The sequence below is a fragment of the Sinohyriopsis cumingii genome, chromosome 4 (genome assembly GCF_028554795.1).
Source record: "Sinohyriopsis cumingii isolate HCF-2022 chromosome 4, ASM2855479v2, whole genome shotgun sequence".
Lineage (NCBI taxonomy): Eukaryota > Metazoa > Mollusca > Bivalvia > Unionida > Unionidae > Sinohyriopsis > Sinohyriopsis cumingii.
Genome location: NC_142964.1, coordinates 54,341,093 through 54,458,821, shown reverse-complemented (window position 1 = coordinate 54,458,821; position 117,729 = coordinate 54,341,093). Strand labels below are relative to the sequence as shown.

Below are 117,729 nucleotides of genomic sequence, written 5' to 3'. Positions count from 1 at the left end.
CCTCATGCAGTAATCAAGTTTAGGACTTTAGTTTGTGTTTTTGTACATTTTTGCTACAAAAATGTCATGCAGATGAAAATTAATCAGGTGCAGAAAATTTGATCTGCTATTGAAATTGTGTGTACCAATGAAAACAAGTTATACACTGCATTTAAAGAGGTGGATCTCATAAAAGAAACAACAAACAATAGCTCTTGACAGCACACATAAAATCTAAATATAGAATGATGTATATTGAACAAGAGTAGACAGCACACAAAAATTCTAAATATAGAAAGAAGTATCTTGAACAAGAGTAGAGAGAGTAACTATTTTCACTGTGTTTCTTTATTGAGAACCATGCAAAATTATTATACATTTGCCAACATGTTACCTCCAAATTGCCAATATATACTTCTGAAAGACTCATACTGGATTTTAAAGGTTTAAGATTTTTCACCTGGGATCAACCTTATTTGCTGTCGTCTAGGACACTTTCTCATGACTGGGATGTAATTGGCTGGATAGCCTTGGTTGCTGTTAGACACAGTAGCTGACCAGTGAAACTGATAAGCTATCAGTGTGATTTGAGGTGCTAAGTTGTCTACAACTCTATGACCACAAGATCAGCTTTTATGTTTTAGATTGTATGATTGATATGTATAGTGAATAAAAATACAACCTGCTTGAACTATCACATCTTTTGTGTTAACCAGACTGGTTCCTACCCTTTCTAGCCCCAACCAGTCAGTTTCAAAATTCATAATTTAACATCACAGAATACACTTCATGTTTCTTTTACTGAGAGGTATATTTCTCCAAGCTAAAGAAGAGAGATAACCCATGAGCACATTGCTCACAAATAAAATGAGTACTTATTTATGGGTTTTGTAATTCACATCCTCCATCTCATTAGCCAAATAAAGAACTACTCACTAGATATGATACATTTAACAATTAATTAAGTAAATAGATGTTTATGTAACCAAAGTCCACAATATGCTAGAATAGAATAAATAAATATCAACAGCCGATTGAAGGAGAATTTGTTGTTTGCTACTGCTAGGTTTAATGTCATTTTTCAGCACATGATATGCTATATATGGAGCCAGTATATTTGGTGGAGGAAAAACCCAGGAAGAATCACCAACCCATGGGAAGCTACTGGCAAGCCTTCGCAAATACCCACAATGCTCTAGCAGAGAAATAAACTCATGTGGATAAAAGTAAGATGTGTCAGCGGTCTGAAAAAGCAAGCATCTTAACCCACTTGGCCACCTGGAGCCCCAAAATGAAGGAGAAATTAAAGTATGTAATTTGTTACATCCAGTAATCAGACACATTTGATTAAATCTTTATTTTCATCATTAATTTACAACTTAAAATAATTACATGCAAAATTATTTTGTGATTAAAAAATTAAATATTTTGAAGACAAAATGGCACTAATTAAACACAATTAAGGATCACTTCTTATTCAATAACATTAGCAGTCTTATTCATTTGTGCAGGTTAAATACTACTACTAATAATAATAAATTAGCCTCTAATTTTGGATCCTTGTGGGATTTGTAATAAAAAGCAGTGTCAATATTTCAACATCCTATTTTTCTATTAAATGTTTCTGATGTTATAAGTAGTATTAATTTGGATAATTTTTTCAGATGTCAATAAAGTTAAATTTATATAATTTTATTAAATAATAATAATAATAATAATAATAATAATAATAATAATAATAATAAATGGGCAGGGCAATTTAGTTTCTCTTTTTGCCATAAACTATTACCTTATATTCTGTATCATGCAAAATTAATTGTTTCCATCTTTTGATCGATTATGTTGGGGTTTTAAAAAAAAATACTTCTGAGTATTAAATTTACAAAAAATTGCCAAAAAATTAAAGTTTATATGTGAAAATGATTAGTAATATGAGTTTATATGATCACCATTCACCACCCCTTAAAACAGAAGGTAAAAAAATCTCACAACACACATCTGTTTTAGGGAGCGTACTGCGGTTTTTCTCTTTCGTTTTGTAACTTACCAGTCTGATATAGTATTTATTCTCGCGGAATCCAGGAAGATGGCGATGTTGAAGGTACCCAAAACAGTATATAGAAATTACGCAATAGTTTGCTTCAGTAGGCACTAATTTCAAAATATTTTCTTTGGCAGGAAAGACTGTAGTACTTTGAGTGTGGTCGATTACTGATTTATGAGAAAGCGTACTGGTTCCCGCCCTCGAATGCCTTAACCAGCGCACGGACCTAGGTCAAAGGATATCATTGTACTGAAATAAGCAGGTTTATTTCTGTTAGGTCTTTATTGCTGCCCGTCAAGTCTTTGTCACTAACTGACTAGATTAACGAGTGATCAGATCCCTGCTGTTTTCGACCTTGTATGTGGACTTACTACCCCAAAGTGTCTCGTCACTCTTGGTGAAAAACGTGTTCCGCTATTGTCCATCAAAATTGCTAGCGGATACGGTTTAAGTCAGCATCATTTTCAAATAATGTTAGATGTTGGAGTTGATTGTTCTGACAGAAGGTCGACATTGTACTGTCCTAATACGCACTGTCCTAAAACCGTTTCATGGGGCTGGTAAAATGTCATAGCCGAAATTCCGGAATATATGTTTTTATTAAAATAAAATTTTACAAGGCACTAGTCTAGTCCTACATGTAAGACCTCGACGCTGATATTTATGTTTTGGGCGTCAGGATCTTACTGCCTAACTAACGGTGCTGTGTAGCGTGTTTTGATGTCGAGATGCATTGGCCTACATTTCTGTTGGCTGGAAAGCGATGAAAGCAGGGAATGCCAAAATTGGGTTAGATTAAAATATTATTCTTTATTGAAAGGAATAAGAAAAATATTATGCCTATTGGAAATGTAAGCAAGGTTTCGTTTCATTCAAGAAACATTGCCCCCACATGAACATACTTGAACATTCTTCGTCATACCTCGAATACCATCGCATTAAAAAAATTCAAAGGTATGTCAACTGAACATGAAAATGCGTCCATTTGCTAGTGTCAGATTTTGATTCCACCAGGATAAAAACAGCACAGTAAGTATATTACTTACATATCAATTTGTGGAAGAGTGTTGATATGGGCTGCCAAGTGTGAGATATTCTTTAAACTTTGACTACTCATTCCGATGTCGACCAGCATTGGAACACACTATACAAGCTCATTATTTGGGTAGTAAGACATAGCACTAAACAAAAATAACATGTGCTATGTCTTACATTTTAGGACTAGGCACTAGTCCAGTACAATTGCTTATTTCTTATTTCAAAACAAGTTGCTAATTTTCTTGTTTAAGTTACTTTATCAACTTTTATCAGACCCTACATGCCCAAGGATATACTGAATGTTTTAATATATCTCTCTCCACTTGTTCATTTACATCCAGTGTTATATTATATTTGCAGTAAGTGTGTAAGTTATGTTACCAGTGTACTTCAATTTGGGCTACTTGTTTATTGGCCAATAAAAAGACCTACAACAAATCAAATTCAATATGAATAATGAATGATGTTTTACGAGACCTTGTTATAGTTTTTACTCAACACAGATATGTACATGTGGATACACCTTTGATTTAAATCCAGGGAGTAATATCAATAAATCGAAACCATTTTACTGATATTATTGTTGGTTTCCTTTATTAACTGATAAGTCTTTAAGTTTTATTTGATTATATGAAGGATCAACTTCCACATGCAGTATTGAATATGAAGATCACACTAATTAAGGAGCTGTATGTGTGTTTATATTTAAATTACACAATGTATGCTTGTCAAGGAAGGTCGTCTTCATTATTTAGATCAATGAGTTCACTGAATTACTTTTTTAAGGAAGATAATAATGAAGATTTGAAAAACCATTCACATGAAAATTCAGGGATAAAATGTAAGGCTGTTACTGAGTGAGAAGTAACTATTCCTCCATAAGGCAGGCAATACAGTAGCAAAAATGTTAAATACGACTTGGAGAAATTTTCATTTTTATTGACTTGAATTCTCTGACTCTGGAGAGAAGTTATTCGCATATTTTTGCAGACAGTTTCTCAAACTGGCACAGGTTGGAAATTCAGCCAGTATATTTGTAAATGGAACTAACAAATTTTGGATTAAACCAATCATGTCTTATGAAAGTACTGGAGCTCATAATGCTGGTCAGAAAATCGCAGAAGTTAGAGTTGCTGACACTCTATTACTAAAGTCCATTCAAAACTACTGTAATTGAGAAATGAATTGATGAAAAAAAATGAGAGCTCTATTTAACACAGTCAACAAAACCATTTTCTGATACAGAACTGATGTGTCCATTCCAAAAGAAGAATGCCATGTGCACATCAGGAAAAGAACAGATGTAAACTTGATGTTAATTACAATAACACACTCATGGCATGAGGCTTTACTCATTTGATCAAGACGTTAAAAAAGAAGTTAGGGAAAGTCAGAATTCCAGTAAACTTCCTTTCTTTTTCATTCCTCCTGATGGAAATACTGGTGCCACTGTTTAGTAGCAATAAATAAAGTAAGTGGAAAACTGAAAATTCTTTTGTTATTTTTATGAATTAAACTGCATAGATTTCATTGAATAGAGGCAAGTGAGTGAAATGGGACAAGTGAAAAGGTCAATTGGACTAGTGAATTTTCTGAAACTCCTTATCCTGGACAAGTGAATAAAAAAAGAATTTGATCATTTCTGGAATCAAGTATCTCGTGCATAGTTGGCAGCCAAACTGGCCCTGTTCCATAGCTTAGAGTCATTAGTTATATTTATACTAGACTTTCTTTGATGGCATTTTCCTTACAGAGGTAGACCCTTATACAATAAGAGATGATTTTGAGTTCAGTATGCATCAGCCTTGTTTAATGTTTACAAAATCTTGTGGTTGCAGACTCATTTTTATCCAGAGTTTGGATAATGCATGGATTTTCAACATCTAGCAACAAGAAAGGTTTTTTTATTTTCTTATCGTCAAGCTGGTGCATATATTCAGTTTCCAAAAGACAATTTTTTTTAACTTGACATTATGTTTATTTTTTAACAGAATATTAAAAAGGCAAGAACTGTTAAGTGTATGCAGATTGGTGAGAAAAATAGTGAAAGTATGCAAGGAATAATAATTTATGACAGATTTGCCATTAGTTTATGCATGGCTTTTATTAGTGGACATCCAGGTGTATTGTACACCTGATTTTTTTCTTAGCTAGAATCTACCACTGGACAGCCCAAGGACTTCCTTTTCTCCTACTGTACCTCTCTGCAGAGTTAATAAATCTCTTTTGTCCCATTCATTCTGTAATTTAGCTTGTCTCTGCCACCAGAGCCAGTTAACGTTTCCTGTTGGTTTACAATACACAATGTAGAAAATGGTGCCAACATACGTGTCATTTCCTGTCTAGTCACCATTGTTGTGTCATGGATATAATAGTGTAATGCTTTATTCATTTAGAGAAAAACTTATAATTAAAAATGAAATTGATTCCCAATTTTCAAAAACATATCTATATGACTAAAGCATTAAACTTTTGTATCCTTACCTTTGTTCACACGAAGATGACACAACAGGGGTTACTTTACCACATTACCAGCTAATCATATTGTGTTCTATTAATGATTGTGTTGTAATATTTATTCGAGCATATTGATAAGTGAACTTTTTTACTTAATAAAATAAATAAGATTTTGTCAAGCTGTGTTTTCCTTAATTTAGGAAACAATTAGAGGGATTGTGACGGAGTATTTGATGACAGCTTGCATCTTAAGGATAAATAAATTAGAGGGATTGTGATGGAGTATTTGATGACAGCTTGCATCTTAAGGATAAATAAATTAGAGGGATTGTGACGGAGTATTTGATGACAGCTTGCATCTCAAGGATAAATAAATTAGAGGAATTGTGACGGAGTATTTGATGACAGCTTGCATCTTAAGGATAAATTAGAGGGATTGTGACGGAGTATTTGATGACAGCTTGCTTCTTAAGAATAAATAAATTAGAGGGATTGTGATGGAGTATTTGATGACAGCTTGCATCTTAAGGATAAATAAATTAGAGGGATTGTGACGGAGTATTAGATGACAGCTTGCATCATAAGGATAAATAAATTAGAGGGATTGTGATGGAGTATTTGATGACAGCTTGCATCTTAAGGATAAATAATGAGCAACTTTATAGATGGATGATATCAATGAATGGCAAGATTGTTATTAGTCTTCCATTAATTAAAAGCATGATATCAATGAATGGCAAGATTGTTATTAGTCTTCCATTAATTAAAAGCATGATATCAATGAATGGCAAGATTGTTATTAGTCCTCCATTAATTAAAAGCATGATATCAATGAATGGCAAGATTGTTATTAGTCTTCCATTAATTAAAAGCATGATATCAATGAATGTAAATGGCAAGGTTGTTATTAGTCTTCCTTTAGTTAAAAGCATGATATCAATGAATGGCAAGGTTGTTATTAGTCTTCCTTTAATTAAAAGCATGATATCAATGAATGGCAAGATTGTTATTAGTCTTCCTTTAATTAAAAGCATGATATCAATGAATGGCAAGATTGTTATTAGTCTTCCTTTAATTAAAAGCATGATATCAATGAATGGCAAGATTATTATTAGTCTTCCATTAATTAAAAGCATCTGCTCTTCTTTTAGCAATTTATTAATTTCACCAGACCTTTCATTTAAGCCAGATGGAGTTCAACAGTGCTTGTGACCTACTTATTGAGTTTATCTTGTTTACCATCTTAAACCCCATTTCACTGGTTATGGTGTTAATGCAAAATACCAAGTAATATTTTTAACAAACATTCAGATGAAGAGTTGCTGCATTTGTACTGATGCAAACTGTGATACAGTAGTGTACTGATGTATACCATTATACATCAACACTAACCAAGCTATCTGCAGCCATTAGCATTCAAACAAATGACTCAGTTTTCTGCTACAAGTACACATATACTGAATCTTAGAAGTCAGTGTGACATCATGGTTATGTTTGAGTGCTGACAGTAAAAGGTATATTTGATCTTGTAACCCACTGCCTTTTTTCCTGTATCCCAGATTTGTTGCACGTATTTTTAATTTTTACATGACCTATGGAAAAACATCTCTTTCAGTTAAGGCAGATTGGTGCAAGGCAATCCATCCAGTTTCAACACTTGTTGAGTCTCTTGATTGTCTGTAACTGTTGGCCATGACAAGTAATTATCTTGCACTTACCACTAAGCATAATCAAGTCTGTAATTTGAATCTGAATAGACCAGATTTTAAAACATTGCCAGCTTTACTTTGACTGGTTCAGAAATGTTTTGCTTATCCAATACAATACACACAGATGCAGGACAGTGAAGTACATTGGCTTGATAAATTAAAAGATTGCAAGTTAATGTGTAATTTGTTTCTGATTTATACTCAAATAAACGATGAACATGGCCATGTGGCAAATAAGTTAAGTTTATTTGGAAACAGGAAAGCTTGTGGTGATGATACCAACAGTGTAAACAGTTGAGGACTGATCCTTGTGATAATGACAATGGGACTGAAAAGGAAAATGAAGCAGAATCCAGTTGTCCCAAACGAGCAGACATGTTTGACAATGGGACAATAAGTTGTCAGAAACTTGAATTGGTTTTTATAATGCTGAGGATGATGGACAGATTTTAGCAAAGGGCAGTGTTTGCTTTAAAGCAAGGAGAAAGAATTATTTCAGGCTTACTGGTTCCAGGAACATTCAATTCTGTGTTTTCACATCCTTTAAAGATCACTTGTGGGCTGTTGAGGGTCACAGATTGTAAGAGAAAAGATGGACTATCTTATTTCAGTGTGTGACTCCCAGTTTTCTATTCAGGACCCCCTGTTTCAGCAGGTTGGGGGTCCTTGACTCAGTTTCAGAAAAACTACTGCAGACCTGCCACTTATCCCAGTTTACTCAGGATCATCCAATTTTTGCTTAAAAATCAGAAAAATTCAAATGTCCAATTTTTTTTACTTGCAGTCCTGATTTTTTCAAATAACTCCAAAATTAAAAAAAATACCTTTAGATTCATGATGGCTGCACAAAGGGAGCAAAACTGATGTGGACCTTGGACCCAAGACTAATGCATTCAAAGACAATCACCTTAACCCACAAGGCAGTTGATACTTACACCTCACCTGGTGAAATTTTGGTACAGTTAACATGGATAAAATTTGTTTTGCTTTATTAAAATATTTATGGTGGCTCATGTAGACCTCCACCATCAATTTGTATTAGTTTAGATGACGTACTGGCACAGAGCCTGCCTCAGTATATCTTATAAAAGACATTTTTTGTATTTTCTTACTTATATACATGTACATTATGCATACAAGAATGAGCACTCACTGGATCATGCAGTTGTGTTCCCTTTGTGCAGGTCTCCCTTATTTGTAAATTTTGAAAGGTTGTCCTACATGAACTGAAAAATGAAAAGGACAGAAATGTATGAAGAGAACAAGTGTTTATATATGAAGTTGTCCACCAAGGCAGGTTTCAGTATCTCCACATACTCTGCAGACAATATCTCTGCTTTAGTGGTAAATACTTGAGATGGAGTTTCACATGTGAGCAGAACTTCTTAGCTTTCTTCGTTGTAAGTTAAGGCATGGGATCAGGGATTTTAAATTGTATTTAAACAGAAGACTGGAGTAGAATTTAATTAATTGAGTATTGTACTCCCTAACTGAGTATTTTACTCAATGATTGCATCTGTTTTTAATTTGACGAGTTATTTTGGGAATATTATGGTATACAAACTTGCGATGCAGACTGAGTCTTAGTTATCAGATGCTAATCATGCTGTTTAGAATGCATAAAATTACCCCAGTAACTAAGATTAATTTGTGGTGCATTCGATTAGTCATCAAGAACTCATTTCAAATTTGTATGAATATCCTTTTAGCATATTGGTCACATGCTCCATAATAAAACTTAGACTTTGATCATTAGTAGTTTCCCAGTCGGATCATAAATATCTTCACAGACATTTTCAGCAATATCATACTGCTTTAATCAGCAACTAATGTTGATCACGTGACCTATAATACAGCAGCAGAGGCCAACACTAAACAGGGTCGATGGGTTTGAATTGCCTCCCACCAACACCAGTCTCCTTATATCACATGACCATAATAGGTAACATGATCAATATTAGTTGCTGCTGAAGGCAGTGTGATATTGCCAGAAATTTCAAACTCTGGAGATATTTATACTCTGAATATGGGAAATTAATGAATTATCCAGGGCAAGAAAGCAACCTTTTCAGTTAGACTGTGTTTTGTACAGGATCAATACATCGACAGTAATTTTAACGGCATGCTTAAAATTACATGTATTGTGCATATTTTGTATGTATGCAAATAGACTATTTACCTAGAGTCCTAAAGAAGTTTGACAAGTATTTTGTTTTAAGTTCAGTAACATGAGTGCTCTGTAAGTTAAGTGAGTCAAGCATTTTGAACATGATGTTGTACTTATTTTGTGGATGACTGACTTTCCGAATCTCATTTTGCAGCAAGGCCAGTCCCAGTTTGAGGACAAATGGCCGACTATGCGCCCCACTGTTCTCAAGCTGCTTCAGCAGGAGCCAGTGACGAGGGCAGAATGGCAGGACCTCTTCTGGTGAGGTTTTACACTCAGCAACACTTAATGCTACATATATTGAACTGGTTTTCCCTTTGTCTTTACAATGAAATTACTTACATCAAGAATGTTGTAAAATGTAATTCATCAAAAGAGACACAGAATATGCGAAATTTATAAATGACTGATATAGATTTTTTTGATTGTTAATTTTCACCATTGTTGTTATTGTTTGTTTCAAGAGACTGTACCACAGTTTAACTTCAGTGCAGTTAAGTATTCAGCTCTAGTTCAAGAATTTTTCATGTAAAATTCTAGAACTGTAATAGTTACTGATCAGATGTAATTTTGTATTGGAATCAATGACACTTACTTTATTAAAAATTTGACTCATTCATTTTTGAAGGTATCTTTTAACTGACACAATGTGTCATCCATAAATATGTTTGTCAGATTAGCTTCAAAAGATTTACTATGGCATATATTCTCATTTGTTACAGGGCAGTGCATTCAGTTTGTCTGTGGGATGACAAAGGACCTACAAAAGTGTACCAAGCTTTACAACAAGATATCTTGGAGTTCATCAAACATGCACAGACAGTAAGACAATGACAATTTTCTGATCCATATGTTTTCTAAAATGTTTACATACTTGGTGAGTTTCTGTCCAAGGCATTAGTAGCATCTGGGCACCAACTTTCTTGTACGGGTGGTCTCTGGGCCTTTCTTCCTTCAAGTATTGCCTCATTAGGGGTTTTGTCGCACCTGCTGTGTATGTCTCAATAACAGTTTCTCAATTCCCTTTTATGTGAAGGTTATCTGCTTGTAATGTAGGCACTCTGGTATATTCCTGTATTTCTTCCACTTTGGTCAGACAAGTGCAGGTCAGCACTCTATACATGGTTTACTCAGTCACCTCCTGTGCATGCATGTTTCTGTAGGCAACCCTTGAGTCATGTTTATACACATAAACTTTAATTCTTATTCATTGAGCTCATAGTTACTCGCATGTGTAGCCGGTGTGACTTCACAAGTCTGGTTTGGGATACTTTATTTACATGTATGCATGTCTTTATGCTCTGAGGAACTCCTTATATATGTAGAGTTCTGTCCTTGTATATAAAGGTGAGTTGTTTTACCTCAATATTTTTAGCCTTTACACCATGCTTCAGTGATTCTACCTGTACAGGCAGTCATTGACCTTACCTATAGGTCCCAACCTTCACGCAGTTACATCCATAAAGAGTTACATCCATAAGGCGCATGCCCTCGGCTCCAGTTATAACTGGGATATTCTTACACTGTGCCGCCAAGTCATATATGTATGGGGAGATCACTCTGCCTGATTGCCAAATAGGTTGGCAGACAACTTTTAGCTCCTGTTCACTAAAAGTTGGAGGGCTAGATTTGCAAGGAGTGGTAGTTCTCCTAAGGTATTATGATTGAGTATGTAATTTTGAAGAAACACATTTTACTAGGAAATTTTGGTATTATGAATGAGTATGTAATTTTGAAGAAACACATTTTACTAGGAAATTTTGGTATTTAAGGGTATGAGACCATAAGAAGTCGGTTGAACCACAACTATTTTTATTCGTTGATTTCATACTGGGTCACATTTTAATGAGTTATGTATTTACACTTTCATGTAGAATAAAAACATAATTACTGGTGCACTGATACAAAATTGTAATGAAATAATACAATAATTAACTATCTTGGAGAAGTGTTACAGCAAATGATCATTGTCGTTGTAGGATCAAACTTTACAACAGTCTGAACTAGGCAGAAACAAAAAGAAAACAGAAAATGAAATAAATTTATTGACTTGGGAAACAAACTTTTTTAACTTTTAACATTTCAATGTAATAATCATACATGCCAACCATGACAGAGGTATAACTGTAATTTTTGCTGTAAGTTTTGCCTAAATAAATGCATTTAGAACTTACCATATGCATCTTGTGATGTCATCTCGGACTTGTGGGTCGGCTTATGAGTATCTCATGCACAGTTTTTACCATTTCAGTTTGAAAGGTTAGTTTATACATGATTGTATATGGTAATAAATAAAAAATAATATAAAAAACACATACACAAAAGAATGATAAAACAAAAACTTTAGCTCATTTCTACACCATACTAACAGTAATATTACCTCCAGATTATGAGTACATCTAGTTTAAAGATACATGTATGTATCATCTAATCAGAGTCCGAAGTTTTAAAAAAGTTTTTGAAAGAAAGTAGTATTGTTCGCTTTTATTCCCTGCATCTTGACTGGCAGCCTTGGTATCTTCTATCTTGTGAAAATAATCCTTCATGTGAAAATAATTCTGTTTTGGTGGGAGAGGCTTTTTATTGTTGTCAATCATTTCATAGAGGTCTCTATTAAACTTTTCTTCAGTGCTGTTAGCCATTGTGACACAAGATATCCAGTGCTGTATTAATGATTACTTCAAACAAGTCACTTGAAATAGTCTTGCATCAAGTGAATTGCAGTTAGAAACCTAACCGTTTTGATTGGCCAGTGAAAAGCCCCACAGATTAGAGTATCAGTTGGAAAGCCACATTTCCAGCTGGCATATATGTAGACTTTGATTACCCGAGTAATTAAGTGAAGCCATATATTTTAAGTGTTAAATTTATACTTTTTTGAAAAAGAATAGCTGATTACATAAAACCATTCCTGCAGGTTTTATTTAAACAGGGTTGCCATATTTGGGCACATGTTATAGCTTCATATTGGTTACATGGAGCTGTATCTCCACGTTTTTGTTTGAATTAGCTTTGAAATGTAGAGTAAAAATTAAGCCACATCCTCCATATACCCTTTGCTTTCTCCATCATTACGCATTATTACTGATTTGGATTTAGTAAGATAGTGAAATCTGATAACCACGATTTCACGAACTTACTGAAAATTTCAGGGATTTTGTGAAATCACTGGTTTAACATTTTTACTGTAACATACCCACCATAATGTAGATTTGCACTTGCAAATTGCCAGAATTGAACCACTAATTATGTTATTGATAGTTGTGCAAGATAGTGGATTTTAATATCGTCATCAACTACTTTAGTGGTATCACATGGCAAACAACCAAGGACAAATTTGTTTTTGCTACTAACAAAAAAGGTAGGAACACAACATCATTACAGAATCCATTTGGATAGAAATAAGAGAAAATACACAAATTGGATAACACATAAATAGGATAACACATTTTGTTTAGTTTTTTATTTCAGATATATGCATCATGCAGTGCATTATTCTACCAGCTAGATGATTTGGACATGATTAATCAAGATTTGTATACTTTCAACATCATTTTTAGTTCTCTTCTTCAAAGCATGGTATTGTTTTGTTGTCATTGTGTTCAGTCGGGACAATATTATACATCTTTAAGAATTACATCATCATGGAACTTAGACTGTTGCTTGTCTCATTTTGAACCACTCAGAAAGTATGTATGTAGTCGCTTATAAGTAAAGCTAAACTGCAAACAAGAAAGATCCAGATCTGCTGGAACATATGCCTGCAGGTTAGGGACTATGTTATTTGTTCTACTGATTACTCCTAACAAGCAGATGGACCCAGATCTGCCATTGCATTATGCGAAAGCCAGATTTTTGTCTTTGCAGTTAAGTCTTATAAGTGATTATACAGTAATACCTCGAACATTCGAGAGGTTAGGTTCTAGAACCAGTCGCGGATCAGGAGGAATCGTGAATGTTTGGTACGAGTCACTAAAAATGCTAATAAATACTTATTTCTAGGGTTTAAACCCTAAATATGACCCAAATCATGCTCCCAAAGCACTTTAATTTCATTTAAAAGTTAGCTTAATACATTACCCTTAAAAAGAGAAATAAATGGTTGATGTAAAAATAGAGTACAGTATCGCCTAATGGGTATTTGCCACACTAGCGCATTTACAGTACGGTACATGTATACATGTACTAATATTACCCGTATACTAATTCATTGGCTGCCGTTTTCTTTTGCACTCACAGTAAGGTAAAACCAAGTAACGAATGGGACTGTAAACTTAATGACTGACGTTTTCTTTGTCATTGTCAGGAAGGTAAACTAGGTAAACTTCATATGTCACAGAAGTCATATAACGAAGGTACAATTCAATAAAATAAAGAAAACATGTACGTAGAGGGTACCAATGCAAATTTCACGAATCCAGAAACGCGAATGCACGAGGTATTACTGTATATAGAAAATCATAGTCTGACTCATTAATAAATGATTCAGAGAATATAATACTGGCCAAATCAATACAATCTTCTATATTTGTTTTCTTATGTTTTTTTATGTGCACTATAGAATGAACTTTCTTGCGCTAAAGATGAAAATTAAGAGTTGCTGATGCAAGGGCACAGACTGAAATGTAAATGGTAAAGTGTGATTGCCGTGTGACTTTAGGATAACCTGATATTGTATTATGGGTTGGGTTGCTTCATATTAAATGTCTTGTATTCATTTGTTTTCAGACACTGACTTAAATATTTTGGTTTGGGGGGGGTTATTCAGAAAAAAAGGTTGGTTTTTTTGCTGTACAAAATTCTGCAGCAAATACAGTAATTATTTTATTGTAATGCTGGTAAGTGTTGTGTTTGATGAGCAGCTCTGTCTAGGTGAGCTTGGTTGTCTTGCTGTCATATGTAATCTCACCACAGAATAACTCTTTAAAAGTCAATATCCAGCTGCCAAATGAGGGTTATTAATAAGTGTGGCTTAAGTTACTGTAGTAACACATGAGAGATGAGTTAGGTATACACATGTGTGAGAGATGAGTTAGACATAAACATGAATGAGAGATGAGTTAGACATACACATGCATGAGAGATGAGTTAGACATACACATGCATGAGAGATGAGTTAGACATAAACATGTGCAGATGTGGGCTCATTTGTCTCTGACCCGTGTAATCATAAAGAGTATCTCATTAAAATTATTGGTCAGCTGTTGGAATGAATGTTATCATACAGTTGGGATTATGTGACAGTTACCGTAACACATACATGAGACTCTGATGTGAATACTTCTCAAACTTATTATAAAAAATGTATTTTTTCTAGAGGGTTTTACACAACCAGGAAGATTCTGCTCTACTGAAGTCCTATATCGCTGAGTGGGGCAAGTTCTTCACACAGTGTGATTACCTACCGAAGCCTTTCATGCAGCTTGAGACGTCCCTGGCAGGCAAAGCACACAGCAGCACAGTGCAGAAGAAAAGCCAGGGGGAAGAGAGTATTGTCAGAAAAGTAAGGGTCATTATAACCTACTTTAGACAAAACAGGAAATGTTAGTACAGCATGTTTTTCCTAAATCCCTTGATCGAAATCACTGTGAGGCTGTTCACTTCCCCCATTTACCTTGGGGTCAAGGTCACAGTCATGTAACATTTGCATTTGGTTTTGTTTAAAGTTTTCTCATATGCATATATTTCTTAAACATATTGATTTATTTTCTTCATACTTGAAATGAATCATTATAAAGTGAGGTAAATTTATTTTGTGACATGCCCCTTTTACCATAGGCTCAGTTTAAGGGACCTAGAAAATTTGTATGAATTTTTTGGCTCAGGTTTCGTCATTTGCTTCTATTTCTTTTAGTTCTTTGTGGATTTTCTTCGCACCATAAAATTAAATCATTATGAGTGGGGCAAGTTCTTCACAAAGGTCATTCAACTGTCCACCGGATGGGTTATGCAAGATCTCAAACCGCAGGTGTCTCTGAAACAAATCTGGGTATCGGCTGAAGCCAAGTAAAGAAGAAACTATTTCGTTTCACTTAATTCCCAACATGTTGGCTCAAGTGAACATTACTCTGTAAAAAACTGGTCCAGTGATTTTTGAGAAAAGTTTAGAATTGCAATTGTTTACATATACATGAGACACAAGAGTGATGACGGCTGCATGGCCAAATAGGAAAAAACTTTCAACAACTTTTCCCAAAACATTTCAACTGAATTTGACTAAATTTGACAGAAAGTATACCTGCATGGTGGCCATTTAATTTTTACAATGGATGCAGATTTGGCATTAAAAATATTCTGATACTAAATTTAGAACTGCTGAATGGAATTTGATCATATTGACAGAAGGCAACCTGGCATGAAAACCTTTCAAATTTTGTACAGAGAGTACCTGTCAAACATCAGGAATGTACATCATTACTTCAGATAGAAACAAACTTCAAACAACTTCTTTGATCGTTGTCATTGTAGGTTGCATGAATAATAGAATGGATCCTGCACAATAACAACAGTTCTGCATGACACCTGTACAAAACTTTGTGAATGGCTTGTACATGGGGTGACAAAGAAGGTTGTGGATTTTGGAATCAGATGAAGATCAAGGTCACTGACTCAAGGAAGAAAAATGGTTTATGCACAATTACATTAGTTGTACATCAGAATCGTGGCCCAAATTTTATGGATGTATTGTACTTAGGGTAAGGAAGAAGCTTGTCCATTTCAGATCAGAAGGGCAAAGGTCATGATTCTGCATGAAAATTTCAGTGATCTGCATAGAGAGCTATTGAACATGGGATGGTATTTAATGTGCAGTCCTCTTGTGAAATAATCACCAATTATTGAATTTATATTTTAAAATATTTCTCTGGATGAATTATTTTGTAAGTGGCCAATGAACTTGTACCAAAGCATCAAGTCCTCCTAAAAAACACATTTCCAGTACAAATTTAATAGCATATTTGATTATGTACTTTAAAGTCAAATAAAGACATTAAAATTAAATTGTATGACATTTCATTGAATTCTTAACCATTTTTGCTGCTACAGCTGATGCTGGACAGTTGGAACTCCAGTATCTTTTCTAATATTAAGCAGCGACTACAGGACAGTGCCATGAAGCTTGTCCATGCTGAAAGGAATGGGGAGGCTTTCGATTCACAGCTTGTAATTGGGGTGCGAGAATCTTATGGTAAGGCCCATCAAGAAATCCACTTTGTGTTTTACAAGTTTATCTGTCAAAGTAGGAACAGAAAGAAAAATTATGACATTGAAATGGAAAAATTACTGACTTGCCACACACACATGCTCACACCAATAGCTGCAAAAAATTTCTGGAGTACATTAATTGTTCACCTTTGGTTATATTTTCTCTTTATACAAGAAATTCAAAGACATTGACACAGATGTAGGTCTTATTCTCAACGATATAATAGTAACTGCTGTTCTGGCAAAAAAATGTTTCTTAGAAGTGATTATTTCTAATTTTGTCTTCACTTTGTGAATTAGAAGATTTTTATTATATTTTTTTTTCGTGCTTTTGACAGCCAATACTCTGCTGGTTATAATTGTCGGTGCATTTGTAAAATAGTTGAGTTACTTTTTGCAGTGATGTATGTACTCTAGTATAAATCTAGCTCAACTGCAAACTACGTAAACATTGATCTGCCATTGCAAAATGTACAGGCAAATCGGGGTCTGTTGTGTTTGTTCTACTGATTACTAGTAACAAACTGTATAGACCCAAGTCTGCCAGCGCATTTTGTGACAGCAGATTTGGGTAGCCTTGCTTAAATACAGAAAGTAATATAGTGATAATTTTCCTTGTTTATTTTTCTTTCCTAGAATGATGAAATACAATTGCATGTAGGCATACATAGTTGAATAGTGAAGCAACTTCTGTCATGCATGGCTGTATATTTGGCTGAATCAGCTGTTGTCTTAATCTATAAGTAAACTTTGTCAGCATTCAGCCTGATGAATCTCTGTACGTGGATAACACTTTTATGCTAGCCTGATAAATCTCTGTACATTGATTACAGTTTTTTGCTGGCCTAATAAATCTCTGTACATGGATTAGTTTTATGCTGGCCTGATAATCTATGTGCATGGATTACAGTGTTATGCTGGCCTGATAAATCTCTGTACAAGGATTACAGTTTTAAGCTAGCCTGATAAATCTCTGTACATTGATTACAGTTTTATGCTGGCCTAATAAATCTCTGTACATGGATTACAGTTTTATGCTGGCCTAATAAATCTCTGTACATGGAGTAGTTTTATGCTGTCCTGATAATCTATGTGCATGGATTACAGTTTTATTCTGGCCTAATAAATCTCTGTACATCGATTACAGTTTTATGCTGGCCTAATAAATCTCTGTACATGGATTAGTTTTATGCTGGCCAGATAATCTACGTGCATGGATTACAGTGTTATGCTGGCCTGATAAATCTCTGTACATGGATTAGTTTTATGCTGGCCTGATAATCTATGTACATGGATTACAGTGTTATGCTGGCCTGATAATCTATGTGCATGGATTACAGTGTTATGCTGGCCTGATAATCTGTGTACATGGATTACAGTGTTATGCTGGCCTGATAATCTATGTACATGGATTACAGTGTTATGCCTTAGTGGAGCATATTATGTTGTGATTTCAGTCCATGCATCAGTTACTTTTATGGAAGACTAGTAAACACTGGACAGAATTAACTTTGTGCTGGTGACTTTTTACATTCATTATATTTTTATGAGTTCAGTATCTTGAAAGTTACTTGAAATCCTGATCCAGTTAAATTATTTGTTCACTGAATCCTTTCACAGATCAGTTTAAACTAGTCATATCTTCTATAGTACTTACCACAGGTGTGACATAGTATTACCTTTATCAGTGTGTCTGTGTACAGAGTCTGTCACACCATATTTTGCTCATAGGTCAGTTTCTAAACTATTGGCAACAAATAAAACACCAGCCTAAGTCACTGTGACCTACATTTCACATCAGTGTGACTTTAAACTTGCTGTTAGGTCTCATTCTTTGACATTATTGACTGATCACTGCTTTGATATTTTGAATGAATCTTGGTGAGTACAAGTCATCCCACCATACGGCGATTACAGTACCCCCCCCCCCCATGGTGAGTATAGTACTGCCCCCCTCCAGAAGAAAGTCCTACATATTCCATAAACAAAATTTTAAGCTAACCTGACTAAAAAATCAAGAAAGCTTATGGTATGGTCCTCATGAATCGTCCATCAACAGCATTTGAAGATATATAAAAAATTCTTCAAAATTTCACTTGCATTTGGTTGCTAGGCAGATGTCTGTAAAGTGAGCTGTCTGAGAACCACTTATGCCACTTTTTTGTTGTTGTTTTCAGTTAATCTAAGCTCAGATACAGAAGATAAATTGAAAATCTACAGAGAAAATTTTGAGAAGGCCTACCTTGAGGCTACAGAGGCGTTCTACAAACTGAAGGCCCCTCTGTATCTACAGTCCAATGGTGTTCAGAACTACATGTGGTATGCAGATTCCAAACTCAAAGAGGAAGAGACGAGGGCTCAGCGGTACTTAGAGACGGGCTGGGGCTGTACATCTGTCAGTGCTGTAAGTCAATCAAGTTAATTGAAGGCATGACCATTCATTTCTTAAAGTTTGATTAATGTATTAAAGAAATAGAACTGAGGAAACAGTTTTGACTGGCTCACTTCACATTTTCATGTTGTATATGTTAACTCAGTGTAAATCTATTCAAGGGAAACATTAATATATGCCACTTAAACAAAATGGGTCACCTTTTTCGGTTTCCTCACTTTAAGGCTGTCAAGAGAACCATGAAAATATACAATCTTACTATGTAATGTCACCAGTGGTAGAAAGAAAACAAAAACATCAAGAAAGAAGGTGATGGTATATGGAGGTTCCAATCCTTTTGGAATATGTTAATTAGCTTCTTTTTCTTTGAACTTCAATCATATTGATTTAATAAATATAGGGAAAGCTTAGGATTCGATCATGACAATCAAATGAAGAAAGTAGAGTATTACAACCATTGCATGGCTGGCATTTTGAACTGAAAGCACAGTCATTTTACTGAATCACTGGTAGTTGATATTAGTGGGGAATGTGCTGAGCAAATTGATGAACAAGAAGAGGTAATTCAAGTTATTTACAGTCTTTATTATACCTTACTATTGCTACTAGCCAAAAGATTGTTTATATCCTCTTCTCCCTCACCCACCCCCCTCAGAATTTCTCACATGCAATGAACACTTATCTGATACATGAAGTTTTCTTCCATGGAGATCTGGATCCTTTGGGTTAAAAGTGACATGCTGGTTGATTAGTCTGTCACTTTTACCAACACCGATTGAGAGAGAGAGAGAGATATTTGTATCAACTGAGGCAGAACTGGCATGCTGACTGACCAGCCAAAACAGAGAAAAACACAGGAGAGATGCCTTCAGATATTTTAATATGTAAAAATTATGTTTTAGACCTTATTTTAGGGTTTTACAAAAAAACAATACCAAAGCAAAGCATGAAATAGATTACAGTATATATGTGCCACCTGACCAAAGAATTTACAGTATTGCACTCTCATCTCACTAGGCCATTGCAACTTTTTATGATACGTATCATGTAACACTTGAAAAATCTGATATACATGTATAAGGACTCTGGATTCTCTGGGCTATTTAGTTTAAGTTGAAGTTGAAGTTCAGGGTTTTCCTCTAGCTCAAATTGGGGTTTTCTGTCACTACACAGATTTCCACATTTTTTTGTTCCTTATGACACAAGAGAGAGAACAGGGAAAGTACAGGTGTAAGATGTTTAATTTCTTTGGAAAACAGTAATCATTAATATTTAATCCCTTTTTTTCTTGTGTTAATAATGATTAATAGGTATAAATTCATCACCAATTGAGAGAGTATGAAATCAATAGTCTACTGTTGAAACCATGAGTCTTTATATGCCATTGATGAATTATGATTTGATGTACCATCAGTATTGATAAAATGAATTGCTTTATGCCAACACTTTAAATGCCTTGTTATTTTTCATGTTTGTGGTATAAATATATATGACATGCATATAAGTGATTCAACAGGATCATTTTCATATTCATTTGCTGTTATTTACCTGGTAAAATGTTGGTAATATATTGTATTAGTCACAAAAAAGAAAGAATATTTCAGTTTTGCCTTGTAACTATACTTTTTATATTAAATTTGTTAAAGTTTGGAATATCCACACATGAAAAACTAATGGCATGATTTTGTAGTAATTGCTAAACTATAAAGTTCAGTACCAAAATATTTAACTTAAGCACAGATTTATACAAATTATTAAGAAATAAAACCTGAAAACTATACTTTAAAGTTAGTTTGTTGAATATTGATTTCCCATTCCATATAGATTCCTTGAGGATTTTGAATAAGGCTATTTTAGATTTTCATCCTTCTTTTTAGCTGACGGAATGTTGTGTAAATGTCCTGGTTACTGCTTTCAAGGAAACAATTCTTCACGAATGCGCAGGAATGATCAGGAGTAATGAAACAGAAAGTAAGCATTGTACTTGAGTAGATATATTTGTCTAATTTGAAACAGAAAGTAAGCATTGTACTTGAGTAGATATATTTGTCTAATTTGAAACAGAAAGTAAGCATTGTACTTGAGTAGATACATTTGTCTAATTTGAAACAGAAAGTAAGCATTGTACTTGACTAGATATATTTGTCTAATTTGAAACAGAAAGTAAGCATTGTACTTGACTAGATGTATTTGTCTAATTTGAAACAGAAAGTAAGCATTGTACTTGAGTAGATATATTTTTCTAATTTGAAACAGTAAGCATTGTACTTGAGTAGATATATTTGTCTAATTTGAAACAGAAAGTAAGCATTGTATTTGAGTAGATATATTTGTCTAATTTGAAACAGAAAGTAAGCATTGTACTTGCATAGATATATTTTTCTAATTTGAAACAGAAAGTAAGCATTGTACTTGAGTAGATATATTTGTCTAATGTGAAACAGAAAGTAAGCATTGTACTTGAGTAGATATATTTGTCTACTTTGAAACAGAAAGTAAGCATTGTACTTGAGTAGATATATTTGTCTAATGTGAAACAGAAAGTAAGCATTGTACTTGAGTAGATATATTTGTCTAATTTGAAACAGAAAGTAAGCATTGTACTTGAGTTTTGTCTGATTTGAAACAGAAAGTAAGCATTGTATTTGAGTAGATATATTTGTCTAATTTGAAACAGAAAGTAAGCATTGTACTTGGGTAGATATATTTGTCTAATTTGAAACAGAAAGTAAGCATTGTACTCGAGTTTTGTCTAATTTCAGAGTTTTGATGGTAATGAACATTGTTTGAAGTACACATGCCCTGAGAATTTTACATTTATCAATTACTATTTTCCTGGACCTGTTAATCTTTCTTTATGGTTTTCTGTATGCAGTTCATGATATTATCTGTTACCATCTTACCTACTTACCTTCACATAATGGATGCCAAAAGATGACCTCTGATATTAAGACGAGCCTACTGTAGGTCCATTTTCTTGTAAGTCCCACTAGAGGTTATATCAATGATGTTGTACTGTGCCCAGATATGCTCATCTTTCTTAGTATCACTTACCCTCACACTCTTAATTACTGACTATTACAGGGTGGTGTGATAATTCACTTCCTTAAGCTAATGTGCGGTACCCTCTGTTCTGTTAGAGGTATCATTCACCTAAACCAGGTGTGTCTCACCCAGAACATGGGATTTTCATATAATGTCTTCAGACTGATGATCACAGTTTTATTATCCTATCTCCCATGGTTTCTAATGGAGGTGTTGGGATACACTGGTTCTGAACCACAACAGGTTAAAACATAATAAATTTGGTGCCACAGTCCAGTGTGATAACCATTTTGGTCACCACCACCTTTAAGTTTGTATTATGCAACTAGAGACCTACTATATGTATGAAGAGAGTGATGCAACTAGAGACCTACTATATGTATGAAGAGAGAGATGCAACTAGAGACTTACTATATGTATGAAAAGAGAGATGCAACTAGAGACCTACTATCTGTATGAAGAGAGAGATGCAATTAGAGACCTACTATCTGTATGAAGAGAGAGATGCAACTAGAGACCTACTATATGTATGAAGAGAGAGATGCAACTAGAGACCTACTATATGTATGAAGAGAGAGATGTCAGATTATGCATTACATGATATCCTGATAACCATGTTATGAACTTGTTCTAGCTTTCATAAGTTGAGAAGCAAGCGGGTCCAAACATTACCCCAGCATTGTATTGTTAACTGTATGTTGTACAGATCCATTCGTACCATCTGCATCAATCACCAGCATTGTATAGTTAACTGGATGTTGTACAGATCCATTCATACCATCTACATCAATCACCAGCATTGTATAGTTAACTGGATGTACAGATCCATTCGTGCCATCTACATCAATCACCAGCATTGTATAGTTAACTGGATGTTGTACAGATCCATTCATACCATCTACATCAATCACCAGCATTGTATAGTTAACTGGATGTTGTACAGATCCATTCAATACATCTACATCAATCGCCATCATTGAATAGCTAACTGGATGTTGTACAGATCAATTCGTACCATCTACATCAATCACCAGCATTGTATAGTTAACTGGATGTTGTACAGATCCATTCATACCATCTACATCAGTCACCAGCATGTAGCAGCCACTTGTGTGATAAAGTTAATTTAGTTCATTTATTCATGAATCAGTACCTATTTACCTTTATATGAAGACCACCTATTCAGCATGACCACTTTATGTTGTTAGTCTGAAAAGAAGAAATATGCAGGTTTGTCAGTCTTCTTATTTCACAGAGTTGCGGTTGATGTTCAGTTTAATGGACCGAGTGCCCGATGGGATCACACCAATGTTACGTGATTTAGAAGCTCATATTAACAGCCAAGGACTGGCAGACATGATGGCTGCAGCTGAAACGATAACAACGGTAAGGAAACATTACATTTTTAGCATGTAAATGAATACTACATCTTAGTGTAATTCTTCGACGAGGGTTTTAGATCTCAATTCAAATTTTTTGTAGGAGAAAAGCTAAACCTATCTTGATTATCACCTCTATTTTAAAGTGAAACTGAAATCATTAAACCAAATCATGTGTCTCAGTTCCAGATTCTTACTTCTTTGATTTCAGTAAACTCTTTAGGGCAGAACCTTCTGCTCTGAAAAACTAATAAATATTTGGTCAGTAATATTAGTTTTATACTAAAATTAAAAATAGAATACAAAAACTTAATCATAGCAAGTGGCTAGGCCAAATGAACTTTAAACAGCCAAAGTCATGCAGGGTAAAACAACACTAAACAGAGGAGCACACACGTATGCAGTGAAAGCATAATTATCATATATCTTTTACATCATGCTCCCCTTCCCCCATGTTACATATGGGGGGAATATAGCTATTGCTGTGTCCATCTTTTGTCTTTTTTTCTCTCTGTCCATTGACATTGCTTTCAAGAAAATAACTTTAAAATTGTTGAAGCTATTTCAACCTAACTCTGTACACATCTTCACCAAGCTGCTTAGAGGCACATTTGATACTTAGAATTCATTGGATAGGTAGTACATAAATTCAGACCTCCAACCCTTACAATTTTACCCTAAATCTTACAAAAATTACCCTTAAAATATGGGCTTACGGCATAAAAGCAAAAAGTACAGAAAAATGATCATTGCAAAAAAAAATCCGGATAATTGGTTCATCCATGTTTGATTTGGATCTGGGTTTCATATTAGAATTAGTGAAATTAGTCAGGAAACCAGGTTAACTTTACAGTAGCACCTCAGACACTTTAAACTACACCTATTTGTTCATGCAAAGTGTCTGCATGATCAAACTGTTGATTATATAAAAAAATTAATGGTGCAAATGATGCATGTTTAAGACAAAAAGGAAAATAAGCCTCATGAAGTGTTAATAATCAACACAGAAGAATAAAAAGCAATGTTCAGATTATTGTGAATAAAAGCTGGAAGGACACAATTACATTTATTGGACATCACATACCAATTTGAGTATGTCTCGTGGCAGGAGATATGACTGTCGTCATGTGAAATGGAAAAAGAATTTTCAAGAATTATGTCACTTTGAGAGATATCAACAAGTTGCATAGGGTTTGGAACTGAAGTTTGTGCAACTGTACTAGTGGTAAATAAAATCTACACATACTTTACAAACTTTTCAGTTGAATATGATGTTTATCGTCGCTGAATGTTTCGAAAACCGAACTTTTAATTATGTTTTACAGATTTACCATACATGCCAACCATTATGCTTTTGGCATAATCATTTAGCTTTTTTCACTCAATTACGCCTTATGCATAAATGTATTTGGATTACGCATTTTTGGTACATCCCCCTCACAAAAAAATTAGTAATTTGTTTTCTCATTTTTATTAGCATCCCATTAATCTTTCAGAACATATTCTAGAAAAGATGGCTTCTACGTAACTACGACATAAGAGTATGCTTGTCCGTAACCTTGCATGCACTTTCCTAACAGTATTATGTTCTATTTATAGCAGCTGACCTATTTCCAAGAAACATGCTAGTTTCTACTTTCAAACTTTTGACCTCAGTTTCTAATTATAGCAGCTGTATGGCTCAGTTGGGAAAGATGAGACTGGTTTTCTAATTTTTAATCTTTGCTTGCATGTTCTTTGTTCTAATTCATATCTGGTACAGAACTAGTCTGAAGGTATTTGTGCTAAAAGTCATCTGATTTATTTTAGTTGATGTGTGTGTTAGAGCAAAAATGTTTTTCAAATAATTTCACAGATGGTTTAGAAAAAGACGAAAAATCAATTCAAAGATAAATACATGAATTATACAATACAGTGTTCCATTCTAGGGCAGCTTCACGCACATTGCAGGCTGTGTGGAAATGATTTAAATATTGGTCATGGTGGTAAAACAAAGAAACCTTGAATTAGCTCATTTTGCTAAATCCACTGCTAAAGTGACTTCTTTTTTTTAACAGCAGAACTAAATTATGGACACATAATAGAACACAGACTACGCATGGAAGATTGTGTTGGTTCTCTGTTCAGATGGATGTTTCCTGATTACAAAATTGCAGAAAATATGCATGTGCAAGAACAAAATCATCTAATATTGTTAGGCATTTAGCAGAAGATAATTCACTTAAAACTGCAGAAGCCATGAAAAATTGGGCTGTTCAGTATTACAACAGACAGGAGCAGTGATTATGATGACAAAAAGTTGTAGCCAGTCTGTGTAAGAGGCTTTGACAATGAAAAGGGCAAAGTCAGAGTGCTCTTCTTTCATTATCAGAATTAACGGTAGATTCCACTGGAGAAAACATTTTTTATTTGCTTAATAATGCTTTGAATAAACATAAGTTGGCAGAACTGTATGGGGTTTTCAGGTGATGATGCATCAGTGATGACTGGAATTCATAAAGGAAAGGAGTTGCATTCTGTATTTTGAAAAATGTCTCCATCAGTGTACATATCAGGTTGTTCCTGTCATATGATGCACCCTGCCGCAGGAAAGGCTGCCAATATATTAAGAGAACTCCTGAAGTATCACATTGGCATTCTACTTGACAATGTACTTCATGTGACAGAGTTGATGTGCAATGGCACCTTATTTCCCAGCTAAAAGACCCAATAACTGGAAGATATATATTTCCTCTTCTTTCTCAGGTTATGAAAGGAATATTGGTTCTTTACTATTCTAATGCTGACTGTGAGAGAGTATTCTAACAAAAATTGAATTCAGGCTCTGTAACCCAGCACTTGGTTCTCTACTGGTGTGCAAAACATTCATAATTTCAGCTGGTACAAAGTGTTTTGAAATGCAATATGATAGACTATTGCTTTTTAAAGCTCAGAGTGATATACATGAAAATTTGAAGCAGTAATTGATGTTAAAATATCCAGGGATAAATAAATCATTGAATTTTATTAAGTTATATGTGGATTACTCTTTTTCTGCTCCGATGACTCTTTTTGTCCACTTGGATTACACTTTTTCCTCACCAGAGGATGGCATGTATGCTGTGGTCAGTCTGGTTTTGGCATGGAATTAATAATTATTAAGTGATACATATCACTGTGGTCAGACTGGTTTTGGCATGGAATTAATAATTATTAAGAGAATTTACAAGTATGATATTGCATCCAGAGAAGACAGTCTGAGTCATGTCATCTGCTTATGATTGTGTAATATTTTGTAATGCTGTGTGTGATATTGTATGTTTCCTGACAATGGCTCTGCATCCTCCATGTGTTTTATTTTAAACAGCTACTTGTTTGATTTCAATTTGAAGAATATTATCAGTCAAAATTTTTCATTTTAAAGTCATAGATGTTTATTACTTTTTTTTCTCTTTCAGGACTCAGAGAAATACGTAGAACAGTTACTAGAGTTATTTAATAGATTTAGTGCACTAGTCAAGGAAGCTTTCAATGATGATCCTAGGTTTTTGACTTCCAGAGACAAAGTAAGTATGTTTTCATTCTCTATACTTATTGTGTATTTGTTTTACCTATGACAGATTGAGAGAGGGAGAGAGTCGTTTTAATGATGTTGTAATTTATGTAAAACAAATTAAATGCTTTAAAATAATACAATGCCAATTAAATAATTTTTATTAAGTGAAATTTGTGTTTTAGTTCTATCTTTTTGTTCTTCATTAGTATAATCATCATAAATGCAATGTGTATTTAAACATAAATTGTGTCAATCTACTGTAAAAGCTATGTCCACAAGCGTTTCTCTGAGAACATAATTAAGTGCTGACTTTGTTTTGATAATTCACCTGCGGAAGTATTTGTTTTATTGTTGCACTGAATTAAAAGCTGGCTTCCTTTGTATTATCATGTTAATTATGTCTTGAATCAGATAAAGGAGGTGGAATAAAAAAAATTAAAAGGCACACAAATCTTACACACTTAAAATCCAGCAGTCCCGGTCGTATGTCGGGTGAACTAACTTCATTTGATCAATCGAACACTGTTATAAATGTTATTGTGTATGTAACATAAACTACCTTAAATTAACCTACTCATTCATAACTGATTAAAGATAGCAAGGCAGCCAAGCGAAACAAATACTTCATTAAAAAAAGAGCTTGGTTTCACAGATACAGACCATTGTGGGCAAGTGCATTTCAGATAATTCCTAAACTAGCACTTAAAGATATCCTCAAGGATGATAAGAAGTTTCACTATTACTTTCAGTGAAATCACAACATCAGTATTGTACTAACTGAACAATACAAAAATTGAGTTTCAACGTAGGAGCTTGTTTCACGAAATAAATGTTGCTAGTTTTTGAAAAAAAGGAATCTTGTTTGGAGGTGTATCAACAGTTAGTCTAGTTCCTGGCTAGTTGACTCCGGAGTTGCTAGTATACTATCAGGAACTAGAATCATGAACAAAACAAAAAGCAGTGACATAATACATATATGTTTTTGTGTTCATGTGATGGTTATTGAAACCAGTTGGAATGATCTTTCACATGTTGGACATTTTGAAAATAAATGTTATTTATACAGAATAATGAAAAAGTCCATTATTAACAATTATTATCAACGTGATTGTAAAACGAGGATTTAGTCATTAAACAGCCCAGTTCCCTAAACACCCATGCGTGGTTTTCTCAATGTATAAGCAGATTTTATCAATTTTTTAGGTTCCTTGGTAACTCGTGCCCTCACTTATAGTGTGGTCTATGTTTGTGGACCCTGTTGTTAACGAGTTATTGAGGGAGAAGTGCCATTCATGGTACTCTGATGCATTTAAGTTTATTTTTCTGACATTGTTGTATATATAGTCATGAAATTTTATGGCTGCATTTTTCATGGTGTCGAGGGGGGGGGGCATTACTCACTATGTGCAAAAGTAGGTCAAAGAGACCTACTTTTCATGATCTAGTGGTTTTACTGTAGGTTTTTGAATTAAGCATTCTACAGAATTCTTGTGTTAAATATAAATTCATTAATGCTGCAAACTGAGCTAATTTTAAAGTAGTTTCTTCTTTTTTTTACAGGCATACAAAATTGTTGTAAATGATATATCAGTTTTCAAACTAGAAATTCCTTTGAAAAATAAAGGGTAAGTCATTTTCTCTGTTGAACATACGTTTGGTGTCTAAAACTGTGAGTGATAATTTCAAGAATGTAGTGGACATGCACACTTCATGATTTAGTTTGCAATATCTGGCCCATCATGATTAGAATCCTCGATCTATCTAAACTTAAAATGTTTAAAATGGTTTTTAGTTTATTTGGCCAAGTGAGCTTATAGTATTGTCCTGCATTTGTCATGTGTACACATTCATTATTTTGAGGTTTTCCTCAAAAACCAATATACTGAAATTCCTTAGGGTAATAAATGTATCCAAGGCCTCAATTATTTGCTTTTTTCTTTCTTCTTCTTTTTAAGGAAAAATAATAGATTTTATACACATCATCGCAATAAAAGTAAAATTGTACAATAATCGCTTTCTTTAAAAAATAGTTCTTTGAAAATACTAATATAAATTATATTAGTGTTATAATGTGCTTGTAGCTTACCAAGTATTTTAAAATCTAGTTAACAGACCTTATTTTGAAGCATTGTACTAAAATAATTAATGAAATTGAAACTGACAAACAATGATAGTAACAAATATTAATTTTTACTGGATTCTTTGCTTTTTCGTAGCATCAATACATAGGTGTGATTCTAATTATCATTCATATTATGATCCTATTTGCCTGAGTGCCAATATATTTGAAATCACAGAAGAGTAGAGTACAGAAAATAAATGCAACTTGATATGAACAAGGTAATAACAAAATACACAGGGGTTTCATTTCTTGCCATCATTCCCTTTTTCTGAGCAACAGAATATATCAAAACACAACAAGAAACAGAAAGAGGAAAAAATAATATCTCCCATACAAATGACAATTGACATTTGAAGTTAATTTTGTTTAAAGATGTATAAAAAGGCATTTTGAGTTACTGTAAACTAGACCTTTATGGTGTCAGACTTGATAGGTGATCTAAGAATGCATTTCACCTTCATTTTCTGCTCATTGGTGATGAGTGCAAGTGAGAAAATGTATATACAATTTGCATATGTGTTAGATGGTTACAAAATGTCAAAATTTCAAAAGTGTTCTCAAATGTGCTGTTAGTATTTTTAGGACTTTAAAGTGCTGGAAATCTAACCAAATCAGTTTGTAATGCAGCACAGTCCTATTGAGGAACAAAATTAACTGTTAATTTCACATCTTTCATTATATCATGTTTACATGTGATGCAGTTGATATATAGTGGATATAACATAACTACAGTGTATAACAAATACTCATGCAAATTCTTTGATTTATAGATAATTTAGGGGCCAAAATCTACACTTGCATGACCTTATCCATTTGGAGCAGATTCTGATCTATTATCCAATATGGCTCCCATTATTAAAAATAGAAAAACCTTTTGACATCTCAAAAACTGCTAAATGAAATTTGACCAAATTTAAAGCATTCTGGCATAAAAGGCATTCTGATATGTACCAAGGATGCAGATCACTATGATGTTTATCCTCAGTTACTGACAGTAGAAAGACTTTAAATGACCTCACAGCAACAGCTTAAAAAGAATTGAACTAAATTTGAGAGATAATATCCTGGCTTATATACAGAGCTTTCAATTTAGTACAAAAGATTCTGATCCACCATCAACTGCTAGTAAAAAATAGAAAACAACCAGAGATTTTTAAGAAATATGGCACAAAGCATCCATACATAGAGGCCATTCAGTTTTGATAAAATTATTATGCTGATGTGCTATCAAATATGGATGGAAGTATAAAAAACTTGAGAAACCTTGAAATAGAAAGAAATCACTACAAAATGCACCTAGTGACACAGATTTCTTGACCAACTGCTCTTGCATTTGGGTCTTGGCAGATGTCAGTCTGGTGAACAATCTCAGTCCCACTTGAGCCTCTTGTCTTGTATATAAGAGCTGTTGATAATTTTTCCCCAGTCTGATTTACAGTTGAATTCACATTGTTCATAAGTTGTAATGCTGTGTATGGTCATTGCTATTGCTATACAATATGTGTTATGAGACAGAGATTCCACTAATATATGTATCAAAATAATGTATTAGATTGTCATTAGGGATTATAGTAAAGTATTATACATTGCCATTAGAGATTATATTAAAGTATTATACATTGTCATTAGGGATTATATTAAAGTATTATACATTGTCATTAGGGATTATATTAAAGTATTATACATTGTCATTAGGGATTATATTAAAGTATTATACATTGTCATTAGGGATTATATTAAAGTATTATACATTGTCATTAGGGATTATGTTAAAGTATTATACATTGTCATTAGGGATTATATTAAAGTATTAGCTTCATCACAGTTTACGGTTATTTGCACTTGAATATTATGTATTATCCAAACTACAGTACTCCGTCATTGTAAATCTGTCCATGGGAGTCATGGAGTATATGCCTTATAGTGAGATTGCCTTATAATGAAGTACATGACAAGCACTCCCTCATTGTAACACTGTCCATGGGAGTATATGGTTTATAATGAGACCACATTATAATGAAGTACAATAAACATTTAATTTCACTACAGCTTAATTAAATGGGAACTATCACCATCTCAGACATATAACATGAACAGTGTTATAATGAAGGGCCTTATAATGAGTCTGTCATATAACATGAACAGTGTTATAGTGAGGGTCTTATTGTGAGACTGCCATATAACATGAACAGTGTTATAATGAAGGGCCTTATAGTGAGACTGCAATATAACATGAACAGTGTTATAATAAAGGGCCTTATAGTGAGACTGCCATATAACATGAACAGTGTTATAATGAAGGGCCTTATAGTGAGACTGCCATATAACATGAACAGTGTTATAGTGAGGGTCTTATAGTGAGACTGCCATATAACATGAACAGTTATAGTGAAGGGCCTTATAGTGAGAATGCCATATAACATGAACAGTGTTATAATGAAGGGCCTTATAGTGAGACTGCCATATAACATGAACATTGTTCTAGTGAAGGCCTTATAGTGAGACAGCCATATAACACGAACAGTGTTATAGTGAGGTCTTAGAGTGAGACTGCCATATAACATGAACAGTGTTATAATGAAAGGCCTTATAGTGAGACTGCCATATAACATGAAAAGTGTTATAGTGAGGGCCTTATAGTGAGACTGCCATATAACATGAACAGTGTTATAGTGAGGGTGTGCTGTAATCTGTGATATGTTTTATGATAATCAATTCTGAAATGTTGGAATATTTAACTTTTTTTAAATATTTTTAAAGTATATTTTTACATAGCTAAGGGTGCAAGTAAAAAGTAAAAAATGTATTGGATGAATCCAAAAATTAATGTGAATTTTCTTGAACTACTCTTAGCTGAATATCTGTCCCCAGTAAAGAAAAGTATCACGAAGTCTACCAAAAAGTTTCACAAATCATCTTTAAAATAATAGCTGCACAAATATTTAAAATTGTCATCAAAGTTGCATAGGGTTAAAAGTTTTATCAAACACTGTAAGAAAAGTATATGTTGGTTATTGAATTGTATGATACAATTATTAAGTTGACATCGGTTTTCCTCAACAGAAAGCCTGCTCTGCCAATTTATGGCAGGTCATCAAGCGCTAAAGATTTCCAAAGGTCTCGTATACTTTTCGTTGACTTTATCATTTTCTTTCGCAGGACTGTTATTGTCATAAATAAAATTGTGTAAGAATTTTCCTTTTTCATTATTTAATGACAGAAATAACAACCTTGTCATTTTATGTCTTTCATTTATTTTTGCAATTAAATTCACCTATGTTAAAACTTGTATCATCATTGCAGTCATAATGTAACAATAACATCATTTCAAGATGTGCAGGAAGCATTGATTTTACAAAAATGGGCTACCTTAAAACAACTCCTGGTTATTTATCTTAAGTTATTAAATTTATTTATTTACTCTCTCCATCAGCATGAATAATCTTACACTGCTTCATCTATATTAGAATCATATTAAGTATATGAATGGCTCTAATGTTTTCTGCATGGCATGACAATGCAATACATTGTATAGGCATAAAATATTGATATTGTTCGATAGGTGTTGTTGTAATTTTAAAGTTTGGTCGAGCATGAGATGAGATGCATAGTGAGATTTGTGCAGTTTGTTTTGTAAATCCACCTTTTTAAAGTTAACCTCAACCAAGTAATAGTTGAAAATCGTTTTAATTACTAGAAGTAATTGAAAAACTGTCCATCGGGACAAGTGTCATTCTTGTGAAAGTAGTTCTGAATATCATTGAAATCCTCTGTTCTTGGATTTCTGAAATATATAACAGTAAATTATGTTGAAAGATAAATTGTTTTGGCCGTTAATGTATTTCATTTATTTCAGTGGTGTAATTTCTTATCGAAAATATGTATGTAACTTGGTTTAGTAGAGAAGAAGAAGGATTACTGAAGATTATTTTTGTTTACTATTTTAGGGTAGGTGCTAAAACCCAGCCCGAGTCCAAATGTCCCGAACTCCTTGCTAACTACTGTGATATGCTGCTGAGGAAAACTGTTCTTAGCAAGAAGTTAACCTCAGAGGAGGTGGAGAAGAAATTAAAAGATGTGGTGAGTTGTCTCCCTTATCTTACAAAGTTGTATACTGTGGTACATCAACAAATATCATCGTATCTTACACTCAGGCATAGTCAACAGCTGATGAAGAGAATCAAACTGTAAAAGCAAAGGAACAGTGAAACCCTGCTATACTAAGATAGTCAGGATATGCAGTGTCATGTATAACCAACAATGTCAGGATATGCAGTGTCATGTATAACCTGTATAACCAACAATGTCAGGATATGCAGTGTCCTGTATAACCTGTATAACCAACAATGTGAGGATATGCAGTGTCATGTATAACCTGTATAACCAACAATATCAGGATATGCAGTGTCCTGTATAACCTATATAACCAACAGTGTTAGGATATGCAGTGTCCTGTATAACCTGTATAACCATTAATGTCAGGATATGCAGTGTCATCATGTATAACCTGTATAACCAACAATATCAGGATATGCAGTCATCATGTATAACCTGTATAACCAACAATGTCAGGATATGCAGTGTCATGTATAACCTGTATAACCAACAATGTCAGGATATGCAGTGTCATCATGTATAACCTGTATAACCAACAATGTCAGGATATGCATTGTCATGTATAACCTGTATAACCAACAATGTCAGGATATGCAGTGTCATCATGTGTAACCTATATAACCAACAATGTGAGGATGTGCAGTGTCATCATGTGTAGCCTGTATAACCAACAATGTCAGGATATGCAGTGTCATGTATAACCTGTATAACCAACAATGTCAGGATATGCAGTGTCATGTATACCCTGTATAACCAACAATGTCAGGATATGCAGTGTCATCATGTATAACCTGTATAACCAATTATGTCAGGATATGCAGTGTCATCATGTATAACCTGTATAACCAATTATGTCAGGATATGCAGTGTCATCATGTATAACCTGTATAACCAACAATGTCAGGATATGCAGTGTCATGTATAACCTGTATAACCAGCAATGTCAGGATATGCAGTGTCATGTATAACCTGTATAACCAACAATGTCAGGATATGCAGTGTCATCATGTATAACCTGTATAACCAACAATGTCAGGATATGCAGTGTCATCATGTATAACCTATATAACCAACAATGTCAGGATATGCAGTGTCCTGTATAACCTGTATAACCAACAATGTCAGGATATGTAGTGTCATCATGTATAACCTGTATAACCAACAATGTCAGGATATGCAGTGTCATGTATAACCTGTATAACTAACAATGTCAGGATATGCAGTGTCATGTATAACCTGTATAACCAATTATGTCAGGATATGCAGTGTCATCATGTATAACCTGTATAACCAATTATGTCAGGATATGCAGTGTCATCATGTATAACCTGTATAACCAACAATGTCAGGATATGCAGTGTCATGTATAACCTGTATAACCAACTATGTCAGGATATGCAGTGCCATCATTTAAATCCAGACCACACACAAGGAGCTGAAGAAAATGATACATACTCCACAAAAAAGGGGATGGGGTAGAGTGATTGCAAAATCACATCATTCATTGGAACAGTAACCATTTTAAATTCATGCATATTAAATGAGAGAAAATGTATATATATATATATATATATATATATATATATATGTGTGTGTGTGTGTGTATGTGTATATGTCTAATGTATAGCGTGAATATATTGCCTCCACAAGAATGAATACATAAATATTCCCCAAAAATATGCACACATATATATTTAGTCATTTTGTCATATTATTATAGACTGCTTTGGTGCCCTAAGTGGTTAGAGCATCTGCCTCAGATGCAGGAGGTCGCAGGTTCAGCCCTGCAGGGTCATACCAAATCCATATAAAAATGGTACTAGCAGCTGCCTTGCTTGGCACTCAGCATTAAGAGGTTAGTGTTTGGACTAGTTAGCCTGCTGTCAGGATAATGTTACAGGGTGGGATATCATGCTACATGTCTGCAGCATGATACCTCAGTGTAGACATCGCTATAAACTGCCACACTGCAGACATCGTAGCGATATGACTTTAAAAAATGTAAAGCTAAGTTAAAATCCATATCACACACACAGAGGTCATTATGTATCTGAATTCAGTGCAAAAAATAATTAAACAGTTATGTAAGGAAAGATGAAACACTTGTGGTTCAATATGTATGCACATGTATGTCATAGGATGATTAAACAGTATCTGTTTAGATTTTGTAGCACTAAAAGTTTCTCTGCTATGAATCTAGATACTTTATTGTTTTATTTTCAGCTGTTTTCTGCTACTGTCACATTAGCATTTGGCTGTTTTCTGGTACTGTCACATTAGCATTTGGCTGTTTCCTGCTACTGTCAGATTAGCATTCAGCTGTTTCCTACTACTGTCACATTAGCAGTTTAAGTAAGAGCATGGGGGAGGGTGCTGCCATCCAGTATTTCAGTGGCTGGTTGAGACCTACATCTCAGATATATTTTACTCAACATTTGTCAGTTTGTTGGAAGATTGTCACTTTTCTGGGTTTAATCCCCAAACTAGAGAAGTCCAATCTATCCTTCTCAAGCCTTCATTTACATTGGGATGAATCTCCTCAAGGTTCATGTTCTGAGAGTATCATGCCAGGAGTGTTCAAGAAGACTTCATTATCTGCTCCCTTCTGCCTCTCTGTCACGGAGACCTTAAACATGGCAGCAGATCTGTTTTCCCTAGGAAGACTTAATGTGAAGCCCGTCTGGTTTCTGATGCTTGAAAATTGGATACCTCACATGGACCACTTTTACCTTGGATTCTGTTGTCATATATATTTTGTCACCACCTCCTATGGCAGATCAGTTAGGATAGGTTTCTTGGAGTTGTTATTATACACACACCTAGAACTTCTTCATGTAGTTGAGGTATACACTAACCTAGAAACAGAGGGGTTAATCTTTCAGTGACTTTGGTAGAAACAGGAAAATTCCATATACATAAAAAATTTGGATATGCATGCAGTGTTTATATAAAATAATGTGTGCATATGTCTCATAATACACAGTTTGTTATGGTCATCATGCACACCACAAGTTTTATGTTCGGGTTTGTGCAAGTTGGGTAAAACATAGATTTATCACATCATTTGTATGTCAGGTGAGACCCTTCGTCTGCAGAATCATTTTTTATGTATGTAATATTTCTTCCATTGAGTTATAAATATTACATCAGTGCTTCATTTTTTTTCTATAGCTGTTGGTGCTAAAATATGTGCAGAACAAAGATGTTTTTATGAGGTACCATAAAGCTCACTTGACACGGCGACTGATACTAGATACCTCTGCTGATAATGAGAAGGAGGAGAACATGGTGGAGTGGTTACGGGTAAAATCATTTGCCAGTAACTTTCTTTAAAGATATGGCATTTTATATTTAGTACATTTACATCATCTTTGCTATTTTCATTCATCTCGTATATTTTTCATTCATCTCATATATTTCTCACTCTGATCCTTTGTTTAAATGTAATGCTTTTCAAGCAGCAAATATGATTTTCACTTGAAAATCTGGATTTAGTGTCAGTCATGACTTCAAAACTAGAAGAACACAGACCCAATCTGTTCACCACGTCATAGTTTCGTGTGCAGTCACCATTATCCTTTTTCAGAGGACATATTGGATTTGTTCAGTTAAAAAACACTTTTCAGAAATATTTCCTACTTTTGTAGCAAGAATGTGTATGTAGCAGTTAAATATGGTTTTACTTATAATTTGAGTGTTTTATAACCTCAGTTGCATATTTGGTTGGAGTATTAGCTGTCCTGCAAATTTTAGACATTTTCGTTCCATTTGTCAGCTGTACCCTTTAACATTACCCCTTCCCTACTTCGAATTGGGTAATTCCATAATTGTTTCATTAAAATTCAGTTGTTTTTCAAAAATTACATTTTGGTTACCTTTGTGTAATAAAATCCACAATAAAATATTGCGTCAGTCATATCCTGATATGAAAAACATTCAATACAGTATTCAATGTCGGCATTAGCACATGGTTGCATAGTTATTTACATGCTTCAAGTACATGTACTTAAATTGTCCTAGATTTTGGTCATTCTGTTCCCATCTTATTGAGGCTACCAAGGGGATGGGGCTGTTCACAGGGAAATGAAAACATGTCAGCAAGTTGGTTGACCAAACAATAGCCTGTTTTTTTTTATCCGACCACGACATTGAAGCCTGGTGGCAAGCTCAACTAATTGTTGAATAACATACAGGTTGGATCTGGCTGCTTGCCCACATAAATGATTAGGCAGGAAAATTAAAGCCTGGTGGCAAGATCAACTGATTGTTAAACAAAGTATGGGTCAGAACTGGCAGCTTGTCAACATAAATGATTAGAAAACAAAAGATTTGTTCAAGCTGGGACCAAGGGCTTCTGTTGACATGTACATTTATTTGTTATCTTGACGTCGACATAAGCATGACAATTTTGGTAGTAATAGTAGACCAAGGAACCGGGACTTTGCTTTTTTGTCGAAATAGGTGGCTTGTCGACATAAGTGATGTCAGTATAAGTGGGTAGGATTGTATTACAATCATTTTTTAAAAAGTTATAACTCCTTGTATTTTAGAGATAACTGATGCAGCCATATTTTGCAGGGTATAGGCAAACATGGGCACACAAAAGCCTCATGGGATGTACACCCCACCTTCCTTGTTCTAATTGCCAACAGACAGGCAGATATCCATTTTGCTGCATATGGTCGGATGAGGTCTGGAAGCTGACATAAAGGGAGAAAGAAAGGTCCATCTTTCTCCTCAGATCATGAACACACTGGATCTTTCTCTGATTCCCTTGTCTCAGAAGAAGATTATCTCTTTGGTGGTGAAGAAACTCCTTTAGCTCAGGAGCATGCGGGTAATTTTCTGCATAGACATAAAACTTATAACATTTATTCCAACCCAGTCAGTGCCACTTCAGGTTAAAAATAAAAAGTACAGTGGCAGAGATCGAGTTGGCCCCACTGAGAGAGGAGCAGCATCCTTTCCATTCCTACACTCTGGTGACAACAAAGTTGAGTCATTCTCCCATTTCTCCTATGAGGGAGGAGCAGCACCCTTTTTTAGAGCCCTTAGCTCAGCGATAGTGAAAGGTGGATCAAGCCATCTTGGAAGGTGAGATATAGTCTAGCTCAGTTAAAATTGAGGAGGGATTTTCCTGCAGATCGGTTGCTTCAATTGGTCACCAGTCATTGGCAGTCAGGCTACGATGAACCCTGTTTGAGACTGGTAGTCCATGTACATGTGCCAGGCTAGGGGTAAGGATTGGATCGGCATACCCATCTCTCTAATTCCTCTTAATCCTTACAGGATGTTAGGACATTCATTTTAAGGAAGTGAATTGTCCTTCCATTTATGTTGCTATGGACCTTGGGACCCTGATGTTGTGATTCAGGTTCAGAAATCATCAGCATATAAAGCATAGTTTGGAAGGAGGAAGACCATTCTTCATCCTCTAGATGATTTAGCAAGGTAGAGAAACATTTTTGTCCTCTTGCCAAGGCTTTCTCTAGCTACAATCCTTATACTCCACTTGAGGATGAGAATCCTACTGTCCTCAGGTCTTCCATGCAATAGGGTTGCAAAGTCCTGCCTTTCATCAGACATAGCATAGTGGACTCTAATGCATTATTTCAGAACAGGCTGAGATGTTACTTCATACTTCTTTGAGGTTCTCAGCTTCCTTCCACCCATCTACTCAGGTAGCAGAGGAGGAGATATCTGGATTTTTGATAAGGCAATAAACTAAGTTTACCATCTTCTGCCCAGAGATTGGTGTTCCAGGACATCAGGATCAATGGACATAAAAATTATCTCCAGTTTGGAGAGACTCTTCATGGCTAGCTCACACATTGCTCCCCTGTTGCTCCTCTATTCAGCTATGGTTGGAGTTTTCTCAAAGGTTTCGTAAGGACAAGAGTTTGTGGGCAGCGTAAGGAATATTCAGTCTCCCTCTCCCCCCAAGTTAAAACCTTTGGTCTCTGCATCTAGCTACAGGGTACACTTCCCTACTTGATCCCTCAAGCTTCCCTCCTTGGATGGTAGAGTTGTTGGAACTTAAAGCTTCCCAGATCTTTTATCAGCAACCTTTGATGAGGAATCTCTTGTCATGACTACAGCACTTGGTGCAGCTGTTAGATGCCAAAACGTCAAGGTATGTGTTATCCATGTACATGGCACTCAGGTTATCTTCCTGCCAGCATAGTTGCTAAGTGCATCATTCTGGCCGGGAGATTCTCATGTCCCAAATCTATGATGCCAAGAATCTTTAACAGTTGATACAGTAGGAAACATGTTAATCCTAGCTTTACCTTATAGCAGAGTTGCTTATATTCCTATTTGAAGAGAGAGAATTCTTAGTTTAGGTGCTATATGGCAGCCCCATCCAGCAGGTGTTTTGTGCTGCACAAACCAGTGACTTGCTCATAAATACCCATATGGATTCTCTTGTGCACGTTGTGTCTTTGACAAACATCCCTTATGAATCTTTAGATAAATCTTTTCCCTTAAATCTGTTTTCTTACTGTCCTTAGTATATGCAGGATGAAAGAGCAAGCTTCATGCCCTATCTGTAGAAGGTGGTTTATGGTTCATTGGCAATTCTAAGCCAGTTTCTCCCCTTTGCCAACTAGTTTTTTTAGTGAAAAAAAACAGCTTCCTTTGGTTGCTCCACTTTCTACTGAGATCCCCAACCTCATTTGTATTTTTACTGTACTGGCAATGAACAAGAACAGTTCATTCTGTTGGGTCTTTATGTTTCCATTTCTAAAGGGAGAAGGTCTTGTACTTTGCTTAAAGGTCTCAGTTAATATTTGAACTTCCACCATTTAGATGTAGCTTGTCCTTAGCATCAAGACATCGTATCATTCTGTTGCTGAGAGAGATCTTTCATGAAGAAAAGATTAAAGCCCATGAGGTTTGAGCCATTGCTACCTCATGTGCCTAGTTGCTTAGAGAGACCTTTCATGAAGAGAATATTAAAGCCCATGAGGTTTAAGTCATTGCTACCTCATGTGCCTAGTTGCTGAGAGAGACCTTTCATGAAGAGAATATTAAAGCCCATGAGGTTTAAGTCATTGCTACCTCATGTGCCTATCAAACACTTTTGTCTTTGGAGGATGTTACAAATGCTGCATTTAGACAATCTAACACTACCTTTTCCCTTTTTCTTTGCTTGAGGTTTACTCATTCATGCTTGAAGGATATTATGAAAGCCATGTTATGCTGGCCACACACTACTTTTTCCTTCTATGCTATGGTACACAAGAGCAAAGGCATATTTTCTTAGGGTCCATAGTAACGGTAGCACAAGCAGATATTATAAGGACATTCCTAGCCTAAAGTTGACTACATCCTCATTTTTGCTATGGTACACAAGAGCAAAGGCATGTTTTCCATTGTAACAGTAGCACAAGCAGATACCATAAGGACATTCCTAGCCTAGAGTACATCCTCATTTTTGTGGCAGTCAGCTCCCCACATTCATCTACACAAAAGTGACAGGTAGCATATGATATTAAAATGTAGTTGAGGGTAGGTGTAAACTAATTTTCATTTAATTATGTTACACCTCAAATTTGCTATTGCTAGTTTCTCTTGTCCCACCCGACTCTGATGTTCCAAAAGTAGTATGTGTCCGTATAAAGGATGATGGCTGCTGTGCAGGGAACTGTGATATGAGGAATAGACTAGGTGTGTGTTCTTCTAGCCCATAACTTTCTAGAACTTTCCCTCAATGGGTTCGTGTCATTTTTAGTTTTTTCATTTCTGTCCTGGAAAGGTAAGTTACAAATTAGCAACAGGCAAGTCTTACATTTTACTCCCCCACCCACCAGATTACATTTGCCACAAACATGGTTTCCTTTTTATTTTGATCTAGTTAGCAGCACACTATATGAATAATATTTACTGTGTGTAGTATATTTATCTGTCAGACATTTACACTGCTTACATTTACATATTGAATTGGACCCAGTTTACATAAAATAAAATTTAATACCAAGAATAAGGGTTGAGACCATACATACCTTTATTTATATTTATCATATATGCTTTTGCTAGGAATGCCAGAATGAGCTTTGCTCACTTTTGCTATAAGGTCAGCTTTTAACAGTAACATTTCCTTATTCTGCCTACGCACTTTACAAAAATATTCACATCCACAAATGATGAACTTATTGCACGTCCATTTAATACATTTAATGATAATCCTGTAAGGTCATTACATTTTATATAAAAAATTAATTCGTATGATGTATATACTCGTCTTTTTAATCAGGTCCAGTTGCAAACAGTAGAGACTTTGTCATCAGATAATGTGCTGGAAGTGTTTCTTCTTATTAATCACAAAGTACTGCATAGACCAAGATATAATGGTGCATTATGCGATGGCAGATCTGGATCTATGAAGTTTGCAGTTTGTTCGAACTAGAACATGAATATATGGTAATCATTGGTAATATGAACAGTAAGGAAAACATATTTCACTGATTTCATCAACTTGCTAAACTTTTTGGTTTTTTAAGCATCAGAAAATTGTGTGCTTCATAATGTATGTAATCTGTAATTTCAGGAAGTTGGAATGCCAGCTGACTATGTGAACAAGTTAGCACGGATGTTCCAGGATATTAAAGTCAGTGAAGACCTCAATCTAGAATTCAAAGATGCACATAGAAATAACAATGAATATATAGCAGGTAGAGTCCAATTCATGCGTAATATCTTTCTTTAACATTAGCAAGGAGAGCATGAGTAAAACTAAAGAGATGTCTACAAACCTGCCATTATAATGTTACACTTGATAATGTAATATGATATTAAAGTGGGTATGGTTTTTAAAAAAATGAACAATTTACCTCTTGTTTTAGGTCAGTGAATTAACCCATGACTCAGGCACAAGGGTTATTCTACTTAATTGCTACGAAAATATATATTATCAACTGATTATTTTATGCTTGTCCATGAACTCCTTGCCAAGAGGAATCATTTTGACAGTTCACTGGTGTGAAATATCAAAATTATTTTTCACTGCATTTAGTAGATATCAACCAAGAAATTTTAATATTTCTGTTATCACTCCCTTGGTCTGGTGGTAAGCATGGCCACCTGTCACGCAGGATTACCAGGTTCAAATCAAACAATGAGTTCCTCTTTTCTTTTTCTTCCATTCATTGTTTTGTTTATGTGCTTTTTTACTATGAATAAGGAAGGAGAAATATGCTACTACTGATATTTTATGTGTGACTAATACATTGCAGAACATAAATTGTAAACAAATGACATTGTTGCACAGGGTACCCAAGGCTCGACACTAATGCAGGTTCACTGGCTCGAGGCCACCTGATTTTTCAGAAGGACCACTACTTTACTAAAGCTAGGTGGTCAGTTGGGCCTGCTATTTTAAATTGTGGATATTAAAATTATATCTGTCCCATGTTATAGGATTGTATAAATCTTTCTTTTAATTATAGACATGTCAAACAATGCGAAAATCGAAAGTGAAGCGAAGTTAAAATAAAGCAGAGATCATGCCTATGCCATTAAAGCAAATTATTGTCATTTGGGTGCTTACTTTGTTAATACGAGCATCAAGCATTGAGACAATTGATATTTTGTTATGTGGTCTTGCGTGTTTAAAAAATATGGAGATTTCTTGATAATGTCTCTCCACCTTCCCCCCCAAATCCCACCAAAAGACAAGAAACTCGAAACCTGTGTGTACAATAAAACCAAAGGAGAATGAAAATTCCAAGATACCTGAAAGCAGGAATTTCATAAAAGGAGAAGGAGGAGATGACATGTTCAGTTTGTTCTGCATATGATAAGATCAGGAACATTTGTAGTTGGCTGCAAAAACTTTAAAATTGATACAGTCAGAACCCATGACACATCAGAGAGCCACAAAAGGAATAGCCTAAGAGAGAAAGCTTTGAAGGCAGCCTTCGGCAAACTGTGTGTCATGTTTAGAAATGTTCATTTTGTCACAAAACATGGACACCCATATACCCACTATGTAAAATTGTCTAGGTTGGACAAGGTTTGGACATAGTATGGTCAGTAATTAATCAGGGCAAAACTTGAAGAGTTGGAACAGGACCATATCATTTCCTCGTCAGTTTTTGACAGTAATTATTTGTGATGTCTCATCTGTTATGTCTAACAAAGAGACAGAAATTGAATACGTTCTTTCGAATGCAAGGTAATTGTTATTAACTTTCATTTTATACTATTTAATTCAGACTTGTAAACCAGAAATATACTTTAGATGCATTCTAGTTTATTTAATTTTATTAATTCAGCTATTTAGTATTTCTTCTTAGGTTTAAACTCACTTTATTGGTTTACGGTATACAGTGAAACCATCAGTCATGCTATAGAGGGCATTATGTCAGAGAGATATGGGAATGAATGGATGAAATCGATTGTTACAATGGGAACGGATGTTGATACTGCTGATGACAATGATTATGATGATGATGATACCACACAAGATTTGTCAGCATTACAAAACAAAGCATATAAACTGTTGATGAATTTAATGTAAACTGTGATCAGATAACAGCCTTGTTTGTGTGTTTTATTTTATTGTATAGTTGTACATTTTTTCAGTAACTATAACCGTAAATGAGGAGGACATTCTATCAGTAAGAGGGGACCCGAGTGGTCTAAAGCACTCTCCTACGGATCACTGCCATCTCACCTCTGTCTGCATGGGTTCAAGTCTCTGGTTCAGCCAGTGGGGGTGTGAGAAGGCTTGCCAGTAGCTTCTTGTGGGTCGGTGGTTCTTTCTGGGGTTTTCCCGGGTTTTACTCCACCATTAATACTGGCCGCCATGTATAGCCTATCGTGGGCTGAAAAATGTCGTTAAACCCCACAACAACAACTATCAGTAAGAAGGACCACCAGTTTTCAATAGCAGGAAGTCCTGGGGGCTTCTTGCTTATAAAAGTTAATGTCGAACCCTGGTGCCATAAGAAATCTGCTACTAAATATCTGTTTTGCATGTTAGTCAACCAATATGCTTGAGCATAAAATAAGAAAATCTGCATGTTCAAAGTGATTACGGGATACACTTCATCTTGTGGATGAAAAGCTGAAGTATTTTCACCCCAGCAGTGAAATATATCCATTACTCGATACAAGCAAATATCCTTCATTTATATGATGAAGCATGATATAATCAGTGTATAGTCCATTAAACAAAAAGTTTCAATACGGAATCATTTGAGCGTGACAGCCTTTTTCATATAACTTCATTTCTGGAGATTTATATTTGTAGTAGTGTCATATGGATAGATGAAAGAGCTATGGTTGAGTTATTTTAAATGTATTTTTAGTTGATTGTCCTTTAGCGTACATGTGAAATGGCATGTCCTTTAATTGAAGTAAGAATCTGTTGACCAACAAAAGCAACTTGTATTTTACTGGAATATTCGAATTTATCTTTTATCCCCTGTGTTATCCTTTACTGCTTTAATTTTCTACAAACTGTCTCTTCTCAGTTACCCTTACTACTGTACACACAGTCTCATCATCTCATTTATGCTTTCTAACGTAATCTTGTACATACTGTGTCATCAAGTGTATCATTGCTAGAGTAATCTTGTACACACTCTGATTTATCCATACTACTGTAATCTTGTGCACACGGTCTCATCTAATTTATCCATACTACTGTGATCTTGTACACACAGTCTCATCTCAGTTATCCTCACTACTGTGATCTTGTACACACAGTCTCATCTCAGTTATCCTCACTACTGTGATCTTGTACACACAGTTTCATCTCCGTTATCCTCACTACTGTGATCTTGTACTTGCTGTCTCTAATTAATACTTGCTAGTTAAATTTTGTATACACTGTCATATCTCATTTATTCTTCTTTAATCTTGTACACACCATCTCATCTAATGTATCCATACTACTTTAATTTTGTACTCTGTCTCATCTAATGTATCCATACTACTTTAATTTTAAACACAGTCTCATCTAATTTATCCTTAGTACTTTAATCTTGTATGTGTTGTCTCATCTAATTTATCATTACAACTGTATTCTTGAACACGATCACTCTTACATTGTAGTCTCATAATTTCCTTTGCTTGTGCATTTTTATCACATTTTAGCAAATAAATTTGAACATTGAACTTAAAATTTACATAATTTAAATGTAAATGCAGATTTTTTTTAAAAATAGATTCTTTTGTGTGGGCTGGTGGGGACTGTACTATATCCTATGGAATAGCATGATTCCTTGTTTGGGTGGGATGGTGGGGACTACTATTTCCTATGGAATAGCATGATTCCTTGTTTGGTGGGGACTGTACTATTTCCTATGGAATAGCATGATTCCTTGTTTGGGTGGGCTGGTGGGGACTACTATTTCCTATGGAATAGCATGATTCCTTGTTTGGGTGGGCTGGTGGGGACTGTACTATTTCCTATGGAATAGCATGATTCCTTGTTTGGGTGGGATGGTGGGGACTGTACTAATTCCTGTGGAATAGCATGATTCCTTGTTTGGGTGGGCTGGTGAGGACTGTACTATTTCCTATGGAATAGCATGATTCCTTGTTTGGGTGGGCTGGTGGGGACTGTACTATTTCCTATGGAATAGCATGATTCCTTGTTTGGGTGGGCTGGTGGGGACTGTACTATTTCCTGTGGAATAGCATGATTCCTTGTTTGGGTGGGCTGGTGGGGACTGTACTATTTCCTATGGAATAGCATGATTCCTTGTTTGGGTGGGCTGGTGGGGACTGTACTATTTCCTATGGAATAGCATGATTCCTTGTTTGGGTGGGCTGGTGGGGACTGTACTATTTCCTATGGAATAGCATGATTCCTTGTTTGGGTGGGCTGGTGGGGACTGTACTATTTCCTATGGAATAGCATGATTCCTTGTTTGGGTGGGCTGGTGGGGACTGTACTATTTCCTATGGAATAGCATGATTCCTTGTTTGGGTTGGGTGGAGAGCACTATGTAGTATTTCCTTTAGAATGTCATGATTCCAAGGGTTAGGGGTGGGGTGGAGGGACTATACTATTTCCAATAGAATATCACAATTCCTAGTGTGAGTGGGGTGGAGAGGACTGTGTTCTATTTCCTGTGGAATATCACGATTCCATGTGTTGGGGGTAGTGGCTTTTTGCCATTTCCTTTTAAGTGTATCATGATCACTAGTTTGACACAATCTTTGTTTAAGTCCTTTTGTTACATCATGGCAGGTTGTTAGTTACTTGCTTTATATATTAGTATTTCTACCGACACTTGGGCCAGCCAAATAAATGTTTTAAAATATACTTTGAACTTAATATAAGACAGAGATATCATTAATTAATATTTGTCTGAATTACATTAAAATGGGGCAGGGTCTAGAATGAAGCATAGACTTGTTCATTATAAAATAAATTGAGTATTTGTAATCTCCAGATTCAATAAATATAAAGATTCTGAATGCGGGAGCATGGGCTAGATCCAGTGATCGAGTGTCAGTCTCTCTACCTATGGAGTTAGAAGATTATATCCCACAAGTGGAGGAGTTTTACAGACTAAAACACAGTGGACGCAAGCTACAGTGGCATCATCTCATGTCCAATGGCATTGTAAGGCTCAAAACTACTTTGTAAATATTTGGGTGGAGAGGGGAGTTTTGTGATTTGAATGGTAGCACAGGTCATGATAAAGGAGTTAAATTTATGATGATTTATCTAATTCTAGCTGCACATAATGGATTACTAATATTGTAACTGGTTGGTACACAACTTGTATATATGCTGTTTTATATTAAATTCTGTCTCCATGTCTGTTTTAAGACTCCTGCTTGCAAGTATTTTTCAAGATGATTATTAGTGAGTCTATGAATGTGTGTCATTGTGTCTATTTCGATTCATTTTCGCAATTTTATTGCACACATATTTTAGCATTTTAAAAGAATTGGGATCTTGAGCTCAAAACTATATTGATATGATTCATTTTTTTTTTTTGTATATTCTTCACTGATGCTTTTTTCAGTGATGGATCATACAGTAGTCACACTGTTCTACGTCTTTAGCTGAGCATATACATCAGCCAATTAAAGTCTGTCTTTTTCTTGCAGTATACATCAGCCAATTAAAGTCTCTGTCTTTTTCTTGCAGTATACATCAGCCAATTAAAGTCTCTGTCTTTTTCTTGCAGTATACATCAGCCAATTAATGTCTCTGTCTTTTTCTTGCAGATCACATTTTGTAATGATATAGGGAAATTTGATCTTGAGGTGACAACTTTCCAAATGGGCGTGCTGTTTGCTTGGAATCAGAGACCAAAGGACAAAGTCACTTATGAGAGTCTTCGCCTTGCTACAGAACTTCCAGACACAGAGCTTCGAAAAACACTTTGGGTTAGATACCTTGTGACCTACACTTTATTTATATATATATATATATATATATATATATATATATATATATATATATATATATATATATATATATGCCTCTTTAATATTGACTGTCCTGTGGCAGTGTGACAAAGGGACATTCAGGAAGTGTTTTCAGGGGCTTCTCAGTTACCAAACTTGGGTCCCAGTACAAAACTAAATGGGCCCAAATCTCAAAGTAAAGCATTTAAAAATTTACAATTTCAGCAATTTCCTAGTTACAACACTTCCAAATGTGATAGGTCAATAACCCATTCATTGTCGACAAAGAAACATCACTTGACATAGATGTCATGGTGTTATTTGTTTTGTTTAATCTTCTGACAGTATTCTATACACTGTAGTAATATGGTGTATTGTATCCTGTAATAAACGGATGGTATTCTGTACTCTGTAGTAATATGGTCTATTGTATACTGTAATAAACTGACAGTATTCTATACACTAGTAATATGGTGTATTGTATCCTGTAATAAACGGATGGTATTCTGTACTCTGTAGTAATATGGTGTATTGTATACTGTAATAAACTGACAGTATTCGATACACTGTAGTAATATGGTGTATTGTATCCTGTAATAAACGGATGGTACTCTGTAGTAATATGGTGTATTGTATACTGTAATAAACTGACAGTATTCTATACACTGTAGTAATATGGTGTATTGTATACTGTAATAAACTGACAGTATTCTATACACTGTAGTAATATGGTGTATTGTATCCTGTAATAAACGGATGGTATTCTGTACTCTGTAGTAATATGCAGTATTGTATACTGTAATAAACTGATGGTATTCTATGTGCTGTAGTAATATGTTGTATCATGTAATAAATTGACAGTATTCTATACGCTGTAGTAATATGGTGTATTGTATACTGTAATAAACTGATGGTATTCTATACGCTATAGTAATATGTTGTATCCTGTAATAAACTGATGGTATTCAACACACTGTAGTGCAGTGGTCTATACTGTTTGCAGAAAATCAATGGAACAGAAAGCAGATACCCAGATATGTATTTTCACAATATGTGGGCATACAGTTGCTTGTAATGCTATAAACAAACAGCAGAGATTTAGATATGACATTACATAATGTGTGGGCAGACAGTAGTCTCTACTGTTTGCAGAATAACACATAGCACAAGTGGTATGGCTGACCCAAATCAGCTGTGAGGATATGTAACAGCACATTTAGGTCTACACTTTCCACAGTTGAGTTTGTTATAAACAGAAGTAAAACACAGTATATGAATTTGAGAGAAAAGCATAAGAATTTTTCTGACTAGCCAGTCTTTTTTATTACTTTAATATTAAAATCAGTTGTTTTGATTGTTACTCAGATGACCTTGTATTACAATCCACTGTTGAACATTGTGTTTATATTTTTACTTTCAATTTCAGTCTCTAGTGGCATTTCCCAAGATGAAGAGGCAAGTTTTACTGTGTGACCCTGAAGCCAAATCTCCAAAGGATTTCGATGATAGCTCACAGTTCTGGCCCAACCAGGAGTTTGCATTAATGTGAGTATTGTCAGGGTGACCAGTCCACATGAGTTTGCATTAATGTGAGTATTGTCTGGGTGACCAGTCCACATGAGTTTGCATTAATGTGAGTATTGTCTGGGTGACCAGTCCACAGGAGTTTGCATTAATGTGAGTATTGCCTGGGTGACCAGCCATTTAACGCCATTTTTCAGCATAGGCTATACATGGCGGCCAGTATAAATGGTGGAGGAAGAACCTGGGAAAACCCCAGAAAGATGCACTAACCCACGAGAAGCTAAAGGCAAGCTTTCTCACATACCCAGATTGGCAGAACCCAAGTCTCACACCCATGCAGAGAGGAGTGAGATGGCAGTGATCCGTAACGGTAAGCACTTTAGACCACTCGGCCATTCAGGGCCCCCACAACCCTTTTAAGGAATGTATGTGAGAAGGGACAATTATCACTAGATAATTCGCATTGGTGGTTCTCAGCAGTGACAGGTTTGTTTCTTTTTTCTCCTAGCTAAAAACATTATTGACAGTCATATGCCCCTATTTTCACAGGCAGGCAGGTAGGGAGGACAGAAAGTGGAACAGCTTCATCTTCCCCAGGCCTTCTATCAGTTGTCCATGATACACCATCACCCAATCCCTATCACAACCCTCCTGGGGTGCCAGGCTACTCCCATTTCGGAAGATATGGACTAAACATTCTTGCAAAATCATGGGTGATCCAAATCATATCAAAGGGTCTCCTAATTTAGTCATCCAAACCCTTTCACTTTTGTCATCCTACCTTCATTGAGGAATGCCCCAATTAATCCCATGAAGGGGTGGGGGTAATAAATAAAATGTATGTTCTGCTCATAAAGAGCAGTGTAGATTCAGGATGTCAATTCCAGAACATTTTTGATAACAAAGTCTAATGGCAGTCAAGATGTTTGATAGAGATGATCAGTCTTGACATGTCCGATACTTACTTCCATATAGTGATTCATATAGCCCAGTCTGAACCATAGCCCAGGGCCTTCAGTAAGAGTTAAGGATATCAACAGCAGAGACAGTGAAATTTCTGCATGACACATCAAAAAAATGTTTGGTAAGTTCAGTTTTGGGTTCATGACATGAACAACCTTACTCCCTCACGTAGGGATAATCATTGTAGAGAAGTTGAACCTTGTCTCTTCTCAAAAGTTTGGTTTACCCTTCATGCACATTTACCTGGCATCTTCTTTCCAAACACATCAAAAGAATTGTTAGTATTTTGGAGACGGCATCAACGTAGACAATGACATTGAACCTTCAGAAAGACATTAGACAAGCCATATCCTAGTTCAGGATGTCCACCACAAAGAAGGTGATGTTCTTGGATGACAACTACAAAACCATTTGGTAAGTATTGTTTTATGTTCTCGACATAAACAACCCCATTTGCAATTCAAGGTGGATAATCAGTGTAGAGAAGTCAGACCATATGCCTTCTCAATATTATGATCTTCTGGATATGGAACGCTTAATACATGTGACTTCTTTTTCCATCAGAAGTATAGCTCATCCATCAAACAAGATTAGATTGTTTAGTTAGGTAGTTTCTTTGGCTGGCTAAATGCAGGGGTGGACCTGTTATAATGCCAGTTTATTGTAATGGTCAGTGGTTGCAATCCAAGAATGGATTGAAGTTCAACTGTTATCAGTGCCTTCCACACATGGTTGGAACATGTCCATGGAAATACAGTCTTTATAATGTTGAACAGTTCACTTGTGGGGACATACATCTGCAAAGGGGGAACAGTCAGCAGACCTGTGCCACAAAGTAAGGGAATACCTTTATGGGTGCTCCAGATATAAAATAATATTCAAGTCCAAAATATTCCTTTTTGTCCTGGCTGACTAAGTTTCAAGTCAGGACAGCTGCTTCTTGTACAATTGTCCCTCCAGGAACCTTTCATTGGGTGCCCTTTGAGGCCATTCACTTGACATTCATTTTTCATTTTTCCACAACCCGAGAAGCATGCACATGCACCTTTTAACCTCTTGGGAGGTAATGGGGGCATATATTTCCTTCCATCAGTTTTGATGTTTTAGAACAATTAAAGAAATGTGGGGTACAGACTGCAATAGCTCTGATTGCCTCACTAAGTTGAAACAGTTGAGATCGCATCCAGTTCATGCAGTGGGTTAGAGTCTAGGTTTCGGCCAATGTGGGTATGTGAGAAAGCTTGCCAGTAGCTTCTTGTGGGTTGTTGGTTCTTCCCAGGGTTTTCCTGGGTTCTTCCTCCTCCATTAATACTGGCCGCCATGCATAGCCTATTGTGTGCTGAAAAATGGCGCTAAACCCAACAACAACAACCAATTCATGCATTTCCATGGAGACATTTCCTTCAGTTCTTTTTCCATTTGGGGATGTCCTGATATAAAACCTTCAGAGCATAAGTCATGGAGAGGACTGTGTTGTGACTCTATGATCTTAAACTAAGTAACAGAAAAACCCAACAATTGTAGTAATATTAAACAAATAATTTATTTCTCTAGAATACAAAGTGAAAATTTAAAAATAACTTGTAGTGTTGTGATGTAAATCCCAAACAGTCCTAAATGTTCTGTTACAAGTTCAGATGTATTGAGTATTCCAAAAGAATTTCAGTTGTGTTCCAAAAAATTCCAGTCTTGAATATGCTGATGTACCAATAGCCTGGAATAGTACTGATGTGCTAAGAGTCTTGATGTATCACAATGATATAATCCAAAATGTCTCAAAATGAATTCATAATAATCCCAGAGCACTGTATAATTCCAATGAATAATTTAAATAAATCCTCTCAAATTAAAACTGAATATAACTAAAAGACTGATTCTACTTTAGATATTAAGATAGTAATACACCTCTCCCTCTCGTTAACTTGCGCACAACAGGGTCCACAAATATAGACTGCACTATAAGCGAGGGCACGAGTTACCGAAGGACCTCCCAAAAATCCCTAACATCAAGGAAACTGCAGGGTGGGGTGTGTATGGAACATGACTGTTTAATGACTGAATCCTTGTTTTACAATCAAGGTGATAACAGTTGTTAATAACATGCATTTTCTAATGAAGTTGATCGTTATTCTCTATAAATTACATTTATTTTCAAAATGTCAAAGATTGTTAACATTATTTCAACTGGTTTCAACAACTATCACTTGTACATGAAAACGTCAGTGTCACTACTTTTTGTTTTGGGGCCCCGAGTGGTCTAAAGCGCTCTCCGTTACGGATTACTGCCATCTCACCTCTGTTTGCGTGGGTTCGAGTCTCAGATTCGGCCAATGTGGGTATGTGAGAAAGCCTGCCAGTAGCTTCTCGTGGGTCGGTGGTTCTTTCTGGGGTTTTTCCCGGGTTCTTCCTCCACCATTAATACTGGCCGCCATGTATAGCCTATTGTGTGCTGGAAAATGGCGTTAAAACCTACAACAACAACAACAACTTTTTGTTTTGTTGATTTGTCTGGTTCCTGGAGCGGTATTTAATAGTATAGTGCCAAGAATAGGGTCAATGTAGCAGCAAACTAGACTAACTGTTGATACACCACCAAACAAAGGGGCACCAAGTGGCCAAATGGTCTAAAGCACTCGCCGTTAAGGATCGTTGCCATCTCACCTTTGTTTGCATGGGTTCGAGTGTCAGGTTCAGCCAATATAGGTATGTGAGAAAGCTTGCCAGTAGCTTCTTGTAAGTTGGTGGTTCTTTCTGGGATTTTCCTGTGTTCTTCCTCCACCATTAATACTGACCGCCATATATAGCCTGTCTTGTGCTGAAAATGGTGTTAAACCCTACAACTACAATAACAACCACCAAACAAGGTTCCTTTTTTCTTCCAAAACTAGCGATATTTATTTCGTGAGACCATCGTCTATGTCAAAACTCAATTTTTGTATTGTTCAGTTAGTACAATGTTGATGTTGTGATTTCATTGGAAGTAATAGTGAAATTTCCTAGCATCCTTGAATATATCTCTGTGCCAGTTCAGCAATTCTCTGAAATTTGTTCGCCCACAATGGTCTGTATCTGTGAAACCAAGCTCTTTATTTCACAAAGTATGCATTTCGCTTGGTTGCCTTGCTAACTTTGATCACAGTTATGAATAAATTTAAGGTAGTTTAATTATGTTGCATACATAATAACATTTATAACAGTGTTTGATTGATCCACTGAAGTGAGTTCACCCGACATATGACCGGGGTGCCTAGATTTTAAGAATGTAGGATTTGCATGCCTTGTAAAAGATGTAATTAACGTGATAATACAAAGGAGGCCAGCTTTTAAATTCATTGAAACAATACAACAAATACTTTTGCAAGTGGGGACCCCGAGTGGCCGAGTGGTCTAAAGTGCTGTCCATTACAGATCACGGCCATTTCACCTCTGTCTGTGTGGGTTCAGTTCTCGAATTCAGCCAATGTGGGTATGTGAGAAAGCTTGCCAGTAGCTTCTCGTGGGTCGGTGGTTCTTTCCGGGGTTTTCCCGGGTTCTTCCTCCACCATTAATACTGGCCACCATGTATAGCCTATCCTGTGCTGAAAAATGGCGTTAAACCCTACAACAACAACTTCCGCAAGTCAGTTATCAAAACATGGTCAGCACTTAATTAGGTTCTCAGAGAAACACTCACAGACATAGCTGTTATGGTAGATTGACACATTTTACGTTTAAATACACATTGCATTTATGATGATTACACTTAAAAGGAACTAAAAGATAGAGCTAAAACACAAATTTCACTTAATAAAAATTATTTAATTGGCATTTAAGTATTAATGTTCTGCCTACACTAGGCAATAGTGACATTTTCATTGATCGAAATTTCCTTGAATTTCTTTGATTACGGTGTACTCAGAATGTCTTTTGGAGAGAAAATGTAATAAATTATATGACTTATTAAAAGTTGATAATTTCATATTGGCGATTAAAATTTCTAGGTCCTATCTACCATTTTTTACCATAACAAAAGCAATATATCAGCATTTCAGTTACCAATTTTGATCACGATTTTCTTCAAGTTAAAGAAATGGGGATCAATTTTTTCGTATTTTCGGGGGGGGGGAAAATGGGACCTACGCATGACCCCGCATTATAAGCAGGTTCACAATGTATCAGATCGCAAGTTATCAAGGGAATGGTGTACATAATTCTGATGTAAACAAGCTTAATATAAAAGCCTAAAGCACAATAAGAAGACCAGGATGAGGGTCAATAGTTCATTTCCAGAACATGCTAAGTTACAATGTCTAAAAATGTAGTAAAGAAAATCCAGCTCGACCATGAATTCCCAAGGGGAAAACCAATGTTCTCAACTCAAATCCATGTAAACATGTTTACCTTGAAAGAATAATAATCTTAAAATATAATCTACAATCATAAAGAAAAATATGTAATATGTAGTTTACAAAAAAAGGCATTAGACAGGTGGGCCCAAGTTCCTACCCGCAATTATGGATAAAGATCACACACAATACATGTTAAATATACATAACAAATGAAACAGTTGAAGACTCCACTAATGTTTGAAGTGACACCAGTTTTATGCACCCATTCCCTGATGGCCAACTTCTTTCTCTTTCTCTTTGAAGAAAAGAAGTTAGTCCATATCACAATCAAGGGATATAGTTCCATGATTTCAGACACTTTGTGAAGAGTTGAATTGGCCACAACATGCTAATCTCTGACTTGCAGTTCAATTCTAACATATCCAGATCACGCTCACGAAAATTATTCCCAAATGGAATCTCTCCTGGATTTTGACATGGCCAAACCTGTCTTAGTTTGAGTATAGCTACCATCTCCCCTTGCACACCTCTTTGCAATGAAATAGCTATCATACATGCCTTGCAATTTATGATGACACTAATCTGAACATACACCATGAGTGAGCTACATACAATGTCCATAGATCCTCATTCCATTCCATTCTGACAGTTCAGTCATTCTAATGACATGACCTGGCTGTCACTAGTCAACCAACAATGACTATTTGTCTGCCCCCCCCCCCCCGATTGATCTGTCCAGAAGGAAGGCACCAGGACCCTGTAATTGTCCTCAGATGTCACCTGAGATGCACATACAATATGAGCATCAATTGTAAATGACTATCACCTACTGCTGAATGCAAGACATAACCCCATAAGCTGCTTGGCTAAATACTGAACTCTCACAGCATCTGGTATGCTAATGAAAATTTCAACCCTTGAAGTACAAGTGACTTAAATCAGCCTGACCGTGAATGTAATACGTCATTTTGGGATAAAGTGGTGACACATGGCTTTTATTGCCTAGTCAGCCATCTCTAGCTTCCATTTGCCTGACATGGTTTCACTAAGAAGAGAACTGAATAACATTAGTTCTAATTATGAAGAGTGACATAGAGATAGACAGGATTCTCACCATTTCCATTTACCTGTTCTCCTCGACATGTAATGGGATCAGATAGTGTATTTGATCATGAAAGCAAATTTTTTTAGTAAAGTATGTTTCGCCAATAGGAGCTGATCACATTAAAAATAATTCTCCCTCAACCCTGTTCAAGCATCCTTTAAGGTTTTTGAGGAGGTAAAACTGGTTAAAACCAGGTATAATGGTAACCAACTGCAAATAGAAAGGTAAGTTAATCCATAAGAGTGACTTCCCTTTGTCTATATAATACATAGAAAGATGTTTTGCAATTTTTTGGGGAGAGGCCTGGATTCAGAGGTAGTACAGAAAGTTATTGTTATGTAATGTGATCAGGTATGCAATATTGGAGAAATATAATTTACCAAAAACTTTACTTTCCATGAAAGGCAGTTTTCAAGACTAGGTTGTCATATTTTATTTGATTAATGCGTAAATAATATTATCTAAGTAATCCAAGAAAGAGCATGAAATGGATTGGTCTTTGGGAGTATTTTTTTCTACACCAATTTTTTTAAAGCTCACCAATATTAATATTTAAGCAATTAACAATTTTGGAAAATTACAAAGTATTTTCACCTTCATCATTTCTCTTTTACAAGTAAACTATTTGAAATAATTACACTGTTTTTACATATACATGTATCTGATAAACTGCAAAAACATTGAACAACATACAAAGGAGTATGATTTTTTCCTCACATTCTTTTGCAGCAAAAATGGAAAGGTGCAGAAGAGAGGGAAGATTAATTTGATTGGACGATTGCAGTTGTCAACAGAAAAAAGCAAAGAAGAGGACAACGAGGGTATAATGCAACTCCGGATATTACGAGTGCAGGTATTTTAAAATTTTTTTATGTGAAGTGTACATTTGCTTCCACATATTAACGTACTGCACCTTCCATGTGAATACACACACACACGCACACTTATATGTAAAAAGGAAATTCAGTAAATTGATTGACTTAGATTATGTAATTTAAGTCGAGATTTAATGACCATGCCTTACAGGTGTTTACATAATGAGCATGGTTTTAATTATTGAAAGAGATTCCTGTAGATACATGAAGTTTACTTATAATAGTGGAAATTGTACACTTCAGACAAAAGTGAACACAGAGAATTGTTGCACAGGTAAGAACTTCACAAAAATTAAAACAGAAATTATTAAAATCTCAAAGGATATTTTGCTGGTGTTCAGATTGGCACATGGACAGAATCACATGTATGTAAACCACCTGATGTAAATTCACCAAAAATAGGGCTGATGACTTGCCCATATTGGAATAATTTGATGTTAAGCAGCAGCCCTCCACTGGAACCCCTGGAAAGAGCTCAGAATGTTATTGTGCTGAAATTTTAATTAAAGTGCATTTTTGTTGTTTGACAAAACAATGTTGGTACGTAATTATAGAGCGATTTGAGTCCGCAACCCCAGGATCAAAGCCAATTTATAAGGAAAGAAATTCATTAAAACTGCCTGCAGGGACTATCTGCATACCTCTTTATCAAGGCCAAATTCCATCGACTCCAGGTATTACAGAATTTAATACAAATTTAAGAGAATCTGCTCATTAGGATCACATGTATATAGTCCCTTGTATGGTTGTTATACACATGTATATAGTCCCTTGTATGGTTATACACATGCATATAGTCCCTTGTATGGTTGTTATACACACGTATATAGTCCCTTGTATGGTTGTTATACACACGTATATAGTCCCTTGTATGGTAGTTATACACGTATATAGTCCCTTGTATGGTTGTTATACACATGTATATAGTCCCTTGTATAGTTATTATACACACGTATATAGTCCCTTGTATGGTTGTTATACACACATATATAGTCCCTTGTATGGTAGTTATACACACGTATATAGTCCCTTGTATGGTTGTTATACACATGCATATAGTCCCTTGTATGGTTATTATACACACATATATAATCCCTTGTATGGTTGTTATACACATGTATATAGTCCCATGTGTGGTTGTTATACACATGTATATAGTCCCTTGTATGGTTGTTATACACGCGTATATAGTCCCTTGTATGGTTGTTATACACACGTATATAGTCCCTTGTATGGTTGTTATACACATGTATATAGTCCCTTGTATGGTTGTTATACACATGTATATAGTCCCTTGTATGGTTGTTATACACATGTATATAGTCCCTTGTATGGTTGTTATACACATGTATATAGTCCCTTGTATGGTTGTTTTACACGCGTATATAGTCCCTTGTATGGTTGTTATACACGTATATAGTCCCTTGTATGGTTGTTATGCACATGTATATAGTCCCTTGTATGGTTGTTATACACATGTATATAGTCCCTTGTATGGTTGTTATACACATGTATATAGTCCCTTGTATGGTTGTTATACACACGTATATAGTCCCTTGTATGGTTGTTATACACACGTATATAGTCCCTTGTATGGTTGTTATACACATGTATATAGTCCCTTGTATGGTTGTTATACACATGTATATAGTCCATATAGTCCCTTGTATAGTAGTTCGAGATCAAAGGAAAAGCTCTTCAGACTATAAATGGTATATGAAATAAAACATAAGGTAAAAATAAAAAATCTTTAAAGCAGACATTTGAGAGTAGAAACTTAAACCTAAAGTTATATAACAGATTTATTATGAAATATCATTTTTGAGTCCGTCATATGGGATATGGTCTGTCCAATCTTTGGTGTGTCCTTTTGTCAATCAATTAACATTGGCTTATCTGGCTTGTAACCTTTGCAAGTCTTAAAGACATTTGGATGAAACATTACCAGATCTTGATCATGACTTGACTGTGTAATATTGGGACCCCTAGCATAAAGGTCATGGTATGGGAAATGTATTAATGCCATATTAAAGGTCATGGTATGGGAAATGTATTAATGCCATATTAAATGTCACAGTAAGGAAAGTCTATTAATACCATATTAAACATGGTAAGGGAAATGTATTAATGCCATATTAAAGGTGATGGTAAGGGAAATGTATTAATGCCATATTAAAGGTGATGGTAAGGGAAATGTATTAATGCCATATTAAATGTCATGATAAGGGAAATGTATTAATGCCATATTAAAGGTCATGGTAAGGGAAATGTATTAATGCCATATTAAAGGTGATGGTAAGGGAAATGTATTAATGCCATATTAAATGTCATGGTAAGGGAAATGTATTAATGCCATATTAAATGTCACAGTAAGGGAAATGTATTAATGTCATATTAAACGTCACAGTAAGGGAAATGTATTAATGTCATATTAAACATGGTAAGGGAAATGTATTAATGCCATATTAAATGTCATGGTAAGGGAAATCTATTAATGTCATATTAAATGTCACAGTAAGGAAAGTCTATTAATGCCATATTAAACATGGTAAGAGAAATGTATTAATGCCATATTAAATGTCATGGTAAGGGAAATATATTAATGCCATATTAAAGGTCATGGTAAGGGAAATGTATTAATGCCATATTAAATGTCACAGTAAGGAAAGTCTATTAATGCCATATTAAACATGGTAAGGGAAATGTATTAATGCCATATTAAATGTCATGGTAAGGGAAATGTATTAATGCCATATTAAAGGTCATGGTAAGGGAAATGTATTAATGCCATATTAAACATGGTAAGGGAAATGTATTAATGCCAAATTAAATGTCACAGTAAGGGAAATATATTAATGTCATATTAAACGTCACAGTAAGGGAAGTCTATTAATACCATATTAAACATCATGGTAAGGGAAATGCATTAATGCCATATTAAATGTCATGGTAAGGGAAATGTATTAATGCCATATTAAATGTCACAGTAAGAGAAATGTATTAATGCCATGTTAAACATGGTAAGGGAAATGTATTAATGCCAAATTAAATGCCACAGTAAGGGAAATGTATTAATGTCATATTAAACGTCACAGTAAGGGAAGTCTATTAATGCCATATTAAACATCATGGTAAGGGAAATGTATTAATGCCATATTAAATGTCATGGTAAGGGAAATGTATTAATGCCATATTAAATGTCACAGTAAGGGAAATGTATTAATGCCATATTAAATGTCATGGTAAGGGAAATGTATTAATGCCATATTAAACATGGTAAGGGAAATGTATTAATGCCAAATTAAATGTCACAGTAAGGGAAATGTATTAATGTCATATTAAATGTGACAGTAAGGGAAGTCTATTAATGCCATATTAAACATCATGGTAAGGGAAATGTATTAATGCCATATTAAATGTCATGGTAAGGGAAATGTATTAATGCCATATTAAACGTCACAGTAAGGGAAATGTATTAATGCCAAATTAAACATGGTAAGGGAAATGTATTAATGCCATATTAAATGTCACAGTAAGGGAAGTCTATTAATGCCATATTAAACATCATGGTAAGGGAAATGTATTAATGCCATATTAAATGTCACAGTAAGGGAAATGTATTAATGCCATATTAAACATCACAGTAAGGGAAATGTATTAATGTCATATTAAATGTCACAGTAAGGGAAGTCTATTAATGCCATATTAAACATCATGGTAAGGGAAATGTATTAATGCCATATTAAATGTCATGGTAAGGGAAATGTATTAATGCCATATTAAATGTCACAGTAAGGGAAATGTATTAATGCCATATTAAACATCACAGTAAGGGAAATGTATTAATGCCAAATTAAACATGGTAAAGGAAATGTATTAATGCCATATTAAATGTCACAGTAAGGGAAGTCTATTAATGCCATATTAAACATCACAGTAAGGGAAATGTATTAATGCCAAATTAAACATGGTAAGGGAAATGTATTAATGCCATATTAAATGTCACAGTAAGGGAAGTCTATTAATGCCATATTAAACATCATGGTAAGGGAAATGTATTAATGCCATATTAAATGTCACAGTAAGGGAAATGTATTAATGCCATATTAAACATCACAGTAAGGGAAATGTATTAATGTCATATTAAATGTCACAGTAAGGGAAGTCTATTAATGCCATATTAAACATCATGGTAAGGGAAATGTATTAATGCCATATTAAATGTCATGGTAAGGGAAATGTATTAATGCCATATTAAATGTCACAGTAAGGGAAATGTATTAATGCCATATTAAACGTCACAGTAAGGGAAATGTATTAATGCCAAATTAAACATGGTAAGGGAAATGTATTAATGCCATATTAAATGTCACAGTAAGGGAAGTCTATTAATGCCATATTAAACATCATGGTAAGGGAAATGTATTAATGCCATATTAAATGTCACAGTAAGGGAAATGTATTAATGCCATATTAAACATCACAGTAAGGGAAATGTATTAATGTCATATTAAATGTCACAGTAAGGGAAGTCTATTAATGCCATATTAAACATCATGGTAAGGGAAATGTATTAATGCCATATTAAATGTCATGGTAAGGGAAATGTATTAATGCCATATTAAATGTCACAGTAAGGGAAATGTATTAATGCCATATTAAACGTCACAGTAAGGGAAATGTATTAATGCCAAATTAAACATGGTAAAGGAAATGTATTAATGCCATATTAAATGTCACAATAAGGGAAGTCTATTAATGCCGTATTAAACATCATGGTAAGGGAAATGTATTAATGCCATATTAAATGTCACAGTAAGGGAAATGTATTAATGCCATTTTACACATTAGTTGGACCTCAAGCTTAAAGGTCATGATAAGGTATAATGTATTCATGTGACATTTTCTTGCCTGGGCTGTAACATTAGATATTTTCTTTAAATATTTGTGGAATATGTATAATGACAAGACATCGAGTCAAATACTGCAGTTACTCCACCCCTCTCCATCTCAAGGTTTAACTCTTAGACCTAATTCCTTTTGGAGGAGCAATGTCTCACTAAATGTATTTTCATGAAACTTGACGCATGTGACTAAGGGTGACATGATGTAATTTATTGATTGTACAGTTGATATGTAAACATCGCTTATCAAAAGAAAAATTAGCTAATCTTTTTGGAAGATATTTAACCACCATGAAGATTAATCTTCTGTGTGAAATTTTGAGATACAGTTTGCTTAATCTGAACTGCAGGAGCTTGAAAGATGAAAAAAGATGTAGAAGTGTATGCAGAATACAAGAAGGAGGATTCCATTTGTTTTTGGCCTGGTGTAGATATGCTGTAAACATATGTTTCATTTAAATAAATGATGTAATATTGTTAGAGACTCATAGGCCATTGTAACAGATGGTGTGTCATGGGGGGTACCCATAGGCCATTGTAACAGATGGTGTGTCATGGGGGGTACCCATAGGCCATTGTAACAGATGGTGTGTCATGGGGGGTACCCATAGGCCATTGTAACAGATGGTGTGTCATGGGGGGTACCCATAGGCCATTGTAACAGATGGTGTGTCATGGGGGGTACCCATAGGCCATTGTAACAGATGGTGTGTCATGGGGGGTACCCATAGGCCATTGTAACAGATGGTGTGTCATGGGGGGTACCCATAGGCAATTGTAACAGATGGTGTGTCATGGGGGGTACCCATAGGCAATTGTAATAGATGGTGTGTCATAGTGGGTACCCATAGGTAACTTAAACAGATGGTGTGTCATGGTGGATGCTCATTAGTCACTGTTACAGATTATGTAACATGGTGGATACTCAAAAGTCACTGTTACAGATGATTTCTCATAAGTCACTGTTACAGACAGTTTGTCATGGTGGATTACAGATAAAGTGTCAAGGTGGATACTCTCAGGAAATTTTGACAAATAGTCTATTGTACAGGAATCATTATGAAAAAGAAGTGAACTATTTGGGTCCATTTTTCAAGAAAAAAATATAGATAGAAGTTGCTATTTGTGGTGCAGGCCCACCAATGAAACTACTTTCATTCTCCTTAGCATTCTGTTTCTTTTTTGCTGAAAAATGATTCAAACCAACTTATTTCTTGTGTGTATAACACAACCGATAATTGATACCAATTTGGGGACTAATGAGCCTTAAACATGACAGGACTGTATCATATCTCATACATCCTACACCTCAGTGTGGGGCTAATGGCAAGGGAGAATGTGATTCTATAACCTGTTTCTTTGTGCATTTTTGTTTGAACCACTAAAGATAATTTCATGAAACTTTTGGAAACAAAGTGTGACTAAATCATGTGTCACATACCACAGTTGTATTCCCTACAAAAAGATTGTGATTCACTTGATTGTCTGTTTTCTTGTGTAGGCAGCAACTTTGAATTATTTAATATATTTTCATATTTTACAGAGATAAACATTACAGCTAGACAATGTGTCATCAGCCAGTCTCACCAACTGCCTTAAAGATTGAGGCCATAGCTAGAAGACATTAACTTTTTATGTGACTATTTGGGGGGGGTGTGGTCAGTAATGTTTTAATGTGACTATGGGGAGTATGGTCAGTAACTTTAATTGTGACTATTTAGGGGTGTATGGTCAGTAACTTTTTAACATAACTATTTGGGAGCGTGTATGGTCAGTAACTTTTTAATGTGACTACGGGGGTATGGTCAGTAACTTTTTAATGTGACTATTTAGGGGTGTATGGTCAGTAACTTTTTAATGTGACTATTTGGGAGGGTGTATGGTCAGTAACTTTTTAATGTGACTGTGGGGGGTATGGTCAGTAACTTTTTAATGTGACTATTTGGGGGGTGTATGGTAAGTAACTTTTTAATGTGACTATTTGGGAGGGTGTACAGTCAGTAATTTTTTAATGTGACTATGGGGGGTGTATGGTCAGTAACTTTTTAATGTGACTATTTGTTAGCGTGTATGGTCAGTAACTTTTTAATGTGACTATTGGGGGGTATGGTCAGTAACTTTTTAATGTGACTATGGGGGGTGTATGGTCAGTTACTTTTTAATGTGACTATTGGGGGATATGGTCAGTAACTTTTTAATGTGACTATTTGTTAGCGTGTATGGTCAGTAACTTTTTAATGTGACTATTGGGGGGTATGGTCAGTAACTTTTTAATGTGACTATGGGGGGTGTATGGTCAGTTACTTTTTAATGTGACTATTGGGGGATATGGTCAGTAACTTTTTAATGTGACTATTTGTTAGCGTGTATGGTCAGTAACTTTTTAATGTGACTATTGGGGGGTATGGTCAGTAACTTTTTAATGTGACTATTGGGGGGTATGGTCAGTAACTTTTTAATGTGACTATGGGGGGTGTATGGTCAGTTACTTTTTAATGTGACTATGGGGGGATATGGTCAGTAACTTTTTAATGTGACTATTTGGGGGAGGTGTGATCAGTAACGTTTTAATGTGACTGAGTCCAGTATGTGACCATCAAGACCAAAGGTCAGAGGTTAAAATCATGCATAAAGACATGAAAGAATGGATATATCATGTGTCATTTGTGGTACTTTGTTTCTGCTTGATTCCACTGAAAAACATTATACAAGTTCATGTTAAGGGAGAGAGCACCAATAACCAACACTTCTAAGTTTTAAAATGAAATACATTGGGATAAGATTTTAGATTATCATTAAACAGTTTATCAAAAAAATGGAGACAACTTTGATAGTTTATATTTGAAACCATTTAAATCTGTATTTTTCATGAATCTAAAATTGTCCTTTTGTGCCTTTTTCAGGAAGCCATAGTAAAAATCATGAAAATGAGGAAGAGAATTACAAATGCAGCATTACAGACTGAGTTAGTGGAGATACTCAAAAATATGTTCCTTCCCTCCAAGAAACTAATTAAAGAACAAATTGAGTGGTTGATAGAACACAAGTACATGAGAAGAGATGAGGACAATATCAATCTATTTATATACATGGCATAAATTTATTTTAAATGGGCTTTTGCTGATTAAGAAGCCTTAGTCCCTGTGTGAAGTTATAAATGTCAAGCAGCAATGGATTTCAGTACAACAGAGCATCATGGAGGTATTCAGTCTTTGCAAAGTTTAAGATTTTCCAAGTTGTGAAGAAGACTTGCTCAAGTGCTTGTTAACCCATTCCTCCTTACCTGTTTAGAACAACAGATGTTTGAAACTCTACTACCAGAAGGATTGCCAGCATTTAAGATCAATAAACTTTATGTCAGACTTGAGCCTTTGTATAGGAGAGAGAGATTACTGTTTTACAAGCACAGTCTGATAAGATTGTATGAGTCCTCATTCAATTCATCAAATGGATGTATTCAAGAAATATGTACGGATTGAATAATTTTTACTCTGTTTATAAATTTGTTTGTGGTCTTTCACTAAACTTAAGGACTGAATCAATTCCTTTCAGACTGAAACAGACCTCATTTGTGAAATCAGTGGAAACTGATCTGAGATTTTATATTAAGATTGGTACACCAGGGTTGGGGTTGTTGGCACTTTGCCAGTTAATACTTCCACTGTTTGCATCAAATCTATGCCATCCTAATTTGCATAGGAAGATCTTCAAGAGACCTGTTGTTTCAAGTACAGATAAGAGATATGTTGTTTCAAGTACAAATAGAGACATTGTTTCAAGTACAAAAAAGAAACATATTTCATTTATTAGTAAAAGACATGTTTCAAGTACAAATGAGAGACATGTTTCAGGTACATATAGAGACATGATGTTTCAAGTACAAACAAGAAACATGTTTCATGTACTAATAAAAGACATGTTTCAAGTACAGATGAGAGACATGTTGTTTCAAGTACAGATAAGAGACATTGTTTCAAGTACAAAAAAGAAACATGTTTCATGTACTAATAAAAGACATGTTTCAGGTACCAATGAGAGACACGTTGTTTCAAGTACATATAGAGACATGTTGTTTCATGTACAAAAAAGAAACATGTTTCATGTACTAATAAAAGACATGTTTCAAGTACAAATGAGAGACATGTTTCAAGTACAAATAAGAGACTTCCAAATCTGAGGTAAAATGCAAGCAATACTCCTTGAATTAAAAATTTGTATTTATATTTTATTCAGCTTTATATGACCAGTCTGTTTACTGTTTTAGTGACTGTTTTCCATGGACTTCATAATATCACATTGTTTGGAAAGGACATCATGTCAGGTCTTTTAACAAACACCCAGCTGACGATGAAGAAGGTCTAATTGAATTTGAGGTCTAAAAAAGATTCAAATTAGAAGGATAGCCATATGAAAAAGAGATAGAATGGGTATTTTCCTTATGAACAAAGTTTTTGTTTTGGGGGGGGTTAATGCCATTTTTCAGTGCAAGATAGGCTACACATGGTGGCTAGTATAACTGGTGGAGGAATAACCTGGGAAACCACTGGTAATAAAAACTGACCCAAGGGAAGCCACTAGCAAGCTATCTTACATATCCACATTGGCCAAGCCCGAGACTTAAACCCACATAGACAGTGTTGAGATGGCAGTGACAGGTGAAGGCAAGCACTTTAGACCACTCATCTACCTGGTACCTTGCTAACAGCATCAAGCAATTACCAGTGCTGTGTTGAGATGCACACACACTTCAGAGTAAAGTTTAAGAGCTTTGATTTTATATGCACAATGACCATTATACTGGTAATTTGATTATTGCAGTATCAACAACTTTTCATTGCTATGGCAGGTTCTTGTAGTTACATTCAGTTAATGTATTGAAATACTCAGATTTTTCATGCTGACATCAGCATAGTTGCTTTTGGCTTGCATGAGTAAGAAATGGGATTATTCAAGATTCAGGGGAATTGTTTAATTTTATAATGGAAACAAGAACAGAATTTGACTTTCATGACATCAAATATAAAACTTGATTAGATTTGTTGTAGCAAGCTGTTTTCAATTGGGGTTTGCTTGGAAATTTGCTGTGCCACTCATGTGACAGCACATATCAGACCTTGTGCCACTCATGTGACAGCACATATCAGACCTTGAAAACAAAATGTGTAGCCCTGGCTGCAATTAAAAAGAAAAGAGATGATAGCAATAACAACTAGAGTATCTAGCTCTTGTTTGAGGACCTCATGGAATAAAACTTGTTACAAATAGTAGAATGGCATAAAATACTGCTGCTGTTTGAAATTATGTAACATAGCTAAGAAAGACAGAATCATTTTGTTAATAAATAGTTTGAGAGAAAACTATGGAAGAAAGGAATGGATGACACTAAAACTGAAGCAAAAGCCAAAACAGAACTGAAATACAGTACATTTAATAATTATTTGAATGCTTTTATATTAAATTTCACAGATATGTTGACACTGCATGAAGTTTTGGGGAAAAATGTCTAGCAAGAGCAGCTGCAATCTTGGGATATGTGAAGTATATTGATTATTGGTTGATTTTGTACGACAAGTATGACCAGTTTTCTATACCCATTTGTTGGTAAATATTGATATTCTTCATGCAAAGATGAGAAATGGAAATTAAAAGACCTTTTTTCCAAACAACATGAATTAATTATTAGCTTTCTTTTTAGTTTTACGGGTCATAAACCATAAGGGCTTATTGGATGGTCTGATGTCCTTCCATCCATTAGCACAAGTTTCTTATGGCTACACCTCAAACTACTTAGAGGATTGCTACGAAATTGTACACACATTCATCCCTAGGTCTACTTGGTCCTAAATGAAAACAGTAATACACATCCAATATGTTTGCCACCACAGTGACCATCTTTAAAAATCTTTGTTACTGCAGCTTATCTTGAATGGATGGTCATATCAAGATGGGTTTTCACTGAAAGACCTCTTATGATTGCTACATAAAGATGGTGTTGTTCTGACATCCAATATGGCCACCATGTTGACCATCTTCAAAATCTTATTTTCACTGCTTCTCCTGAATGGATGGTCAGGTCGATATGGGGTATCCACTGAAAGACTTCTTATGATGTCCAGTTAGTCCTAAATGAAAAGAGTCCTGATCTGGCACTCAGTATGGCCACTGCAGTGGCCTTCTTGAAAATCTTTGTTTAGCCTCTCCTCCTTCAAGAATGGTCATATCAGCATGGAGTTTTCACTAACCGATATCTGATATCTACTTGGTCCTAAAAAAAATGGTGCTGATCTGAAGTCCAATATGGCCATCGCAGCAACTGTCTTAACTCCTGAATAGAAAGTTAAATTGATGTGGGGTTGTCACCAAAAGACTTCTTATGATGTCCAGATGGTCTTAAATGTCATTTCGACATGGGAATTGTGATCAGAAGAGTTGTTAATGTGTCTGCTTGGTCCTAAATGAAAATAGTTAATCCTCAGGATGGCTGCCATGGGGGCTATCTTCAAAATATTGTTTTCTCAACTTCCAAATCGATAGTTATATCAACATGGGGTATTCACCAATAGATTTTTTTATTAAATGTGGTTGGTACAAAATGAACATGGTGCCAGATGTACTTCAAATTTGGTTGCCATGACAACAACAAAAGTTTCATCACTACTGAACGGATGATGACTGGTCTAATACATCTACAACACTTAATTTGAAAATCTTGTTATTGTTAACGAATATCAGAGATGGTTTTAACACTCATTAGTTAAATAGTCTTGAATTCCTGTAAATCCTTTTTGCCCAATAAAGTGTCTGTCCCTTCAAGGGACTCTCGTTTATTTTTTTAAACTAGCAATATGCAGCAATTGTTCCTCAGACATCAGCTTATTCTAGGTAATTTAGGTACATCCTTTTTTCATGCAAATTGTTTTCACAAGAAATCAGATAACTACAAAGAAAAGATTCAGCTCCAAAGACATTGTTTAATATTGCATTGTCATTGTGTCCCTGGATTGTTAAGCATGTTGTATAACAATCATCTATGAACAGCTGAGACCCAGATCTACCATCACATAATGCACCATCAGACAAGGGTGATAACTCTTACTGACTGCATTTATACAGTAATAAGCTCATGAGAAATATGTTAGCCGTGGCAGCTCAGTTGAGAACGGACTCAATCAAAGGCTGATATGTTTGATAACTGCCCAGACCAGCATGGGTTTGCTGCCTCAGTGTTTCCTTCAGGCACTTGACTCCCATTTCCTCAGCATGATATAACCAATAATGTGTTAAAAGTGCCATTAAAACCAATATAAACAAAATAAGCATGGTAAGCCTCTGCAGACATTTTAAATGTTTCATTAGGCTCTTCCCCTGTGCATATCATAGCAAACTCAAATCATGATTATAGCCTGTGCTTATCATAGCAAACTCAGATCATGATTATAGCATCATCTGCTAGTATTAATGCATGTGATGCTAGTATTGTATGTGATGCTAGTATTGTATGCGATGCTAGTATTGTATGTGATGCTAGTATTGTTTGTGATGCTAGTATTGTATGTGATACTAGTATTGTATGTGATGCTAGCATTGTATGTGATGCTGGTATTGTATGTGATGCTAGTATTGTATGTGATGCTAACATTGTTTGCGATGCTAGTACTGTATGTGATGCTAGTATTGTATGTGATGCTAACATTGTATGTGATGCTAGTATTGTATGTGATGCTAGCATTGTATGTGATACTAGCATTGTTTGCGATGCTAACATTGTATGTGATGCTGGTATGTGATGCTAGTATTGTATGTGATGCTAGCATTGTATGTGATACTAGCATTGTATGTTTGTATTTGATGCTAGTATTGTATGTGATGGTAGTATTGTTTGTGATGCTAGTATTGTTTGTGATGCTAACATTGTTTGTGATGCTAGTACTGTATGTGATGCTAGCATTGTATGTGATGCTAGCATTGTATGTTTGTATTTGATACTAGTATTGTTTGTGATGCTAACATTGTTTGTGATACTAGCATTGTTTGTGATGAAGCAGATCTGGGTCTACGCAGTTGGATATGCAATACTGTATGAACCCTCTAATATATAATTTTACTGGAACACCTTGTTTTAACCAGACCAGGTGTTTATACCTGTTTAATGCAAGATTTTAATGAATGTATTTGCCTCATTTACTTCTGTATTTATTAAATAGAAATGTGGATGTTACTATCATGTATTTTTTGTTTCTCTTTTGAACAAACAGAAGTAAATGAATTAAGCAAGATATAAGTTGTACCTTTTTGTTTAACACAGAACAGAATTGTTTATATTTCTTTTGTTATAAGAACTTGACTGAGATGTCTTTCAAAAACCCATCCTACATTCAATTTAGGGCTAATTTGGAGTAAAACCTTCGTTAAAATATTAACTTTACTTTAATGTCTTGAAGATAAAATTTCCTTCAGATAGGTAGTGGAAGAAGGCTAAAATAAATGCTGATATCAGGGGTCAAGCTAGATTTGAATTTTAGGGAGAAGTGACTTCTTACATAGATACAGTTTTATAACTCATAGGAATACCAATATTACAGTATTGTAACTCATAGGAATACCAATATTACAGCATTGTAATTTATAGGAATACCAATATTACAGTATTGTAACTCATAGAAATACCAATATTACAGTATTGTAACTCATAGAAATACCAATATTACAGTATTGTAACTCATAGGAATACCAATGTTACAGTATTGTAACTCATAGGAATACCAATATTACAGTATTGTAACTCATAGGAATACCAATATTACAGTATTGTAACTCATAGGAATACCAATATTACAGTATTGTAATTGATAGGAATACCAATATTACAGTATTGTAACTCATAGGAATACCAGTGTTACAGTATTGTAACTCATAGGAATACCAATATTACAGTATTGTAACTCATAGGAATACCAATATTACAGTATTGTAACTCATAGGAATACCAATGTTACAGTATTGTAACTCATAGGAATACCAATGTTACAGTATTGTAACTCATAGGAATACCAATATTAAAGTATTGTAACTCATAGGAATACCAATGTTACAGTATTGTTACTCATAGGAATACCAGTATTACAGTATTGTAACTCATAGGAATACCAATATTACAGTATTGTAACTCATAGGAATACCAATATTACAGTATTGTAACTCATAGGAATACCAATATTACAGTATTGTAACTCATAGGAATACCAATGTTACAGTATTGTAACTCATAGGAATACCAATGTTACAGTATTGTAACTCATAGGAATACCAGTGTTACAGTATTGTAACTCATAGGAATACCAGTGTTACAGTATTGTAACTCATAGGAATACCAATGTTACAGTATTGTAACTCATAGGAATACCAATGTTACAGTATTGTAACTCATAGGAATACCAATATTACAGTATTGTAACTCATAGGAATACCAGTGTTACATTATTGTAAGTCATAGGAATACCAATGTTACAGTATTGTAACTCATAGGAATACCAAAATTACAGTATTGTAACTCATAGGAATACCAATATTACAGTATTGTAACTCAAAGGAATACCAATATTACAGTATTGTAACTCATAGGAATACCAGTGTTACAGTATTGTAACTCATTTGAATACCAGTGTTACAGTATTGTAATTTATAGGAATACCAATATTACAGTATTGTAACTCATAGGAATACCAGTGTTACAGTATTGTAACTCATAGGAATACCAGTGTTACAGTATTGTAACTCATAGGAATACTAATATTACAGTATTGTAACTCATAGGAATACCAGTGTTACAGTATTGTAACTCATAGGAATACCAATGTTACAGTATTGTAACTCATAGGAATACCAATATTACAGTATTGTAACTCATAGGAATACCAATATTACAGTATTGTAACTCATAGGAATACCAATATTACAGTATTGTAACTCATAGGAATACCAATATTACAGTATTGTAACTCATAGGAATACCAATGTTACAGTATTGTAACTCATAGGAATACCAGTGTTACAGTATTGTAACTCATAGGAATACCAGTGTTACAGTATTGTAACTCATAGGAATACCAATGTTACAGTATTGTAACTCATAGGAATACCAATATTATAGTATTGTAACTCATAGGAATACCAGTGTTACAGTATTGTAACTCATAGGAATACCAATGTTACAGTATTGTAACTCATAGGAATACCAGTGTTACAGTATTGTAACTCATAGGAATACCAGTGTTACAGTATTGTAACTCATAGGAATACCAATATTACAGTATTGTAACTCATAGGAATACCAGTGTTACAGTATTGTAACTCATAGGAATACCAATGTTACAGTATTGTAACTCATAGGAATACCAATATTAAAGTATTGTAATTGCAAAATGGTTTTTTAAAAATACCTAATCAACTACCACTTAACCAAGAAATTAAATTTTTTTCTTCTAGAAAATGGCAGTTGAAAACTTTTCTATACAATGAAACAACCCATATAAAATGGCAGTTGAAAACTTTTCTATACAATGAAACAACCCATATAAAATGGCAGTTGAAAACTTTTCTATACAATGAAACAACCCATATAAAATGGCAGTTGAAAACTTTTCTATACAATGAAACAACCCATATAAAATGGCAGTTGAAAACTTTTCTATACAATGAAACAACCCATATAAAATGGCCGTTGAAAACTTTTCTATACAATGAAACAACCCATATAAAATGGCCGTTGAAAACTTTTCTATACAATGAAACAACCCATATAAAATGGCAGTTGAAAACTTTTCTATACAATGAAACAACCCATATAGCATGCACAGGTGTCTTTACACCATAGTTTTCATTCTGTAGTCACTGCTGTTATGAATGAATAACCTGAACTTTACAACTACAAGGATGAGAAGAAGCATTAAATTTGATATATGAATGACCTCGATACTTCTTTCCTACTGAATTGGCAGACAACTAAGAACAAATTTGGCACTATACATGTGCTATAGGTGCATGTATTTTTAGAAACAGTTTCTTAATGTGACCACTCACACTTTCTATCTTTTTTACAACAATCCATAGATAGGATTGCAAATTTTAGTATTTCAATATTTTCAATATTGCTTTCAGTATTTTATATAAATAATCATAATAACATCATGCATTGGCAAGATTTATTTTAAATTACATTTTTATGTTTTCCTCTTCAAATACTCAGGGGATGTAAAGTAAAAGCAACATTGACCATACAGTGCCTTTCGAATTCCGCAACATAGCATGGTCCTAGTGTTTTTGGGATTGAATCTTCAATCACATAATATTTATACTTTATAAGAATTTTATATTTTCCTTTATGTATGTACATAAAAATTACAAAGAAACCTGTCTAATGAAGAGGTATTTCTTAGACACATCTCTGGTTACTGTTATTACCAGTTAACAGGTTCGCTGATATTTTCAAACTGAAATTGCATTTGCACAACTGTTAAAATCTTCAGAAAATATATTTAGAACCACTTTTACCAATTCTGTTAAAATGCAAGTTGTTCTTTACTTTTGGAAGTTTTAAGTTTCTTCTTAAAATACATTGCCCAATCATAATAACATAGGAGAACTACTGCTGCCTTGCAAATCTAGCCCTCCCAGATAAAACTTTTAGCTGAAAAGAGCTAAAATGTTATCTGCCCACCTAGGTGTCAGTCAGGCAGTGTGATCTCCCCATGATATAAGGATTGCCTGCAAAACCAATGAATATCTCAATTACTACTTCCATTCATGCCAAGAAACACACTCTTACCATGAAAGACCTTGCAAAAACCAAAATCAACATTGATACAAGTTGGAAATACACTCTTACCATGAAAGACCTTGCAAAAACCAAAATCAACATTGATACAAGTTGGAAACACACTCGTACCATGAAAGACCTACGCAAAAACCAAAATCATCATTGATACAAGTTGGAAATACACTCTTACCATGAAAGACCTTGTAAAAACCCAAAGTCAACATTGATACAAGTTGGAAATACACTGTTACCATGAAAGACCTTGCAAAAACCAAAATCAACATTGATACAAGTTGGAAATACACTGTTACCATGAAAGACCTTGCAAAAACCCAAAATCAACATTGATACAAGTTGGAAATACACTGTTACCATGAAAGACCTTGCAAAAACCAAAATCAACATTGATACAAGTTGGAAACACACTCTTACCATAAAAGACCTTGTCGGGAAAAACCAAAATCAACATTGATACAAGTTGGAGACGCACTGTTACCATGTCAACAAAAACCAAAATCAACATTGATACAAGTTGGAGACACACTGTTACCATGTCAACAAAAACCAAAATCAACACTGATACAAGTTGGAGGTGTTCTTCACAAGGAAAGTGTAATCCATCTACATTTTTAACTTTCCTTTATTTCTATGTCTGGTGGTTAGAGCATCTGCCTCGGATGCAGGTTGTTGCAGGTTCGAATCCCGGCCAAGTAGTACCAAAGATTTAAAAATGATATTTGCAACTGCTGTGCTTGGTACTCAGCATTAAGAGGTTAGTGTTAGGACTGGTTGGCCTGGTGTCAGGATAATGTGACTGGGTGGAACATCATGCTACATGTCTGCGGCATGATGCCTAAGTGCTAGACATCACTATAAATTGCCATACCACAGACATCATAGCGGTATGACTGAAAAATTGTAAAAGCTACATTAAAAATCCAAATGACACACACTATGTTGACAAAGTTCTGCCTTTACAATTTTACCACACTTTGTTATCTTTATACATTTAATTGTACTTAGGTACTTGCATGGGTAGTCTTTGCAACTTTGGGCTGTACTTTTAATCTTTGTTAACTTGTAAGTCCCTGAGACCTATAGAAAACTCGGTATGTTTAGATTTCCACAGTGACTGGCTACATACTGGTGAGTTTCTCTGCTAATACGTTTAGTGTCTGGACACCACGCTTAATTGCATTTACCTGTATGGGTCCTAGAACCTCACACAGATAGTATGGTGAATTATTTTGGTTTTTACCTTGATGCTTCCTAACTTTATTAAATTCATCAGCTATTTTCCAGTTCATGTATAATAAGAGACAAGCACAGAAATTCAAAAGGTTTATATGTATAGCTCTGTTTGTCTTACAGATTAGACCATGGGCAAATTGCAGAAATGCATGGCTAAGGATGAAGACACTATAAGCCTATATATTGACATGTCCTCAGTGGAGAAATATTTGGCAGATAAGGGAGATTAATTAACAAAAGTCTTTCCAGTTACAAAATGCCAGAAATATACATGATCAGAGATGGCACCAGCACCTGTGTCGCCAGCAATACCTTTAGGCCTTGCCTTCTCAAAGTTCCACTCTACAGATCTTGATGTTTAACAAAGTATCCTTTCACTCAACCAGTACACAGACTAGTCACATGGATCAAACATCCTGAAACCCATACACTGGCCTAGGCCAACTACAACGGATCCTAAGGAACAAAGATGGCAACACAGTTCCAGGAAATCAATCTGTCATCCAGTCTATTGAACCCAGTGTATACAGGCAATTAGGGAGACCAGAATAACATGGCCTCACTGCACTCTACATTTATGATGCCAGGCTTAGTATCTACGACTTCTCAATTCTCTCAAACCTTGGTACAATAGAAGGGACTTGGACCAATTGGAAATTACCGTTTCTACTTCAAGACACTCCATGAGTTTTGTCATTGGCAGACCTCGACACTCTTCGCCATCTCCTTCAATCAGGCAACAGACTCGCATCATGTATTGTGCTTGCTTTCAGGCTCTTTCACTTTAGAGCTTCCATTGCAGAAGTTTTTCTGCCTTTTGCCTCCAGAGTTCTGCCCACCTCCTCCTACTTTATGAACTACCTGGACCAGAGTTCCAGCATCTGTTGATCTTGTCATGAAAAAGGAAGAATTCAACTTTAATTACTGCTGCAGATTCACAGACTTGTTGAACTGTTTAGCATCATCATCAGTAACAAAATGAATTCCATGAAGTTTTTTTTGGCTGGTTCTAGAATATCTGTATATCCAGCCTTTCATTTGGACCCTTCAGCAGTTGACCGGGACATCACAGCTTTGGGGATGAAAAAAGACGTACTCTATTCGTATGGAACAAATATCTTTCAGTCACACTCACCAACTGGACCACAATGATGTATCCATTGGCTTTATGTTGGACTCTGTGTCGATGGCAAGTTTCAAACAGGTGGAACAGAGCACATCATCTCATAATCCAAACTCCATGGTACATTCATGGGAGTCGATCTCTAAAATGGCCTGGGTCCTGAACAGAGCACATCATCTCATAATCCGAACTCCAAGGTACATTCATGGGAGTCAATCTCTAAAATGGACTGGGTCATGAACAGAGCACATCATCTCATAATCCGAACTCCATGGTACATTCATGGGAGTCAATCTCTAAAATGGCCTGGGTTTTTAACAGAGCACATCATCTCATAATCCGAACTCCATGGTACATTCATAAGAGTCAACTCTAAAATGGACTGGGTCCTGAACAGAGCACATCATCTCATAATCCGAACTCCATGGTACATTCATAAGAGTCAACTCTAAAATGGACTGGGTCCTGAACAGAGCACATCATCTCATAATCCGAACTCCAAGGTACATTCATGGGAGTCAATCTCTAAAATGGCCTGGGTTTTTAACAGAGCACATCATCTCATAATCCGAACTCCATGGTACATTCATCAGAGTCAACTCTAAAATGGACTGGGTCCTGAACAGAGCACATCATCTCATAATCCGAACTCCATGGTACATTCATAAGAGTCAACTCTAAAATGGACTGGGTCCTGAACAGAGCACATCATCTCATAATCCGAACTCCATGGTACATTCATAAGAGTCAACTCTAAAATGGACTGGGTCCTGAACAGAGCACATCATCTCATAATCCGAACTCCAAGGTACATTCATGGGAGTCAATCTCTAAAATGGCCTGGGTTTTTAACAGAGCACATCATCTCATAATCCGAACTCCATGGTACATTCATCAGAGTCAACTCTAAAATGGACTGGGTCCTGAACAGAGCACATCATCTCATAATCCGAACTCCATGGTACATTCATAAGAGTCAACTCTAAAATGGACTGGGTCCTGAACAGAGCACATCATCTCATAATCCGAACTCCATGGTACATTCATAAGAGTCAACTCTAAAATGGACTGGGTCCTGAACAGAGCACATCATCTCATAATCCAAACTCCGTGGTACATTCATGGGAGTCGATCTCTAAAATGGCCTGGGTCCTGAACAGAGCTGCTTATCATATTTTAACCAATGTCATCACAACAGCTGCAAATTTACATTTGGCAGAACTAGATGCACTGCATATAGAGAGCATGCTTTCTGTTCCAGTAGTAACTGAGATATTCATGAGTTTGCCACCAATCCCAATTCCAAGGGGAGATCACTCTGCCCACCACCTAGGTGGGCAGATAACTTTAGCTTTTTTAACTAAATGCTTTATCTGAGAGGGCTGGATTTGCAAGGTAGTAGTAGTTCTCCTAAGGTATTGTGATTGGGTAAGTATTTGCAAAGAAATATTTTACTAGAACAAATTAGTTTCATCATGAAATGATAACTTGTAGGAATTGAGCATTGATAACTATTGTTATTTGCATGGGGAAGAGTTAATGATCAGTTTGCTATTAAACACACATGCCTGTGAATGTTTGTGAGGCTACATGAAATACATTTCACCTGTTACTGAAAACACTACTCAAAGGAGCATTTCAAAACCCAGAAACTAGTCACTCAGTCAACATCGAAAAAGTAACAGTAAAGTCATTTTTCTTTCCTAATAGAACAAGGCAAAGTTAACATTTCTCTTATAAATACATTCCCCAATCACATTAACATTAGGATATAAGCCTCCCAAATCCAGCCCTACTAAAAGAAGAAAATTCATCCTTCAAAGGGAATTAACTCTGGTCCATTACCTCCACATGCCCTAAGTTTCACCAGTTTATAAGCTTCATTTCCATACAGCATACAAAACACCTCTCATCAATCCAAGCCAAATTGTTTTTAAGTTCAAACCATCCATACAGGACTTTGGATTTATTTGGATTAATATTAATTCCTAAACAAATGGTAAATATTATTTTCTTTATTTTGTTTTTGTACTTTTTACATTTTAGACCACTTGGTACAACACACTATTGATGATGCATCTTGTGATTCCTGGTTTTGCTCACACTGCCTATTGCTCACGCTGCCAATTGCTCACGCTGCCTATTGCTCATGCTGCCTATTGCTCACACTGCCTATTGCTCACACTCTAGTTTGAAACCTATGTCGTATTGACTTATTATCACACTGCAGCATTCATTTTTAATTTTGTGGTCCCTTCATCCATCAGTTTTTCTTGGCTTTTTGTGCTTTGGGGGTGTTGAGTATCCAATGATAAACCATTTTGTATTGAGGCAGAACCACAAATGGCCAGAAGCTTAGGCCATGGATGCATTGAGGCAGAACCACAAATGGCCCAGAAGCTTAGGCCATGGATGCATTGTCAATCAATTGCGAGGGGTAATGGGAATTTGCCTTCTTCACCCTCCACCCCACATTGTAACAAAAATAATAAAAATTTGCCTTCCTCACCCTCCAACCCACATTGTAACAAAAATAATAAAATTTGCCTTCCTCACCCTCCACCCCACATTGTAACAAAAATAATAAAGAAAATATTGGGTCAGAATAATTTTGGTAAGAACTCAGATGGGACAAGTTCTTAGTCAACAGTCTGCTCTATCTAGCAGTAGACCTATCCAGGGAGATTATGGCCAAACCTTATCAAAGAACATGTCATAGTTGTCCACTCCTGCTTTGACAGTGGAGAGACTCTTGAGAGCAAGAAGGCCCTCCATTCTGAAGTCTTATGAGGGATGTTTTCCATCGTTTGTGTGCCTTGATCAGTTAACTACATACTTTTTTCTCTGGATCTACAAGGAGAAAAAGTGGGTGCCTGTTACCTTCAAGACTACCACTCCATGATATCTGACGTGTTCAGGCATCATGGCAGAAGAGATATTGGTCACCATCTTTCAGACTTGATTTTGATTTGAAAAGACCAAACCCCTCACCATATTTCCAAAATGTAATCTGTCCTGGGTCTTAACATGGCTCAATTCAGATAAATCTGAGTCATCAGCCCAGAACCCATTGTATCTGTTATCATACAAAACGAGTTTCCTGATAGCTTTAGCATGCATTGTGAGCAACTTACATGATGTTTCTGTCCACCCAATCTGTCTTCATTTTAGACTGGATGGATTATTGATCCTCATGACAACCAGGTTTTGTAGCCATGAAGTGGTTACCATCCATGGAAGTCAGAGAGCAGTAATATTCTCTTCTCTATAGTTAAGTTGAGAGCAGCTGCCATGCAAGATCCTGTCCACATCCTCAAACACCACTTGAAGTACAGAGACAAGTCATGTCAACCGCAAATGCTTCTTTCTCCTCATGAAAAAATCATGTCACCTCCTGATCTTTGAGGCTTACACACTCTGCATATTCGGACATCTCAAAAGATCAGAGTCAACTCAGGAGGATTGCAGGTCATGGAATCAGGGATCTTTGCAAGCCTGATTTTAGTAAACATTTTTCAGTCCAAGACGTTATCTGTAGACTGGCATGCAGAGTCTCCTTTTTTGTCTCTGGGATTTAGCTCAGACATAAAACCTGAATAAGGTGGGTCTTGTGGCTGTGGGTTCTTTATCCACCAGTTATACTGGCTGCCATGTATAACCTATCGTGCTGAAAAGTGACATTAAACACAACAACAACATAGGAAATCAACTCTTTCTTCCCAAGCAGGATACTTAAGGTATAGGTAAGCATTCCCTCCTGTCACCTATTCTCCTAATGTTAATGTGATTGGGCAATGTATTCAAAAGAAAAAGCTAATTTTTCTTGTTAATTAATATGAATTGTGTTTCTCTGAGAATTCTTACCTGATCACATTACTTAAAGACACCCAACCCCATCCACCCTGCTCTGTGAACGTCCTCATTGGTAGTTCACTCACATAAAAACGCAACACCTAGTGGTGGCAAGGGGAGATAATGAGCAAGAGTTATTGCCCTTTGTATATGATACAAACACTAGACAAATTTTCATCTTTCATATGGACTGGATTTGGAAGGTTGCAGCCTTGTATCCTACTGTTAATGTGATCAGGTAAGCATTTTGGAGAAACATAATTTCCTGGACAAATTTGCTTTCTTCATCTACTTGCCCACTTCACCTGGTAGCATGACCCCAGCACTATACTCCTAACCTGATACAGTATACTTCTCTTATAATACATAATGTGGATAAATTTCAGTATGTCTTCTACACCTATCTTGTGCAATAGTTGCATTCCCAAGAGTGGTGATGTAACTTGAAATCACATTAATTTTGGTTTCACTGTCTTTAATTTTCATTGAAAAATATTTAATTCAGTTAACTTTAGGCCTTTACATTTCAGTCAAGTATGAATCAAAATTTGAAGTTTTAGACAAATAATTTAAGTTCTTAGTCTTCACTACAAAAATTAAATTTAAAAATTCATATGAAATTGTATTAATTGTATGAAATTATATTAACACAAAACTCTTGTAAGTCATAATCTTGTATCTTATGAATATTTTATATTTTATGAAACAGGCACATTAATTCAGTGGTCAGCAAGCAGGAGTACTGTGTCCAGTTCCCAAGCCCATATCAGGTCAGCTGGTGTGTTTTGATCTTAGGTTGGACTCTCATTTCCCAATACTCCTAAAGATTTTATGCAATTCTTGTTTTACTTTTTACAGTGCCATTAAATGCTGATCCAAAAATAACAAGAAATAATCTGATGTCAGTGGGTCAAATTCATCTTAGCCCAAGCAAGCCAGAAATATTGTAGTGCATTTTTGATACACAAATGATTAAAAGGGAGCAGGATATATCAATAGATGAATTCCATGATATGTCCATGCCCAACCAATTAATGATATTAATGTCAGTCTATTGTAAATCTAAAAAATGGACAGGACTTGGTTGTGTTTTTAATGAAAGCAGTGCAGTTACAGACAAATAAACATTAAACCAGGAAAAATATGACCTTCATGTTATGTATATTTGATTTCATTTATATTTGATTTTGGATTTTCATCAGGACTCAAACTCAAATTCATTAGAACATTATATTACTAGGACTAATAATTTTTAATTCGTGGAATAATCTTGGATTAATTTTGGATTTGATTCTTAAAACCCAAAGTTCTTTTTTCCATTTTTACCTTGTTTTTCAAGGGAAATAAATTGTTTGTTAAATTTTACAAAGCTTGTTGTCTTCACTCTTTTCTTGTTACTGTTTATTAGAGCCTAAACATGTAACAAAGAAAATTCGGAGCTTGTCTGGGATACATGTATATGATATTGGCTAAAATATTTCAGAAAACTGTTTTTTGAAATTTGAATTCTCTAGTATCTGAAATTTTTTAAATCCCAAGTTTTCTTTTACAATTTTGAAATCCTTAGTGAAATCAGCAAGCTCTTTACAATGTCATCAAAAGTGAAAATCTTTCTTTCAAGTCATACCCAGGAACATATAGACCTTTTGAAGAAAGATGAATTGATTCAACTTGCTAGAAAATATCTCTCTGAGGCAAATGCTTCCTTAATGAAGCAAGAAATAAAAAATATTTTGGTCCAGTATTTGGTAGAAAAGAATGTTTTGGATAAAAGTGCTTTGGTTTCGATCAGTAAGTCTGTATCAGATTCTGACATAAAAGTAAATGAATTAAAATTAAAATACAAGATGGAATTGGAGTTGAGGAAGTTGGAACTTCAAAAAGATAAAGAAGAAAAGCAAATGCATTTGCAGAAATTGAAAGAACAAATGAAATTGGAAAAATCAAAAGAACAAATGAAATTGGAGAAAGGTTAGTGCCCCCTTTCAGAGAAAGAGAAGTAGACAAACATTTTAGTCTTTTTTTTAAAAAAAGAGGCTGAAAATTTGAAATGGACAAGGGAGCATTGGACTCAATTTTTACAATGTGTACTTACTGGTAAAGCTAGTGATACTCACCATTCACTGTAAGTTCACCAAAGTGGTGAAAATGTAAAGGTTAAGGAATGCAGCTTAAGAGGTTACAAGTTGGTCCCTGAAGCTTATCGGCAAAAATTAAAAAAGAAACTGGACAAACTCATGTAAATTTGCTAGAGAAAAAGAGCAGTCGTTTGATAGATGATGCTTAGTCAAGAAAGTTGAACAAGATTATGAAAGTCTCAAACAACTTGTATTACTTGAAGAGTTCAAGAACTTTCTCCACTGTGACATTAAGACTTATCTTGATGAGCGTAAGGTCAAAACCTTGGAAAATGCTGCTCGTGCTGCTGATGAGTATTCTTTAACTCGTACAGTTCTTTTGATAATTAACACTTCCACTCAACCATCTTCTGGCAGAAAAGTATTTCAGTCTAATACAAGCCCTTTTAAATCTCAAACTGGCACAGCTTCTACAAATCAAGCTTCAGATAAGCTTGATCAAACATCCTCATCTCTTCCTACATGTACCTATTGTATTTCAGCCTAATACAAGCCCTTCTAAAACTCAAACTGAAACAACTTCAAAAAATCAAACTTCAGAGAAGTTTGATTCAAGATCCTCATCTCTTCCTACGTGTACCTATTGCAAGAAGAAAGGACACGTTATTTCTGATTGCTACAAATTGAAAACTAGGCATCAGAATCAAGACAGACCTATTCCAACTGCTTTTATTTCTAAGAGGTCAAGGTCACGGTCATGTATTGAAAGCAGTACATTTGTTGGGTATAATAAACCCGAGTCTGACTTTAGTTTAGAGAATTATGAACCATTCATATCGAAGGGTTTTATATCGCTCTTGAGTGATTTAGCCAATCCTATCCCTGTTAAATTTTTAAGGGACACGGGAGCTTCTCAGAGTCTTTTATTGTCAGGTGCTTTGCCTTTTTCTGAGAAGTCTTCTTCTAATGAGAGTGTTCTTATTCAGGAATTCTAATGAGAAAATGGAGACCTCCTGAGGTACATGCTGGTGACAAGTGGTCAGTGAACTACCAAATTCTTACAGACAGGAATAACTTAGTCTGGCCCATGAGACTCCTTTGGCTGGTCATTTTGGGATTTGTGAGAATTATCACATGATCTTGACTGACTTCTAATGGCCAAAAATCAAAAGTGATGTATGTAAATACAGCAGATCTTATCAAACTTGTCAAATAGTAGGAAAACCTAATCGGAAAATTCCTAAGCCTCATCTTCAACTTATTCCTCCCTTTGACGAACCATTCAGTAGAATTATGGTAGATTGTGTTGGTCCTTTACCTAAGACCAAGTCAGGTAACCAATACTTGTTGACCATTATGTGTGTGTCAACAAGGTTTCCAGAGGCAATTCCTTGGAGGAATATTAAATCTAAAACAATAGTAAAACCTTTGATAAAGTTTTTTACTCAATTTGGCCTTCCCAAATCTGTCCAATCTGATCAAGGGTCAAATTGAAGATTGAAGTGAAGGAATATCATCAGATTCTACTGATATTGAAGGGACAAATCTTCATAATTCAGAAATTATGAAAGATCTGGACCAGAAACTTTTACATTTGCAACAGCAAGAAAATAAAATGAACTTAGTTATTATTTGTATATGAGCAGTTATTTCCAGATGTTCCTACAAGAACAAACAAAATTTTCCATGATGTTGAAATTGTAAATTTCAAACCTGTGAAACAACTCCCATACAGGATGAAACCTCTCAAACAGGAATACTTGAAAACAGAAATTCATTATTTGCTGGAAAAAGATTTTATAGAGCCCAGTAAAAGTGACTGGAGTTCACCATATATACTTGTTCTGAAACTAGATAAAACTTCGTATGTGTACTGATTATAGGAAGGTGAACAGTGTGACTAAAACAGATTCATTTCCGTTACCAAGAATCGTTCACTCTATTGATCATATCCAATGTCACTATATTTGACCTTCTGAAAGGATTTTGGCAAATTCCACTAACGGAAAAAGCAAAGGAAATTTCAGCATTCATGACTCCAGATGGACTTTATCAATATAAAGTGATGCAGTTTGGGATGAAAGGTTCGCCAAGTACTTTTCAACGTCTAATGAATATAATTACTTCTGGTCTAGATAACTGTGATGCTTACATTGATGATGTCATCATCTACAACGACACCTGGAAAGAATATTTTGCAGCAGTTCCGAAATTATTTGACAAACTCACTGATGCAAGTTTGACAATTAATTTATCCAAAAGTGAGTTCTGCCTTGCTAGTGTAACTTTTCTAGGACATATCATGGGACATGGACAAGTTAAACCTATAGATGTTAATGTCAAGACTGTCTCTGAATTCCATGTGCCTGTTACTAAAAAGTAACTGATACATTTTTTAGTTATGGCTGGATACTATCGAAAATTTTGTTCCAATTTTTTCATAATTGCTGAACCCCTGACACATTTATTGAGCAAGAAAAGAAAGTTCCTTTGGAATTTAAAATGTCAGGAGGCTTTTGATAAGTTAAAAACCATACTTAAAAGCATGCCAGTTCTTACAGCTCCAAAGTACAGCTGATCATTTAAACTGTCAGTTGATACAAGTTGATAAGTTAAAAGCTATACTTACGATCGCAAGATTTCTTACAGCTCCAAATTGCAGTCAATGATATAAATTGTCTGTTGATGCAAATGGTGGTTGGGTTGGAGCAGTATTGATTCAAGAAGATAAAAATGGTGTTGATCATCCAGTGTGTTATTTTTCTAAGAAATTAAATAAGCACCAAATAAATTATTCTACAATCGAGAAGGAATGTTTGGCATTGATATTGGCATTACAACATTTTGAAATTTTCATTAGTTCCACTCATTCTCCGATTATTTTGTTTAGTGATCACGACCCCTTTACTTTCATCGGCAAGATGAAAAACAAAAATCAGAGATTATTAAGGTGGATTTTGTTGTTACAAGAGTATAATATTGACATCAGGCACATCAAGGGAAAAGATAATTTAATAGCAGATGCACTTTCCCATGAATAAAAATGTACTAATTCATGTACACTCTGTATAATTACAACCTCGTGCATAATTAATCTCTGGCAACAAGAAAGCTTTATCATATAAATCTTTCTTTGTCTTTATGGAGGGATGTGTTATCTATATTTGATTTAATTTAATTGTTTGTTTGTTAGTTTTGAAAAAATTATTTTATACCATTACATGTTATAGTAATGTAATTTTGTTTACTAGAATTTTACATTTTCTAGAAATTAGTTTGACCTGACAGTTTTTTCATAAACACCTAATAATAGAACTCAAGTAAACAACTGTTTTTATTCATTTGTAATGTGTGATTGATAAGAGTGAAATCGAGGCGGACTGGGACTGTAAATATATAGTGCTTTACTTTGATCACAAAAGTAGATCAACATGACCTATATTTCATCCTTCAATGATCTGGTTTAATTTTGTATATTTGCTATTCATTCTAGTAACATAACCGTACTACAGAAGAATGTCACTATAACATACATTTAAATTTTTTTAAGATTAGGTTTTTAGCACCCAGTATGTATAATAATATACCAAGTTTCATGAAATTTGGAGAGGATAGGTAATTTAATGAGTACTACATAATCATCACAAAAGTAAGTCACTATGACCAATATTTCTTGCTTAATTGCCTTTTTTTTTTCTTAAGCAGTGTTTATTCCAGAATCATGACACTTAGTAATTGTATGCATCCCTGTTAGTACCACACATCTACAACTGAGGAATTTTAGTGTGGCCTTCATTTAACATTGGCTTGTGTTTTGAAGGAAGCACATGACCACATTTGTGTTTTATTTACTGTATGATGCTGTTATAATTGGTATTGTGAAACTTGGCAAGAGGATTCATCATGATGAATATGCTCATCTTAAAAGGAAGTCACTGTGACCCATATTTCACTGGCTTTGGTTCATTTTTTATGTTTATAAAGTTCATGCTGTAATCATTGAACTAGTGTAATCATTGAACTAGTGCTTGTATACTTTTCACCAAGTACTACAACTATGCCAAAAAAGGTTACTGTGACATGTACTTCACATTTTCCTGGAGTTTTTGCATTTAGCTCTTGACCACATATTCTGATCACAACACAAAGACTTTCTCATTCACATCCTTTACCTCAAACAATAAATATCAGCAACACCAACGTTAAATTCACACAATCAGTATGAAACCTAGGTGTAACTCTGGACAGTACTCTCACATTGTACCAACATGTCATGAACATATGCATGGCTGCATATCTTGAGCTGAGACACATCAGCTCAATTCACAGATATCTTTCAGTTGATGCCACTAAAACGCTTGTGTGTTCATTAGCACTTTCAAGACTGAACTAGTGTAACTCAGTTCTGTCTGGTTCATCTCAATATCTGCACCAGAAACTTCAAAAAGTTCAAAACACAGCTGCTCGGCTCATACTTAGAGTACCACGATCAGAGCGCACCTCCCCGCTGCTCTGTACCCTACACTGGCTATCCATTCGATCCAGAATCAAATACAAACTTTGTTCTCTGTGCTACATTTCACTGTTGGACTCTAGTCCAACATACCTATCCGACCTCACCCATGTGTACACACCAGCAAGATACTTACACTCCTCTTCTGACAATCGTATACTCATTATTCCAAGTATGAAAACAAAGTCATATGGACAGCGTTCTTTTGCATACCAGGGCCCAGCAACGTGGAATGAATTGCCCACTGAACTTAGACACAAAGACACAGTGATCTCATTCAAGAGGGCTCTCAAAACTCACTTATTTTGACTGCAAGAACAAACTTATAGACCTAATGTTTCCTACCTTAAATATTCTCAGCATGTTTTTTTTAATGTTTTCTAATTTCGTGGTGTTTGTTTTTGTACTCGTATCATTATATGTTTTTTATCTTATAGGTGTTGTCTATTGTTGTAAAGCGCTTAGAGCTTCTAAAGATTAGGCGCTATACAAAGTCCTCATTATTATTATTATTACTATATACAAAGTCCTCATTATTATTATTACTATATACAAAGTCCTCATTATTATTATTACTATATACAAAGTCCTCATTATTATTATTATTATTCCATGATCTATGCATACTGTCCTTTACAGAATTATGAAACTCAGCAGTGCATCTTCATGAGCACTACTCACTCATTTCCATAGTTGATCGATATCAACTATATTTTTACACTTCACTGCATTTAGGTCATGAGCACATAGGTTTTGTGGCGTATTATATAAATACTAACCTACCTGGAACAAACCGATGAAACTTTGCAAGTGCATCATCTTAATTAATTATTTGTCCTAGTCCAGGTCTTTGTGACCAATAATCCAGTGACTTTCTTCAAATTTTTTGTTCTAATCCTGGATGCTGTTCATGTTCCATTCCTGAAACTAGATAATTGCATGTATCTCTATTACTGTAAAATTTAAAACCAAAGAATGTCACTGTGATCTAGCTATCTGAGACCACTCCATCCCACTTACACATAATTAAGGTGGCTCATTTCTAGGGTTACCCTTGTGTAATAACAAGCCCCCCCACACACACTCACACAAGTTGACAAATTTATTAGGCAGGCCCCCAGTCTTGTAATGAGATGTATACTGTATACATCATTATGCATGGTATTCGAAGATATTTTATAAGCATTTCCCATTCATTAAAACATACAAAAGAGATGTTGTACTTAACAAATCATTATTTAAAGGCAAAATAAAAACAAAGAATCTAAAATCTTGTCTGTAATCTTTTTAGCTTGCTATGAAATAGTTTATAGAGGTAAACTTAATTAACTTCATCCATATGATGGCAGAGAATGGACAAGGTCCACTGTTATAGGAAGGGGTAGAGGGTTCATTGGTTTCATCTTATTGTCTTTCCTGTTGTAGCATTGACAATTTCTTCCAATGGTGTTTTCAGTATCACCATTGATTCATGTTTTGGTTCAAGTTTATCTGTATGGTCATGACTCCAAAACCATTGTTATGATTACTTCCATGATTGGACCATATCATGAGTAAGTATTTTCTTCATCTCCACACACCATCAGCCTCCTTGGGTGTTTACACAAAGTAAAAAAATAAGGTTATGAAATAAAAGTCACTGAGATAGGCAAATGAATGGAGGAGTTGAGGGAGGTGATAATGTAAAAGGAGGAGGTTTGACACTTTTTTTAGGTAAAAATGTTTTATCTGAATCATTATTTTTGAATGTATCATTGCAAAGTTACAAAAGGACATTTGAATGAACCTTTTAATTTTAATCTGGATCAGATCTAATAAAAAGACCAAATGATTTAATCATCACTATCAAGACAAGGTGAATAGTTAATTGGGTCAAAAGTTGTCACCAATGTTTCCAGATGCATCCTATGACCCACCCACCCCCATTAATTTGTTCTTACTGCTCATAATTACTTGGGCACACCAATTCTGAAGGCCAGAATAATGAGTCAAATTTTAATTAGTTTAATTTATCCTTTACAAGCTTTTGCTTTTGTGACAAGTTTTCTATGCAACAAATTAAAGGGAATTCCTCAGTCAAATTCCCTTGACAACTCTTCATTTGTTAAAATTTGAGCAAGGCTAACACATATGGTAGTAGTTGGTATATTTGTAGGTAAGATAATATGAATAAACAGAAAATTCTTTAAAAAGAAAGCATAATGAAACTGATGAGCAGGCTGATGGAGGAACTCAAAATATCCCTGGCGTGTTATTCAAAAGGATTTCAAAATGTCCCAGGCATGTTATTCAAAAGGATTTCAAAATATCCCTGGCATGTTATTCAAAAGGATCTCAAAATATCCCTGGCATGTTATTCAAAAGGATCTAAAAATATCCCTGGCATGTTATTCAAAAGGATTTCAAAACATCCCTAGCATGTTATTCAAAAGGATCTAAAAATATCCCTGGCATGTTATTCAAAAGGATCTCAAAATATCATGCTTCATTTGCATGAGATGGTGACTTTTCAGCATATGTACAATAAACCTTAGAAATTAGGACTCAGCAATCTGTTAATGCTGCACAACAAATGTTGATTCACATTTTTTTCTGAGGAATATTGGTGGTAATATGTGACAATATTGAAATAAAGCATGGTTAGACTAAAACACAAGTTGGTATTTAGGGGAGGAGGTAAAATTAAAGTCTCTCTGTTATCATTTAAGCAAAGCAAAGCAACAACATTGATAAGTGAGCCCCTGTATGCAATTGGTAACAACAGATGAGGTGTGGTATTAAAACAAGAACTGGGACAATACTTTTAGTAAATCCTGGAATGTAGGGCACAGTGACTTTTAGGTTGGAACACACATACACACTCACACAAAATCATAGGATGTATCAACAGTACAGTTATTTCAACAAGAGTAGTAATATAGCAGTTATAACATGGCCAAGGAGGGTGAAAAGACCTTAATAGTAGTAATATAGCAGTTATAACATGGCCAAGGAGGGTGAAAAGACCTTAATAGTAGTAATATAGCAGTTATAACATGGCCAAGGAAAAGACCCTATATACATATTGCACCATTTGCAAGTTCTCAAAGCAGAGGTACAAAATTTAAAGTGAGGTAATTCCAATATCTGCATTCTAAATGTTATTCAAGAATTACAATACTTGTATATGTCTGGTGATTCAAATCATCTTTGCAAATGTTGTAATTTTAATCACTGCCCAACTCGGCATGACTTCATTAATACAAGTTCTCGGCACCACCCTTATACAAATCATGAACCTCAGCATGACCTTGTTTACCAGTTAACTGCATCACAATCCTTTAGTATGACCTTGTTGATACCAGTTCTCTGCACCCCTAATGTTCAAACAATGAAGCTCAGTTGTTCAGTTCATGAACCTCGGCATGATCTTGTTACAAGATTCCCACACTACTGGGAAATCAGGGGAAAAAGGAGAATGAATAGGTTTTGTTCCTGACCAGAAAAAGCAATACAAGTTTGATCAAATTCAGCAAAAAATGTTCAGATGCCACTTAATCACCATAAGAAGTATTTGAGTCATAACTAAACAGTTTTGAAGTTAAATTTATTTACTTCTTATCAGAATTTTTGGAGGCTGCAGTTGGTCGAGATGCTGTTGCTGTATGAATCATTTGGGTGCTTGCCATAACATTTGTACAGTCAATCCAATTGCTTGGATTGGTCAAGTAATCTCTTAGTCTGCACCATGTATCCGTATTATTCTAGCTTCTTTTATGCATAATGATCAGACTATCATCACAAGTGTCAACATGGCAGCAACCTGTGATCAAGGAGAGTGCAAGAGAAACATAATAAAGCAAACTTTTCTTCCCCCATTCTCCTTCTGACATGCCAAGTTAATGAAAATGTGATATATCTTTGCTTATTACTTGGTAGTTTGCAATGAGAACAGTGTTTACCTTTGCCTCCCACCAACTTGACTTTGCAGTGAATTTTACTCTCATACCTTGTCAACTACTCAGGGATGATTCCAGCAATAAAAGTTTGGGGAAAACATCACTGGGATTGGAAATGAGCATTTAGGCGAATTTACGTTTTTTTTTAATGTCCTTTTAATTTGGATTAAAAAATGTACATAAGAAGGGTCGTTTCTGTTTAATAGAGAAGTGGAAGTAAAAGCTGAAGTGTTCTTGACACAAAAATAGCTTTTTTTAATAACCAGTTCTTAATATGAAACAAATTTATATGTTTATTTATCTAATATAAATTTAGGCTGTATTATATTAACTTTGTCACTTACAGATGTTACTGGAATTAAGTTCCCTATGATCATATGGTACCATTAGTTTCACATCAAAATGTGTATTAAGGACTGCATCATTTCAAAAGCTGACAGCAGATATTATCAGGTCCTGCTGGAGAGTCTTTGTAGTTTGAGTGAAAAGGTTTATTGTTATCTTCACTATAAGCCGATTCAAAATGTAAGCAAAATTTTTAGTTTGGTTTTTGAAACAGTGTTAGTTTTGGGAATAGTTCTCTCGTGAAGACGTTTTATACATCCACCTTTCTGTAGAACATATTATACTACGACATTGTCTGTCTATGCATTAACTTCTTTTCCACATAATTTCAACTACCTTTGCCAAACTTTACAGGCACGTCTGTCCTGATGTATGAAAAAAGCCTATCGATTTTGTGATCAAATGGCCAATGAGCAAAATCACTAACTGAAAAAGAAAAATAGTTTTGACACAATAATGCTTGTTCTACATCACAGATCTGAACCAAATTTGCACCTGGGGTACAGACAGAAGCAAATCAACTGTAGGAGTCAAAAGTTCAATGTCACAGTGACTGAAAGATAAATGGTTTCTGTTGAGTTATAATAGTGTTTCTTTGTGCATTACTTAAATGCTGGACTTTTATTTTTGCTATAAAAAAAAAACTGGTTTCTGCATAATTTTTGTTCTAGATCATGTACTTTGACCAAAATTTGTGGAGGGCTTACACTTCAGGTATGGCGCATTACATTTTCGGTTGATCGGTCATGGCTGTGCTGGCTCAAAGACATGGATTCTGCGGAATAACCTGTTTAAGACTTGGTTCCTTAACCAAACTTATGAATGGCTTGCACTATGGGTAATAAAGAAACCTATATATTCTAGGTTTTACGGTCAGAGGTCACATTAAGTTTAGTTCAAGATCTTGACTAAAGGTGCCCTTGGGAAAGACACAACTCAGCATGATATAACCAAAAACAGTTTAAACATCTGCAATACTGATCCCTGTTTCAGGTGGGTTAGTTCGTTTTTGTTGGTTTTAACAGCACTTTTTTGGGACTATTGGGTACCTGCATATACTTACTTATAAGCCGACTCGACTATAAATTGACCTACCCCCTTCTCAACTTTTCAGGACCACAAAAACTAATTTTTCTTTGACCCTTCTATGGGTCAAGGTGTAGTTTGCAAGCCAAATCCAAAATATTACACAATAATATAATTGTATTTTACACTGGTTTTGTATGTATTTTTCCAATCTATCCAGTTTGGTTTGTTTATTTTTCCAATGTGTAACAATGACTCGCTGACGACAAGCCACCCCTCAGTTGGATCTGACTTATTACTTTCAGGAAAGTCAAGGAGAAATTAGCTTTTAGAGCCCTTTAAAAGAAAAAAAAGAAAGGGGGGGGCACTTGAAGTTGACTTATAATGGAGTATAAATGGCATATAAAGGCAGTTTCCATTCGTGTATTTTATTTTAAAAAATATTATGCTATCTACCATTTCCACTCAATTATTTAATTTTTAATCTTCCAAAAGAGGGGAAAAGTAACAAAGACAACAGTATATGTATAAATGATTTATATGTCTCATTAGCACACATCTATATCAAGTCATTACAATCATAATGAGCATATATTACAGAAATGATTCAATCAAATACGGAAGATATCACTAAACAATACATGTTACAAACGCCTTATTGAAACTGTAATTCTGAGAAATCCTGATTTTCGGGTTTATATATTTCTAAAAACTCCTACAAAATACTATCCCAGTAGCAGAAATAATTTAAATCACACTTAAGAGGTTTATCTGTTCACTAAAGAAATCTATCTGGACTGCATTTCAAACACTAAATGGATGATTTATAATGCAACCAGTTAAGACAAGTTTTCCAAAATCAACTTTTACAAAAAGAATAAAACTAAAAATTATTTCTACCAGTATGTTATCTATTTGGAAATGAACACAAATGAGGACAAATTAATGCATGAAACACCTTCTCAAGAATCCACACTGATGAAAAGCCCTTGAATGTAAATGAGAAATTCAAAATTTGGACCATACCACAACTGTAGTTGCGGTTTCTTTGCTATCAGCCGAAGATTCTGCTAATTCAAAATTTCTTGAGAAATTGTGATTTCAGTTCATGATCAAAAGCAGTGTTGCCTCAATGAGTACGTCAACATTTATGCTGAATATTTCTGTGATGACTTCTTTCAGCAATGTTTCATTTATTTACATCATCAGTTCAAAGAACATGAATGATTATCTTTGTGATCAAAATTATTCTACACCTTTTGAAAGCCATCATAATCCTAGCTGAGTTTGGGCGGCTATCACTCTCAATTTGTTCCATGAAGAATACCAAGATTTGTCATTCTGTAATGACCAATTCTTCTATACCCCAATCTTCAAAACTTCCATCAGGAAGGTACCTTCTGATGATGATGGGGATCTTTCTTGCTCTACAAAAGCAAATTTATAATGTTAATAGTGATGCTTACCTTCATAACATCATCTTTCCCATTAGCAAAGTTATGAAATTATAATTTCCAATAAAATGACACATCAAAAACAAACTGACAGATTCATAAAATGTTCACTCTATATTTACAAAGGAGAATATATGTACATTATAAATTGGATATTATAATCTGTAACAATGTCTGGATCTTGCTGCTGATTCAAACTGCTCAAAAGCAATGCTATTGAATCTGACAGAACAGAATAGAACTTTATTGATTGGATGTGTGCAAGCAAAGCACAGAGTCAATACAGAAAAAAAGAAAACTAGACAGTGAAAGAAGATTAAAATATGTATTTTAGTCCTTGGTTAAAAAAATAATAGACTGGAAGATATCTGGGCCGAATTAGGGTAATACTAAACTTCACCAAAGCCTGAGATCAGTAATATCTTTCTCACATTAGAAATCCAATTCTTTTCTTCACAATTCATGAACATTAACTAAAATAGTTTGCAAAGAATAACATTTTCTGTGCTTAGCAATTTTAACCAGTACTTAATAATGTTGTCAAAAGAATTTCCACAAATTCAAGCTAAATGTAAGACAATTTCTTCCTTTCAACTGCTGAGAGTTGAAAGCATATCTGACAGCTTCTGCAATAAAAAGACTTTTATAATAGCTGTTGTGGTGGCCATATTGGGTATCAGATTTGCACCATTTAATTTAGGACTAATCAATGTCATCCTGGTGAAAACCCCATATCTAGTGACAAGAGTTTTAAAATAACTGTTGTGGTAGCCATATTGGATATCAGATTTGCACCATTTAATTTAGGACCAATCAATGTCATCCTGGTGAAAACCCCATATCTAGTGACAAGAGTTTTAAAATAGCTGTTGTGGTAGCCATATTGGATATCAGATTTGCACCATTTAATTTAGGACCAATCAATGTCATCCTGGTGAAAACCCCATATCTAGTGACAAGAGTTTTAAAATAGCTGTTGTGGTGGCCATACTGGATATCAGATTTGCACCATTTAATTTAGGACCAATCAATGTCATCCTGGTGAAAACCCCATATCTAGTGACAAGAGTTTTAAAATAGCTGTTGTGGTAGCCATATTGGATATCAGATTTGCACCATTTAATTTAGGACCAATCAATGTCATCATGGTGAAAACCCCATATCTAGTGACAAGAGTTTTAAAATAACTGTTGTGGTGGCCATACTGGATATCAGATTTGCACCATTTAATTTAGGACCAATCAATGTCATCCTGGTGAAAACCCCATATCTAGTGACAAGATTTTTAAAATAGCTGTTGTGGTGGTCATACTGGATATCAGATTTGCACCATTTAATTTAGGACCAATCAATGTCATCCTGGTGAAAACCCCATATCTAGTGACAAGATTTTTAAAATAGCTGTTGTGGTGGCCATACTGGATATCAGATTTGCACCATTTAATTTAGGACCAATCAATGTCATCCTGGTGAAAACCCCATATCTAGCGACAAGAGTTTTAAAATAACTGTTGTGGTGGCCATATTGGATATCAGATTTGCACCATTTAGTTTAGGACCAATCAATGTCATCCTGGTGAAAACCCCATATCTAGTGAAAGATTTTTAAGATAGCTGTTGTGGTAGCCATATTGGATATCAGATTTGTACCATTTAATTTAGGACCAATCAATGTCATCCTGGTGAAAACCCCATATCTAGTGACAAGAGTTTTAAAATAACTGTTGTGGTGGCCATATTGGATATCAGATTTGCACCATTTAATTTAGGACCAATCAATGTCATTCTGGTGAAAACCCCATATCTAGTGAAAGATTTTTAAGATAGCTGTTGTGGTGGCCATACTGGATATCAGATTTGCACCATTTAATTTAGGACCAATCAATGTCATCCTGGTGAAAACCCCATATCTAGTGACAAGAGTTTTAAAATAACTGTTGTGGTGGCCATATTGGATATCAGATTTGCACCATTTAATTTAGGACCAATCAATGTCATCCTGGTGAAAACCCCATATCTAGTGACAAGAGTTTTAAAATAGCTGTTGTGGTGGCCATACTGGATATCAGATTTGCACCATTTAATTTAGGACTAATCAATGTCATCCTGGTGAAAACCCCATATCTAGTGACAAGAGTTTTAAAATAGCTGTTGTGGTGGCCATACTGGATATCAGATTTGCACCATTTAATTTAGGACCAATCAATGTCATCCTGGTGAAAACCCCATATCTAGTGACAAGAGTTTTAAAATAACTGTTGTGGTGGCCATACTGGATATCAGATTTGCACCATTTAATTTAGGACCAATCAATGTCATCCTGGTGAAAACCCCATATCTAGTGACAAGAGTTTTAAAATAGCTGTTGTGGTGGCCATATTGGATATCAGATTTGCACCATTTAATTTAGGACCAATCAATGTCATCCTGGTGAAAACCCCATATCTAGCGACAAGAGTTTTAAAATAACTGTTGTGGTGGCCATATTGGATATCAGATTTGCACCATTTAATTTAGGACCAATCAATGTCATCCTGGTGAAAACCCCATATCTAGTGAAAGATTTTTAAGATAGCTGTTGTGGTAGCCATATTGGATATCAGATTTGTACCATTTAATTTAGGACCAATCAATGTCATCCTGGTGAAAACCCCATATCTAGTGACAAGATTTTTAAGATAGCTGTTGTGGTGGCCATATTGGATATCACAGCAGCCATACCAACTAAGGTATCATATGGTCTATTTGATATGGCCTCCCATTTCCGAGGGGTAGAGATTAACAATATTTTCAAAATGACCGCCATCATGGCCATCTTGTAGGTCAGTTTGCATCATTTTCATTTAGAACCAACAAGGCAGTATAACAGCTATTCTGATGAAAACACTGTCAAAATGACTTTCCATTTAAAAGTAACAATAACAAGATGGCCCCATAGTAGTCAATGGACACCAGATTGGTACCATTTTAATCCAGAACCAACCAGTCATCATTATCAATTTTTTTTGGAGAAAAACAAGATTATTTAACCATCCATCGACGAGACTTAGCAAGAACAAGATTTTTAATCGTTGGCAATATTGGAATTCACATTAGCAGCATCTTCATTCAACATGACATTACAGGTAGGGCTACCCAGACCCACACAGGTTTTGCACATCCTGATAATACCTGGCGCAGCCAAGAAGTTCCCTGCCTGATACTTGACCTGACAAAATTTCCCTATCCAGCCACCTGGACCAGGCTGGGTTTGCACTAGTCTGTAAAATCCGAACTGGGAACTATCCAGCCAGGTACTTGGACCCAGCACCAGGCAAAACTTCCCTACTCATCCATCATTAATCATAAGAAGTCTTTTAATGAGAACTGCATGTCAATATGACATTCAAGTGACACAACAATAATTTCAAGCTGGATGCTCTGGTGGCAATACTGGATGGCCGGTTGACACCATTTTCATTTATGACCAACTATACATCATAAGACTAATGTTGTTATGTTCAGCCATTCAGAAGAAGCAGTGATAACACTATTTTCAAGATGGCCACTGTGGTGGCATACTGGATATCCAAGTCGCACCATTTTCGTTTATGACCAAATCATGAATGAGTGTGTGAAGAGTCAAGGCAATCCTTCATGTGGTTAAGGAGTAATGATAAACGTATGCCAAACAGACAGATAGACATATGATGGATCCACTGATAACAGCAGAGATAAAAATTGGCATTAAAAAGTTTCAAAATTGTATTTTGCCAAACATGGAAACAACTCAATAATGTATTAACTTCATACATTCTCAAGATCACGTGCTTTATTATTATTTTACAGCCAAGCCATTATCCAACTCTGAAAATATATATTTACTTAAATCCTTGGTTATACTTTTGTCTTGTATGTTTATACTAACTATGCTCATACTGACCAGTATTCATTTCTGGTAATGCAACAGCAAATTTCTTAAAATGTTGATAAAAATCTGAACAATCATTCAAATAAATGCTAGAATTTCTGGGACTTGTAAAAAGATTCCATTATTCATACAGATTTTCTGTTCACAAATCATGCAAATTATAATTGCAATCCTTTATAATTTTATTTATTATCTTATTTTTATTTAGTTTTTTAAAGATGTTTCCTATCAGTTTTGGAGCTTTATGAAATCTTGTTGAGTGTGTCTGCTACATCAGCATAAAAAAAAATTCAACCAATGGTAGGTGATCTAAGGTTTTAAACATTCCTCAGCATGGTCTTAATTGTTTGGCATAAAAATGACTCTTGGATTTGATGCTTTCACAAATTCATTGTGACTTGGCCGAATTGTTATTGTCCTGACATGTGAGTAACCAATTTTCATTTATTAAAATCTATTTTCGTGTTCATTAACAGTTTCGGCTACCTACAAATAATATCAGTAAATGGTTACAGCGATTGAGGTCCAATAGTCAAAGAGTGGAAGACATCAAACCTGACAGTTATGACGGGGGAGTCACAGTATCTATATCCCACCCACCCCCACATCATAAATATCAGGTTCAGCATCTTGCATTTTAGAACTGGGAGTCCAATTATTATAATATCAGTCTTTGCAACTCCCTCTTCCCAATCCTTATAACTATTTACCTTAAGTATTAAATCCATCTGTAAAGAGCCACAATAAAAGTGATGTAACACCGATGTTCTTCTTGGCAGATTTTTAGCTTCCTGACTTTATGCAAATCTAGCCAAAGAATTATTTCTCTTCAGAAAAACTGCAAAGATTTTTTTATTTGATTCTGTCAAATCCATTTACTGAGTTTTCTAAATAAAATATAAACCCACCATTTTATTTCTTTTTTGAAGGCTTGTAGTGTGTATGCCTTCTGCTTTAGTTTTTACATTAGTTACTTTGCACATGACTCTATTTATATTAAGTTAGTATAATGAAGTTCTCTGTATAGTTTATACAAAAATAAATGCAACTGGGTCTGATCACATGGTTATGTTCTGACCAATGGAAATGTCCCTACATTTATCAACTGATGCAGCTGGAATTATTTTTAAAATTAACATTAAATTTCCCATTCATGTAACTAGGCTGATTATTTTTGATCAAGTTTTTAATCATAGAAATTACTTCCATTAGTCAAGAAATAGTCAACTGTACATTCTCCATTTGTCACATGTACTGACCATTATATGCACTTCCAACTGATCTTCCATACATACACCCATCTTCTAACACAAGTACGCCATTTCCCAAACTGTTTTTGTCATAGTTTTGTGGAAATGGAAGGTCATTAGTATTTAGCGTGTTTTAGTGTACAACACACCTTCATAATATGATGCACCCACAATAAAAATTGGGTCTGAAAAGGTGTACAGAAATATAGAGTTACCAGAGAATGAAGAAAACAATAGATATAGTAAATACCTGCCCACTTTACTTGCTTGGAGTGTAAGAACAAACTGTACTGTGGTTTCACTTATTTTTGATTTTGTAATTTAAAAAAAAAAAAACAATTTCGTGGGTAAATGAATTCATGGATTTTCGTGTTTAAGTTTGCATATCTGAAGGCATTTCATTTTACAGATTAATATCTACAAAGACACAAAACATAAAATACAAAAGAACAAAACTACAACAACAACAAATGTCACTTCAATGGTAAAAACAATACTACCAACTGTATGATAACAGATCGACACCTGTCAAGATCAATCACTTACGCCAATTTCGTCCTGAGTGCTCAACATCAGAAGAGAGCAGATGCAGCCAACAACGCTAAACTAATAAATTATTACAGCATATGATCTCTTACTTAAAATACTTTTCTGGCAATAACACTTAGTAAAATTCAACACCATCAGTTTCGATACTATCATGTTTCCACAAGCGAACCAAACATGTGACCAGCTGACCCTTGCTCAATGCAATTAGCAGGCGTGTCAATATTTGGTGTGTTCATACCCCATCAAACTGCAAAGATGCTATCTAAATCGAAAGACAACATAATCATTCCTTTGTCTGAACCTGCTTCAGGCATAACTTCAACCACTAGCCTTTATAATAATGACTACAAAGAATTAAAATAAAACATAACATTACTGGTATGCAAAAACAGGTCATGGTGATCATCACAGAACAGGAAACCATCACTGGTGAAGATCAGTGTACTGTTTTAGCAGACCTTAAAACCTCATCCATTAAGCTGATTAAATTTGAATTAATAATTGTGTGTCTTGTGAAAATGTGTGAATGGGAATATCTAATTATGCATGGCTTTGACAAAGCTAGACTTGCTTAATTTTTTGTCCACAGTTTCACATGAAGAAAGATTCAGTGTCAATTAAAACTAAATCTGTTTGCTAGGTATTTAAATTCAGGGTTTGGAGCGAAAACAAAATATACCAAAAGTTGTGAAACCACAGTACATGTGACTAAAGAAAGTCAAATAAAATAGATACATATTGTAAAAGGTTGACTCACTTAAGTTCCTTCATTGCAATCTGCAATGGATCTGTCTCTCCCTCCAGCTCCACCATCACAGGGGCACACATGCTGTAACACAAGTATTAGAAGTCAGTCATCATAATGGCACATAGCATCTACAGAAAATAAATCTCCATGCTTACTGTCTCAATAGTCTTCCATATCAAATATACTGACCGAAACTGACTGTTCAATAGCAAGTGACATGTTCAACAATGCAAAATCTCATAAGTGTCATATGAATCGAATGTAAAATCTGATACAATCATACTACCTGGAATCCAATGTAAAATTTGATAATAAGGGTCATATTACCATCAATCCAATATAAAATTTGATGATACATGTCATACTACCTGGAATCCAATGTAAAATTTGATAATAAGGGTCATATTACCATCAATCCAATATAAAATTTGATGATACATGTCATACTACCTGGAATCCAATGTAAAATTTGATAATAAGGGTCATATTACCATCAATAAAATATAAAATCTGATGATACATGTCATGCTACCTGGAATCCAATGTAAAATATGACATTACTGGTCATACTACCATCAATTCAATGTCAAATCTGATGATAAGGGGCATGCTCTCTGGAATCCAATGTAAGATTTTATGACAAGGGTCATACTACCATCAATCCAATATAAAATCTGATGATAAGGGTCATACTACCATCAATCCAATATAAAATCTGATGATAAGGGTCATACTACCATCAATCCAATGTAAAATCTGATGATACAGGTCATATTACCATCAATCCAATATAAAATCTGATGATACGAGTCATACTACCATCAATCCAATATAAAATCTGATCATACAGGTCATATTACCATCAATCCAATGTAAAATCTGATGATATGTGTCATATTACCATCAATCCAATATTAAATCTGATGATATGGGTCGTATTACCATCAATCCAATGTAAAATCTGATGATACAGGTCATATGTTCAGAAAACTTCTGCTATCTGTAAGACCCTGTCCAACTGATGGGATGTACAAAAATCTCACACTATCTATAATGCTGTGCAAACTTACGCTATCTGTAAGGCCCTTGTACCCAATACTCTGGCCCTCTCATATTTTGTCATGTAGGGTGTTGTGATCCGCTTCTGTGGCTCCACAGGTTGGACATGTTCTGCTGGCAAAATGTCCACCTGCCCACCACCCTCCTATAATAGACAAAATTACTACTCATAATTCATTTACTATTCTTAATTCTGTTATCAACCTTTACAAAATATATGCTTCATTTAGACACTGGCAAACTGCAATTTGAAATTTTTATTTAAAAAAAATAAAGGACAACCATTTGAGTTAAGTAACACAAACTTTACATTCTGTAATTATTATGGATTACTTGTGATTTCATGTAAAATGTATGCTATCTACTTGACAATGATGTCAAAAATAGGTCTGAAATGTACACACTTTAACTACATGAAATGTACACACTTCAACTACATGATTTCCAACATGACAGCATGTACATTAATGACAATACTTTACAGACACAAACACACAAATAATATAACTGGAACAACTTGGCTAAAGCTTTAGGTATATTTAATTGGCATGTAAATAACAATGCATAACCATGTGGTTCTTATGAAAATGCATAATGAAATTAAAACAAGACTGAACTGTTTTATTCTGAGGTGTCAATTGATAATGGAATATAGTACTTTTGTTTATTATATGCTCATTTTTCCCCCTCCCTTTACATTGTCAGAATTGTGCAATATTACCCGATACTGAACCCGCGTGCCAATACACATATAGTATTCACCTGCATAAAGTAACTACTATCTACTGTAAACAAACAATGGACGCAGATGTCAGCACCTTTGATTTGTAAACAAATCATGTACACTCGCGTAAGAGGCGCTTTACGTTGTGGTTGTTTAAATTTCTTTCTGAATGAACTAAAACAGATGTTATTCGTGGACTACAACATACCAGCTGCTTTGGCACAATCCACATTGATACAATGTTTTGGATTTAGGCTAGCTACAGTATACAACAGACGCAAGAAAGGGTCCTTACAAATAACATACAAGTGACAAGTCATATACTGTCTTCTTTAGGTGGTGATAAGAATGGCAAAAAAAACATATCCTTACAGTTTTACATCCTGAATATCCTCAAAATGTACTTTCTTAGTTCTGCAAATCCGAATTACACGAGCCATGTCATAGATTCTCAATCTTGATTACACATTTAGAAATTGTACTGTAATTTTGATGATAAGTGCAATTACATCCTCCTTACTGAACTCAGAATGAAATAAATTCATATTTTCCCCCACATTATAATTTCAAACATTTAATGACAGAAACAGAAACACATTTGCAGATGTCAACATGCTTCTTCCTAGCTTCTTCAATCCCATGTATTTCATGTGGAACGTCACATACAAATCCAGATCATAATCACGAAATTTCATAAAATTGTACAAAGTACCAAAATATATTCATTCCAGATCAAATTGAAAAGTTGTTGCAATGCACATTCATTCACAATATGACTCCAAATTTCAATTTTAACTAAACACGCCATTTCCTTTCAAAAGTTATGTTGAGCACACGACCAAGTTCAGATTTATCTGGATGGAGTTATGTGTGCAGTACTAATGTTGTTGTTGTGTAATGATGAATATGCGCTTGTGTATTAAGTTTGGAATGCAGCATACATTCGGTTACTTTGTTTCATGCAGTGTATTTTCTTAATATAATTAAGCATTAGGTAGAATTTTAAAAATTAGCATATAATAAAAAGGTTACTGCATTTGTATGGGAAAATATGAACTCGCTTTGTCAGATGGATATACTGCACTCCCATTCGAAAAACTCGTTCATATTTTCCAATACAAATCTATAAATATGAGGAAGATCACAACTGTCTGGTTACTGTGCAATACTGATCAAAATCGCCCTGAAACCAGTCCCCCCACCCATATCTCCAAAAGGAAATTGGGGGGGGGGGGGAAGCATGTTAGTGTTGATGACTGCAATTTCCAAATTAATTCTGGAGTAGCATACAGTGATACTTTTAATATTCCTGAAACTGGTGAAAGAAACAAAGCCAAGGTGTTGATCTGGCTTCATCTTATACACCACATTAATTTATACATGGATGAAGGATGGAAAATTTACAAAATCAGTAGGGGTTAAATGATTCATTGATACATCAATACATTTGCCAAACCAAATACACATATCAATACAAGAGGTAGAGAAATGAAACAAAATGATACTTACCCAACCCTCAAATGAATTTAATATTCAACAGGCATGGATAATTATTGGTAATTTACCTTTCTATGTCACAGGCACTTGTTATCAGTAAAAACTAAAAACCTACTGATAACACCTGCTTGCCTTCTAAAAATTAAAAAGGTGATGTGGTACACTTCCTTAATTCCACGTAAATCATCTTATCCCAACTGCAAGTCCTGCATATTGGAGACATTTAAAATGTATCCCCCATGTACAGACAGTAAAGTACTTTACTCATCATTCAATAACCACTTTTACGCAAAGTTACTGATTCAGATCTTGTATACAGTACTTGATTCTAATTTGATGACTTCACTTCCAATGTGTCACACTGTGAAATATGTTATATAGAATTCTGATTGGGTTTTTTTTGTCTGTTCCTATTTAAGGTAAACAATAACCACCAATCAGAACTTATTGTAGCTTACCCTGTAGGACACACAGGAAGTACTGACAGAGAAGCGGTAATTAAATGATCTGTAAAGTAATGAAATCATACAGTGTGAGAAAATTTGGAATTTGTCTTTTTTTATCATTAGATTAGCACAGAATCAACAATGGGGCAGATATGTAACTCCATGAGTTTGTATAAATGTTAAATCTTTTGTTTTGAAGAGGACTGAGTGCTGTCAAGAGTTTTCCTTATTCAATAACAAAAGCAAGTGCCTGTCACCATGGCTGTTGTTTTGCATCTGCAGAAGTACAATGTAATCAATTTAATTTTCTGTGGTATTCATCTCCACTCCCAAAAACTGACTTGTTATATATGAGATTTTCCATGCACAAGTAAATTGCACCATTTCTTCTTTCAAAGATAACACCATATTGTCTTGCAAGTTTAAGTGCTGACATGAAATGGGAGATATGAAGTTTTTAAAGCATTCATGCAGTACCAAACAGAGTGTATGGTGGCCAAGATGAGCCATACCTTTTTAAAGCATTCATGCAGTACAACACAAAGTGTATGTTGGCCAAGATGAGCCATACCTTTATAAAGCATTCATGCAGTACCAAACAGAGTGTATGGTGGCCAAGATGAGCCATACCTTTATGAACCATTCATGCAGTAAAAATCAAAGTGTATGGTGGCCAAGATGAGCCATACCTTTATAAAGCGTTCATGCAGTAAAAATCAAAGGGTATGGTGGCCAAGATGAGCCATACCTTTTTAAAGCATTCATGCAGTACAAAACAAAGTGTATGTTGGCCAAGATGAGCCATACCTATGATATCAAATGGGGCAGTCTGAAATGACCTAAAAGGCTGAATTAAAATCGTAAGTATTTTTGTTATCTTGTCACAAATGAGAATGCATATAAATAGATGCGGTGTCTATGTCTGTCTGTAATCCGCATACTGGAAATACAACCAATAAGTCAACAGACATAAATAGGCACAACCTACCACTTACAGACCTTCTAAAGATAGAAAGACCATCATGTTGATATGTTTATCGATAACATATCGTATCATGTAACAGATACATGAAGTCAGAAAATGCTGAATTCAGGTAACATTTTTCGTTCACATAGGCAACTATTATTCAAACAGCTTGGAGTACCATATAAATTACCTCATGACTTTCTATGGGTTCATCTAAGTTTTCATCATCTACCTCATCATCAACATCATCATCGAAGCTGAAGGGGAAACAAAATTCACATTAAGTAGCACACAGATCATTTAAAGATTCAAATTTAGATTAAAATCACAACAATTAACACTTGAATCTGACCTCAGAAGAGTGCTTAATTTTCCTAATCAAATATTTCAGGATATTCAACTATGAAAAGGTGAAACATTATCATTCAAGCTGAATCTCCTAACCCATTAAGACACACTGACATAAATATGTAGAAGTCTAAACTGTGAAGAAGTCATAATTAGCTAAAATGAAACAAACAAAATCATTCAACAATATCAAATGTCAAACATGGAAGCTCCTCATCAACATAATTTAGTAGCACCTTCATAACAACTTTAAGTACATTATTAGAGTCCAATGACTTACTCTTACCATAAAACACATCAGGGGAACTCTACAGATATTATGGGCTTTTGAATGAGTGACAAGAGTAAGGTCAAGTTGTTTACATCTGCAACATGCATAATGGGGAGAATGCTGGCATACTTCTATGCTACTTTCATGTACAGTGGCTGATATTTCTTTGGATATTGTATTTGTGGAAACTGTACACATTAAACTGTACACATTAATCACGTCACAGCTGAACAAAATTACTTAAAAAGTCAACCTGAATTAGTGTCATGTACAGTACATTTAGCAGCTATTAAAATAGTAAAAATTAACTTTGCCAGACTTGACAATACCAGGTTCTCAAGTGCAATGAATTAATTACCACACATTTAAAAATGTTTTTTATATATATATAAAAAAACATACCTCTAAAGTCCATGTGAAAAACAAGGTCTTTTTTAAATAGCCAGTATAATCAGTGAGGAAACCCAGGAAAACTCAAGATTTAAAAATATAACCCTAAATATGAAATTGTAGAGCACCCCTTTAGTGACAATGGTCTATATTTGATGCACATTTCTTGTTCCCGTATTTTTAAATACGACTCTTGCCTAGTCTCTACTGAGAACCACCAGCTTGACAAAATATTTATATACTATCTTAAGTATGAAATCTGCCAAGTTTAGCCTGAAATAACAATGAGGTCAAGATTTACCTGGAACCTGGTAAAAGGCTATTTATTCTTATTGCTTAAAGTTCACCCAACATTTCTAAATAACCACATTTAAGAAATCAGGGATCGCGCTGGGCTTTGCCAATATCACAAACTGTTATTTGTTTCTCCTTAGTAGTGACAAAATATATGATCTGGCGATCTTTTTGGCAACAATATTTTTGGCTGTTAAAAATTACATATACAGTCTTGGGTTTGGAGTGGTGAAATTCAAAGGCACCATGACAGGAAGCCACAAACTTTGAAATAAAATTGCACTGGAATCTATTGTTACATAAACAAATCCTTTGTTCATACTGACAAACCACCCTAACACCGCATTGTTATATCATAATCCGCTTATGCTGATGTCTGGCCTTAGCACTGTATGCCAAAATATTTGTGCTACCTGATCAGCTACAATCAACCACCTCTAAAGGCAGGAATGGGAACGCCAACAATCAACAAGACAATGGCAATATTTTTGTTCTTTTCGAAACATGCACCAGAAAAAAGAGATTTGCTGAAACTTCAAAGAAAACTGATTACCTTTGAAACAATGATCATTCTTTATGAATACTAAGCAAATGGAAAAAAGAAATAAAATCTATCTCAATGTTCTACAATTATTTGATGTTGTTACAGCAATAACAAACGGGCATTTGTTTGGTCCCTCAAGGACGGCCTTTAGTGGTGCCATCAACACATGTACCATCATCAAAGGAAGCAAAAGACCTTCAATTAAAGGAAGTCAGCAACAAACTTAAATAAAAGCATTTTTTCATTTTTCATAGTGATTGGAACATATTTATTATGCTATGAAAGTTTCCTCTTTGCAACAAAAAAGTTCATGGTTATGACTGCTACCAATGGCAGTGCAAAACCCAAATCACTGTTCCAATATTTTGAAAGAATAGATATCTGGCTGTCAAATAAAATGAAGGTGGGGAATCTTGCAATAATGTCTGTTAAACACTTTAATTTGTTCACATTTTCATCTCCCTATGAATAGCTTCATCCCCTTGGTAGACTCAGAGTTATGGTAGTTGTCTCTGACTGACCAAATCAAGGCCAATTTAAGTACATGTACATGTAGCATATAGACAACTATACAGCCACATGCTATAAGGATAATGAATATCAGAGTGAATTGTTTCATGAAACAAGTTTGTTGACAATGGGATAAGTCTAGATCAAATGAGGTCTGCCATTTCTATTATACATATGAGTTAGTTGTATTTTCTAACAGGATTTTTTTTCACATATATGTACATTAATTAACACATTTTGGAATGTTCTACACAACTGTAAGTTGTCAATATACAAGTGTATTTCTGATAGTTGTCTTCATTTAATCAAAATTTCCACTAAAAAATTCTGTGTAAATCCTAGTCACTGATGACATGTCACCTCAAAAAATTGACTTGTTTGTGAAATGTCAATTATTTTCAGCTCCCCCATCTAAACATCTACTTATGTTGATAATATTACCTTGGTTCCAAGGTAGTCATACAATGTAAGACGTGACACATGTTATTTATGTTAAGTGCCTGATGCCCAAAGCATAAATATAAGCGTTGAGGTCTTACATGTAGGATTTGGTCCCAAGGCAGCAAGAACCAACAAGGGACACAACTCCTACTGCACTAAAAAACAGCCTCACTTTCATGTCCATACTGACTGGCCTCTCAAGGGTGTTCTATTATGCAGTTTCTTATGTTTATTTTCAAATGGCTGTTTAAAATTAACATCCAATATAAACTTTTGATACAATAAACTCATAGTGCAGTCACATTAGCTTCCAAAAACCTGTTGGATCGAGGATTCCAATTCTTTTGAAAATTTCAGAAACTTGATTTCCATAGTACTAGCTTCTGCTCTGCTTTAACTTTAGCACCACTCTGAAGCGCAATCAATAAACAATACACAGCTTCAAGGATTTTATGTGTAATTACCGTAAAGTGTCTGAACTTATTTTGATTACAATTGACAGGTCGTGTGTGTGCAAGCCAGAAGTTGATACTTAATATGCAAGGGAAATCCAACTGAATGGAATACTGTCCTCTCATTGGTTAAATGATGTTCTGCACTTATTTTCAATTGGCCAATGAGAAGGCAGTATTCCATTCAGCACGTTGTTCTTGCATATTAAGTGGGCATGATCATGGCCATATCAAGCATTAGCATGGGAAAATGGTCTGGCATTCCTTAAAGGTATGACAGTAGATCCAACTTTGGAGACATACAAAGTTGAATGCCTGAGCTAAACAGTGGTACCAAATTTATTATGCTACATGAAATGTAGCTTGAAAACTAAGTGTTTATTCTTAAATAGGTCATGCTAGAATGGAGTGAAGTGTCCTCCCTTGTTAAAAATTGCTATAAATATATTAAAAAAGCTAGAAAATCTACTTGTGGTCCAAATTTAAAAACACATAGCATTTTATAAACAGCTAAATAATCTTTATGAGTGTGCCAAATTTGCTTTTGATATCTCTACAAATAAAATAAAAAACGCTGGGTATGGAACCACTTTCTAGCACAAAAATAATTCATTCTTAAACACTATTAAGTCGACATTGTTTTAAAAAAATCATAAAAAATACAATTTCTGATATATTTTCATAAAATTAACTTTTGTATGCTTCTTTCGAATAGCATTATACGTGTGCAAATTTTGACTGAGTTTCCTTTCAAATAAAAAAAATTGTTGGTTCATGCTACCCAAAGATGTTAATTTAAACGGCAAGTACTTTATTATGAAAATAGCAACAGCTTTTAAAAATTGGCGACAAAATATTGAGGTTGGCGAATTTTGGGGCGACAACCTTTTAAAGCCAGTGCCAACCCTGAGGAATATGCAAATTTCAGCTTGAACATGAAGTCAAGATTTTGCAAAAAGTGACCAAGACCAATATTAAAAATGGTGGACGGTGCAGGTGTTTAAATGCTTATTGTGAATTTATCTGAAAAGATATCACGAAGATTTTGTTTTTTAATTCAGCACACTTGAATTATGCAGAAAACATTCCAGTCTTATAAAACGTAATTATAAAATTCTAAATTTTTTTTATCCCCCCATTGCTAACTGCTCCCCTGTGACCTGAAGTATGTTGTCCAGATTTGCAAGATGGACATAATAAAACACTTAATTCAAACTCACTTTTCTAATTTCTTAAAAACAAAGTATTATATCTGTAGTGTAAGCCATGATCTAATTAGCTTTGAAATATCACTTGACAGTAAAAGTAATGACATTCCACAGTGGAGGGTTTAAGTTCCATGGGAAATATACGCTCAGGGCAGACAATACTCCCCTTCCAAGCTGTATTGATGTCTTGTATTTAATAAATACTACAACGCCTTCTGCAGTTATTATTCAATAACAAATAACATTACAATATCTACTTACTTATCAACATCATGATCATCATCTGCCATTTTCACGATGCTTTCTTCTACGCCGATAAAAACGAATTCAACGCCGACAGTGTATTTGTGAACTACGTCACTAATTTCTGCCTAGGATCCAATAATAACAACATCGAACGCAAAAATAAAATCAACACCGGAATCGTTATTAACTCGTACTTAACCATTTAAAATATGGTATGTGCTTTGCTATTTTAGTTTATTAATGTTTAATTCTGGGCCAGTTCAGATTTGCTTCAGTTCAGAGGCACAATAGAAAACTAAATGGACTTTTAGCTGGTGATGATAGCTTTTAAATTTTATTCAGAACTCTTTTCAGGAATTATGATATTTGTGTTATTTTGCTACAGCACACGCTTTCAAGGTTATGATAACTTAGAATAAAAGTAACTGCTATTTCTGACAAAACTATTGTATCGTGCCTTTTCTCTACTTGAGACGATATTAATTTGAGAAATCTTTTTTCCCACAATAATTATGACTGACTATCGGTTTCTTTTTGCCCTTCTAACTGACTTTATCAGTGTGTCTGTTGCTTCGTAGACATTAACAGCTATATTTAATTTATTCGGAAGTTCTCTAATTTCTTGTGCATTTACTGGACGATTTATCCGATGTTTATATTCGTCAAGATTTATTTATTTATTTTTGGTCTATTTATAAATTCTGGCGAATCGATATGACAATCCTCTGTTACATACATGGAACGTAATACCAATATATATCAGTACTTATTTTCCTACCAAGAACATCAGATACATTACTTTGATGGTGACAAGCAATGTTGGATGACACAAAATTAAAAAAAAAAAAACATATATTATGTTATCTTGCTCTGAGTTTAATAAAAATAAATCTTGCTATACTTTTACTGGACCAACTGTTTTACTTTTCTACTTCTCGTTTCATAGGTATAGTTCAACTTCTTCAAAAATTTTCAACAAATCCACAGTGAGTTCACTATTATCTGACTCGAATATAAACGCATTTAAAAGCCTATCACAAGAGTCATTGAGCTTTCAGGCGACAATTTCATCTAAATTTGATTAATAATTCTGCTTTTTTTTTCTTCTTCTCTCTTTTAAAGACCAATTAGAGTAGGATTTAGTTGTCTTCTTTCCGATTTGGTATTTTTGTATTAATTAAATTTTGACCATTTGTTACAGTACTGTTAAATTAAAACTTCATCATGACAGAATATTTATTTTCAGCCTCTTTTACAGCATTTCCATGTGCGGAAGTACATATTATTATTTTCTGACTGTATTCTCCATTTTTTTCATTTCCGCCATTATATAACAAGTTCGATTTAAAATATTTTGACAAATCTTACACATTTTATATTTTTTATTTTGACATTCTGTTATAGGTCAATGTTCTTAATTTTACATTATTGTAACATAATTTTCCCACCCATTCATACTGCTTTCATATTTTTACACGCGAATCTTACGGTTTTTTTAAAAAAAATTATTTTGCGGGGTTTCGTTCGCTTGCTTTTTTAAAAAGCCTTTTTTTCTCTTTTCAGACGCATTAAATGGGTAAACTGGTAAAATACTGAAACTATTTTTCTCAACAAGATTTATGTTTACCCCCCCCCCCTCCAGTTTAGGGTGGATAAAATTTCAAAATTGCAAATTTCTGTGTAGAAATATTCAACACAAATGGTGCTTATGATGGAAACTTTATTGTTGTATAAAACATCGCTACAATACCAGTATACATCTTCAGACGTTTTAGTCGCTATCGATTTATTATAGAAGATGTTAAAATATCTGGATTAAGGAACATTTATTTATATTGTGAGATCGTTCTTTGAATTTTATGATCAATCAATGTAAAGTGTTTCATTTATTTAAGCGAAATATGATCTTAAATTGACTTCAAACTATCACATAAATAAAGAAATCCTTTCCATTTCCTAACACGTTTCCTTGCCGTTCATCGTTTAATTCTCCTTGTTTTTAACCTTTAAGATGTCACATCGTCTGTAGTATATGGATGACTCATCCTCGTACAATATTACTTCATTACTATCCCCATTTTAAGACTTCATTTTTTAAACAACATAGTCACGAAAATTTGCACGCCTAATTAAATCTCTTTTTAGGGCCCCTAGCATTAATTTGTAGCATCTGTATCGATCGGATAAGATTAATCCTATTATGATAAGTTACCAACCTACGTTGTTGGCAGGTATTTTCGGATTATCATGTTGAATTATAATCTATCATAAGATTATTTTAGATGGGTTAGCACTTACAGAAATTTGACTACAGTATATCTTATTGAAGGAACGGAAATACATTATCATTAAAGAGATATTATTTACAAGCCGTCTGCCCCTGGGATTATACCTGCTCGTAACAGATATTGGTTTGTTGAGTTGAACCAGGAAATTCCCCTGATATTTGGCGCCCACACCATGATGTGCAGTTGTTATCACGGCGATATTTACAACTATGAGAACTCCTAAAACTTGATGCATATGGAGGGGGATTACCGCCATAATTATACGCATGTATTTTCTAATCTTCCTTGATGCATTATTGTAAATGGCTGCTTGCAAGTGCTTCTTTCATAATTCTATCCATGTATAGTGTATTCTTCATTGATACAAATTGTACGTGGCAGTTTGCAAGTGTTACCTTCCTTGATGCATTATTGTCAATGGCTGCTTGCAAGTGCTACATTCATAATTTTAGTCATGAATTTTATATTCTTCATTGATGTAAGCTGTAAATGGCTGCTTGCAAGTGCTTAGTTCTAATTTCCTTCTGCGTCACTGTATCTTGCAGTTTGCCAACTACTGAACTGACTCTTTACTTTCTCGTCTGGCAAATGCTATGACAGTTATTACAATTTTTTAATGTTCTATTTATAAATATGCTATATCACAAGTTACAGATTGAACCTTCTAAAATCATGATTATAATGTAGCATCAAGTACGTTGCAGGTTAGCATCAAAGAAGTTAAAACATAATGGCTCGTTATGAGAACAAATGGCGCTTTGACCCTAGCAAGAAGAGGTTATACCACATTACGGCATGTTTGGGCGTCTTATTTAAAATATTATCACAGTCAGCTGATTTCTCCGAGTATTAACATTCGGAAGAGTGGTGGCTTGCAAAATGCACAAACCAAACGAATTGTATCAAATTGTATGCAATTAGATGTATTTACACAATGTTATATATCCGCTGTCCCTTCCCATCCCATTTTTATTTGGACATTTTGTGGGTGTAATTTACCGCTACCGCACGGTGGCAGAATATGGTAGCCGCTTACAAGCAAAGGTTTAAGGTCCTAATTTGTTTATATATTCTAATTCACAATGTTATAAATTTAGAGCATATTTATTATTTGATAGTGCAGTGCAAATTCTGCTTTTTGTATCAGTAAAGACCCCATAACGTTTGAGCAAATTGCAGATAACTGCCATACTTTCTCTTTCTTGTTTATTCACGAGAGAGAGAGGGAGAGAGAGAGAGCACATCACTAGTTGTCTGTGACAAGTATGTCATATCTCCAGTTTCATTTTAAATCTCCAATTCCAATGCAACAGTAAGAGGCAAATGACCTGCAACAAGGGCATCACACACAAAGTATATACTGTAGCATAGCTATATGCTATAAAAATATGAACTTATTTCATTATATAAGAAAATGAATTATAACAGTATGAAATATATTTTCTATATCTAAACCTAAAGAACGATTCACAGGGGACAGATGCTTGTTAAATCGCTATACTGCAATGATATATAATGTCTGTGTCGGGAGAGGAAGTGATTCTTAATTAAGTCTTCGTTTATTTAACCGTTAGACGACTAGAAAGGAAAGGTTAACTTCGTTTTTATATCGGAACTGTCAGATGTGAGTTTTACCAGAATCGGTTATTTGGAAATCTAGAAGTCAGACTGACCGCAATTTTGATTCCTAGCTATAAAAGGTGGTAGATATATTTAATCCTGATTGGTTACGCTAAATAAGGGGCGTGCTTCACACACGTAATTTCATACCTTTAAAATTGCCCTCATCGAAAATCTAATTAGTCTGCATTTATCCTGCAAGAGTGAACATATTAGGAACTTTGAGATTGAATTTGGAAGGAATTCTCTCGTAAAACATTTGTCAAAGGGACCGAATGTCTGAAACGTCGACGGACACAATTCTGGCGGTAAAAGCGAACAAAGCTTGAAATCACAAGTTATTTGCGTCAACCTCATTTAATTCGTTGATACCAATATAATGAATTGCTCGATTTTATTTGCTTATATTTGCATGAATTTATTTATTTAAATCCGTAGATCAATTCTCGATATGAGTGTAACTGTGTTTGAGTTCATCTATCTGAATTCGTACAATGATCTTCTTTATATAAGTTTGACGATATGTTTGAATTTGCCGTCTTGATTGTTATAGGAATCTAATAATCTCATGCATTAATTTAATTGATATGAGTTACAAGAATCCGTGTGAATTCACTGATCTTAGATGATTTCACGTATGATAAAGACTTGAATGTGTCTTTTCGCTGAAAATAACGTTGTTAAGGCATCTAATGGATTTCATTCATTCATTTGTGTAATTGAGACAAGAACGGAACTGTTATGTCTCGTGTGATGTTAATGCGAGTCAGTGATTAAATAACTGTTAGGAAGTACATTAATCTTATAAAACAAAGTTTGTTGATGGTCTGCTATGTCTAGCCTGACCAGATAGCCTTTGATATCTGTTTGAGTTCCAATAGAACGATATCTGACATAACGAGAGGGGAGTAATGATCTCTTACCAGCAGGACAACTGACAGAAGATTTAGGTTGCTTCTCTGTTTATTTTGAAAGGGGAAAACGCTCCACTGACGTATCCACGTACGTACTGATCCAAATATATACGTACTAACGTATCCACCTATCCACATACAGTTTGAGGGCCGAAAGAGGCGAGACAGTAGGGAGGTTGGAGAAGGGAAAAAGCGAAAGGACCTAGAGAAACAACATTGAAGTTGGAGTGGACTGGAATAAGCAGGTTGTGAAGTTATACAAGGCATTGACTTCGATCGGGGGGCCCCGAGTGGCCGAGTGGTCTAAAGCGCTGTCCGTCACGGATCACTGCCATCTCACCTCTGTCTGCGTGGGTTCGAGTCCAAGGCTCGGCAAATGTGGATATGTGAGAAAGCTTGCCGGTAGCTTCTCGTGGGTCGATGGTTCTTTCCGGGGTTTTCCCGGGTTCTTCCTCCACCATTAATACTGGCCGCCATGTATAGCCTATCTTGTGCTGAAAAATGGCGTTAAACCCTATAACAACAATAACAACAACGACTTCGATCGTTCACTCGATTATATGATGAACCAATTCTATCATTTAAAACAGATCGGCTATTTATATAATTGCTATTTATATAAATACATTTGTGCTTGAAATTCGGTGAGTGAAAGATTTATTTAAAGAAGTGTATCTTCTTAATGTAACGTATTATCACAGTTATTTATGTAATTGATTTTTTTTTTAAAAAATTTCATGTACGGGGACTCGTATCATTCTATCCTATATATCTGCTCAGATCTCTATTTATTCCACCTATAAGTTTCACACTTTACATTAATATTTACTCGATCCGGGTAATAACACCGAGGGCGATCATTTCCTAGATAACGAGAATCAAATAAAGCGGACACCTTGTATACAAACTCACCACCCAGCGATTCTATCATTATTTTATCCTTTTTAAAATATAAGTTAATATTGTCATGACACAAAAAATATCAGCACAATACAACTATGCAATAAAGCAAAATAAATAAATAAAAACTTTATTCAGTCATGTGTTTAACTTTACATAGGAAATATTAGAGAAAAATAAATATTTAATGTAAACCGGCATTCATAAAAACAATAGTTTTAGATGAATTAGTCTAAAACAAAAATTATCATTCAGGTAGGAAATTTTAAGGAACAAATACCTGGATTCTCTTGTCTTGAAGCATAACAAGTACCAGTTTGTTACTTTTGGGAGACCACCGGATGTACCTGCTGTTGATGAGTGGTCAGTGAGCAATCAAATTGTTGTTCCTAAGTCGTATAGACATGAAATTCATAGTCTAACTGGTCAGTTTGGTGTAACTAAGACTTATCACAAGATCCTGAATCATTTTTATTTGCCGAAAATAAAGTGATGTTTATAAGTACCATAAATCTTGTCAAATGGTAAGAAATCGCAATCAGAAGATATCTAAGGCACATCTGCAACCTATTCCTGCATTTGACCGTTTGACAAACCATTTAGCAGAAAAACTGTAGACCTAATACCAAGTCAACCAACCAATACTTGTTCAGCTTCTGTACATTAACAATGCAAACTAAGTATTGAAAAATAACCATACGCTAAATCTAATATTTCTAATCGCAAGTAAACAGTGTTATCACATAAGAACATGGTTTTCCACAATTCGATTATTTCGGCTTTTGCGACAATATATATTGCAAAATGAAGATTGTGAAAAGAATAAGAAAACCTTAGGAATTCTTAATTTCTTTTTAATGTCATTTTACCTATGAACTTTTTTTATGTGCTATTGATGTTGCTACGAAGTATGTTATTTTCGCTTGAGCTTATGTACAGTAGTATATCATAGGAAAGGATGGACGTGTGTGAGGTGCGTCTAAATGGGTGTCGTACAGTACAATATGTACAACCAAAGGGGCTCGTAACGTTACTTAAAATTGACCTGTCATGAATGTACTATATAATAACTAGTTATTATATAGTACATGTATGACAGGTCTATTGTAAGCAACGATTCGAGCCCCTGTGCGTACAACCAGGGGTTGTCTGATGAAAGCTCGTTAAGAAGAGTTACGAGGGAATGTATCATTTTCGTTTCTGATCCTTACTTTGCTAAAGTAACTAATGTTTCCAAATGTAATGAGACATATCACTAAGAAGTAGATTTATTAAACGGGTAAAGTAAATACTTAAGTGAGTCAAAACTGGGGTTGAAGATGGACCACACCGCTGCAGTGTATGCGTTTATGTCTTTGTAAGGTGCTATAAATCAATTTAGATCTTCGAGAAAGCATGTGGTTTTAGAGAACGATTAAAACTTCGTTGGTAACGTACACCTTCAAAAAAAGGAAATGAAAGAAGTACAATGTTTGTCGACACAAAATGAATGCCGCAAAGCTCCGTGGGGAGCATTAATTATTTCTGGCAAAGGAAAAACTTTAGAAAATTAGAGCGCCGTCTGTTGTCATAATGCCATGCTAATCTCTATTATGCCATTATGACAACAGATGGCGACACGAGTTGGACAACAAAGATGATACTGATAAAGCTTAGCATTTATAATGTTTTAAGGCCAAATCTGTATGAAAACAGCAGTTAATATGATGTAATTGTAATATGGCAAGTTTATAAGTAGAATATGAAAAAAGAACTTGTAATAACACACACAGCATTTGCCATACGACAAACTACAGAATCAATGACGATCGCGGGTGCTCCATCCGGGATTACGACCGACACAGTTTCGATCTTGCCCGGTGTGGTATCAGCGAAAAGTAAAATAGGATCAACTTGAGTACATACATGATGCAAACACAAAAATCAGGACCGCGGCTGAGAGCAGTTTATCTCTATCCACTAAGCTATCTTCGAGCTAGTCCGAGTTTCCTCTGACCCTTGTCATCCCAATTTTTATATTTGGACATTTATGTTGGGGTGTAGGGTAAGAGACCATTCCCTATCGAAAAGTTGGAATTCGCCAGCACCATTTGGTGTCCGCATGGGGTAGCCGCTTACTAGCCGACCCAGCAAACTTGGAAAACCTTTCATCGAGATTTACCTGCATGAAATCGATAAGAATATGATTTATTTTCTCAGAAATTGCGATGATATCATTCGTTAGGACTTTAATCCGCTGACAGACGAGACGAAAGTACATTGTTGCTGAAATTTGAGCTGGATCTGGTAATCTGCATTCCGAGTCATGTGACTACACAAATCTCGCAACCTACATATCAATGACATCAGAGGTCGTATAGTCAATATGAAAAATGGGATGACAAGGGTCAGAGGAAACTCGGACTATTCTCGACCGTGTTGGATGACAGTGGCATAAAGGAAGAATAACTTAATTGTATCATGACTGAGATGGATAATTGTAACACGCTGAAAAACCATATCATAATTTCAGACACGATATCGTAGTAAAATAATCACAGGTGTGACACGATCTAGAGTGTAGCATAGTTTACCTACTAACGTTTTTTCCTTGTCGTCAACGAACACTTCATAGTCACGCTCATTTTTTATATATACCTCGTTTAAGTTAGTTAATTGTTTGGCCGGACAATCTTTGACTCGCTGCTCATGCTGCATATTCATATCATATGCATGACCGACCATTTCAGCGTAGACAGTTTCTTTCAGTTGTTGGGATTGTCGTCTTTGTCAATTTGCTGATCGTATTGCTTCGACAGAGCCACACGAAAACATTCGATCACGTGCACTTGAAGAAGTAGATTTTGTACGTCCACATTGGATTCTACCATGCTTGATTGCAGGTCCTTGACGTATCTATCTATATTCAGCAGACAATGTGTACCTACCATCGCAGCGACGCTGTTTAATTTTATAAATTCTTTCTTTTACGAGATCGACAGCCCGTTGCGGATGACGTTTATGACAAACTACATTGTAAATCTTAGGTTTCATTAAGTACCAATGCGAATCTCTCCCCGTATTCATATCATATGCAGGACCGACCATTTCAGCAGAGACAGGTTCTTTTAGTTGTTGGGATTGTCGTCTTTGTCATTTCGCTGCTCGGATTGCTTCGACAGAGCATACTTACACATTCGACCACAAGCGCTTGAAGAAGTAGATTTTTGATGTCCACTTTGGATTCTGCCATGTTTAATTTCAGGTCCTTCAGGTTCAGCAGACAATGTGTACCTACCATCGCAGCGACGCTATTTAATTTTACAAAATCTTTCTTTATGAGATCGACAGCCACTTGCAGATGACATTTATCACCACTAAATTGTAAATCTTAGGTTTCATGAAGTATCAATGTGATTCTCTCCGAGTGAACGTCTTAAAATTAAAATTACTTGATATTTATCGCAAACTTGGAAAATACCCGATATTCTCACCAAAAAGATGAAGCTGTC

The 117,729-nt window shown here is 35.0% G+C and overlaps 2 protein-coding genes across 2 annotated transcripts; one reads left to right on the top strand and one right to left on the bottom strand.

The window, feature by feature from the left end:
• The first annotated feature begins 2,045 nt into the window (after positions 1–2,045).
• On the top strand, positions 2,046–69,548 carry LOC149801185 (cullin-5-like). The gene is made up of 18 exons (XM_089955218.1): positions 2,046–2,080; positions 9,549–9,655; positions 10,117–10,216; positions 14,712–14,897; positions 16,439–16,580; positions 18,775–19,001; positions 20,867–20,960; positions 23,290–23,420; positions 26,851–26,958; positions 28,509–28,573; positions 33,018–33,150; positions 36,358–36,489; positions 41,738–41,861; positions 46,599–46,771; positions 47,386–47,547; positions 48,995–49,113; positions 56,218–56,341; positions 64,171–69,548. Exons 1-18 carry the CDS (start codon positions 2,066–2,068, stop codon positions 64,363–64,365), a joined length of 2,337 nt encoding a protein of 778 aa, XP_089811344.1. The 5' UTR covers positions 2,046–2,065; the 3' UTR covers positions 64,366–69,548.
• A 22,182-nt stretch (positions 69,549–91,730) lies between these two features.
• Positions 91,731–108,635, bottom strand: LOC149801184 (DNA-directed RNA polymerases I, II, and III subunit RPABC2-like). Its single transcript, XM_089955216.1, has 5 exons — positions 108,532–108,635; positions 104,003–104,069; positions 100,190–100,323; positions 99,129–99,200; positions 91,731–92,635 (listed from the first exon to the last, which is right to left on the bottom strand). Exons 1-5 carry the CDS (start codon positions 108,558–108,560, stop codon positions 92,545–92,547), a joined length of 393 nt encoding a protein of 130 aa, XP_089811342.1. The 5' UTR covers positions 108,561–108,635; the 3' UTR covers positions 91,731–92,544.
• Between the last annotated feature and the right edge of the window lie 9,094 nt (positions 108,636–117,729).

Bases quoted from the DNA above. Each gene is read 5' to 3' on its own strand.
- LOC149801185 (XM_089955218.1), top strand. The intron at 14,898-16,438 runs GTAAGGGTCATT...TTGCTGCTACAG, and splicing joins AAGAGAGTATTGTCAGAAAA to CTGATGCTGGACAGTTGGAA. The intron at 33,151-36,357 runs GTGAGTTGTCTC...TTTTTTCTATAG, and splicing joins AGAAGAAATTAAAAGATGTG to CTGTTGGTGCTAAAATATGT.
- LOC149801184 (XM_089955216.1), bottom strand. From the start codon at position 108,560: ATGGCAGATGATGATCATGATGTTGATAA. The intron at 99,201-100,189 runs GTAAGTTTGCAC...CTTGTGTTACAG, and splicing joins ACAAGGGCCTTACAGATAGC to CATGTGTGCCCCTGTGATGG. The intron at 92,636-99,128 runs GTGAGTCAACCT...TTGCTTTTGTAG, and splicing joins ATTGCAATGAAGGAACTTAA to AGCAAGAAAGATCCCCATCA.